The sequence below is a fragment of the Brachycentrus maculatus genome, unplaced genomic scaffold (genome assembly GCF_059751285.1).
Source record: "Brachycentrus maculatus isolate JH-2025_06_01 unplaced genomic scaffold, ASM5975128v1 h1tg000031l, whole genome shotgun sequence".
Lineage (NCBI taxonomy): Eukaryota > Metazoa > Arthropoda > Insecta > Trichoptera > Brachycentridae > Brachycentrus > Brachycentrus maculatus.
Window position 1 is genome coordinate 143,105 of NW_028280785.1, and position 144,179 is coordinate 287,283.

Below are 144,179 nucleotides of genomic sequence, written 5' to 3' on the forward strand. Positions count from 1 at the left end.
TTCGGTGATCGATTACATACGGTAGGTAACGTTTAAACTAATAAGAACAGAGAATATTAAAATTATACCAATACGCCTTAAATCACTTTTGTATGAAATGTGTACGTACAATTCTTTGTAAATGTTCATTGCAATGAATTATGTGTAAGTAATTTATAAATATTTTACATTTTCTTTACCTGAATCAAAAATATAATAGATGCCTCTTTTACAGGATTTGTAAGTTATATCGATCTATTATTTTCTAAACATAACTTTTAAAAAATCTGTTGATCTGAGGTGGGAGAGGCTGTATATAATATAAACATATCTCATATTGTCAGACGTACACACGTGTTATAAACTGACCGAACACAAAATTTAGTTCATTGCATTTGTCATGATGTTAACAACGTTATTTCAAACAATGGAATGTTGTAGTTTTTTCTCTTTGGTATTCTTAAGTTCTTTTTCTCTCAAAAACAACTAAAAGCTCCTCCTCTGTGTACTTTTTATTAGAATAATGAAAAGAATTTCCAAATGATAATTTAAAAAAAAAATCTTTGTAAGTACTTATGTACTTTGAAGTTTTTTTTTCATTTTTAATGTTTTTTTCTTGTGATATCTCACTATTTTTGGCAATACCTTGGCTAAAATAATACAGATTAAGAAACAGGTGATACAAATGAGAGAGTTACTATATCAGTATTTCAGTAGTAATCTTTGGGAGGGGTCATGGCCAACTAAATCTAGATTTTTGTCACTCTAGCCCTGTTCTGATAGCTATCATCTTGAAGTATATCTATTTCTAACCTCACATCAAAAATGGCAAGAAACAAACATGATGGAAGTACATCTGTTTCTCTCCTACATTATTTGTGAAAAAATATTTTTCGAAATAATTATATCTTTATTTTTAATAAATCTATCATCTTTAGAATAAAAATTCTTGATTTTGCCTCCATTTTTTCAAGTCTAAGACAAAAATTATAGTTATAATTGAAATAACTAATGTAAGTTATATAGAATTACATGTATTCATTTATTTATTATTGTTTACTATATTTATTCCATTTTCTTCACATGGTACATTAGCTAAATAAATATGGTACTTTACATTTTACAATAACATACTCTATTGCGATTTTGAGTCAAACGAGAGTTTATTCACATACATATTATATGACTGTGTATTCGAACATATTACATATATTATCGTGATCTATCCTTTGCATGGTAAGAATTTGCATGTAATACATCATGTCTACATTGTTTGTATTGTATTCTCTTAGGGCATATGTTTGAAGCAGTATAACTACTTAGTAATTAATTAATGTTTAAAACGATGCTTGTTATTTAAGTACTACGATAAAATCATTATCGTACTTAAATCCACATATGTTTGTTTTTAGCATGGAAAATTCAGTTTGTAGCTTAATTTTTATACCTAAATTGCTCAGTATCTATTACCAGGGAATCATTATTTATAATGAGGAAAATTAAAGTATTGATTGGCTAAATACCTATGTAGTTTTCAATTATTATTATTTTTTAATACGGTATAATGTGTATAAAAATACTCAATATTTTAAGAGTATGTATATAAGTTAAAAAAATGTTAAATAATTTTTGTATGTATTAAAAATATGTCAGGTATTTAAACTTAAAGCTTTCTGACATCAAGACAAGTAGAAGTTTAAGCAGGTTTTTTTGTATTTTTTTTGTTGGAATAAATATTCCCTGTATTTTATTTGAACTGAATAGAAAAATATACAAAAACCAGAAGCATTAAAAAGCTGAACTCGAAACACTATGTACATTATTTTAGTATAAGTTTATTATCTAAGTAGTTATATTATTTTTTGATAAAAATAAAAATAAAATAAAATAATAAAATCACGAAATAATGTATGAATTTAGTATTGATACTTTTGTTGATTGAGGCTCTTTTTACGATACAGAACGTAGTTTTTGGATATAACATCAGAATCCCTCAAGATCGAAAATTCCCTGATGATGTCGAGATGATAATGAAGCTTAAAACCTTTGAATCTAATGAGTAAATCTTAATTTTATATTAAACATCCTACTAATAATTGAAAAGAAACTGCGATTTCAGGTAAAATACTACTTTTCTAAATTGGAATTTCGTCGGTCTGTGGTTTTGAATATCGTTCAATTTGTTAAAGAATGGTTATCAGTTAAAGTAGTATTTTAAATTTTGAATTTTGTCGAACTATGATTTTAGGTATTTGGTATTTGTCGATTTATACAAAATAGTTAACGGATGAAAAAGAATTCTAAATTTGAGTTTATTCGAACTATTATTTCTAACATTTGTCGATTTATATAACAATGGTTCTACAATGTTGATTTATGTCAAAAAAAACTGGAAAACTTTGGAGTTGAGTATTTTACTTAAATTTTTAGGTGGTGTTTAAACGTATACAGTATATTTAAAACATTACAATGCAATAAAAGCAGCTTCGTATATTGCTCGAAATTCATCGACCTTGTTTCATCGAATGTTCGATATTTGCTTCATATATCAAGATCACAGTGCCATCATTCAGCTGGCCCATACGATCATTGGCCCGTGTCATGTAGTAAGGAAACATCACACCTAAATCATCAGCACAGCGGGACCAGGAACAACAGCGATATGGGCTTATTCTCCCAGTCGCAGTCCATGTGATAGTGATCGATGTTTTGACAACGATTCATTTTGATTGTATTCTGATTATACTTTTTAATCAATTGAATTGCTATTTTTTAGACAAAATTTTAAAAACTGTTAATTTTAGGAAACTTTATTATTCGTAAAACTAATATTTCATTTTTAATTAATGTTTAACTTAGTAAATACCTCTTTTTCTTAAAATTTACTACGGCACGTGTTTCGATGCATTCCGTATCATTTTCAAACAGATGCATCGAAACACGTGTCACAGTTGATTTTAAGAAATAGTGGTATTTACTAAGAAAACATTAATTAAAAACGGATAGATTTTACCACAATGTGATTGCCGAATCAAGTAATAAAACTTGTATTTTTATTCATGAAATTTGTCATCAAATTTAGATTCAATTAAAATAACATAAAAATTTTGATTTTAAAAACTATTCTTATTCAAAGATACTTCTAATTTAAAATGTTGAAAAAACTTTTAAAATGATTAATTCGACATTTGTGTTTTTATTGTCTTGTGTATCAACAAAACATTTTTCCTAGCAAAATATGCATATTTATCTACTTTTATAATTAGTACGTAATTTTGTATTTCCAAAACCCGATAGCTCAAAATCAGTTTTTGGATATTATAAATGTTGTTTTATTATCGGCATTAATGTTTCACTTTCTTTTTTTGGACCAAAAACTATCATTTATATTTAAACAAAGATTGAAATTGTAAGACACCTTAGAGAAAAGGTATATTGAAAATAAAGACGAGATTTATAAAAAAAATCAAGGATAATATTTTCATGGGTTTCAAATATTAAACATAAATGTATCATTCCTTCGATGGAAACATATACGAATCACTAGTATAGAAAATTTAAAATGGTCTTCCAAGTTCTTATTTAAAGTTTTTATTTAGAAACTTTATATCTTGAATAACAATCGCACCGCGATGAAACATATTACATCTGAAAAAAAACCTGAATTGTGTTACGGTGCACATATCGCTCACTCCTTTCAAGAACGTCATAAATCAAAAATCGACAATTTTCAGTTGTGCATGTTTTCAGAATGCCCAGAAAATGTACTATATCCCAGCAAAAGAGGCATATTTTTAACTTAATATTTACCCGCTACAGGACAGAAAATGTTGTTTTTGAATTTTGAAGAAAAGGCATTGTTTAATTATTTTTTTAAATATACTAAATATTTTTCAAATGGAGAAAAAACCCTCAGGTTTTACCTAAAAAGATCTGTTGCACAGTAAAAACTTCAATAAGTGGCTTGATATTTATTTTTAATATATTGTGTTATATTTTTAAACTTTAAAAACGTTCTCCTGAAAAATCAAGTTTTTTGATTTATGACGTTCTTGAAAGGAGTGAGCGATATGTTTATACATATATAAAAAAAAAAACAACGTTAGAAATACATACCACAAATGTGGAGGATCTCACCAAAAAGTTACATCTCCAATATTGCACAAAAAATCATTTATAAGCAAATTGGTTCTATTTACTTCATTCTATCGAAATATTAATTAAAGTTAAAGCTAAAACGTGACCAATCCTGTTTTAAACTAATGTGAAATCATTAAATCGCACCAAAACGTAACAATTTAACAAGCTAGAATTCCTGATTACATAAAATCATTATCAATGGAAATGTAACGTTTTGGTGAGGACCTCCAATGTGCTATTAACCATCAACAGTACGCTTCATGCCTTATATTATTTATTTTAATTCAGGCCGATGAAAGTCCACTGTGTTTAACTTCCGAGACTCGACGGGCGGACGATTACTGTCCATCACCTACCTCTCTGAATACTTCTGTATCATCCATCATCCCGCTCGTCATACCTGCGCGCAAACAGTGCGCACGAACATTGGCAGACTGATTTGTATCAATATCAATACGGACGTGGACTCGCCCCTCAATACGCTCGATAAATGTGATTTGTTACTTGAATACCGCGCATCAGGTACCTACCTACATATTGCGAGTATATGCGATTAAAATAAATGCACTATACTATGTTAACCGTAGGATTATCTTTCTAACTTCATCGTCTTTAAACCCCCATCCGCATCCAATGGTGCATAGGGCACTGCATTATATAAACGCAGTGTTATCTTTATCATTAAACAACACATGAAGGAAAGATGATCAGCCCTCCGCTCCAGGTACCAGTCCAGGGTAGTATTGAATAAATATTAGAGTGAAAAAATCACATATATTTATTTGACCCCCCTGGGAATCGAACCCGGGACCACCAGTACGATAGACGAGCGTGCTGACCATTACACTTCGGAGGCGGTCAAAACTGACTAAGAAATATTTATAAACCTTTCTTATAATTTATATAGCGATTTTTTTCGTTTACCGATCATTTTAACGTTTAAGTGAAAAAAAAACACTCATTGCAATGTTAGAAAAACGTTTTATTTATTATTTCATAGAAAATATATCCCTTTTTGTATTGAGCACTAAACAAAAGAACATTATTTTCTTTATGAAAATATATATGAATTTCCTTAAAAAGTGGAAAAACATTTAATTTTTCTCTGCGCATAAAAAATCAAGTAAAAAACGGAATTAAATCTAGAACATTTTGAGTATGTCTTAATATTTGTTAAAAAATCTAGATTTCTCTTATAAGAAGTTTGTTTATTTTTAAACGCATCTCAACTTAACCAAGCCTATGACGGTCGTAAGCACTGTATATACCCAGACTTCCATATTCTTCTTCATCTATGTTGGGATTCAATCATTAAATACGTTAGGTTCCCCAATTATGTATTTTTTATATTTTGTTATTTCTATAATTCAGTATTATCTCCTTATTTATATAGCTTTAAATAATATCGTAAATAAATGTTTTCATTATTAAATTAAATTAAATGACTAACGTCAATTAACTGATGATCGCGTTCTACTTCTGATTTATACTACACACATATTGTTATTAATTACATTTGTAAGTTCTTTCAATGTAAACTTTTTACAACCTTTATACTCGATCATTTGGCTTCATTACAAGATTCTCCACTTATCCCCTCGCTTTTATTATATGCAATATAATTTGAGAACTCTCGTCTATTAAGATCATATAATGGAATTATTAGATCATAAATTTACAAATAAACAAGACCGCAGGAAAAAAATGGTCAGCACGCTCGGCTACCGTACGGAAGGTCCCGGGTTCGATTCCCAAGGAGGGTCAAATAAATATAAGTGATTTTTTTACTCTAATATTTATTCAATATTACCCTGGACTGGTATCTGAAGCGGAGGGCTGATCACCTTTCCTTCATGTTAATGATCAAGATAACGCTGCGTTTATATAATGCAGCGCCCTATGCACCATTGTGGTGCTGATAAGGGTTTGAATGAAAAAAAAATTAAGTAGTCACGTTGCTATGTTAATATAATATGGAAAAATTTTAAGAAATAGAGTCTTGGCAATATATAAATGCGTAAACATAGCTTAATTCATAGCCGTGATTTTCTCTAGAACATTATATAAAAATATATTTCAGGAGTTTCGACTTGAGTAAAAGGAAGTCTGAGCATCAAAGGGCTTACGACTTGCCATTTGCTGGCTGGCTTTGTCTAGATGCTTAGTTTATAGTTGAGACACAAATTTATTGAATACATATCAACATATCATCCGTAGGTAAATGAGGCAGTGTCCGATAGAATAAATAATGAAATAAAAAAAATAATAATTTCATGAAAAACTATTTTTGACATGCCAAATTTAAATTATGACGTTGTTCTCCCAAATGAGTGAATGGCCTCATTTTTCATTGAAAAAAATAATATAATATTTTTTTTAACCCTTTTCCGCACTCAATGGTGCATCGGGCGTTGAATCTTATATGAGCAGTGTTATTTTCGTATTTAATTACAAATAAGTAAGAAGGTGGCCAGTCATATGCTTCAGGTGACAATCCAGAATAATTATTGGAGTGAAAACTTCACTTATATTTATTTTGACGTATATATGGATTAAACCCGGGACCTCTAACACGGTAGACAAATGTCCTTACCACTACACTATAAAAGCTAAAAAAAATCAGTACTCTGATTAAAATGTAAATTATAGTTACTTTTTTTTAATTATTCTTGTTCATTATCTTAATATAAGCTATATAATATTCTTTATTTATTATATGTCAATGAACTCTGACGAAATGATAAAAAAATGTATTCTTCAAATATTTTTTGTATCTACTACAATTATTTATAATATTTACTTAATAATTTATAAGGTAATAAAGTATTCATTAAAAATGTTTTGTAAAGGTTTATCGCATAAATAAATTTATCCCAATTCCATTTAACAATGTGTGTTTGTACTATGTGAAAAAAAACATAATTCTTTTTCCATCCGGATATTAAATTCATAAAAAATATATATTAAAAAAATGTTTGTAGCAAAATGAAAGCATACAATTCTTTTCACCGAGAAAAATCAGAATGAATTACCGTCTCTTTTATATAAAATCACTTAAAAGTTATAGCAACGACAGCTTTATAGAGCTGTCACTTAAAGAGAGTTGTTGCGTTTAAATTATACATTACGAAAATTCTAAACCAAGAAAAGGTCATAAATAATATTCCAAAACTCTGAATCGCCTAGACTCTATAAAATACTCGAACTCCCACCTACAAAGAAAAGACGCTTATTTAAAATTTATAAAGTACCATTTATACGCCAACATCTTCTTTATTTTATTTTAAATAAAACGTTTATTAATATACCTGCATTCTAGGGCTAGTGATTATACTCTCTAATAAATCGTGGTAATCAATTTGATACAAATATTCGAATAAACGCCGGTTCGGGGACCAATAACATACCGATTTGTCGTTAGAGTTTTCTAAAGAAGGAGTACTAATTTCCTTTAACACCCACCGCCTACGGAGCGTTGCACCATTGCAATAACACCCACAAAAAATGATAATTTACTCCCGACCATATGTTCCACTCGTTCTCACTCGTGGATACATCATCTATTATCCACATGAACAATTATTTTGATGATCCATATTTTAAGGGGTTTCGAACATACATACAATGTCATACCAAAATATGTTCTTGAAGGGATTACGGAACATATTATTTATTATTATTGTTTGACATCTCATCAAAGATGAAGAAGAATATGGAAGTCTGGGCATTTACGGGGCTGACGACCGTCATAGGCATAAGTGATCACTTTACACACGTGTAACATTCACCAATTCTACCCATTATTGACAACCACACTACTCAAATTCTTGGAAGTTCTGTATATATGAACCAATTTAGAAACCTTGTTCTTGAATCACTAGAACTTCACTAGAGGCATCTATTGGTGAGATGTAAAGAAGCTTTTTACTAAGCAGAAACTCTTATATTAGTATGTGAGGTCCGAATCCTGGATTATAAACACATACATGAGAAACGCCAGAAAATACCATTTTCATTTTTAATATTTAAGCGTATAATTTGACCAGACAATTTATTTACAACATTTTGAGTGTGTCCAAATACTTGTTCACAAAATCTGGATTATCTCCAATAACAGGAGTTATTTTCATAAAATAATATGAAAATAACTCCTGTTATTGGAAATAATCCAGATTTTGGACACATTCAAAATGTTCTAAATATTATTTATTCATAGTTTTTTGTTTACATTTCATTTTTCATAATTTTATTGTAAATAATAAATATAATAATAAAGTGCCCAATTTATTTACAGCTATTTTCGTGAAAAAAAAGCTGAAGGGAGCCTTACTATTCACAAGTAAATCAATTGAAATACTTGAAAGTGGTCAGGTTAGGAGTCGTAACAATCGGCGGGTATGTATGAGGAGTTGCATGAACGTGGAAGAGGCGAAGAATGTTTGCAAAGACAGAGTGGTGCGGCGTTCTATTCTCTCTGCCTACCCCTGCGGGGAAGCGGCGTGCTGGTTTGTTAGTTAGTTAGTTTGAAGTAGATCAATTCATTTTTAAATATTTAAAACAAAACAACAACAAATAGAAACTTTATGTATGGGTATACAATGTAACACAATATAATATTATTGTGATAAGTTAATACTTATAATTTTAAACCAGAAGAAAAGATGGAATGAAATGAATATAATTCAAAATAATAAAAATAAGAAAGAAAAATTAAAAAAAAAAAATTAAATTTTAAGTTTATAATCTCCAAATTATACGAATTTCAATTTCTTAATTAAATTTATTCATACACCGGGTAACTCATTGGAAAAGTCAACTTTTAACTTTATTTGTTGGTTTAGTTTTGTTATTTGATTGTCTAGAGTTTATTGAATTTCAGAATATAACACATATTTTTTCAAAATAAACCACAAAGATCTCGTATAAGTAAGCTGTAACTTATTCAATTCCAGCCTGTTCAAAGTGAATAAGTACGAGTATGTAACTCCAAATGTCCTAATGATCACTACTATTCACCCTTTTCTTTTCTCAATTACAAGTTTCAATGAAATATGAGGTGAATATTAAGAAAGAAAGTTATTCAAAATATAATACAATACTTGACAAAATGATTATACATACCCACACTCACATCATCCCACACACATACACACACACACACACACACACACACACACACACACACACACACACACACAAACACACACACCTTTACACACGCAGACAATGTATATATGTTTATATATATATATATATATATATATATATATATATATATATATATATATATATATATATATATATAAATACATATAAATATATATATATATATATATATATATATATATATATATATATATATATATATATATATATATATATATATATATATATATATATATATATATATATATATATATATATATATATATATATATATATATATATATATATATATATATATATATATATATATATATATATATATATATATATATATATATATATAGATCAGCAATTCTAAATAAACAAATTCTATATTTTACTACATAAAATAAGATATTAACAAAATAAGTCGTGACTTGCGGTCGAGGATAACTATTGCCTTTGCACACTGCGTAAACTTGTCCCAGTGTGAATTCTGGCGTGACTCCATATTTTCACACCTGTCTGATCTTTTCACCTGGCTTTAGTTTAGAGGTTTTATATAAATCTTTTGATTTATTCAGCTGAAGTTACTGGTTTCAAGATTTTTCTATTAAATTCAATATCGATATGGTGGAATGCCATGGTCTTAAACTAAATTTAAAAATTTAAAAAATATTTTTCTACGTATACGTGACTATGGATACAGACATGTACAATATAAGTGTTTAGTCCCAGATTCATATGCAATTTTAAATAAAAATGTTCATATGAATTTGGAGATTTCATATTTTACATTAAGGCTAAAACTTTTTACATTTTATCAAAACTCAGACACCATGAAACGTAAATGATTAGGCGTGTCTTTTTTTTTACATTTTCGTGTATTAATTTTATTATGATGTTTTGTTTGCTTTTTTTTTAAGTTAACTTTTGAATTTTGAATCTCATCAAAATGTTGAAATATTATTAATGAAAATAAAAATAAACTTGACAAATTGTTTTTTGATATTTTTTTTATGAAAAAGCCTTATTTTTAATAAGATATATTGACATCTTGAACGTTATATTTGGAAAACAGCTATAATGTATGCTATCGAGGCATTGAATTATTTTAAAAAAATATCATGATGCTTTTCTATACATGAAAACTAATATCACAAGACTTCCAATTCAACATTTCAATACGATGATTACAATCCAATATAAACAACCGAAAATAACGTATCTGCAAAAAAAACAATATTTTTAAATTTTACGGGCTAATAATCAACTGGTACTGCTTTATCAAGTAATTCTCTGCGTGAACTTGGCTTCTGCAACATATTATACAATACTGATATAAATATTTTATACACACATATATATGTGTAATATATTTCTAACCTATGTGTTTACAAAGTAAGCCTCGACTACTGTGGTATTTTCCTTTGTAACAACACAAGCCGGCAGATAAAAGCTCTTGGGATAATGTGTCTAAATATTAGCTTGGAAATATTTGAATAGATTTTTGCGTCTTCAACAATGTAAAAGAAACTGTGTTTTACACTTTCCAACGATAAGTGACAAAAAATTAATTGTACATTTCAATATTTTTTTTTAGAATTCAAAATATTGAAACTAAACGAATAAATAATAAACTAATAAAAAGTCAATATTTAAGTTTTTCTTGTAATCGAATAATTTTATTACAAATATTTATACCGTAATTCGATAAGTGTGGATGAAATTGATATTACCGTTAAATCAGTTCAGTATGCGTTTAAAAAAACAATAATCATTTATATGAGTATACATACATATATTTGATTTCATCGTAGGCCATATAATTTTATGTATCGAAAAAATTTCATTACTATCATCAAAAGTATAAAATAACATTTTAAAATGTCACAGTATTCATTGACAATGTAAAAACCTTTCACAAAAATGATCTCACAACTAAAAATACACGCAAATTCCTATTCCTGCAAGGTACTTTGTAGAAAGGAAGATATTAAGAATTCGAGATTTTTAATGATGGTACCTAGAGTGTTACGTTTTTTTATGTCGGTGCTTATTTTCCTTGACCGTGAATGTGCTTTTACGTATGCAGGTTATCTTTATGGCGCATGCGTGCCCAATGACATTAAATTGTATTGTAGCATAAGTGTTAACACCTGTCTCGTGTCGCGTGTCTACGCTTTTATCCTACGAAACAAAAGATATACATCTTGAATGAAATTGGAATGATAAAAACTTCATTTGAATAAGAAAACATTACTCTTCGGCTGTCAGAAGGATAGTCTTACGTATTTACTTCGAGCGGACAAGGAATTTACAGAATGAATGGGTCAATTTCCATAGTTCCTGTTTGCTCACTAAACCCCTCCACATTTAACTTGATGTTTTGTATTTAATAAAATTAAAATAACAAACTACCATGCTGCATAGGTGGATACTCGAAATCATAGGTAGCCTATCAAAATATTAAGAAATACGTGGCGTATTTACGGAGTAAATTAAAAATAACAACGTTGAAGTCACAAACATTGATATTTCTTCACGATCAAAAATAAAGTCGGTAAAAAATGCATATTTTAAGTTTTCAAGAATAAAAGGATAATTCTCAATTTATGCCAAAAAAAACTATCGAATTAGAACATATTTTTTCAACTTAAAAAATTACAATAACCTCTCATTCACATACAAAAAAAACAACAACAAACCGAGAAATCATATTGAATAAGGGAGGCTTTTCTTTGAGACACGTAATTAAAAATTAACTTATTTTTGTAAAATAAAAAAAAATGACTACAAAATACATTGATTCACTTTTTGGTAACAACCATCTTTTGTCATTTCCTACATTATTAGACTAGTGGGAGGCAATACAAAAATCACTGCCTATATACAACTTTTAAAATGAATGCAATATGGATTCTCTATAAAAGACAGAATGGTAACGTTACACAGTGATACTTAAGTCAAACAAATGCCAGGTCATAAGCCATGGACAGCTCAGACTTCAATAACCCCTTCATAATAAACAGTAGATGCTTTGTATCAGTAGAAGTACCTTAAATATATATTTTGACATATCATCCATAGGGTAAAAATAAAAATAAAAGTCAAATATTATATAATCGAATAAGATTTGATTGCAGACAATCATGTAATTTTATTATTGAAATGAGCTTTTGTGATTTGAACTTAAAAAAAATATTGTAATGCGTTTCTATTTAATTATTAAAAATCCAGAGCACAGGAGATACTAAGTAAAACACTAGTCATTAAACTTCGTAATCATTCATTACACGATCACAGTAAATTGTATGGTACCTTCTATGTTTTACTATATTTGCATACATATTTATTACTAATTAATTTACAAATATGGTAACAGTAAGATTGAACATTTCTTAAATTACAAAACTCACTTACGCAGATGATGTATAAAAACATGGAACTTCAATTTGGAAATTCGTTTAAATGATACTGATTCCTGATGATACGAGCGTAATAGCAGAAAGTCTACTGGTTGCAATATAGCGGTGATCGTATAAATGAACCGTTTTTAGTTAACAGTGCGTTATTTAGATTATTTTATTTAAATTACGTTCACCGGTGACAGCGTTCTGTTCACCAGTTAAAATATTGCACATATGCACAATATAGGGTTTGATGTGATTAAAAAATTAATATAACATATTAAGTAACCTGCGTAAATTTTACATTCATATGAAAAATTTCTTGTGAAAAACAATTTATAATTCTGAAATGTATAAAACATAATATTCTTCTAACTCTAATGCACAAAGTGCATTGCATCGTATCGATGCAGTGTTTTCTTTATGGTTAGTAATATAAATTTCATATCTTTGTCAAGTCCTGCGTATCAGGTACTAGTCTAGGGGTCCAATAAATATGCGATTTCCGTTATTTTATACAACAAAATGTTTTACTTTAAAACTCAATATTCAATTTGACAATCATAGATATGACTAAGAGTTCGCATGTGAAAGAATGTGAAGATACGTGTATACACACAACTTCTGAAATTTACGTTGTGTGGGTTATCAAGGCTAAAATGCTGAATGTTACTCGCGTATAAAATTATCTTAAACCAGCCTATGACATATGAAAGCTCTTTGGAACAGAATATATATTTAAAATATTTGCTCGAAAACATTCAATAGATTCTTCATCATCTATGGTGAGAAATTATTTTGAAAAAAAAAACTATAGTGCTACTAGTAAAATCGAAGATTTAAAAATAATTACTTATTTTTAAATCCCGGATTACCATCATAGTAACAGTGTTTTTTAATTATTACAGAAAACACTTATTTTTTACCACTTGAATTTATTTTCTGACGACCAGTTTCGGAAGCTAAGCTTGTAAATGTAAGCTTAAAATGTAAATGTAAATGTGTTTTTTTAATGATTAAAGAAAACACTTGTTTTTTACCACTTGAGTTTTATTATAGACTACATGTTTCAGAAGTTAAACTTCCATCATTCAGGTCTGTATAGTAACTAAAAAATAAAATATAAAATTGTTCTATTAATAAGGAGAGGGGAAAGTAAGGGGAAGGGGTTAGTCAAGGGGCGGAGTTTAAAAAAAAAATGTTTTTTTAATATTTTAAAATTGCTATCGATGGCCATGCGACCCTACCAGACCCGAACTAGATGTGCCTGATTTGACCTGGCAATCTGACGCTATACCTCAACATTGGTAACGTATACCCTTGACTTATAATATTGTTTTGTTGAACAATTAACAATGTTTTACTTACAATAATAGCACAGCGGAACGCTTATGATGTGTTATACGAAAATGACGCCATATAAATGATCCAAAATTGTTTTTAAGGCCAAGTGTTCGTTAAATCGCAAGTTTATTTTCTCTAAATCCAGGTAACATTTTACGTTTAGTTTTTTTTAAAAACATCGTTTTTGTACTTAAAAAAAAAGTTTTTGTTCCAAATAATTATAAAGTTTTAAAAAAAAAGAATTATTAAAAATAAAGAATTTTAAAAAATGTACGTGATTTTTTCTATATATATTGTATAAAACAAAAATATATTCTTTAAAAAAAAATCGAGCGAAAGGACACTTCGGCACGGCACTTTGAGCACGGCTCTGCGCATTCTGAATTGAACGCTTGAGATCTGGGCCTTAAATAAAAGTGTTTTTATTTATGTATCTCTTTTTGTGGTTTTTATTTATATGCTTAAAAACAAAAAAAATATGTCGATTATATATGAGTTTTCTTATTTTATTGTTATTTTAATATTATTGCTGTTTTCGTAAGCACAACAATGTTTAAGTTAAAAATAATATATTGAGACAAAACATTCGTTCAGTCGCTTTGTGTTTTATTTTTCATGTAACAATTGTAAAGCATATTTTAACGTGCGTCAATTTTAAGATGATTGAGATTTAACCCAAGCAATGGGTATCGATTGGAAAATTATAACTCGCAGTGAGCGCGTTCAGAAAATAATAGCGACCATTTGTCGAAAAACCTATGATTTGAATTTGGAATCATTATTTAATGATCATATTGTCCGTCGGAATTGGCGGTCAGAAAAAGAAACAAGACGTTTTTGTATTAGGGATGTTCGGTCTTAATCGATATTTGAAAATATCGATCCAGCAGTTCTTATGGCGTAATATTTTATATATCCCTTTATGATTATGAAACATTCATAGGAATTTGTGAAATAAGGAACGAATGAAAAGTTGAGAAAAACGTTATCGATAAAATAGAAATTTTTGTATTAAAATTATGATTGAAAGCTTTAAAATGTAAATTCACAGTAAAATCGGGATACAAATTTATATTATTTTACATTTTCAATAAATTTCACAACTTAGTTTTAAAAAAATTGCTTTGCAAGAGCAGATCTGTCATTAAGCCTTGATGCTTCTGTATCAGACCTGGACATGTGGTGGGACAGCTTTCAATATCGATAAAATTAAGAAAGGTGTGTTAAGATGTTGGACATGTAGAACGAATGAGTGAGGAAATAACGGTAAAACAAATTTATGAGGTGAATGTAGTTTGAAAAAGGAGCAGGGGAAGACCGAGAAAAACTTGGCACGATCAGGTATGCCAAATACTAGAAAGCGGTCAGGTTAGGAGTCGTAATAATCGGCGGGTATGTATGAGGAGATGCATGACTGTGGAAGAAGCGAAGAATGTTTGCAAGGACAGAGTGGTGTGGCGTTCTATTCTCTCTGTGGGGAAGCGGCGTAGTAGTTAGTTAGTTCAAAGGAATTTTGTCAGAAAAATGTATTAATAGTTACCTAATAAACTAAAAGTAATTCACTAAAATTTTTGTTCCACAAAGTATATATTTTGAATCACAGTTAAATATTTTTCTTTTATTATTATTTACATAAATAAAAAAAGGATTGATTTTATCGAACTGGTATTTAAATAGCCGTGTAGAAACAACATACACTTAAAAAAAACATGAAAAAAATATTTTATTACAAATATGTAGGTACACTAAATTGTTCCCACCTAAAAAATCATTAAAAAATATATTATTGAATTTTTCATGGAAACTAGATTCAGAAAAGAAAATTTTTCATTTAATAGCAACTTAATTTTCCTTATACCCAGGTAAAATTTGAACTAATTGTTTTTTCAAATACTGTTTTTGTATTGAAAAAATAAATTTTTCTTAAAAATAAATATGTGGTTTAAAAAAAAAAGAGTTATTAAAAAGTAAATGGTCAAAAAAAATACAAAAGTATTTTTTCAATACATATATTTTTATTAAATATGTATTCTGTAAAAAAAATGGGCGTGATATGACGACTGGCTCTGAAACTAACTGAGTTTCATTATTGCGATATGGTATTAATTTACGATCGAGATACCGTTTTATAATTTACTTTATACTAAGGCAACATAATAAAATACATTACAAAATAAATACTATTTAAGGAGCATGAAATTAAAACATACTTTTCTTATCGATTTTGTGCAAGAATCGAACATCACTATGACTCGTAGAATTACGTATATTATGTCGATTAGGAGGTCAGAAGTCCCAGACGGTGATGATGAAAGACTGCTTAACTGATCACGATTTAATCACGGCAATAATTCAGAAACATTACCGATGATTCAATCATTATTTCATATTTCTGTGCGATATTCAATAAAGCCCCAGCACTATTAGATGCAAGTATGTATGTAACTATAGTAAGCAGTACCTACATTGCGGAACATTTTCGTTCTAGCGGCTAATACTCGTAGCTACAAAGGAAAATGGTATTATGAGGTTGCGTGTATATTAACATATTTATGAATTATCTTCAATACGTGACAAAATTTGTGAATTTCATTGGTGTAAATTTTGGTTTCTAAAATACGTCTTATTTATTTTTTATGTGGTGCTATAGACGCATGTTGAGTATTCATTGGTCGGAACATGCAGAGAACAACGAGGTACCAAGCAGGACTGGGAGTCTAGACTCTCCAAGTCTAGTTGTCATCATCAGGGTTAAACATGTAACCGTGATGATGACATGGTACTTGTTGAAACCGATTGGGGAAAAATGTGCCAATAAAAAAGTAGTCAAAAACAAAGTTATTTTATTTTATAAAGTTTATAAAATATGCCACGAAGTATCTGCAAAAAAAAAATCAAGAAATCATATTTATATTTTGTATCCCATATATTTGTACAAACGTATACTTTTATATACATGTACAAAGTATTATATTTAAATACATTACATATTTTTCCAACAAAAATATTTTAATGAGTTTTGAATGAACTGTAGTTATCATATACATTCAGAAAGATATTTGAAAATTACAAAATAATAAATCGACTATGAACATCAACGTATGAATTAAAATGTTTTTTTTTCAAGGGTTACTTAATTTAATTTATTTTTTACAGGATGTTCAAAATGTGGGCAAAGAAGTAGTATATAGTGAACCCGTGGCCGTTGGCAGTCTCTTACGTCAGAGATTTTGGTCCATACCTTCCCTGATGATGGCGAAGATTGCAGCTTCCCCTCGGAATGCCCTCAGGGTCCTGTTGGCTCACCCATCATTGTGCACTTAACTCCCAATTATTTTCGACGTAAACACTTCATAATGTGTCAAAACTGAACGAGAATTCCGGCGTTTTGAGCTTAAAAGCTGCAAGACTTGAACCCATGCAGAAATCACATATTAACGATTATCAATATACTGGCGATAGCTAGCACGATGAATGAAAAATTATTTCGACAAAAACAAAAAACAAAAAACAACACATATCCTTTTTAAGTTTTAATAAATATATAAATATATAATAAATAAAAACACATTATTAAACTTTATTTGTTTTTTTATTTAGTATAGAAATAATTTATGGTAATGAGATAAAAGGTAAATGTAAAACCAACATCACAAACTCCTAGACCAATTGAAATTTTGTATTGAATCTATTTTTCCGTTGGCGGGAATCGCACCCACGACACTAGTATAGCAGTCGAGCGTTCACCCAACTACAATCAATGACAATCGCTTAATATACAGGTATGAAATTCTTTTAAAATGACATAAAACATTATGAAAAGTTCAACGAATATCTTCACATAATATATTAAATATAAAATATTGTATTTATTGTTATAAGGATTTTGTTGTTATGTACATAAATATCATAAGATTAGAAGACCCTTATATTATAATATAATCCGACTCCACAGCGTACAAGTCAGCGCGTTAGGCTGCATTTCTGGAGGTCCCATATTCAATTCCAATGAGAGCCAAAATGAATATGAGCATTTTTTCACTCAAATACATATTTATTTAATATTATATGAAGCGCGGGACTGATTATCTTGTCTTCATATAATTAAGGATCAAGTTAACATTCCATCCATTTGATGCAGTGCCCCATGCACCATCGGGTTTAGATAAACGTAAGGTAAAACAATATATACCCACACTTTGGATAGTAAATTATTATGTATGATAGGTACCTACCAAAAAAAATATTTCATATAATTTCACTGATAAATATTCTTCCGAAATGCTCATTTGAATTTTTTTGATGAATGCGTTGTATGTAGTTATGTCACCAAGAATCTTTTATATTCGTGAAAAAACTACTTTGTTTTCAATATGATCAATAAATTAAATATTTCCTCAAAATACAATGGAATATTTGTAAGTGGCAATGAGGCATGCTGAGTACATGATAAAAACAAACGACAAAAATTTCGTAGAATTTTTAATCATAAATCATTTTCATCGCTGAATCAAATTTAACTCACTACAAACTAAGAATATTTCCGTATTTAGGCCTGGTTTGTGAAAAAATAATAAAATCTACTAATGAGAAAATATCATACATACTTATTCAATTATTTATTTTTCCAAACATATTACATACCTACATTCAAAAATTTCAAACCCTAATCCGCACTCAAGTGATGCATAGGGCACTGTATCATATAAATGCAATGTTATCTTGATCGTTAAACACATGAAGGAAAGGTGATCAGCCCTCCGCTTCAGATACCAGTCCAGGGTAATATGGAATAAATATTATAGTGAAAAAATCAATGATATTTATTTCACCCCCTGGATCCGGGATCTCCAGAACGGTAGCCGAGTGTGCTGACCATTACACTACGGAGGCGGACATACATAAGTCATATATATAATATTCCCAATGAGTGAGTAAGTTTGTTGACTATCACGAGGTTGTTCTTCTATCAGGATACAAGAAGGCTGTAGCTGATAAGATCCTTAATTGTCTGCTTCCTCCAAAGTTGTTTTCTTTGCTAGCCGACTTGATTTCTTCTGCTTATCCTTTAAAAGATTAAATGAGATTGTATAATTCACGCATAGAAACTCATACTTATTTATTAATACTTATGTAAACAACTATGTAATTTAATAAAAACAACATAAAAATAAAGGCTTCTGTGCATTCCTGGTAAAAGGACGGTCTTAATTTTATTGTTAAAAGCACTTAAAAAGCTTCGATATGGTTCTTCATTAAGCTACTAAATTGATACCTTATAAGCACCATTCGGTGGCATTTCTCGCATTTAGTTAATTATAATTCAGTTCCTTGTAATCTTAATACTTACCCCGATGGAGTGAAATATAAAATTGATAATATAAAATAATTATGGGACGTCTTAATTAGTAAACAGACTTTTAGCTAACAATCTTTATTACCGGGTTCATTTCCATAACCAGCTTAAAAACTGAATGCCGAGTTAAATAATAAATTAGATGTTGTCACATTTTACTGGGATCAAGTAAGGTGCTTTAAATTTTTATAGTGTACACATTGAAGATATTTGCAAATGTTGATAGTATGTATGATTAACATCAATTGCGTAGTATATTGTTTTGAATTAAGGTAACTTTTTTTTGGTTATTAAGTTTAAAGAATAAAATGTTGATCCTTTTCCTAAAGATTATTTTATTAAAGTTTAGAATACAATTATGTTTTTTTTTAAATAATGATCACTTTAACCCTTGGTTGCGAATTCAAAAACTCAAATATATAAATGGTATAAAATGTATTTATTTAAGAGTTATTATCAACGGTTTGATTTATCGTGTTAAAAAATATAGAAAAGTTCATAATAAAACATCATGACCCAATATCTGACCCAACATAATATTTGACGAAGGAAAATATTTTGTTTCGTATTAAGTTACTTTAGGCAAATATTTTTTTCTTGAATGTTTTTTGCAGATACTTTGTGGCGTATTTTATAAACTTTATAAAATTAAACAACTTTGTTTTAACCACTTTTTTATTGTAAGTAAACTTTTACCTACCGGTTTCCACAAAAACCTTGTCGTCGTCAGGGTTTATTTAATTCTAAAACATTAAAATATATACTCATAGATAATTACATTCCTGTATCAAAAACTTCCACACACTCCGTACACCATATGAAAATATGATTTAAAAACTTCTAAATGTTATTTTTATTGTGCATTGCTTAGTAACTCCAAATAACAATATTTTTAAAAAAAATTAACAATTAACAAAGGTGATTTCATTCGGACAAATATCCGTTATGACAAATATCTAGAGCCTATTGTAAAAAAAAATCAAACTTCATATGTTTATTTCTCTTTAAATGACTTTTTTTACAAACGTCGTGTATGTATCCTTATGACTGCATAAGGTTATATCCGCGATAACAATATTTTTCCCAAAGTAAAAATTTAATAAATTAGATATTGTGCTTTTTTATTGATAAAATAAAATTTTTGGCATTTAAGTATAAAAATAAGCTATGATCATCTTTCTGTTCATTCCATTAATATTAAAAATAAAATAAATAGTGAATGACGTAACTATTAATTACATTTCGTGAGTAATATACAATTAGACTTAGAGATCGTACGGTTAGTTGAAAGGCAATTTTATTATTTAATGAAAGTCGTTAATGAGATGGGGTCCAATCGAGTTTAATGTGATCAACTGATATTTATTGCACTGATGTAAAAGGATACCATCCGTTTAAGGCTTTGTTCCTGACCGGGTATGAATGATTTACCCATGATATAGTTTGCCATGAATGATATACCCATGATATAATATGCAAAAACTATTGTGACCATGACCACTATAAAAGGAGTACATTAAAAAAAAAACAAAAACATTTTTGATGTTGCAATGCTGCATAAATAAAAATAATGCATGAAAATAAATTTATTTATCTTTAAAGCATGTAAATCTTGATTTGTTCATAAATCGAGTTTCAAACCACTGTAGTTTTAAAGTAGTTTGAAAATGCCCTAACATGGCGAAACAAATGTCAAAAAAATACTTTCATGTGTTTTTAATAATAAAACACAAATGAGTAGAATCTAAAAATCAGTGTTTGATTTTCACATTGAATATATAAATTCGATTAGGTACGTGTATTGTGATTAGTGTGCTTTGCTAGAAAGTGCTTTCATGTGAGATGTGAGACTGATTCTAAAATGCATTTGTAAGGGATTGTTTTAGCCTATAGTTTTTTAACTGCCATTAACTGTTATTTGTTGAAAATTTCCTTTGTGGGGTCCTCACACTTATTTTCAAATATGCGGTAATTATTATTTTCGTTATTGATAGAACACAAAAATATAAATTTACAATCAATTTAACTATATTCAACATGCCGTGCAATCTGCAATTGCTCGGAATCTAACCAATACCTTGTCTATTCATTACAGAATGTGTGGTGACCCTATAATGAAAGCCTGAAGACATGTCTGGAACACCCAGTCATAATGTTTTAAGCACCTATTTACTTTACTTACCATCCCCGTAAAACATAAATAGTCATTAAAATAATAGATATAAATCTATGGTTAATTTGGCCCTTGGCTGATAATGCTAATAATTGTATTTCACCAACTATAAATTTAACATTAATTATATTTAGCAGTGATAGTTATTATGTTTTTATCGGCCTACATACCACAGGATGAGCAGTAACTTGGTGATCATATTCGTACTTCTAGATATTTCTCAGTACAGTTTGATTTTTTGATAAATGCAATTTTTATAACCATTTTGCCTTAATTATTTTGTAAATGTAACATTTTTAAATTCAGCGACAGCATATGGTTACTTGGCCATATAGTTCAGTCGATTTGGTACAATATTTCTTTTTTTGTGTTAAATAAATTCATTGAGTGGTATGATAAAAGTGTTATTTTTTTTAAATCAACATGTCATTCCACAAAGTTAATTGAAAAATAATACTATTACATTATAAAATTAATTAACTTTGTTTTTAACCACTTGTTTATTAATACAATTTAACCTACCGGATTCGACAAGAACCTTGTCATCATCAGGGTATATTATTTTTAATGTAACTATTGTTTATTATATCTTTTTTATATGTTAGCTGTACAATTCCAGAATAAATAAAATAAAATTAAAAATTAAAAATATATTTAATTCTAAAACATTCAAAAACATCAAACAAAGTATCTGCGGAAAACGTTCAAGAAATACTATTTCTTTTTGTTGTGCTATTAAACTACTAAGATTTTTTTGAAAATGGAGATTTAATCTTTGTATTTAAGAAAGTTATTAAAATTGTTAAAGGAGAGATTTTTTAATGTAAAATTTTTTAAAAAAATATTTTTTTTGTTAAAAAAAAATATTTTAAAAATTATTTCCTACAAATTTCCGGCTTAATGATATCAAAATTCGATACGATATTGCATCACGTATTATGAAATATCACTGTCGCATATTTACGTGTTTATTACGATAAAATATTACACCACTGATAGCAAATTTGATCAGTATGAGTGGGTAATCAATGGCAGTATCACGGATATTATTACATGTGATTTTTCACTGTTCCGTTAGCCCGGTCTGGATATATCCGGATACAAGCCTCTACCGCGATTACCGCCGGTATGCTGTGATGCTGTTTGACGTTTACTCAAATAGATCCGATCCTCTTATCTGCAATTGACTCCCGCTGACGTAGGCATACGTCATAAGGGTATTTCATTCACAAATATGGAAAAATATGATAATATGGCACGGCGACCATGCGTTATTTAAACATGGACTACTAAGAAATTAATAAAAAAATGTATGCTACATATCCAGATAGGGGATGATTCTAAATACGAATTTAACTTCTCACATAATATTTAATTATTATATTCATTAATTGATTCGGCAGTCCATTTGTGGAAATATTTATCCACTTATAATAAAAATTTTACTCTATAAATACCACTTCATCTTAAAATCTCTTATAAGGCGTTTTTCGGTGCAGTGTTTAAAAATGATGCAGAATGTAATTTTAAGAAAAAGTTTTATTTAATATGTCTTCAAAAACTTGAAAGTGGTCAGGCCAGGAGTCAGAATAATAGGCGTGTAACAATGTATGAGAAAATTTATGAATGTGGAAGAGGCGAAACGATTGGTGTGGCGTTCTAATCTCTCTACCTACCCCCGCGGTGAAGCGACGTGATGGTTAGTTGGTTGATTAGTTAGATTACTATTTAAGAAGTCAAAATTAAATTTTAAAAACTTAACAATTACTATAGTCTTTTAATTTTTCTTTTATTATTTTAAACTAGCTTTACCCAGCTACGGATTGTTGTGGCTCAGTCTGGTTAAATGTAAGAGAAATAAAATAGAAACCACGCATTTCTTTGTATATTCTTAAATACTTGCGAAGCAATGAAAATATTAAAAATCTATGAACAAAACAATGTAATAGAAATGTTGCAATAAAAATTAAGATAGCTCTCAAGAAGCATTATGTCCGCCATGAGCTATGTTAAGTTACTCGAAGTATGAAAAGAACGATTAAGATAAGGTTCATATTTCTTTGAGACAGTTGAAAATTCAAGCAATGAAACCCTTGTCACATATGACGCAACACATTGAATTACGCATATATACATAGTATATTGCAAACTGAAACGTAAAGGGATTCTGCTCCTACATAATAACACTATGAAGTGGCGTAATTTTTCCTATTGACGCAAATTGGGACATACTCGTATGTATTTTAATAATTGGACCTCCGTACGTGCTACATAATTCGCACAACGGGTGTTGTACCTACCTCGTATAGTCAGTTATTGGCAATTACTTCATTCACGTTATTGTAACCATAATTACAATATTTAGTGATGTCACACATAGACAAATCGAACCTTTGTCGTCATAGTTTATAGAATCTGTTTTAATCGTGTTACCAATTACTCTAACTGAGACGTCAAATTAATTATGTTTTTTATTGATTCGGCATTAACTTTGTAGAATGACATGTTGATTATTAGAATAAGAGAATATCGCCGTGGACTAACAAGTAATTATTTTTCGGAATTTGAAACTAACCACTCATTTGACTCTCATACACTTAAATTGTTACACCCTGTTTCAAATAAAAGTTAAGTCATGAATAATTTAGAAAATTTATAAATACATAAAAAATTCTTTTCTTATGAAACAAGTCGTATCTATAAATAAAACTCATTAAAATGGTATATTCAAGTGTTTTTAATTTAAAAATTTTAATAGAATAATTATTTTATTTTTATATTTTGCATTAACTTTGTGGAGTAACAACGATTTTATTATGAATATATAACATTACCTTGTATTTGACCTATTTTAGTATATTATTATTACAAGACTAGTTTTTAAATGTTATTATCAACAGGCGAATAGTTTATACTTTCACGTGTTGATGAGAACATCTATAGTTCTCAGAACTTATTCTATAGTTCTCATTTTTACACTTATAAATTACAATTGGTCTTATTCTAGTGCAATAGTGATATATGTAATATGATAGTGTAATAGAGACTTAAGTGACTTTATTATTTTTTTAAATAAACTACAGGGAACGACCCCGCTTGACCAACATGGAACAAATTATCTCCGACATGCGTTGTAGCGGATACGCCGAGTTGAAGAGACGGGGGGAGGATAGAGACGGGTGGAGACTGACCACGAAAGGTACAAATAAAATATCATGCAGATTGTAACCCGCCAAGAAGAAACGCTCATTATTTTATTCAAAATGCATAATTTTGATTTTTTTCTTAATAATTTTAGTCGATTCCTAAATCACATCATTAAAGCGTATTCCATCATTGCTTTTTTTTTGTTTAATTATTTTTCTAACCAATTTGTCTGGAATGCACAGCGAATAAAAGAGGCATCAAAAGACCTCAAAAAATATGGTCTGATGACAAAGCCGCTGTGAGGGGTAGAAATTGAACAGACCGAAAAAAATGGAAGGATACGGAAGAGGCCAGTATCCAACAGTGGTGAACAGAAGGCTAAAGAAGAAGAAGAAGATGCACAACTAATAAAGATATTCTGGAGACATACTCGTTATTTAACTCGTTAATTTAATTTGATCGGCCATGTCTTATTTTTAGAGGTGATGTTTGAAGTTTAAATACTCTTAGATTTAATAATGGCAAAAACATGTTTCGGTTTATTTGTATTATTCACGGCAGTCCTTATCGTGATGGATGACTTCAGCCGACTTCTGTTTCTTGGGCTGCCAGGCGAACATAAATTATCAGACGGTGACTTTTGACCCTTAACCTGAAATTGTACCGACTGGCTCCTTAACTTCATGACAGCTACTGACCCTGCTCACCTCGCAGGGAAGCTCTACTATCCATTACGGGAAAATATTGTGTCATCGCCGTATAATTTGCTGACGCGACCACTACTCAGTGAATACGTATTTATTCAATGGGCTCATGAATGGAAGGGATCATGTTTGATGTGTTCCTTCATCAATAATGCGTAATAATAAATGTTCGGATGTTAAGTACCTATGTTTGTGTTGATTTAAAATTTTGCATAGATTGTTTATTGAAGAGACAGATTTAAGCTCCTTGTTCTTGTAGACGTATCACTCATGTATGTAGTACATGCTTTTTACTTTTTCATCTTTTTTATGTTTTTAAGTTTTTGATTTTTTTTTTAAAATTGTTTTCTGATAGTCAAGTATTTTTTGTATTTTATATTAACACTATTCTTCTAGTACTACTTATAATACCTATTGTATTCTTGCCAGTGCCCTTTACTATGACCTAAATTATATTGTATACCCACACACAGGCCATGCCTTGTGGGATCTTTTTTTGTATTTATATTTTATTCACATTTTTTTGTGTTTGAATTTATGTCGTGTTTATATAATGCAAAAGAATTGAAAATAAAGAAGAAAAAATTGAAGAATCAAAACCACTTGAACGTCAGTCAACAACAACAAAAAATGTCTAAAAAATTAGAAAGTCATTTCTGACTCTATCTCTCAAAAATATAAGATAACCAATCCGGAATGAATCACACCTATGTTCAGATGGAGCAAGCCATTCAAATGCTTCATTCACATTTAAATACAATCAGCCCTACTTCCGAATCTATTGAAAATGCTACCCGCATGTGAAAAGCATCCAAGACTATTCGGCTATCCAAACTTAAAACACAGTAAGGGAAATTTTTTTAGAATCCTTTTTTATGCATTTTTGGACTAAATAGCTTCTACTCAGTCCAAAAATGCAAGAAAACTTTTTCCAAAAAAATGTCCCTTACTGTCTTTTAAATTTGGACAGTCGTATTGCATATACACAAGTTCCAAAAAATGAAATATGGATTTCCTATAATGATCAGAATGGTGAACGTTACACAAGTGTATAAAGTGATTGCTTTAACCAGCCAAATGCCAGGTCGTAAACTAAACATTTACAGGGCTTGCGACCTGTCATAGGGTGAGTGATCAATTTATATACGTTTAACATTCACCATCGAATTTCAGATGATGTCATAAATTAGGTTTAAATTAAAAATATATTCCTAGTTAAGCATAATCCATAATTTTGTAGCAAAAATTTGGGCACACTAAAAAAATTGTGACAGAATTAGATATTAAGAAACATTTTATGGTATTTTTTGTTATAAAATACGGTTTTTAAGATTGTCCAAGACAATTTTCAGACAAGTCTCTAAAATGTTAGCTCGTAATGAAATCCTGAAAAAACATAATATTATAAACTGAGGTACTTGGTCATATTGCATAAATATAAACATAAAATACTTGCATATAAATTTCAATAAACATTAAATTACTGTAATATTTATGTTACCTGTCATTCAAATTAATTATTGCATGCTTAATTATTCATAACTTAGCTTTAATTATTTTTCGATTTGTTAGCAATATTTCCTTACTATTAAGAAATGATATAAAATACATTTCATATAATAGCATAATAAAATTTAAGGGTTCAACAAAAAGTAAAATTCTTTTTAAAAAAATCTTTCTCTTAAAAGTTGACAAAATCATGATACAAATCTGTTTTTATTTTTATTTTTATATTTGCATAAGGTGTTTACGTTAAATTATATGACAATTCAAACGTCAAGAAAACTAACACTTCATAAGTTTTTATTTTCCTTAAATAATATAAGCTTTATATTATATAAATTTGAAATCTTTTCATACTTAAACTTTTAACAATCAAATATATCTGTCAATTTTAACATACAAAAAAATTTACGGTGTTTTGTCCCTTTGTTTTGGTTATACATATATTCCATTTAAAAAAGGTCCACCGATTTTTTCCTAAAATCCGATTTTCCTTTTCTAAGAATGAAATATTGTTCTCTATATTTACTACTACTACTACTACTACCATCACGCCGTTTCCTGCAGGGGTAGGATGGAACGCCACACTCTTCTGTCCCGACATACACTCCTCGCCTCCTTCACATCCATACATCTAGTCATACAAGCCCTTCGATTACGCAGACTTTTGAGACCACCAGAGTTTAGGTTCTCTATCAAATGTATTGAATATTATACACAATAAAAACCTTATAATAACAAGTAAGCCTTTGTATGTTTTATTCCAAACTGAAATCGTATTATAATAAATGGAACTTTATATCTCACATTCCAATTAATTTTATCAGTGAATGAAAATCATCTTCCTATTTCCCAAGGAAAGACAATGAAAAACTTTTTTTTTTTTTTAATTTTGGAAATTATATTCTTTAAAATTGTATTCTTATTTATTTTGTGTTGGCTTTTTTGCCTTTCGATGGATTTTGATTGGTCAGGATTAGGAATAATCTACGTGTATACATGACGAGGCATGAATGTTTAAGATGCGAAGAATATTTGCAAAGTCTGATTGGTGTGGCGTTCTATTTGCTCTACCTATTCTTGCGGGGAAGCATTGTGATGGTAATTTAGTTAGCTATTCCTCTGCCTTGTAGGTAGCAGCAGACAGAGAAGAATAAGGAAGATTGAAGACCTTTTGATAATAACAATGATCACGACCCTCACTCTCATATCACTCACCCTTTTCAACAACGTCATATATCAAAAAAACCTGATTTTTCAGGAGAGCGGTTTTAAAGTTTAAAAATATAATAAAATGTTTTAGGAATAAATATCAAGCCACTTATTGAATTTTTTACTGTGCAACACATCTTTTTAGGTAAAACCTGTTTTTTCTCCATTTGAAATATAGTAAGTACCTATATTTAAAAAAAAAATTAAACAATACCTTTTCTTCAAAATACAAAAACAATACTTTCTGCCTAGTAGCGGGTAAATATTAAGTTTAAAAAAATGCCGCTTTTGCTAGAATATAGTACATTTTTTGGTCATTTAAAAAACATGCATATCTGATAATTGACGATTTTTGATATATGACGTTGTTGAAAGGAGTGAGCGATATGTTACATTATCTAATTTCTTAAAGATCAGCTGTTCAAGGCTTCGTGAAACACCCTGTAGATCATGGTGCTAGTGCGGTCTCTGGAATGATATCATTTGATTCAATGGTATTATTAAATGTTTACCACTTGTAATTAATATGCCATAAACGCAAACTTTTCTTTAAGTTGATCATAAAACAGAACACCGCTCTGAGCTGACATTACCGTAATCTGCCCTGTAATTTTTGCATAATTATCAAACAGTATTTACATCATGGTTTACATATAAATTTAAATTATCACAGCTGTATTTTATTCAACGATTTTATGAAAGCTCTCAATTATCAGTAAGGAAGTTTAAGCCTCTAATTATTTAAAGCTGTTTAAACAATGCCAGAAATTTTGAATTAAACAATAAATATGGAAGAATAACACTTCAAAAGATAGTTCCTTCTTTTAAGTAGGTAAAAGGGCAAACAAAATTATGGATCAAAGGCAAAATAAAAGAATGGGTTGATATTGTAAAAATTATAAGAGAAGTTTTGTGTTGAATTTTTTTCATTCTTTGTTTCATGTATATTATGTTAAAATTAATGTAAATAATATTTTTTTAAAACGTATGTAAAAATAACTCCACTGACAAGACACAAAAGGTGGCTTAATGGTTATCCGCAAAAATGTCAATTGAGTGTGTTTATGAATTTTTATATATATACATAAATATATTTGTGCTTGTACATTTATCAAATAAATAATTTAAAAAATAATAATAATATAAAGTCAATCAATTCTCCTAACTTACTAACCATCACACCACTTGGTCGCAGGGAAAGGCAGAGCCACACCAATCTATCTGTGGAAACAATATTCGCTCCTTCCACATTCATTCATCTCCTCATACATATCTGTCAATTATTCCGACATCAGGATTAATAAAAAAGGATTTAACTATTTACTTTCAATATTCTCGTAGAAGTCGTATCAAACTCGTACGCGATTTGATATTATATAAACCATATATGACTTTAAAAAAATTAGGAGGGATATTCATAAACATTTGTAGAAGGTTGACGTACATGTTCAATAAAGGGTAAAATGGTGAACGTTACACAAGTGCAGAAAGTGATCACTGAAGCCAGCTGATGATGATTTTTCTGCTTCATCCCTGTTTTTACAATAAAACCTTTTTTCCTTATATTCTCTCTGATATATAATGCTTATTTTTTGCGATATTTGGTTACAGCCAGATTTCTTTAGTTCAGACAAGTTCTTTAATAATATTCAAGTTTGAATAATTTAGAAAACAATTTAAAAAATCGCATGTTTAAGGAATTGCGTAAATAACACATTGTATTTGATTCTTTGAATATAAAAATACTTCATTCTCAGAAAACTCGAAAAAAGTAATAAAAATGGTAGTGTTGTATTTTGTTTGCAGAAATAATACATTGAACATTTTTTCCAAGTCTTTGCGATTTGCAAACCAATTTAAAATAGACACGTTTACCTCATGAGTTTAAAGAATTTGTTTTGTCTACGAAATACAACTGACATACCAATATATTACAACGACACATTCATGTACATTTCGTTTACACATATATGTTTATTTAAGTATGTTTAAACATTTAATTTATTTGATATTGTACGACTTTTATTTATTTATGTATTAATTTTAATGAAATTGTAAATCAGATTGTTTTTATCGAATTTCAATCACTTTGTAAAAACATAGAATAAGCCAAAATCTAACTTGCTATCTAACCATTACGCTGCTTCCCCACAGGGGTAGGCAAAGAGAATCGAACGCTACACCACTCTGTCTTTGCAAACATTATTCGCCTCTTCCACATTCATGCATCTATCTCCTCATACATACCCGATAATTATTACGACTCCTGACCCGGCCACTTTCAAGTATTTAATATACTTGATTGTGCCAAGTTTTCCTCGGTCTTCCTCTCCTTCTATTTCCAATTATATTCGCCTCATAAATTTGTTTAACCGTTCTTTCCTCACTCATACGTTCCACATGTCGAAACCATCTCAACACACCTTTTGGCTGTAAAATTCATAAAACAAACTAAAAACAATACTCAATTCAAATCACAAAGTGAGTGCTTTAAATATAAATTATAAAAAAAAATCTACCTGACTGAACCACAGCATATATGTTTATTTATATATATATATATATATATATATATATATATATATATATATATATATATATATATATATATATATATATATATATATATATATATATATATATATATAATATATACATATATATACATAAATGTAAATATATATATATATATATATATATATATATATATATATATATATATATATATATATATATATATATATATATATATGAAATATTATTCATACTTTAAGTATTAAACAAGCTTAGTTATGTTATAAATAAAACTTTGGGGGACAATCAAAAGGCGCTAGATTAATCTCAGAAAAATGTGTGACGAAATGGTGATCAAATAAATACATCATACTCATTACAATGTTAATTATACATTTTATGTAGTACCCATAAACGTAAAGCTAGTGTTTCAATGCAAGATTTGGAATTCAGTATCGGTGGGAGAGTGTCACGATCACAAAAATAAACTTGGAAGGAATTAAAATTTTAATGACTTTACATTTTCCGAATAATTGACTAGTCTTTACAACTAGAATATACCAAGCATCTTGGCTGGCGCGATACATTTTTCTATCTCTATATATATATATTTTTTTTTAAGCTAAGATAAGAAAGGACCTTGTTCTGAAATGTATTGTTGTATTAAAATATGCGGCAGCAAAAAAAAAACAAACAACCGTTTCACTAAAGGTACAGTCAATCAATTTAAGACACAAATTTCATACATCTAAATGTGAACGAATTTTAAAAACTTAACCATTTTGAGCATTTGACCGTTTTAAAGTAATTTAATTTAAATTAACGATTTTGTATGGAATAAGCTGGTTGGCTGGTTTAAGTGATTACTTAAACCAGCCAACAAATGATTTTTGATCAGTCTAGGTTTTTACAAAGCTTGCAACCTGTCATAGGCTAGTTTTGATAGTGATCAGTATTAAGTGTATTAACATGTGTAATTTTTACCATTTTATGCATCAGTGACAACCACACTAGTCAAATTTTGGAATGTTTAGTAAGACTATTTTTAATAAGTGGAAATCTTTATGAAATGTGTGTATGTAAGATGCTTCCCGAATTATTTTACACTCTAAGAGACGCTTGAAAACATAATTTTCAATTTGAATTAATTTGAGAACAATATTTTGAGGGTGTCCAATCCTTGTTCACATATCTGGGTTTTGTCTAGTTGGAGTTATCTATATTGATTTCTCAGCATAGATGATCACACGTATATAAAAAAATCACTCAAATCAGACTAAAACAGGTCGTACATCCTGTAATACCAAGCCTTTTATATTCTCTCTCATCTTTGTTGAGATACACTTAAAATATTCTCAATTCAATCTCATTTGCAATAGCGCCTTAAGATTGTCTGTGTTGAGATACGCTCAAAACGTTGTCAATATATCTCATTCGCAACAACGCTAGAAAAACTCAAAAAATCTAGCAACTTCAATCTTGAGTTCTTCTATGTTGGGATACTCTAAAAATATTGTCAATACAATCTGAATTGCAAAAATGTCAGAAAAAACTACTAAAAATCTAGCAACTTTGACCTCGAGTTCATCTATGTTGAGATACACTCAAAATATTATCAATCTCGATTCCAACAATGCTAGAAAAAAAATACATTGAAATACACACAAAATATTCCTACAATGCCAGAAAAAAACTCTTTAAATGAAGCAAATTTGACCTCGAGTTCATCTATGTTGAGATACGCCTAAAATATTGTCAACCTCATTTCCAACAATGCCAGAAAACAACCGCTTAAAATGTAGCAACATCGAACTTGAGTTCATCTATGTTGAGATACGCTCAAAGTATTGTCAATACAATCTCATTCGCAACAACGCCAGAAGAAAAAGCACTCAATATCTAGCAACTTCGACCTTGAGTCATCGCCCATTCGGTTTGCACCTGAAAAGGCGTGGTGAAAACCGTTGTCTGTGACGTGTAGACTATACTTAATGTCGGAGCCACGACCGGAAGGGCGTAAGCGCCGTCCACGTAACTCCGTGCGGAAGGAAGAGCACGGAATTAGCACTGCCCACGCTCGCCGCGAGTGGAATATGTGGGCTGGCTATAATGTGAGCATTTTTTTTCTCTCCATTTTATGCGTTTTGTTCTTTACAGCACAGGCGAGATTTTTATATCCGGATTCTTTCAATTGATGAAATTTCAAGTTGAATTCTGTTGACGTTTATTAAACCGATTGATATCTCGATAAAGGTAAAAGAGGATATTGATGTCTGGGTATTTACAAAGGCTGTCATAGGCTGGTTTCAGTGATCACGATGACTTTATACACGTGTTACAACACCATTCACCATTCTAACCATGAATGACAACTACACTACTCAAAAATAATAAAAGTTGTATATATGGTATGTCCTTTGATTGACACCTTTATTTGTTGTTATGTTACGTTATTTGTTGACATCTCATCAAAGATGAAGAAGAATGTGGATGTCTGGGCATTTACGGGGCTGACGACCGTCATAGGCTGGTATAAGTAATCACTTTACACACGTGTAACATTCACCAATTCTACCCATTATTGACAACCGCACTACTCAAATTTTTGAAAGTTCTAAATATATGAACCAATTTAGAAACCTTGTTTTTGAATCACTAGAACTTCACTAGAGACATCTATTGGTGAGATGTAAAGAAGCTGTACTAAGCAGACACTCTTATATTAGTAATAAATTATTAGATTAAAACCAATATTTTTAGCTTTTCCACTTTTTTTATTTGACCAGCTGGTCAAATAAAAAAAGTGGAAAAGCTAAAAATATTGGTTTTAATCTAATAATATATATTGAAAATGCAATTCCATCACAAAGTTTCAGTGGATAATATAAATCTTATATTAGTATGTAAGGTCCGAATCCTGGATTATAATCACACACATGAAAAACGCCAGAAAATACCATTTTCATTTTTATTATTTAAGCTTATAATTCTTCTTCATCTTTGATGAGATGTCAAAAAATAATATGAAAATAATTCCTGTAATTGGAGATAATTCAGATTTTGTGAACAAGTATTTGGACACACAAAAAATGTTGTAGACACCTTTTTTCGCATGCAAGTTCTCGGCAACATTTTTTTTAAAGGAATAACCTGCAAAGCCTCTATTAGAGGCTTGTCTGCAGGTAGGATAGTAAGGATAGGAAAGGTAAATGTGAAAAATACATCGCAAACACCCAGACCAATTGAAAATAAATGTTTCTTGAATATATTTTGCACTTGGCGGAAATCGAACCCGCGACGCCAGTTTCGCAGTCGATCGTCTACCCAACTACACCATGGCGCCTATCTATGGTCGAGTTTAGTAAGTATGACAGGTCGCGAGCCCTGTAAATACCTTTGCTTCCATATTATTCTTCACCTTTGTTAAGATATCAATATATAAAAATAAATAGCTTTTTCCACTTAAACATAATTTTTAGTGTGTCCAAATACGTCCACAAATAAAGGTTTTCTCCATATTCTTTTTCATCGTTTTTGAAATATGATTTTTTTTATTTAATTTTATTTGATCAGTGACCGGGTTTCTTCGTTACCGACATGCCTTAAGATTTGAGGCTTTTTATATTTTCATACTTCTAAACCCCTATCTGCACCCGATGATGCAAAGGGTAATGTATTTTATCGAAGCGTTGATAACTTCAACTTATCTTCTTAAACGTAATGTGAAATGTGATTAGTCCAGTTTTTTGGTTCCCAGAATCCAGGAGTAAAATTTACTCGTATTGAATGAGATACAGATGACATGAATGAATGCGATCAGAGTAAAGAGAATAACACTAATAGCAATGGCACTCAGGGTTCCATACCTGTAGTCGTACAAGCTTATCTTAAAGTAAAATAACCGAGAGTAGATAATAATAAACCTTTAACGTAAAATTTGTGATACATTTATTAAAATTTATCCACAAGAATGAAAATAAATCCAAAAATAAAGATTTCTTTTATCACTTTTTACTAAAAGTTGCAGTTATGTCAATAATCAGCCATGAGGTATAGAGATGTCACACATTTTTTTTGCATTGCCTAGAGCAGTGTCCAATCTAAGTCAAATATTCAGATTTATAATTGCTTGGTTTTTCTGAACATTGGATGTTGGCTATACATGGTACTCCGCATCTACCTTCGTGAAGAGAAAATCATTAAAATCTCCTCAGGAGAAAATAACTGTAAAAATAGAAGACATGCTTCCCAACGCATTATCAGGCCTTCCATTTCATTTCTAAATTAAATAGCATTTTCACCTTCTTGATGTTTACATTCAGGTAAATTTACTTACGTATATTAATTACCGTAAGGCGTAGGACGCAGCAAATCTTGGTCACAACTGTCGTCAAGAAAAGGCGATTCAGTTGGCTTGGCCATGTACTCCGCATGCCTCCTGAGAGCCTTAATCAAGCTTGCTTCTTTTACAAGGCATCAGGTACGCGCCGTCCAGGACGACCACTGCTGACAATTCGTCGGCAGTTCTCGTTAGAACTTCGGGACGCGGATCTTACTTGGGAGGATGCAAGGGAGCTGGCAGTCGAAAGAAAATCCTGGAGACAGTTTGTGGACTCCATATGCTCCACCTAGGGAGCGGATATGGTTTAGTAATAATATTACCAATAATCTCTATTACAACCTTCGTAGATAAAAAATATATAAATTATCCTGAAGTAACAAAAAACATTTTTTTTTCAAATGAAGAAAAAATATCTAAAATTACAAAGAAAACAAAAATGAGGGTTTGTTACTTACACATCAAGCTTATGATTTTACTCCTAGCAAACATTGCCACATGATACATATTCAGCTCACGTCAGTAGATTTTCTTCCCACGTTAATATATAAAGGGTGGCACCAAAATTTTATTTATTATTTTAAAAAGTATTCCTTCTTTCTTTCTGAAGTACTTAAAGTGGGTTAAATAAATATAAGTGATTTTTTTCACTGTATTATTTATTCAATATTACCCTGGACTGGTACCTGAAACGGAGGGCTGATCACCTTTCCTTCATGTATAAACGATCAAGATAACACTGTGTTTATATGAATCAGTGCCCTATGCACCATTGGGGTGCGGATAAGGGTTTTATTATTATTATTATGGATACGTAGTAATCTCTAGATTCCTAATATGGCCTGTACGAAAATATAATTTGGTTTCTACATAAAATAGTAAAAATTCTGAAAATGTGAGTGATTTCTGGCAATATTACCGCACATGTACCATAACGTTTTTTTTGTTTATTTAAAATAACGAAAACCCCTTTTTTATATTTAAAAAACAAGGGGTTGTTTTTAAATAATTTTCATTTCCATTTTTTTCAAATTTTGTTATTTAATGGTATTAAATATTTGACATGGCCAAAAACTACATGTGTCTTTAAAAAACAGGAAAACGCTTTTTACTCTTTTTTTTTCATCTCACACTACGAGTAAGGCTTTTTTATATTGTGTTATATAAAATAGCTCAAGGAATCCTCCAACTCCTATTCTATAATTTCTAGGGGAATTTTTCGATTCCTATAAATTTCGACGCCAAAAAACTTGCCATGTCTCCCTTCTATATTCTCCCTAAAGTTAGCAGATATGCGTAGTTCTTGTCACCAGGTAGAACGTTTCTAATTTATATTACCTTTTGTCATTTATGTGGTTTCAAACATTCTGTTGCAGCTAGGTTTTCAGAAAATTTCTGCGTTACTTGTATTAGGCATCCATTATTTTTTTAAACATTTTTTATTAATTTTTTAATTTAAAATTCTTCAAGATAAATTATCAAGAATCTTCTGAAAATTGCATGAAATTTAAATAGCATCAAAACTATCATTGGATTTGAAAAAAAACTGCAGTGTGAAACATATTTTTTAAAACATTAAATTTACAACAATATAACAAAGATTACTTAAACTAAGCTTTCAAACCTTACTTAATACAACCCTAACAAACTCGAGTAGGAATTTTTAGTGTTACCACCATTGACTCATTTTGTTTCAAATGTATTCATCAAGTACTGGTAAACATAAATCGGAGTACTTAACTTGAAGAAAAAAATATAAAAATATGAGTACTAATTGTATCACCCACAAACATAAACAATAAATACTTATTAGTCCCTCTTCAAGCACAAGAGCTTTGTCTCTTTATTGGAGAGAACAGGGTTATTAATTATAAAAGTTAAAATTCTAAAGATGAAATGTCAAGAAAATGAATGAAATAAAAAAAAAAAACGCTGTTATAGCTAAATTAAATAACTTTAAAAAATAAACAATCGAATATAAACGACAGGCGTCGTGACGTAGTTGGGTAGACGTTCGACTGCGAAACTGGCGTCATGGGTTCGATTCCCGCCAATTGCAAAATAAATTCAATGAAAATATATTTTCAATTGTTTTGGGTATTAATGATGTATTTTTCACATTTACCTTTCCTATCCTTACTATCCTACCTGCAAACAAGCTTCTTAAAGAGGAAGCTTTGCGGGTCATTCCTTTAAATAAATAAAAATAAAAAAGACTGACTATTATATGACAAAAATTGAATTAAAAATAAGTAAGGTTATTCAAATTAAGTTAAATAAAATTAAAAAGAAAATATTTTCAATGAAGGGTTGTTCCAGGGGCCTCGGAGACGAGCAGGGAGTATAGAGAACCCCTCCAGCAGTGTAGCCTCCGCTGCAGCGCAGTGTAGCAGCGCCGCTCGCGTGGGCGCCGCGACGCCTCCCGACCCGCCCGCCGCGCCCACGCCGCCTCCGCGCCCGGCTAGCCATGAATGAGCGCGTCTCAGTCCACATTCCCAGCCCGCCGCTATTAGTCCTGCGCGAATCCCGAATTCGGCGGCGGTACACTCCAACAGAATCGGCGACGATCTCCGATCTCCGCTATCAGGCTTTGCGCGGCAAGTGAAGTTTTGCCGCGAACGTCGCCGCCAGTTCGAACGCTACGAATTGTTATACATTGTAATAACTGTGATCGTGTCGCCTCAGGCAGTGTTTCATTTTTTACGTTTAAGAGCTCTACTTATTCAACGTATTTTTCGTTAAATGTACGTAAAAAATATTATAATTTTTCTTATTATTTATTGATTCGGCGTTAACTTTGTGAATGACATGTTGATTTTTTTTAATTAAACACTTGTCTAATATCACTTCATGAGTTTTATTTAATTACACATAACTCGTTTAGATCGACCGTTTTACTATTCACCTGTAGATTAAAACAGCTGATATGAAGGTATTATACAAGTGGTTAATTTCTTAAAGACTTTTCAGTTAAAATATAATTAATATTAAATTAAATTACAAATTGAACAATATAATATTTAAGTGTAAATATTTATGTATGAAATTATAAACTCTCGACCTAGTCAACATAAAAAAATTATAAATATTTGTTGTGTTTTTTTTACATTTTAAAATGATCATCTATTTCTTATAATATGACCAAAAAAATACGTATTTTTAAAATTTGTTTAAAAACCACTAAAATGATAACTGTTGACCTGTATATTGACAGTAGTTAGTAAGATTTCTCCCAGAAACAATTATAAAAATAAAATAAAGTAATATATGTACTCATTTAGTGATATTCAAATAAATAAATAAAAAAATATGAGCAATGTAATATTCATATTAATTTTATAAATAACCCTTGAATAGTGCTTAAGAACTGATAGTATAACACAAATGTAATTGATGATAAAGATAACACTGTTTTTGTCTTATTATCATTCATATAAGAAATGGAAGAAAAGTACCTATGTTTTTTCATCAATATTTTGACATCATATTTTTTGGCATTGTAATAAGAACAATTGCGAAATATCTTGCACGTTAATTTTGGAGTGTCCTCATTAAATAATTCTCAGATGCAGCCTTGAGTACAGAGCGTATGATTTAAATTGTCTCCCTCCAAAATTTAACCTAAAAATCCGGCAATAGTAAATCCGCTATTCTAGTTCCATACTCGGCTAGCGGTGGGCGGATTGCTCAGGCGCTCTGTACGGCGATTCCCTGTAGGCGGATCACATGGGCGGGAGCTCTCTCATTCAGCTATCCGCCGCCCGGCCTCGCGGTACCCATCAGTAGTTCAATCGTCTGGCGATTAGCATGACGGTTGAATCGCGGAGAAAATCTTTCCCGCCTTAGAACAACGTCACCCCTTAGCAAATGTCACCGAAAGAAAAACATGTCGTGAATCGTGATTTATGTAATAATAAACGAACTAGCGTTCTCCGTGTTCCGTAATAGTTTGACAATTATGCGTTTCAAATAGGATGACCTATGTAAATAAAACATTTTTATTAACAAATTGACTACGGGGTATACATATTTGTGCGTTTCAGAAACCTTATCTTGCGACGGGGTGCACATTTTTGTGCATTTTAGTACATTAAACTTCATACCCAAAAATCATGTCTTTGACTTCTCATTTCATCATATCTTAAATCAACTTTTTTTTTTAAACGTATCATTTGAAATGAGCGGAAAGCATTATTCAAAACTAGTGATTAAAAACTGAGAAGAGATTAGAAGTCACGTGTCTTTCACAAAACTTGTTCTACCACTTTACGATGTAAATTTTTGTACTTGTAAACGTCATACTAAAGCATAAATATGTTTTCAAATAAATATTTAAAAAATGGTAAATCTTATAAATGTTTTCATAAATATATATTTTTTTCAGATTTGTATTCGAGCTATATCAAACATTTATTTCACATATCGCTTTCCAAGGGCCTATCTTCCATATAAGTGATTTTTGCACAAAGTGGACCAATATCCAAGTTTTATATGAACTTTAAACAAAACATGTAGGAAATCCAAGTACATAAATCGAAGGGACACAGTTAAATCAAACCGAAGTCGTTTGATTTTTTATAATAATAATAAAATTATGAAAAAAATTCTCCAAAACTTTTGTCAGCATTTCTAAGTGTTTGTGCCTAATTAAGCGTGTTTTGTCTCTTTACTCGAGCTTATAAATGTTGTGATATTTTAATTAGTGTTTTTAACAATATATGCTGTGTCGTAATCAATGTGTGTAAAATCTTCCTGTGCCAAATGATTGTCAACCAATCTTATGATTAAATTAATAATAACCAATCTCTTCGTCAATTTATCAGTCAATATAAATTAAATCATAATCAGTGTTTAAATTTAAGCAGTGTGATAAATATCAGTGTTAATATATATCATCGCTTTGTGATTGTATCATATTTGGTACAAAGTAAAACTAAAAAATATATAAATGTAAAATTTCGACTTTTGTTTTTACGTAGTAAAATCAAGATTAATAAAAATACAAGTTTAATATTACAAGTGGTACAATATGTTTTATGCGGTACCTTCATAAAAAAAGAGACAAGCTCTTGTGGTTGGAGGGGGAGTTATCTTATTTAGATTTTTTTTTAATCAGTAATAATATTCAATATAATTCAAATTAATAATTTGATAAGTTTTTCGTGTGTTTTCTCGTGAATGGTCGCAATTTCTCGTTATTTGGTCTCGGACGGGATCGCGGAGTACCAGGCTAGCAGCGCGGCGAGGAGGTCGGCATGCTGGCTCTGATGATGCGGCGGGAGGGCGACGACCCGCAGGACAGTCCCTTCCTCCCGCCGCCCCCGCCGCGGCCGCGCGCGCGCCACACGGACGAGTTCGTGGACATCTCGCAGGTGCAGCAGCTGCTGCTGGAGGCGGGGCCCATGCAGTCCCTGCAGTCTCTGCAGCCCGGACAGATGGCGTCTCTGCAGCCCGGGCAGGGCGCGATGGGGGCCCAGTACGCGCCGGGCCCGCGCCCGCGCCAGCTGCCCCCGCAGCCCTACTACGTGCCCTGCCCGCAGCAGAACGCCAGCGTGGAGGACCTGGTGGCGCTATGGTTCTCCGGTACTCCGACTCAAGGTTTGCGCACAAATTATTTATTACCACTTAGAAGAAGAATATTATTATTGTGTCGGGTTGTGGTCCTGTGGTTAGTGTCCCAGACACTTGAGACCACAATTTGAATACCATTTTTTATTATGAGCCGCTTAGGCTCAAAGAAACAGTACGAAATTAAAGTGTCTTTGTAAATAGTAAAAACACAATTTGATTATTATTTAAAATTTTCTACTTATAGAAATATTACTCTCCAATGATAAGTAAAATAATGATTACTGAATAACATTTTTAGAAAAATAATAAGTAGGTAATAAAATCATATTAGGGGTCTATAGTACAAAAGCTCCTTTATAATCTTCTGAGTTTCACAAGTTTCAGTCCGCAGAGCATCATTAATGAACACACGTACAGATTTTTTTGGAATTATAGTCTTATTCTTAGATCAGTTGTAGCTAATCGAAGCAAACGACTAAGACTTCTATCAGTTTATTAAACAATACAAGTAAACTAGTTTAGTACATAATTTGATTAACAAAAAAAAAGTAGTTGAAAACAAAAAAAAAATTAAACATAAAATTTATTAAATGTGCCACAAAGTAACTGCGAAAAATGTTCAAGAAAAAAAACTGATTTTTACCTAACTGACGTTAACAATACGCTCCCAGAAAAGATTAATATCTTAAGGTAATAAATACTAAATAAAACAGGTGTAATATACACGATTTTATTTCTTGAAATTGACAAAGAAGTACACCATTGAAATGGTTCCAGGAATTCATCACGTTTTTAATTAGGAATGTCATTTAAGTAGTCATTTGAGTTGTCGTGGCTTTAACGTGTGTTAATTGTACTTATATGACTAACAACAATAAACAGATTGACAAGTCTAGAGATATTAAATAAACTAATCTAAATGACCATTTCAAGACCGCCATAGAGTACAATTACCAATATTATTAAAAATAAATAAAACTAATTATTTTACAATAAACTGTCAATCATAAATCAGAACTATATTGGTAAATGTTACACGTGTGTAAAGTGATCACTTAAACCAGCCTATGACGGTCGTCAGTCCCGTAAATGTCCAGACTTCCATATTCTTTTCATCTTTGATGAGATGTAAAAAAAAATCAAATGAAAATAACTCCTGTAATTGGAGATAATCCAGTTTTTTCTGAACAAGTATTTGAACACAATCAAAATGTTGCCGAACTATTACTAAAATTTCACAACTATTTTTATTTTTATTTAAAACTTTAATTTCAAAACGGTTATATCGTTTTATTCATAAACGAGTGATTCTTAAATAACAAACATCAATAGTCAGGCAGAGAAAAGGCGATAGCGATGATATGGGCGCATAGGACGTAGAAAACGTGAAGATGTTATGAAACAGGCGATTGCCATGGACGTTCCTCGAAAGACATCTAGAGACAGACCAGTAAATTCATGGATGCTACACAAAAGTAACATGAATCGAAGGCATGGCCAAAGCATTGTGAATGATAGAAGGACCTACAACCTGAAGATGGGGAGAACTGATCCCAATAGTCGACAGGTACAAAGACCTTTGGATGGAGCTAGGAAGAAGATTAAATATAATATTAATAAAAACAATAATAAAACCCTAATCCGCACCCCAATGGTGCATAGGGCACTGCGTCATATAAACGCAGTGTTATCTTCATCGTTTACACATGAAGGAAAGGTGATCAGCCCTCCGCTTCAGGTACCAGTCCAGGGTAATATTAAATAAATATTAGTGTGAAAAAATCACTTTTATTTATTTGACCCCCCTGGGAATCGAACCCGGGACCTCCAGAACGGTAGCCGAGCGTGCTGACCATTACACTACGGAGGCGGACAAAAAGATAATTAATTATAGGGTATGATTGTATGATAGATGTTCGGATGGTGATATAAGGAAATAAAACATAAAACAAGGCTGAGATAAGCGTTATCGATAAAAATAAGAAAGATACTTCGAAATGGTTGGGAAACGTGAATCAATTGAGTGGAAAATAAATAGTAAATGAAATTTATGAAGCGAAGTGGATAGTAAAAGAACCAAAGGAATACCAAAGAAAACTTAGCATTATCACATATTTCAAATACTTAAAAGTGGTCAGGTTAGAAGATGAAGTAATTAGCTGGTATATATGAGGAGGTGCATGAATGTGGAAGAGGCGAGGATTGTTTTGCAAAAGCAGTTCTATTTTCTCTGTCTACCCCTGCGAAGAATCGGCGTGATGGTAGGCAACCTTTTTTATAAAAATAAATATAAAACAAAAAAAGAACTTTGTAGTTTTTTTCGACATGAATTTTATTTTACGTTTCGTTTTATTTTATGTTTCGTCGCGACCAATATCATCAGACTTGTGTCGGTTACGACGAAAACTGGTCGCTGGGTAAAGAAAAATTCATGTGGAAAAAACTATATAGCTCTTATTATATTCAATAAAATTCAGTTACACCAAGAAACGTCTGTACAAAATATCAATCTAAAAACAAAAATATTTCACACTTTCCTTAAATAAACATGTAAAATTGAATAATCAATTACTTTTTTTAAGTATCATGAAGTTACATGAAAAATCTCTTAACTGTGTTTATAATGCAGATTTTAAAACTAAAATCATGCATCTTTTTTGTTGTTAATGTGCTTTGAAGAAAACACAAGTCACTTGTCATAACTTACGAAAGCTTTCGAGAAGATGATTATTTAAACTTGTGTATTACTCTTTAGCATTTTGCAATATATCACTCATCTCGCGAGCTTCGTCTGACAACGCTTCATCTGTACATTAAAATTATTCGTCACACTTCCAAGGCAGTGGTCCAACGCGTACGAAAATACACCAGTCGCGTAATATGTGGTCTTATTTGAACTTAATATTATTTAATTTTCCTGTGTGAGTAGCCGATAGTGCATAGGCCACTGAATAGGATCATAGCAGTGTAAACTACACTTTTCCTGCGACCTGTGCTTAGATACTAATGCGAGATTTTAAAATAAAACTTTTTTTAAATTCTAAGAACAATCATGGTGTACTCATATATAATCATGATATGAACCTTAAATGTACTTCTTCTTCTTCTTCTTAGTGTAGGCCTTGTGGCCTGTTTTTAAGAGAGATTAGCCTCCTGCGAGGTCGATTCTCAGCTGTTGATCCATATCTTTAGTGGTCTGCCCAGGAGTCGTCTACATTGTATAAATGTACTTATGGTAAACTAAATTAATTAAAATTATGGCCTTGTATATAAAACATAATATTCATTATTATAAGTATTTTGTCTAGTTTTCCACTAGTCTGATAATGCCGGTAACAAAGAAATTTTTCACTGGTCAAATAAAGTAAAAGTGGAAAGAACCAAAGTATTATTATTTTCATTAATAAAATACAATTTGACCAAAGTCAGTAAAATGCATTTAAAATAGGTTTCAGTTGTTTGATGTTTTTATACTTCTTTGTTTCTATTAATTATTCGCAGCAATTGGAATTACTTCCATATTATTTTTTGACATCTCATCAAAGATGAAGAAGAATATGGAAGTCTGGGCATTTACGGGGCTGACGACCGTCATCGGCTGGTTTAAGTGATCACTTTACACACGTGTAACATTCACCAATTCTACCCATTATTGACAACCACACTACTCAAATTCTTGGAAGTTCTTTATATATGAACCAATTCAGAAACCTTGGACACACTCAAAATGTTGGAATTATTTCCCTTCGCAGAGTAATATCTCTACAGACATCATGATAACTCTACGATGAACAGCATTCTACATAACATTTTTTTCTATCCTTAGTTTGATGCCAAAAGTTAATATTTACTACTTCGTCATGCTCATAAAATCAACATTATTTTCTTTGTATAACACTATTTTCAATGTTATATTTTTGGTAAATTTAGCTTCCCTTGTAATAAATATAAAAATTATATCTATATAAATATAAATATAAATATAAATATATATATATATAAATATATATATATATATATATATATATATATATATATATATATATATATATATATATATATATATATATATATATATATATATATATATATATATATATATATATATATATATATATATATATATATATATATATATATATATATATATATATATATATATATATATATATATATATATATAGTAGTGGGTTCATACCCGTACTCGTAGTAATGTGTATGAAAATCTGTCTATTTTTAAAATAAGTTTTGCTTGGTAAAAACCACTATTTATTCATTTTAATTCAAATGATTTTAAGAAATAGTGGTATTTACCAAATAAAACATAAATATAAAAAATAAAGATTCACAGATTACCTAAACATAAAAAAACATCCTGTGCAAAATTTCAAAAATCAATATAAAGTTAAAAAACGTTTTAAAATGTAAATATGTATATTTTAAGATCGAACTTTTATTGCATCTAAATAAGTCAAACGTGTGTAAATTACGGGCCACGGCATACTTGCAACATTAAGAAGTTGACTGGAAATTCATGTTTTTGGCAACGGACAAAATAAATAAAATAATGTCTACCTCTATTTCTATTTGCAAATCACGAAACGTCTTCATACCTATTTCATGCATTTGTGTGAGCATTTTAAACTGTGTAAAACCAGTTTTTCATCTTCATATGGCACAAAATACATAATACATATCTACATTATATGTATATTATTATTTGAAGATATCCATGTCTTTCACACACATTTTTTTATGATTCTGCATTGTTTAAAATATGATTATACCTATAGCGTTGATTAGATGGCACAATAATTATATAATTCGTATAATTTTCTTTTGTTCAAAATATCCATATACCATAGCAATATGCATTGTTTTTTTATGTAAAATATCTGCATCCTTGCGATTGAATAAAGATTTTAATTTTAATGACATGCTGAATGCTAGTTTTATTTTTAAAAGTGTAGTTGTTTTTAATCTGCAGAAGATGAAAAAACCTGTTGGAATCTCCGAAATAAATACATTTTTAAGGAATTTTATTTGGAGATGATCTGGTGAAAATTGACGATGTTTAAATGATAAATGGTAGGAAAATTACATTATTATGTAATTGACAGTTTTTTAAAAAAATATTTTAGTCAATTTGTCATGATAGATATTATTATATCATATTTGATAGATATTTTCGACACAAGAGTCTTATAAAATACAAAATACAATTATACTTTTATTAGGCAATTCTAAAAAAAATATCACCGTTTAAAAAACGTTTACTTTTGTCTTTGTCTTTACAATAAAATTAATAAAAAATATAAATCATGTTTTTTTAAAAACAAAACTCATCCTAAAAAGAACATATTTTCAAACAAAAAAATATGATATTAAGAATTGTTGGGTCAATGTTTTAGTTGCGTTATAGGAACCAATAATGTTTTTTAACAAAAGATATATCAATATGCAATACATAATATGTATGATTACTCACAAAATAATCATATAACAGTTTTTAAAATGAACTTTTAGATAATAAAATTGATTTCTAAGAATACTGTCTAAAACTGAATGCATACACCAAAGTATAAATTATCTATCTAAAAAATAAGCACATAAAATCTGTATGAGAATGTTTCTCTCCAACCGCTAAAATATTCCTCCTCTTCTTCAGAGTGCAGCGATTTATCAAGCAATCAGTCGCGACGCATATAAAGAACCTTGGCGATGATCGAACTTGACTTTGCAAAATAAAAAGTAAAAATATTCCGCATCCATTACGGGCAGAAGTCCAGTGCGGGCAGGAATGAATAAATATATTGACCAATTTGTAAGACAAAATAATTGGCAATCGTTTGACGCTTACGATTAAGGGCGGCTTCACAAAGGAGGGTTTTCTTGAATGCCAACTAACTTATCAAAATAATCATTTATATATTTTTACAATGTTGTGATTCTCAATGAAGTGTCATTTATTTGAATGGGATAATTTCGTGAACATTGAGCGTATTTGCGCATATATGCAAATGTATCGCTACAAATCATAAAGAGGCTGTCAATTTTTCATATTAGAATATTAACAGTAAGAAAATCAAAACCGTATTATTAATCATTCACCAGGAATATCGAATTTAACAAACAACTGCTGAAGATTTCTTTTGAAAATGTTTCAATGCATTTAAAGTAGTACTTGTAATTTTTTAACAATTTACGAGACAAATGTAGTTGGAAATGAAAGCATATGAACATCGAAAAAAACTTGGTCCGATGAAGTAATACAAATATTTAAAATCGGACAGGTCAGGGGTCAGAATAATCAGTGGTTTTGTATGAGGAGATTCATGAATGTGGAAGAAGCCAAGATTACTTGTGAAGATAGATCGTGATTGTGAAGATAGTGGTTAGAATTTAAGTGATAACAGTTAAATTATTTATACTACTCTTATTTCTTAAAAGCTTTAATTTTTTGCGACTTGTAATTTTCATAAATTTATTTGTTTTCAAACAACAACAAAAAATAGCGTAAGAATTTGAAAATAATTTAAAAAAAAAAAAAATTTGGTAATAGACACCTCAAACAAAGCTAATATGTGCTTGCTTGAATATGTCACCTCTGGTCAAAAAATGGAGGCTTGCGCTACTAAGTTGGAACTCGCAAACATCAAATTCACTAATCGAACACTTAACTTTTAATAACTGTTTTTTTTTTTTAAACCGTTTATTTATTTCGAAGAAAAAAAATTAATACTATTTTTATTAATTATTATTAATAATTAATAATAATAGTCAAAAGAAAATTATTTGGCGGCTTTTGAGTTCTGGACTTATTGAGTACTGGATTATTAATTGGGTAATGTCTAAAACAATTTATAAAATTCAATAATTACACATTTTATGAAATAATGTTCATCCAATTCAGTTTGTAACATATAATTAACGTCGCGTACAGTTTTCAATATATGTGTATCTCAGATAAAGTGTGTAGAGTCGTCCCTAAGAAACAAAATAAAAGTCTCGCATAAGTAGGCTCAATAAATAATCATTTACACTACATCTTAGATGCAAATTTCAACCATGATAACCATTTATAGAGCAATTTTTGCACTGAAAAATAGCGTTTTAAATATTGACTACCTTTCTTAAACAGCGTTGTTCTTAAGGTGGAGACTGACCGGAACGTTTCGTCGTAACGTAACACGTTACGATGCGAGCATTCGTATAGTCAGTGGGTACAGCGAGAGGAGCGCTCCACCCATAGTTTCGGATGCTCGCTGATGCTCGCCGCGAGCGATGTTACGACGTTATGTTACAATGAAATGCTCCGGTCAGTCTCCACCTTTAAACTTAATCTCAAACACTTTTTTTTTAATACCGGCTGATCACTATAACGAAAGGTTGAAAAGTAAGATCATAACGGACATTCTAGGTTTTACTTAATGGTTTGGAATTAACGTTGTGGAAAAACATGTTGATTTAAATATAATAATGAAACAATTGCAAAATGCCGCTTTTGAGATTATTAATTTGTCAGCGAAGTTTATGGCTCAATTTAGTTTTGTTCAAATGTTTTATTAGCAGAAACCTTCAAATTTCATTCTCGAATTATTTGGCGCACTAGGAAACACCTGAAAATATCATTTTTCAGTTCCAATGAAAATACATTTATATTTCTATACATATCAAAAAATCGTTAGTGGAACAAATCCAGAATTTGTAAATTATGATTTGGACACACTCAATATATTGTGAATGGAAAAAATGTGTGCATAAGATGACAATTTCAAAAGTTTCACGCTAAAAAACTTTATCTTCAAAACAACACTTGTTAATGGCCCCTCATGATATCTATTTGTAATAGAAATTTAATATTATTCAGACCACCCATAATATGATACGAGGGATGAGTATGATGTAAAACAATATGCATTCCATTTATACATATACGAATGAACCCTTATCTGCTTCTTATGACAATGACAGTATTGTGACAATGAAATCTGAACCATTCAATTACACAAACACACACTCACACACACCGAAACATAAAATATATATGAAAAGATATATATATATATATATATATATATATATATATATATATATATATATATATATATATACATATATATATATATATATATATATATATATATATATATATATATATATACATATATATATATATATATATATATATATATATATATATGTGTGTGTGTGTGTGTGTGTTTGTATATGTGTGTATGCGTCCTCCCCCATGGTGTGGACACACACACAATGGTAATGGTTAGCAAGTTTAACTATAAAATATTATTGATTGTATTTTTTTTTTATTCTTTATTCTCTAATATTACCCTGGACTGGTCCCTGAAGCGCAAGAGTGAACAACTTGCCTTCATATAAGTAAAGATCAAACTGCGTCATATTATGCAGTGCCTTATGCACCATCGGGTACGGGTAAGAGATATACATCTCTGATCAGCTTGTTTATGTTTCGTGTACGTACTCGTAAGTATTCATTTGAAATATAATACACGGAAGGTTGCTGTTAATTTGTTAAATATCGATGATTCAGTATTTATTAATTCATTACATCGCCGGTGTAATCTAGTAGCAATTAAAATACTTCATTAAACGATGTCGTTGCGCCCCACTATAAATCAAAACCACTTAATCTTCCCCAACTCTACAGGCCTAATAAACGTACCATACAACTATACGTGGAGGTGTCTTATTTTATTGAAATGAATAAATTCAGACTGACGTTCAATTTCAGAATATTATTTTATGACATTTATTGACAAGTTTAATACTTTACCGCTTCCGGAATTATGTTAAAACTTGACGTAATTAAAAAAATTATTACGTTGGTAATTATTTCTGTATAAAAGTGGTTCTTATCTGTTGAATTATTAAGCGATTATTTTGATCTTAATATTTTAACCGTTAAAAAATTACCATGTATACATGTACAGTTATTAAATTATATTCATATTTTTGTACGCAATATTTTTTTTTACAATGTTTTCTATAGATATCCCGTATATTTGACATTTTTTCGTAGACTGTTTTTTTTTTTTTTCTTTTCATCATTTCACAATTAAATTTGCCAGTAACTTTGGGGTAGCACCAGCTTATTTTTTATTCAATGCATTTTCAGTGCATTCATTACCATCATAATCAATGTAAGATGATGATGATCTATCCAAACACGTGGCGTATGAAATTTTAACAGTGATATTTACCAAAATAAATCTATATTAAAAATAAATGTTCATAAAGAAATGAAAAATCATTTGGATTTATAATAAAAACCAGCTTTTAACGTGGCATTTTTTAAATATAAAAAGAAAAAATATATTTCTTCAAACGTATTATTGTTATTAAAATGTTATAATAGTAAAAAAAATATATGTAATTAATATGTGTACTTTTTGATGTAGTAAATTTCGTAAGACGTAACGTATTTTACGTGTGTAAAGCGATCACTTAACCGGCCTATGACACGTTGGAGTCCCTGTAAATACCATGAATTCCATATTCTTCATCATCTATGTGAAGATGTCAAAAATGTGAAATAATAAAAGCTTAAATGTAATTACAAAAATGCTTAAATACTTTAATAATAACTATTAACATTACGTTTTTGACTTGTATTTTAAATTCAAATTGCCTAACATAGTGTCCCAAAATTAGGGAATATTTATTTTTATGGTAGAAAAACGTCAGCTGATCAGTTATGAGAAAAAATGGTCAGAGTGGAAAGGATTAAACCATATGACCACCATTCGGTTTACTGTGTTTTGGCTACCAAAATCCATGATACTCGTCATTATTCGGTAGCAGAGTCGAGAAGACGGAGTAAGTGAGGAGTAATTGGTTAAAACGAGTAGTAATTAGTCGGACCCGCCTCGCTATAAACCTTTGCTCCGGTAAAAAATATTACGGAGATAAAAAGAATCCCGCTCCAAAAGGAATTAATTGAACTGAGCGCATTTTTTCATCTATTGGTTAATCGATTTGATTTATCGGTTATAAATTGGATTCACTGATTGAATTTTTTCTTTAGTGTTCGACGTTGAATGCAAATTGAATATATCCAACTGATTGTATCAATATTTCGAGAAAAGTTTGTTCGATATTCTGAATTTGTTCCACTTATTCAAATCGTTATTTGCTTACTTATATAACACAATATACAAATAAAAAGTCTGGGCATTAATAGGGCTTACGACTCGTTATTGGCTAATTAAAATGATCAGTTAATACAATGTGTAACTTTCACAATATCAATGATTGACAACCACACTACTCAAACTCCTGAGTTGTATTATGTATTTTGTAAATTAAAAGCATTGTTGACTTTGTGGTATGGTAATATAACACTCTCGTTACGATTTATCCTTTACTTAGTGTAATACCTTTAAAAAATTGTACTTCACGACTACTTGATACAGAATAACCATTCCATAATCAGGTCTATGTACACACCTTTTCAATGTGACAATTGATCTATGTGAAGAAATATCCTATTACTTACATAATTTAAAACGGTGATTTGTCACTCACTGCTAACCAATTTTTTCAAAGAAACATATTTTATATAAAAATTATTGGAAAAGGGTAAAAAATCGTTTTTAATTTTTAAAGAGTATTACTGATTTGCTGATATTCCTTACATCGTGGTAGTAGGAATGGGAACGGTAACATACGTGAAATTCCTGAACGTTATCCTTAATGGGAGCAAAGTGTTAATAACAGGAAACCTCATGAAGATACATAGATCTAAGTAAGTGTAATGGTACTTAGGTACTAATAGCCGAGCGCCATCCAGTACAAAATTATACGTCAAGCTGTTAAATTTCACTTCAATTTCGTAAAATGTAAAGAATCTCACAACGTGGATAAGTTTATCAAACGTTTTTTGAGTACAATTAAAGTTTTGCACAATTTATTCTACCAAAAATTGTTTAGTATGTACAATGACACATCTACCTTATCAATTAGTTTTTTTTCTTTTCTTATACAACTTAAAGAAACTATAAGTTATAAGGAACTGAAGAAAAGAAAATCTGGATTTATGGTCATCCAAGTCAACAAAGTCTACTTGATACCGGTCGGAGAAAGGTCCAAAAAAGTATTTTTATTATTATTTCTTTTTAGTTTAATTTTATACAATGTTTATTTTATAAATAAAATAATCAAATCAATTTAAAGTAATGTGAAAGTAAAATAATTTATTGTAAATAACCAAAAAATCATATATTAAAAATACAGGCCTAAATTACATACAACTAAATGTAACTTAAGATTTTATCCAAAATTTTCTTAAAAGGCATTGGTTTTTTAGGAATAAAAGTGATTTTGATAAGAATTAATATTATATGCGAACATATCTCTTGAAAAAAAAATCAGTATCAAACTGTCTTAATTTTATTGCAAATAAGTTATTGTAAAATAGGAAACAATTTTAAGTTATTTTGAAAATCTTAATATGAAAAATCAAAGAGATTTACTGCTTCAAATATTATACTAATTATAAACATAATTTGGCAAAGAAGTATTTTCATGTTTTACTATTTTATACGCAGGTTTGATCAGCTTCGAATAAGGTTCGATTAAGTTCAAATGTATCACTACTCACCAAGTAAATGCTTTTGATAACCCAACCTTGTTTACCAGAAGTTCGTACAGAAAAGCTCCCCAGACAAGTTTAAGGACTAAAGACATGTATCATTTAAATTGATTCGGCAGCCGACGTTAACAATAATTTGTTGAATTAACTTTATTATTCCGGAGCATGATCTCGAGTAGGATTTCCTGTACATTCATATTCCATATAATAAATGCAAATTCAAGAATGAAAAAAATCAACTCGATGATTACAACGACGAAACTCTACTGAGAAAAAACGATTAAACTTTTTAAAATTATATATCGCAAAAAATACGTTTCAACAATTTATTTGACCAATTATGAATGCTTCTCCAAACGTACTTTATTAAAATACCTCTCAAATATATTTTTAAGATTACATCTTGATTGTTTTTTCTTTATATTGTACAATTACACCTTTTTCATTTTACAGCAATGGTGTAAACAGTAGTGATTATGCAATATCGATTTTTTTATAGATAAAAAACGTTATTAGAAGAAAAAAACTAATTGACCAACACGCCGTTTCACCTCAGAGAAAGGCAGAGAGAATAGAACGCCACACTAATCTTTATTATCAAACAATCTTCGCCTCTTCTACATTCATGCATCTCCTCATACATACTCGCCGATTATTCCAACTCTAGACCTGACAACATTCAATTATTTAAGATACTTGATTATGCCAAGTTTTACTCGGTCTTCTTAAATTTATATTACCAACCGCAATTGCCTTATATTTTTTTACTATTATTTCTTCACTAATTCTACTCACATGCCCAAACTATCTCAACACACCTTTCAAAATTATATCGATAATGCTTATCTCTGCCTTGCATTATTTCCTTATATCACCATTCGAACATCTATCATACAAGGTTTGTAATAGCAACTAATGACAGGGTTTAAGGTTATCATTAATTTAATAAAGGTTCCTATCATCTTAAGGCCACGGTATGCTATATTGATCTGCAGGGAAACAAAGATAATTATTTCTGCATAAAAGGGCGCTGCCGGTATTTTGTTAACGCTTTATTTGAAAATTCGTCATCGATGATATTTTAAATACATCTGTTACATCGACATGTCTGCAGCCGAAATTCTACGAACCCTGTTGTAAACTACATATTTAATAAGTGATTTACCATTCATTCTTTAGTAATATCTATCCATTTTTAATCGAACTTTTACTTGATATACGAGTAAGTTATAACCAATACTTCTTGAAATTAATGTAACATGTTTTGATGCATTCCCCATCATAATCAAACACCGTTTATAAAGATTAGTCAAGTTTTTGAGTTGTATCCTTGGGACGTTGAAGGACAAAGAGCGGGAAGAAGCTGTTCCCATTTTTTTTAATACAATAGAAACATTAATGATAGTCATTGTTATGTCATCAAATATAGCTTTATTATTATTTATATTTCCATGAATTTCTGTTTTTTAAAACGTTGAAATATATAACTTTTTACATTAATATTTTATAGGATTTCTTATTTTTTGTAAATATTTAATGTACACGCTTTAATTTTTACCTGTAAAAGAAAATTAAATAAGTAAAAACCACTTTTTACAAAACATATTTTGACCCGTGTTTCAATGAATTCCGCATGATTTTCAAACATCGTATGATTCAGTATGCATCGAAACATGTGTCACAATAGGTTTTAAGAAATAGTATTTACCAAGTAAATCAAACGTGGATAGCTATTACCGTAAAGTGACATGCCATGTAAATTTAATGAATCTTTTAAATGGTTTCCGGGCTCTAAATAAATATTCATTGAAGAAAATGTTTTCCGAATCTTATTTTTAATTTTCAAGAAGTCATACTAATGTAATAACTTCCACAGGCGCGGTTTAATTTGTATATTATTATGTTCTTTTATATATTTTAATTTTTCTTTGTGTTTTGAGAATTTTATGAAATCATGAATTAAAGGCTTCACATACGGTAATTGATTATGATGCGGAATATATCGAAACAATAAGAACTGAATAAAAGGAAAAACATGCTTTTAATAACAGATCTATGGTTTTTTGATCTAATAACATAAGTTTAAAAACAAGAAAAAACTCAATAAAACTCTAGTCAGGAGCAAACTGCAGTATGGATGTCGTGGACTACCGTACAGACAGAAAGAGGTCGGCTGGATGCGTTTGAGATGTGGTGCCACAGGTGAATGTTGGGGATTCATTGATCGGAAATGTAGGGAACAACTTACTTAAACAACCAGGCATATTCTTACTATTGCAGAAGGCATTTGCGAAGGTACAAACTACAGAATTTATTTATTTATTTACTAATTTATTTCAAAACATAATACTTACATAAATCATATATACATATAATATTCCCGATGAGTAATTTCTATTTCTCATTTTGGAACATGGGATTAAGGTTAACAAGACTGGAACACAAATAATAAAGTAACAAAAAAGATTTTTTTTAAATAACCAAAACTAATACCTACTAATACATGGAAAAATATAAAAACAATAAGCAGGTATAATAAATAGGCACAAGAAGCATATTTAAAAGAAATAAATGACAAATAATACGACCCCGCTTAAACTACATGGACCATCTTATCTCCGACATACGCTGAAGTGAGCGGAGGATAGAGACGAGTGGAGGCTAATCATGAAACAAGCAAACTAATCATCATACAGATTATGATCCGCGAAAAAAAACATCAAAACACGTGTCACAATAGACCTTAAGAAATAATGGAATTTACCAAGTAAAATAATAAAATAAAATAAAACAAAGAATAAAAATCAATAAGCATTTAAACATTATTAATACAGAACAAATGTTTATAATTTATATGTTATAACTTCTCTCTTGTACGAGTACATACTATTAATTTAGCTTGTACCAGCTTGTAATATGTTTTTGAAAATACTGTAGTAAATATGTAAAAATCTGTTATCTGTAAATTCACCTTGTATTTATAAGCAGGGTACAAACACTAAAGGAAATTTAAAAAAACAAACATTTAAATAAGCTACATCAAACTTCCTTTTTTGTATTGTAAATCTCAACCTGCCATTCGGCTAATTAAATATCATTATCTATGCACTAATATACCCGTTCCGCTTCCATGCCCTGGAAGTATAATGGTGTATAGCAGGCCTGGCCAACCCAAATGACACCCCAGGCCGCATTGACGACCTAAAATTTCCCCGAGGGCCACACATACAAAAATATCACAATTTTTTTTTATATACATGTAAATATATAAATATTTATATATTTATATTTAAAAATATATATATATAAATATATATAAATATATATATATATATATATATATATATATATATATATATATATATATATATATATATATATATATATATATATATATATATATATATATATATATATATATATATATATATATATATATATATATATATATATATATATATATATATAAATATATATATATATATATATATATATTTATATATATATATATATATATATATATATATATATATATATATTTATATATAAATATATATATATATATATATATATATATATATATATATATATATATATATATATATATATATATATATATATATATATTTAAACAATGAATATTATAAATTAAGACTCATTAATCAAACAATATTACAAACTTTGTTACAAATAAAACCAATTTTTAATGACTTCTCCTTTCAGCGCGAGATTTGAGACTTTTTTCGCTCAATTAATTTTTCTAAATCTACTTCAATACTTGAAGTTCACACCTTAACTGATTTTTAAGATTTACACCTATTATTGACTCCCTGTTTTTATTATAATTATTTATCATTTTTGAAAAAATAGCTTCACAAACGTATGTGGATCCAAAGGCACTAATATTTTTTTTAGCAAAAAATCTGCTGAAATTGTAATTTTGTTGTACAATTTCAACTGCAAAAAAGTTCTTAAATAATAATATACTTCATCATAAAATAAAAAATATACAAAAAAATCATTACATGACCGCACGCCACACATAAAGGCGCCGCGGGCCGCACGTAGAGGCGCCGCGAGCCGCAGGTTGGCCAGGCCTAGTGTATAGTGTATAAGGTACACTCCACTAGAACAATGAGCGAGCCATTAATATAAAGGGCTTGTAAATCGTACCCTCAATCTGGTTAACATAAATCAAAGATGCATAATTAAGTCCATCTAAGGACTGATTAATACCAGAGAACTCTGTTTCATCCTGTAGCTGGTCTTGTGGTACTACTGCAACGAGCCACTTCGCTGGTGGCCGATGTAGATATCGATGTTATTGTTTATATTAATATACATCATCCTGTATTTGTTTATTACGAACTGCAATCTTTATTCTAAGATTGCGCACGTAAAATTATCAGCATTGTCATATTATATTGTTATTATAATGTGACTATGCGGATGAGTTATCAAGTATTTTTGATATGTAACACATAATACATAAACTTTTCTTAATCTAAATAAGAATAATAAGGAAAACTTCAACTCATAACATTTAATTTCACAAAGCTCAGTTCAAAAATATTTTTTAAACTAATAATATGATAGAAAATTTATGTATTTTCTATTTTGTATATTAAAAGCGTTCATAACGTTTTGGTATGGTAATAAAACACTCTCCATATCATCCATTGTTTACTTTGTGTAATACAAAAAAGTGGTATTACACAGGAGAGTGTTATCTTTGTATTTAAACCTGTTGAAAAAACAACCAGTTCTCTAAACTAGTCGTGTTTACATCAATAAACTCAAAAGTGGGTCTGATTAAGCAATTGTTTTCTTAATCATGTTATTTTTCAAAGTAAATGTCAAATCAATAAACAATACTTACTTTTTAATTTGATTACAAAAGTGAAAAAGATATATTTGAATGGAGGTATTTTGTGTGTCAAAAAGTACATATCATTTATTCATGACTAGATTGTGATAACTCAAAATTCCTAATTTTTTGAAAGACGTCATTAATTTTCATTTTTTAATTTGGTAATTTGCACTGCTAGTATGAATTTTTTGCAAATATACATATAAATCGTAAACTTTCATTATTATAGGTTTTCTTTTATACCTATTAAATTTATGGTACAAATTAAGAACTGAAATGGAATAAAACCGACCAATAATAAAACGATTAGTTAAACAAAGGCAATACTGCTAAGAATTTTATGTCTTGAACAGAAATCAGAATACTGGGAACATACGGGACACTAATTTATGCTAATTCTACCTGTCTCCATTTATTATAGTTAATTGTGTCCACTTCCGTTACCAATGTCGATGAGAAATAAACGTAAACTAAGACAATTGCCACATTTATTGTAGATTTACGTTTAACAGGTATTTTAAGTATTGGAATCACCAGTAAACAGTTATCTGTTATAATTTGACTCTGTTCCATAGGATTTATTACTATTATGTTTTGGAAAACAATCGCTATTGCGATTTTCCTGATCAATTTTTCAAATGCATGTGAAGTAAAGCTTTGAAATTCGTGCTTCTGCTTAAACAATATAAATACCCTTATTTCACACAGAGTGGATTTTTTCGCAATATATCTAAAATCTCATTGGATTAAGTTCAAATTGAAAAAACTTTCCGGAAAATTATGAAGGAATAGATGAGTATTGTATAAGTTTGGCACTCAATAAATTAAATGAGTTATTTTGTGATTTGAGTTTTAGGAGTACTTGTATTATATGAATGATAATATCGTATTTTCTCATTCTGAATATTCGAAATATCATTATAATCTACAAAATTTTGAGTGTGTCCAAATACTTGTTCACAAAATCTGGATTATCTCCAATTACAGGAGTTATTTTCATATTATTTTTGACATCTCATCAAAGATGAACAGTGATTCAAGAACAAGTTTTCTAAATTGGTTCATATATACAGTACTTCCAAGAATTTGAGTAGTGTAATTGTCAATAACGGGTAGAATTGGTGAATGTTACACGTGTGTAAAGTGATCACTTAAACCAGCCTATGATGGTCGTCAGCCCCGTAAATGCCCAGACTTCCATATTCTTCTTCATCTTTGATGAGATGTCAAAAAATAAAATCATTGTAATCTAATTGTACGTGATATTATAGAAGAAATAAAAACTATATTTTTAAAGTGGATGATATGATTAAATTATTTATTGATTTTCTAAATATCTCAAGACGGATGATTTTTTTAAAGGAAAGAATATGGAACTTGGGGCATTTAAAAGGGCCACGATTTGTTTTTGGATGATTAAAATAATCACTTTTAGTATATTGCTATTAAAACTTTTCTGCCCATCTCTTTTTCTTCAATTATTGAAACTTTTATGTATTGTATGTGACAAGAAAAAAACACGCTTGACTTCGAAACGCTATCAGTTTAAATTCTCGTGAGATAATAGAGCTGAAACCTTTATTTATGAATGTGAGATTATTTCTGTATTATTTTACATATTAACTAGAAAATCCATCACACAAGTCTACAAGACCAGATTTCAAACCAACAATATTGTTATAGTACTAAACGGCCATAAAGCTTGAAACTTTTGAAATAACACTTTTGCTAAAACCGTAGGTAGAATTTATGAAAGTGAGATTCTTTCTGTATTATTTCACATATCATCTAGGAAGTCCGCCAGTTAAGTTCTCAATACCAGATTTTTAATCAACAATATTTTGTAAAGCATTAGTAGATATGTCTAAATCTAATGATAAATTCCCTGACATCAATATTTTCTTTTTAAAAAATCGTCTATATTCAGACATCTAAAATATCTTGATAACAATTTTAGTAAACAAAAAAAAAACCTTATCCGCACCCAATGGTGCATAGGGCACTGCGTCATATAAACGCAGTGTTATCTTGATCGTTTACACATGAAGGAAAGGTGATCAGCCTTCCGCTTCAGGTACCAGTCCAGGGTAATATTGAATAAATATTACAGTGAAAAAATCACTTATATTTATTTTACCCCCCTTGGGAATCGAACCCGGGACCTCCAGAACGGTAGTCGAGCGCGCTGACCATTACACTACGGAGGCGGAAAACAAAGGTGAGAAAAAACTCAAAATATCATGAAAATTTAAACTATCTTGTTTTTTCAAAGATTATTAGTCAGTAAGAAATAAAATCAATAATACATCGTAAACAAATTTCTCTCTCATGCGTGTCGTTTGTCACAACACAGGTGCATTGACTTATTCAAAAAACGAAAAAAACAATTGTTATCATTTTAAATTCGGGCTATCAATAAATTTGGTATGCCTAACTTAATAGCGCTTAATTGCGTCGCATTAGCTTAATCTAGGAATACATTATTGGGCTGACAATGGACCTGACATTGTCGAGAATTGAGAAAGATCCGATTGTCTCAAATTTCCGAGTATGTGCCGAGGCATGGGGTATCTGGCCATTGCATTATTCATGGGAGTAATGTATGCGCTCTTATTACAAACAAATTACTGGCATTAATTCGTTTCGCTAGAAGGCCTCCCATTACGTACTTGACATCAGGAGACATTTGACTCGAACATAATTGAAGATTGTTCTCTCTTCGGGCAGGTGCGGTTCGAAGGCATTTATTGAATAAGTAATAACTTTATAATTTGCTCTATATTCTACGAATGCTTTATATTTTAAGTGTGAAATACAGGTACATATATCGCTCACTCCTTTCAAGAACGTCATAAATAAAACATCGTAAATTTTCAGTTGTGCGTGTTTTCGGATTGCCCAGAAAATGTACTACATCCCTGCAAAAGAGGCATATTTTTAACTTAATATCTACCCGCTACAGGGCATAGAGAGTTGTTTTTGCATTTTGAAGAAAAGGTATTGATAATTATTTTTTTAAATAAACTAAATATTTTTCAAATGGAGAAAAAAACCTTCAGGTTTTACCTAAAAAGATCTGTTGCACAGTAAAAAGTGCAATAAGTGGCTTGATATTTATTTTTTATACATTGTATTATATTTTTAAACTTTAAAAACGTTCTCCTGAAAAATCAAGTTTTTTATTTATGACGTTCTTGAAAGGAGTGAGCGATATGATCTAGGTATAATTCATGTTATTTATTATTTCATACACTGTATTATTCACCCTACAAAAGAAATATCCATATTATGTGCTATTATAGGTGAATACGGAATATATTTTTCATTGATTCGGAATTCACTGTGTGAAATGACGGGTTGTTTTTTTTAATTAAACGCTTATGTAATACCTCTTAATGAGTTTTATTTCATTACTCACGACTAGTTTCAAAAACTACAAATGTTTTCATCTACGGGTGAAAAGTAAAACTGAGGAGCAAAAAAAGATTTTTTTGTTCGTCGAACCGAACCCGGTACCTCCAGTACAGTAGCCGAGTGTTCTGACGATTACACTACGGAGACTGACACAATCAATTAAATTATAAATACCCAGACCTCGATATTCTTTTTCATTCTTCTTTAAAATTTGAAGCCAACTGCGAATACGCGTAATAATATGTTTAAAGACATTCCTATAAATTTCAATTGTATTGTATACGATTATATTTATAATACGAGTATATGTATGTAAGTAGAAGGGGTTGATATGTTCATGTAAGTAATATTATAACGGTTTTGTCAGTAACAGTAAAATGTATAAGAAAGTGATATTTGTGTTGGTTACGGTTAAATCTCGATAACTCCGAGTCGATTTATTTAGTAATATGTAGTATATATCTACTCGGTAGTGTTGTGATGTAGAGGTAAGGTGGTTCATGGTGACAGTTGATCGCAGGTTCCTGGTTCGATCTGCTACCCACGTCTCTACAGATATATTAGCATGCTTTTGTTTATGATCTCACCCCGAGTAGGAACTTATTTTATTATCACCTTAAGTTAGTACAGTTTAAGCACTGGCATTTACAACGTACTTGATTATGCAATACTTTAAATAGTTTATCGATGTTTAAAGATGCGAAAGGTTTGATTAAGTAACACTCTCCTTATCATTCATCATTTACTTTGTATAATACCACTTTAAAAAGAGTGAACGATGAGGAGAGTGGTATTTTACCAAACCACAAAGTAAACAATACTTTTAATATACAAAATACATTAATGTTTGATCAAGTACCTTTTTCATATTTTATAACTCAAAATAGATTAAGAAAAATATGGTAGTCTGGGTATTTACAGTGATTATGGCCTGTCATAGACTGGTTAAGTTATCACTTTACACACGTCCAACGTTCACCACTCTACCCACGATTGACAACCACACTACTCAAATTTTCGTAGAATCTCATAGAACAGTACATATGAATTTACATATGAGTTCACAACAGCCATCTATGTTGGATTGAGAAAAGCGTTGATTTAGCCGAGACCCTTTAATTTGTATGCAAAATCCGAAGCCCTGATCATTTTTTAGACTTTCATATAATTTGTCTACTATGTTGAACTGTTAAAATGTTAAAACATCTCCTTAAAGGAGAAAACCAAGATTTCTTAACATGTATTTGGACATGCTCAAAATGTGAATAAATTTTAAACATCACCTGAGAAGATTTACTCCGTGCAATTCAAACGTTATGTTGCCAACTCATGATATTATATTATGCGATTTGTCTAGTCTAGCTAGAAAATATTATCATTTTAATTAACCCTAATGGTAGGTGGAAATGATGCGTGCACACATTTTGGATGAGAGCCAGTTACCCATCGGCCCGCAAAATGTTGCGTTACAATGTACTCGCACATTTGTTGTGAAACATTTTAAATAAACTTTAAAAAGTAGGAAAAAATAATATGAAAATAAATCCTGTAATTGGAGATAATCCAGATTTCGTGAACAAGTATTTGGACACACTGAAAATGTTGTAAATAAATTATCTGGTCAAATTATAAGCTTAATAATAAAAATGAAAATGGTATTTTCTGGCGTTTCTCATGTGTGTGATTATAATCCAGGATTCGGATCTCACATACTAATATAAGAGTTTCTGCTTAGTAAAAAGCTTCTTTACATCTCACCAATAGATGTCTCTAGTGAAGTTCTAGTGATTCATGAACAAGGTTTCTAAATTGGTTCATATATATAGAACTTCCAAGAATTTGAGAAGTGTGGTTGTCAATAATGGGTAGAATTGGTGAATGTTACACGTGTGTAAAGTGATCACTTAAACCAGCCTATGACGGTCGTAAGCCCCGTAAATGCCCAGACTTCCATATTCTTCTTCATATTTGATGAGATGTCAAAAAATAATATGAAAATAACTCCTGTAATTGGAGATAATCCAGATTTTGTGAACAAGTATTTGGACACACTCAAAATGTTGTAGTTAAAAAGTGGCAAAAAATCTAAAAGAAACTCATATAATTTCTATGATGGTTTAAATCGGTACTTCTAGACACTTTTAATAACAATAGCTTACGAAAGTTCAAGGTTTTTGAATATTTCATAAGTTTTTAATATTCACAATATTTTGGAAGTCCTTGCTCAAAATCCATTTTCAAATCTCAAGTATTTGGACACATTTTAGACACATTTGGACACATTTACACAAGTATTTTGTCCGCCTCCGTAGTGTAATGGTCAGCACGCTCGGCTACCGTTCTGGAGGTCCCGGGTTCGATTCCCAAGGGGGGTAAAATAAATATTAGTGATTTTTTCACTGTAATATTTATTCAAAATTACCATGGACTGGTACCTGAAGCGGAAGGCTGATCACCTTTCCTTCATGTTTAAACGATCAAGATAACACTGCGTTTATATGACACAGTGCCCTATACACCACTTGGGTGCGGATAAGGGTTTTATATATACATATATTTTATGTATTTGGACACAATAGAAAATGTTGTATTTACGGTTTTATTTATATCGATTTTGAATTTTTCTGTCGAGAGATAACGTGAGTTCAGTAAAATCTCGATATAACGGACCTCTATTTAACGAAATTTATTGAATTATTTAACGTATGTAACAGACAAAAAATCCATTCAAAAGTAAAAAAAATTTAAAACCTTCTGTTAATATTATATTTTAATCGTACATGCTAAAATTTAACAATTTGACAATTGAACAATTTGAAATTTTAACAATTTTTGGAGCTACAATAATCTAAAATAATGTCTAAAAACTACAAAAGTGCAAACAAAGCTTAAATACTTTTTTAAAGCTGGATAACCGAAAGCGAGCGCGTCGATATCAAACAGCAACGTCACTTCACAACGGGCGTTTGAAGACGTTAAATAGAATTTTGTTTGTGTTTTGTATTGTTTATTTATATCTAAATACAGTGTTCGTATTAGATTTAAGTTTTGTACTGAAATTTATTGGTGGAACTGCATTTTATAGAATAAAATAACAAGTTTGTAGTTTTTTCTTCATGAACTTTATTTGACCAGCAACCGAATTTCGTCAATTACGACTACAGTCTTATTTACCTCTATTTTTCTTTTATTTATACTTCCAAATAATTAATTTTGAAAAATGTTCACAGTTATTTTACGTCTAGTTTTTTTTTTTAATTATTCATACTGCCAAATAGGTAATTGAAAAAAAAGGGTTCATGTTATCGATTTGAAAAGTTTTTAAATTTATTTCAAGCCCATTTTTACGTATTATAACGGACTTTCGGGCTTTAACTGACACCACCTTCTACCAATTAGTCCGTTATATCATGGTTTAACCGTAGTATGAAAATCGGTATTTTGCCACTGAGAAAAGTAACAATTTATTCAAAGGCATGAAATATTTCACCGGCTACGGGCATTCTATTTAGTTTCTAAAGTCATTTGTCGCAGAAACGTATTGTACTGCCGTGCGGCTTAGCGGGTAAGGTAACCCATTCCGATGACTTAGCGCAAGAGTCGCTTCCCGGTGTAACCCATAATGTCATATGAGACATAAGCTTCATACTTTCCCGGCCCACGCACGCACCGAGAGAATTATATTATTGGCTTATTTCATTATTTAAGGCAATCTTTGGCATCAGATTGTAACTTTGTTGCGGATTGCGGAATTTCGCGCGTTCTTGATCCATGCGTAATTCAGTTATCTATGCCAAAAATCGTATCAAAATACATAAATTCCGAAATCAATACCAACTATAAATACATATATTTCATCGATATCATGCCTCTGGAATAACATGAAGAAATTAATATAAAAATAAATTATTGTTAATTGGTGTAATAAAATTGAAAAGGGTATTTTCTAGCGTTTCTCGAGTATGTGAACATAATCCAGGATTCGGACCTCACATATGAATGTAAGTGTTACAGCTTAATTAAAAGTTTCTCTCATTCCATCATAAATATCTCCAGTGAAATTCTGGTGAATTTAAAGTTTGTTTCGAAATAATTCAATATACTTAGAAGTCCAAAGAATTTGAGTAGTATGGTTGTCAAACATGGGGAATATTACACGCGTGTAAAGTGATCAAATAAATCAGCCTATGACGGTCGTAAGCTCCGTAAATGCCCAGACTTCTATATTTTTCTTCATATTTTTTGAGATATCAAAAAAAAATGCCATAAGGGTGTGTTGAGATGCTTTGGGCATGAGAAACGACTGAGTGGAAACAGAACAGTAAAACACATTTATGAGGCGAATATGGCTGGTAATAGACGTGGAAAAAGATCGAGCAAAGTGTGATAAATTATTTTAAATACTTGAAAGTGGTCAGGTCAAGAGTCGGAATAATCGGCGAGTACGTATATGTATGAGGAGATGAATGAATGTCGAAGAGGCAATGATATTTTGCAAAGACAGATTTTTAGTATGTTGTTAGTAAATACAAATCGTTTCGAGCGCTACAGAGGTTATCATAAACAGGTAAAAATACAAACTGTAGAAAAAAGTTGGCATTTTACTTGTTATGAAAATATCTGCAGTTCTCGAAATTAAATCGCTAAAATTTTACGTAATTTCAAACCACGTTTTAAAAATAAATGTTTTGAAATAAAAATTAGATTAAATGATCAATTTATCAATTAATTACAATATTTTACTAGTTTAAGTACTTTTTATTCATACTCACATTTTCATAAAACGTTTAATTACTAATAAACAAGACTTTAAAAAATCACTGCTAATTTTTTTGCGTAATATTTACTGTACACCATATGTATATTTTCAAGTACATAAATACTTTTTTGTTGTAAAAAAAATCCAAACAAATTATTCAAGATTATATTGGATTTGGCAACCAGTCTTGAAAATGTAAAGGCTCTTCCTACTTGTATTGCTACAGGAAGGATATATTTCCACAGTGCTTTAAGAGGGGAGCTATGTCTAAAAAAAGAATACAAAATAACATTCAAATAAAATTATTTGTTGATTCGGCATTTACTTTATGGAATGAATATCGATTATTTAAAAAAAAACTTGTATTTAAACATTTATTAAATTTTATTTCATTACCCACGACTAGTTTCAAAAATTACAATTATTTTCATTTACAGGTGAATAGCAAAACTACCGAGGGAAAAAATTTAGGTACCTTTATTAAGAGGTAAGTAGGGTAATAAATAGAGAGGGGGAATAAGGAACGGGTCTTTTTGTAAAAGGAAACATAGATAATAATGGTGACGTTTTTGAAAAAGAATATTATTAATAAACTTGTTATCTTTGAGTGGTATTTTACAAGTGTTTAACATTTTTTTTAATAATCAACACTCATATTTTTCAGAAATAAATCAGAAAAGCGTTTATTCGTTTATGTAAGGTTAACAGGATATTTATCCGCCTCCAAAATGTATTAATTAACTTTTTTAACTACCGTACTGCAGGCCTAAATTAATATGATTGATTTCATCAAAGTATATATTCAATATAACGATCATAAAAATGTTTAAAAAAACATTAATAAATACAAACAAATACAGATAAGAGTTATATACTTATAATTTTACTTAAACATATCTGTTTATGTGGAGACATTATTTACTCAAAAAAATCTTCAACGCTAAAAATGAAGAAATAATAAATCTTTTTTATTAATCAAGCACTGGATTATTCACTCTACGCTTAATACACTAATATTATATGTACCTAAACTTGTGAGAAAGCTTAGAATGTTTTCATGAGAAGGAAGATGGAAGTCATAGCATTTAAGGCAAAGTATCCGTTAAGTGGAAACTTTATTTTCTGTAAATTCAGGTAACATTTTACGTAAAAGATTTTTTTCTGAAAACATCGTTTTTGCATTGAAAAAACAAGGAATAATAACATGGTTTTGAAAATAAAAGAGTTATTGAATGGTGAGGAGTTCAAAAAATATGTAACAATATATTTCTCCATGTAAATTCTAACAAATAAAAAAATATCCAAAGTATATAAATTAAAAAATAAAATAAACAAAAATTTGAAAAATCTGAGCGCGACTGGACGCATTCCGATTTGAACGCTTGAGACAAGCTTGAGATCTAAGCTTTAAATGAAACAAAATGCTGATCGATGATTGCCATATGATAATTTGATTGTACAAGACTGCCCCCTTGATGTGATAAACAGTTACTGCATACAATAAGCCACGCGCTGTTTCCACCCACTCCAATATTTTATTATTATACCCGAGTCTTCTAAATGATTGATGCTATCACTTTACTGCAAGCATAATGTATAAAGGATTTGCTGAAATTATGATTCATCCTTATACAATATAATACGATTGTATGTACGCCATTTCTCCCGTCGGACCCAGTGAATTATTGAATGGATCTCAGAGTACTAACCCCCGTAAAACTACCTACATTGTTTTATACTTTTCAATCTAAGCCTCAATAATTATCATTTTTTAAATGTTTTTCGCAGATACTTTGTGGCACATTTTATAAACTTTATAAAATGAAATAACTTTGTTGTAACCATTTTTTTATGATTAGAACATTAATAATTTCATTAATAATTATTACATTATTGACCATAAAACTTTCTACATAAAATTTTACCAAATATGCTTGAGTATCTGCATACGTATGGATATCTCGCACGTTTCGATATAAACAGCATACAAACAATTGTCAATAATTTAAAAGAAGAGTAAATTTTTGTTTTAAACAAGTACGCCATAAAATTAGGCTTCATGGCAGCCCGATATGTAATAATTGAAACGAGTTGTAGTGCGCTGGGAATCGCTTGAGATCGAGTAGCGTTTCATCCATCCTCCATTAAATTACAAATACAATTTACTTCCAGTAGTGAAACAGTTAATGCCTGGGGTAAGTAAGGCATGGGGCACGTGGAAAGTTGCTCAGAAAACACTCAGTGTATCAGGGTACTATTATTATCCTGCTGAACGATCACAATGTTGAGATACATATCCAAATATGTACGATTCAGAAGAAAACCGGGCAACTGTTAAAAATATACGGTTTGATGTTTGCACGTATAGAATTCGCGAGAGTATTTTTTTAACTACTACAAAACATTTGCATATGAATTGTTAAATCAAACACAGAATTTTTGAGTCTACTAAGTTTTATTGTTAAAAAACACGTAAAAATTAATATTGTGACAATTGTTTCCCCTAGTTATGGCATTTTCAAACGAATGTAACGATTAAATGGACTGATGGTCCTTATGTATCCATTTAATTTTCGCATTTGTTTGAAAATGCCATAATTAGGCGACACAATTGTCATAATAAAAACTTTACGTGTTTTTTAACAATAAAATACAAAATTAAACAGCTTTGTTTTAACCACTTTTTTATTATTAGTACACTTTACCTTGGTAAGGGACTATGAGTATTTTAATGTTTTTAATGTTTTATAATTTATTAACCCTGATGACAAAGTTCTTGTCGATACCGGTAGGTTAAAGTGTACTAATAATAAAAAAGTGGTTAAAACAAAGTTGTTTAATTTTATAAAGTTTATAAAATGTGCCACAAAATATCTGCAAAAAATATTCAAAAAATAAAATATAACTTACTAGACTCAAATAATCTGTGTTTGTTTCAACAATAAATACAAAAATCAAATTGGAGTTCTAAAAATTAAACGCCAAATCAATAAATACTACAAAATATGTTTATTGAAAAACTTAAACAAAATACATATATTGGTGATATTTCAGACCGATTCAGCTAAGCGATGTGTTTAAAAATCGCGATCATTTATAGACAATAAGTCGATCCCACATTTAAAAAATATGATAAAAAACATTAAGAAAATAAATCAATAAGTTGTCAATTTCTTCGCAACTTTATCTTTAAACTATCGATGAAAAACAAATAACAATTTATAATTTATAAACGGAAAATACAAACTGTTTTTTTACAAGCATCTGTAGTTTTTTTAAACTAGTTGTGTTTATATTGACAAACTCAAGGGCGATCATATACAGGTGTTTATATTACGAGTATATAACAAATCAATCCAGAATGTTAGTGCCAAATCAATAAAATTGAAAAAAAAAACAAATAAACATAATTATACTCTATACCAAAATTTACATACATTTACCACATTTTATTTTATTTAAGTGGAATCTTCTAAAATCATTAAAAGCAATAAACTATTACCAAGGTTATTTTAAGAACAAAATGCTTTTAAAAATCTCATTAAAACATGAGTCCTCTTAATTTCTTTAAGCAAAAGAGATTAAAAATAAAAAGGATTCGATGAATGTATCGATTTAGTAATTAACTGAAAAAGAATATAGCAAAATTATTACAAGTTAAATTTTTTTGTAGTAAAATTGTTTTAACAAGTGGGGTCAAGGATTTGTTAAGGCTTTTATTTGAAAACACACCGCCTTACTTATGACGGTATAACGCTCGGTATGTAATCATACGGTGGGCAGCCGAGAGATGATTGTAGCTACTGCATATTAATGATCACTACTATTCAATAACCATGGCTCGAGGTGTATCAAACAGGTTGACAGTTTAGTTAGTTAAGTATCCACATAAAATTATAACAAGCAACAACAAAAAATCGTAATAATATGCCGAGCATTTCAATTCAATCTTCATAAAAGTGTTGATATTTTCATTACCAGTAATGGAGACTGTTTAGTTGATAACTATCCAATTACTTTTTGACCCTCTGATACAACCTGCCTTCAACCTTTGAGAATTTATAATACAAACTTATAAAATGGCCTAAAACCTAGCTTCGTAATTAACAAAAAAAAAATAATTTACCTTTTTAAACAGTAACCAAAAAAGGAGAAGTGTTTTAATGTCCTTGAGGTTTAAAATTAAATATTTCAGTTTTAAGAAGCTTTACAAATTGTTGATAAATCTTATAATATATATAAGTATATATATATATATATATATATATATATATATATATATATATATATATATATATATATATATATATATATATATATATATATATATATATATATATATATATATATATATATATATATATATATATATATATATATATATATATATATATATATATATATATATATATATATATATATATATATATATATATATACATATAAATATTTTAAAATATATGTATATATAAATATAAACATATATACTTAATTATAATGTCTACCGGTTTCGAAGCTAACCGCTTCTTTACTAAGAGAAGCGGTCAGCTTCGAAACCGGTACATTATAATTAATATATTATGAGATTAAAACCAATATTATTAGATTAAAACCAATAGTTTTAGCTTTTACACATTATTTTTATTTGACCAGTGACCGGGTTTCGTCGTACCGACATCATCAGACCAGTCTGATGATGTCGGTAACGACAAAACCCTGTCGCTAGTCAAATAAAAATAAATAGGAAAGCAATTCCATCACGAAGTGTCAGTGGATAGTATAAATCCATTATAATCAAGTTATGATGAAATATTTATATTTTTTTAAAACAAAGTTAAAATTTAATTTTACTACTTTAATAAATTCAATAAAAATATGTTAATAATGTGCACTTAGAATGTGCAGGGGAATTAAAAAAATTTCACTTTAGTTACTTAATTATTGGTATCTGATCCTTCTATTTGTTGAAATGAACGACCTGTAAGAAGTATGTAATATTTTTTTTGAGTTTTTTTTTATTTTTCAAAATCAAAACTATGGATACATATTTCTAAAGGGGTTAAAAAATGTTCAAACGGCTTCTGGTCATTCATTATGTTCATTTTTTTAATAAGTAATTTAACACGATGTAATTGAATTAGGTGTTCATGAAATGGTTGTTTTAAATAATAAACCGATTCATTTATAGTAAATTATAGGATCGATGGCAAATTATTACGAATTTAAATTCCAATACCATTTCTCACCTTCATTAGTGTTGAATTTCTTAGAACTTGATTTCCTGCATGAAAAAGATTTAATAAAACTTGAATGTTTTTTTTTAGGATTTCGGCTCATTATTTTGTATCACAGACTTAAATTACGAAATAAATAATAGTAATTGGACAATATAATGAGTTAAGAAATACTTAAGGCCTCAAAATGTTTTTTTTTGGAAGTGATATTAATATTTTTTAAATGGTTCGTTTGTATTTCATTTTCCTCTGTACTCTTTTTTCTAGAAAGATCTATTTTCTTATAAAATAAATAAAACTCAAAGAGTTTCATAACCACTTTCATTTTCATACTAGTTTACAACCGATATAATAATGTTAAAATAATCAAGTCAATTTAAGTAATACTCATACTTAAAAAATTACCAATTCCTAAAAATTAAAAACTAGACAAACTCAATGCCTTGAAACCCTTTCACTTTTCGCTGTTTTATTTTATTATAATATATAAAATGCAGTTCCATTAAGAAATATAGGAACAAATAAAAATGTTTTAACATAAAAACTGTTTCAAAACACGTGTCAGAGTAGATTTTCAGAAATAGGGGTATGTACTAAATAAAACCTAAGTTTACCTTTAAATTAATTCAATTCAAACCACATACGGCGTTTGAAAATGATGCGGAATGCATCAAAACACGTTTCGCTGTAGATTTAAAAAAAAGTGTTAGTTACTAAGTAAAACTTAAATTTAAAATGGATTGATTTTACCACAAAGTGACTGCTGAAACAATTAATGACATTACTACTGGTTGATTATACATACTGGTTGATTATCATAGAGATGAAAGAATTTACAAAAAAGCGGTATTTCCAATTGATTCATCTCTGTACATATTTTTACAATTTAGTATGTATGTGACAAAGATTTGTACATATTGTATTCAAAATATCGATCATATTATTTAGTGGTAAAATATGTGCACAAACATGTGTCAGAAAATGCAATTATTTCTCAAAACATGTTTACAGTCGATCAATAATAATAAGAGTAATAATAATAATTCATATAAATGACTCGTTATTACAGGATGTATGTCAGTCCTATAAGGATACTTGCCCCGCGCCCACATTCATATTATAATAAATATTACATATGTATCTACGAGTATGTGCTTACAGTTACTACAAAACTAATGATATTTAAAATAATTATAGTTTTAAGACTGTGGTACCAAAACGAAATATTATTGTACCATATTGACTACTCCTTAAGGTAGAGGAATAAAACGATAAAATGTCGAATAAAAGACGAATTTTAACAGGCATCGTTACATTCCGGCCAATCCTTTTCTGTACTCATGTCAACACATAAGTGGATACAGTTCTTGAAAAATAAAAAACCTGTACTTTTATTTGATAAACTGTCTATTTCGTGATTTTTTATTCGAATAATTTATTGCAATCTTATTTTTCAACTTATTTAATAATTTGTAAAAAATGTTTAAATACAAATAATAAACATAATGTAATAGACAATTAAACACATACATGTCTGATGGATTTTTTAATCTGATAAAATAAAACCACCAATGTACAAGAGTTGGTATCATAAAATTAATAGTTAAAATCTAAAAAATGTGAATTAAATTATCAAGAAGATCCAATGTATTCATTAATAACTTCTAAGGTTTGAGAACCATCTGTTTAAATAAATTGTATTTATTTAGAGGAAAATTATTTTTTTGTATCGATTGTGAGAGAGAAAAGACTATAATAATAAATAATAAAAAAACATTTTTACCCCATGACCCCTAATTCTTTAAAATTCTTCATCATTTACTTCTTAATTGAAAGTATCGCGAGCTTTCAACATCTTAAATACACCGTCGCATTTTTCAAGTTACATTTGAAACATTAATCAGGTACTAACGACGAATATTACCATTTTCTGTCATCACGCACGGGTCCACTTTTTACCCCTTTTCTCATCAGTGAGAATAAATCTTTTCAGCGCATTTATTCGGTCGTGTCGCTAAGTTTTATAGCCATGTTACATGTCTCGCTGATTCGATAACATTATCCCGGACAATACAGCGAAAAAAACATCAAATATTTATGTTTAGTAATTTTTTTTACTTAAATCACATTCAATACTGCCTCTCTGCTCATAAAAATGCGAAGATGAATTTAATCGAATAATTCAGTTATAGTATCGTAGCTGAAGTCAAAATGACCTTAGTTTTTTTTGTTATAACTTGCTATTGTTAAGTAGAACAAACTCTAAACAACGTTCTCACATTTATTGTACATCAAAATTAGTCAACGATAAATATTTGAATTTTTTAAAGTTCTACTCGACATTGTCAAGACTGAGATCGCTTACATTATAAGTCGATATTTATATCGTGGTGTGTCCCTATTTTTACATAGTTTGTCATTGACTTGAGCTTTGATCTCTCCCTTTTCCCTTTTTTGTTCCCCCCGTTCCTCTTCCAAGTATTTTTTATTACATTACAAATGCAAAATTTTGTAACTGAAATAGTACAAATACCTGTTTTGTGTTACTCGTTAAAGTAAATGAATTTAGTTCACTGTTTTGTTAAATTACCAAATAAAATAAAATTACTACTTCTACTACTATTACCAATACTGACCGACATTCGAACTTAATGATACAAAGGGCACTGCTTCAAATAGATTCAATGATTAGTTGATCGTTAATTGCACGAAGGCAAGGTAAGCAGGCGCTTCAGATGTCAGTGTCATAATAGATACATATTAAAGCAAAGAAAATGTTTGTATTTATTAATTCACATTAGAGTGGCCTTAACAAAACCCAAGATAAATTCCACGCTAAGTACTAACGCGACACTTTTCTTTGCATGTCAAAAGCTTTTAGGTTTTTTTACATTTTTTTCGGGATTTTAAAAATCACAAAACAGGAGCATTCAAATTTCAGGGTATTTTAATTGTCCCATTTTTCTTCCTGTTTGACTTTCTCGGTACTTAATATTATACTTAAATAAAGTACTCAGAAGATATTTCTCGATAAATCCTGCTCACATACACTTAACATTGAAAATTTCATTTACGTGCCTACCACCTTTTAATATGTTTTTTAAATATAACATCTTAGAAAATAAAGTAAATGATATAAAATTATTTTCCTTTTCAATTATGCCAAAATTATTTTAAGGTTTTATAAACGCAACACATTACAATTAAAACAGTTTTTCTTCCCCCAGATAGTATATGTGAATTGAATAATAAGGCAGAAATTTGATTTATTTTTGTAGTCTGTACGAAGTTTTTTTTTCTCGTTTTTATTTTACACGTTGACGATGAAAAACATGTTTTTCTTCCATGTCAATTATTTTCTAAATGAATTTAAAAATATGGATGGTTAAATTATTTGAATAGGGACATTTTTGCGTGCAATGAATTTTACAACGCCACAAATTTTAATATAACCTTAATTTATATATTTTTTTAAACTAGCGGAAACGGCTAGATGTAAATTGTAGTAGAAGTTAGCAAATGTTATTTTTTACATTAGTTTAACGAAAAATATATATATAATGTCGTAGTGCAAATGATCACATTATTATTAAATAATAATAAATAATTACAATATTATTTATGTAACTGTAAAAGTGATGGTGATAAGGAAATCAAGGAGGTAAATTCACATGATTTATTTTACAAAAACTATAAATGTTTTCTGTGTAACACATTTTTTAACGAAAAAGCACCATGAACTGCTAAAAATATGAAATAAAAAACATGACATACTTTTAAGTAGAACTCTGAACTTTTGACAGAAGGGTTGGTACGTGGAGACGCGCTGCAACAACTGTGATCAGCCGTTTATTTTTTCACATTTGGAAGAAAAAAAATGAAATAAATAGGCTACAGAAATTAATGACGCACGATAATTGTCCGCCTCCATTGTGTAGTGGTTAGCGCGCTAGGCTACCATGCTGGAGGTCCCGGGTTCGATTCCCAAGAGGGTCAAAATAAACTTTTTTTTATTTTGACCCTCTTGGGAATCGCAATTAAAAACTTTAATACTTATTTAATTTGACCCCGGACTGGTATCTGAAGTGGAAGGCTGATCACCTTTGCTTCGTGTATTTCACGATCAAGATAACACTGCTTGTATACGATGCAGTACCCTATGCAACATTGGGTGCATAGGGTATTGCATCGTTTACAAGCAGTGTTATCTTGATCGTTAAATAAACAACAATTTTAAATAAGCAACATTGGGTGCATAGGGTTAGAGGAATTGATAATGTTTAAAACAACAACCCCGTTTTAAAAAAAATACCTTGTGCGTGAAATATTTTAAATGGTTTTAACAGCATACTTTTGGTCACTCAGGTATACAAGAGGCAATACACAAACACAAATAGCAGAGAGGCATATAAAGAAACTGGATATCGTGCTGTGCAAATGACCAAGAGGTTATGTTATGCAGAATCACAAAGCACTTGTAGGTTATTTATGTTATTGTTCGAAAGTGTCACAAACGAGCGCTATTTTACTAGATGTTTCATTGAGCAATGAAATGTTGTATGGCTCTGAACAGAAATCCAAATGCCCTTGTACCTAGGAAGAAGATACGTACACGCGACACATTATGGCAAGAAATAAAAGAAATATTACATTTGTCTCGATGTCAATACAAATTTATTTTCTTATTTAAGTCATATTGTTCTTGATATAAAAAAAATAAAACGCGTGCTTTTAGTATAAAAATAAGACCACTTTTGAGTTCATCAGTATAAACAAGTTAATTTTACATTGATAAACTCGAATTAAGTTCTTTACAGGTGATTTATTTTTATATAATCATATTTTTTTAACAACATTTTGAGTGTGTCTAAATACTTTTTGCTTTTCTTCATCTTTGATGAGATGTCAAAAAATAATATGAAAATACTCCTGTAATAAGAGATAATCCAGATTTTGTGAACAAGTATTTGGACACACTCAAAATGTTGTAAATAAATTATCTGGTCAAATTATAAGCTTAAATAATCAAAATGAAAATGATATTTTCTGACGTTTCTCATGTGTGTGACTATAATCCAGGATTCGGACCTCACATACTTATAAAAGAATTTTTGCTCAATAAAAAGCTTATTTTCATCTCACCAATAGATGTCTCTAGTGAAGTTCTAGTGATTCAAGAATAATGTTTCAAAATTGGTTCATATATATATATATATATAGAACTTCTAAGAATTTGAGTAGTGTGGTTGTCAATAATGGGTAGAATTGGTGAATGTTACACATGTGTGAAGTGATCACTTTAACCAGCCTATAACGGTCGTCAGCCCCCTAAATGCCCAGACTTCGAAATTCTTCTTCATCTTCGATGAGATGTCAAAAAGTAATATGAAAATAACTCCTGTAAATGGAGAAAATCCAGATTTTGTGAACAAGTATTTGGACACACTCAAAATGTTGTAAATAAATTATAAAGTCAAATTATAAGCTCAAATAATAAAAATGAGAATGATATTTTCTTGAGTTTCTCATGTGTGTGATTATAATCCAGGATTCGGACCTCACAGAAAATTTTCAAATTACACGGTCGCCGCATTCATATTAATTTGCCGTTTAAATTATATATTTTGTTTTTTGGACATAAAAATGTTTTTTTTATTTACTTTGTAAATATTTGAGAGTATTTTTTTTTGAGAGTACTTAAAAAATAAAAATAAAATTTTATAAAAATAAGAAAAATCAGAGAACTGTTGCTAATTGCCACTTTGAGTTTCAGAGATAATATCCAAGAGCCAATTTAGATTATATCTGTAGAAAAAAATTCATTTCGTTTTTCCGGGAATTTGTATTTTATTTTTAAATTAAATAATTTTTTCCACTAAATTTATGCCGAATCAATAAAGAATGTAAATGAATGTAAAGAATATATAAAAAAATGCATAATTGACAAATATTGTGCAAAAGTGTGTAATTTTTAACAAATCATATGCAATTAACCTTAAATAATAGTTAAATATAAAAAATATTAAAAGTGTTAAATATGAATTCTCTTTTATTTATTAATGAAAATTTTAAAATGGAAAATATTAAGGAGACCTAGTGTTATCTCGATTGTTAAATGTACGAAGTAAAGGTAATCAGTCATGTTCTTCAAGCACCAGTTAGGTTTTATTAAATTAGTAATAGAGTAAAAAAACACAAATAATTTATTCACCTTCCTTGGAATCGAACCCGGGACCTCCAGGGCAACCTATTTATTTATAGGTTGATAACAGTGTGACGTATAAGGCACCATAGCGCAGTCGGGTAGACGCTTGACGTCAAAACTAGAGTCGCGGGTTCAATCCCCACCAATTGCAAAATAAATTCAACGAAAATTTGTTTTTGATTGGTCTGGGTATTTTCGATGTCGCTTACTAATACTATCACAAAACAAATATTAAAGTATTTATTGATTTAGCGTTTAATTTGTAGAACTCCATTTTAATTTATGTATTAATTTTAAATCAAACACAGATTTTTTGAGTCTACTAAGTTGTATTTTATTAACAAAAACACATAAAAAAAATATATTGTCACAATTGTTTCGCCTTGTAAGGGCATTATCAAACGAATGTGAAGATCAAATGGACCACGGTCCTTATGTAGCTATACAATTCTATGTGAGAGTTTCAACACAAATTATTGCTGCACGTGTTAAAACTGTCACTTAGAATTGTATAGGTACATAAGGACCAAGGACCGTAGTCCATTTGATCTTCACATTCGTTTGATAATGCCCTAACAAGACGAAACAATTGTCACGATATTAATTTTTTATTATAACTTAGTTGACTCAAAAAATCTGTGTTTGATTTAAAATTAATACACTAATATTAAAGCTTTAACTTCGTCATAGATTCGATCGTACATTACATATTTCGTTACGTTCCGAACGCGATCGTTAATTGTACATAAAAATCGTTAAATGAAGACGTTATTGTAAAAAGTACATAATTTACCTATGACCCAGGGGTTATTTAGTTATTCTTCTTCGGTTTATTATAATTTATTGGATAAAAAGCCAAAGGCACAGTGAAAGCCGACGACATAAACGTTTAATCAGCCATTCGTTACAAAACCACGATTGGTCACGCCATTCGCCACGATGCGATGGCTCCAGGAACGCCTATTACAATATGCTCGCATAGACCTCGTAATAAAATATTCACCAGAAAATAAAATCTTCGGCGTTTAATTCGAACACATATTATTTATAGACACTAATAGAACACCTGACACATATTTTTATATTAGCCGTGCGCCGACACTGGTTTACTTGGAAAAATAAAATCATTGACTAAGAATGATTACTTTTATTAAAGTTTTTTTTAAGTTTTACTTAATAAATACCAATATTTCTTCAAATCTATTAAAACACGTGTTTCGATGCACTCCGCATCATTGCTTTTACGAAATGTTAGAATTGTGTTCTTTGGGCGTTGAAGGATGAAAAGAGCTAGGAGCTGTTTCATTTTTTTTTTAATAGTGGGAACATAGACAATAAGGGAGAGGCTAAAGTCCTTGTCATATTGTTAATTTTGGGTTTATTATTATTTTTATTTTTATGAATTTATACTGCCGCAATTTTAGTCAGTTTGTGACTATGTTATGAAATCTCTTTTTTTTATAATTTCACACACACACTCTTACACACTTCACACATTTTCTCTCATAAATACGTGTTCATTTGCTAGATCTACACTAAATATTTTGTACCAATCTTTATGTTTCTGTGGTTAACTTTGACTGCCTTGTTTAATGTATATTCTTTTGATGTTTTTTTTACATATATGTCTGGTGCTAACCCAATTTAAAAATAAAAATTAAATAAAAATAATAATTATTGAAAAAAATAATATTTTTTTTAAAAATTCTAGTTTTATACTATCGGAGATTTTTTTGTTATTTTATATGATGTTTTATGTATCCAAATTGTCTTTTTCTATTTAGTTTTCACATTTTCACTATACATATCGGCTGAGTAAAAAAAGATTTGAATTAATATTTTTTTTTCACGCGCAAATATTAGGTCTACCAATCTTGATTTAAAGCCGTTATTAAAAGTTTAACACACATATTTAAGCATCGTTAGTTAATTTAGTATAAATGTGTAACGTAACAATTTGAAAATATTCTCCCTTTTTATTTAAAAAAAGCTTTTCATATTTAAAATTTCTTACAAGAAAGCTTTTGACAGGGGTGGTTCGTTGAACTGGCCCGAGTTCAAGGTCAATTATTTAGGTACCTACCGTTCCCAACAACCCTGACATCTAACGGATATTTGCGAAAATACTTCCCACTTTTCCGGGGCTACTATTCGTGTACATCACCCCGTGTTGCTGCCTCAGTGACACGAGAACAATGCGCAGAACCTTACCCCCTAACACAGAGGAAATAATCTCCCGAATTCACAAGCAACAGTGGTCGTCCTCACTATTCTGGCGCACACCTCGCGCATAAGTCTGTCTCGGGCATTTGTTGAATGAAATCGTCACGTGACCTAGGCAAATACTAAAAATGTTTCAGCGCATGCGCACTCGTAATTCAGTTTTCTCTCTTTAACCTTCCTACACTTTGAATGTCAGGCATTCTCCACCCTCACGATTCCGGGAAATCCCCATCCTCTGTCTCGTTCTGTGTCTCTTTCTCGCGCTGGGGGTGAGGGTAGGGGGTGTCGGGTGAATTTATGAATGAAATGACGTCATGGGGCGATTCCATTATACGTCACCGAGCCGTTCGTGGAAATGGAGCGGCAAAAAATGACGTCCCTTTCCCTTGTTACTCCCCTGCGTAAGCTTTTAAGCTGTTATTGTGGTGAGCTTATTGCTGTTTCCTGGAATTCACATGCTCACTCCAATATCCTTATAAGCTGTTTTTTGATAGTAGCGTAAAATTATTTTTTTCAAGCAAATTCATTGAAAAGAAAATAAAAAAACAGATTTTTATACTACTACGAATAAAGATTGTCTGCCTGATATCATATTTATGGTCAAGGAATTGCTCAGCGTCGAAAAAAGTAATAATAATAAAAGTCGTTGAACAAAATAGAAAAAGGTTGTTTGAGGAGATAAAATTTTCCGATTTATGTATTTTTTGTCACAATACATTCACGTAAGTAATTTTCATACGTGTATAATACGGATGAATACAACAGAATCAGTACAAACAAAATTTGATTTCCGTGATACATTAAGTGGTAACAACAGATCTGAAAAGGGATATTTAAATTGCAAAATGCCACCTGATATCCGTATAAAATGATGCATACAAACATTTTTTTTATATCAATTTGACTCCATACTTGTACATCTTTGACGATTTATGTTTTGGATGATTCGCTTGGTACTTTTTTTTATTTAATTTAAATACTAGTTACATTTTTTTACAATTTAATATAATTTATATATATTTTTACTAAATACAATTCTATAATTTTAGTTGCTCTGAGCTTTTCCAAAAAAGAGACTGAACTTTTGTGCTTGGAGAGAGTCTTTTTTCTTATTTTTTGTTGATAGTATCATGTATAAAATATGGAGAACATATATTTTTATGCGGTGTGAGGGTGTTATCTTGTTTAGTTTTCTATTGAATAGTCTGTTTATTGTTCACTCCTTTTAACAACGTCAAATATAAAAAAAATGATTTTTAAGGAGATCGTTTTTAGTTTAAGAATATAATAAAATGTATTAAAAATAAATATCAAGCCACTTATTGAACTGCAACAGATCTTTTTAGGTAAAACCTGAATGTTTTTTCTCTATTTAAAAAATAATCAAACAATACCTTTTCTACAAAATGCAAAAACAGCACTTTCTGCCCTGTAGCGGGTAAATAATAAGTTTAAAATTTGCCGCTTTTGCTGGGATATAGTACATTTGGGTATTCCGAAAACATGCACAACTGAATGCACTTTGACATATGACGTTGTTGAAAGGAGTGAACGATATGTTTATAGTCTTTATTAATTTTCGTTTTTAAAGTGTTTGTGATTTTTGTTATTTTTTATTTCTAAAGGAGGTGGTTGAAATTTTTTATTCCTCAGTAAGTATATGAAATTTTGTTGATACTGTTTTTTGCTGCTTGCTTCGTATTTTCAAATTTGACTAAATTTGTTTTTTTTATTATTATCAAACACATAATATTGCAAAAGTCATCCTCTTTATATTTTCTTATATTTCCAAAACATTTTTACAGCTAAAATTTTCTATCTTCAATCAAAAAAGAATTTTTCGCTAAAAATTCAGAATTTCAAAGAAATAAAAACAGTGTCAATGATATAAGATATTTTGAAATGTAGACGAGTTGATTATATTAATCCACACGTTTTATATTATATTACAAAACTTAATGAAATTGACAAAAGAAGAATGAAGGTACATTTAATATAGTCAGAATGCGATCTCTCAGGTGAATGTGTGACAAAACGACTTATGAGAGATGTTTAAACGGTAATAAAAAGAACAAAGGCAAAGCTAAGATAAATTAAGCATTATGCACAAATTATATGAAGGTGTATTTAGATGGTTTGGGCATGTGGATCGAATAATGAGTGAAGAAAGAACAGGAAAAATAATTTATAAGGCAATTTCATTTTTAAAAAAAAATGCAAAAGAAGACCAAAAACCACTTGGCATTATATATTATTTTAAATGCTTGAGAATGGTCAGGTCAAGAGTAGGAATTAACGGCGAGTATGTATAAGGAGATGTACGAATATGGAGGAGGCGAATTGCTAATACAGATTGGCATGGCGTTCTATTCTCTCTGCTCACCCTTTGGCGTAGCGGCGTGATGATTAGTTAGTATGTTAAAATTATTAGAATTGTCTAAAGCTTTTTATAATAATTGATTTTCCAATTTTGGCGTCTTTTGTTCGAAGTACTCAAAGTTGTATATATGCTTTTTTAAGTAATGTATTTTATTTTTATGTTACTAAAGCTTGTAGTGGTAAAATTAAGGCTTTATTGTTTGCCGCAAGGATTTTATCCCAAAGTTTGACGCAAGACTAAAGCATTCATCGTCATACATACGAGTATCCTGCCGTAATCAATCAGAAATTGTATGTTAATCGAACATCAGATAATGGCTTTTATCGAGCATTTATTTTTACAAGTTCATCCTACAATTATCGTGACGTGCAAAACTGATAACACAAGATAACGGCTAATCATTAATAGAATACAAAAGGATTTTTCTGACGCGTTACTGGTTTTACCGGATCTGATTATTATGTAACGTGTAATATTTTACTGAGGTATTTAGCATGTAACATTTCACTGATATTACACATATTGCTTACGTTGTTCCTGCAATTTTTATCACCCTCTCGTCATAACTTCATCACACGGATATGAAAATATTTTTTTTTACAAATTGAATTTTTTTAACAAAAGTATGAATGATATTTTAAACGTTTTCCAAACATTGAGGTATTCCTTTTAAATACTGGCTGAATATATCTTTTTTTATTTATTTATAAAATTTTTAATGTATCAAAAATTTCGTTCACAAATTTAGGATTCGCTTCTTTTATGGTAGATGTTGCCTATATCAAGATATATTATGAATTAAAAAATAAAAATAAATACTGTTAAAAAAAAATACGATACTTTCAGGCGCAACCTATCATGTAAAATAATTCTGGGATAATCTTAAATACAAACATTTCATGAAAGATTTTTGTAATGAAGAATTATTAATATCAAACATTGATGTCGCTGACAATGTGAGTCGAGCTTCAAATATTGGATGTTTTCATGGAAAATGAGTCTCTTTCTAAACATTTTTTTTATTGAATATAAAATTTATTCTCGTGTTTTATTCTCTAATTTTATTAGAACATGTAATTATGATTGTTGTGGAAAAAAAAATTATGTTACATAAGCTCTTGACGTCAAGTTCTGATATAAAGAATCATTTTCTGGGGGTAGATAATAAATTATCGTCTTTTTTAATGTAATTTGGAATAAAAGTTTAGAGTTACGAGTAGTTAAAGTTATATCCAGTGTTTGTATACAAATATTCAAATTTGCTCAAAATTTTCTCTGATTTTTTTGTATTAATTTTTAGAAAACAGTAATTAACTAAAGGCAGTTTTAAGAATAGAGATACCCATATAGTTCCTCAAAGAAAGAATGTGTATTTTATCGTTAAGAAGTGGGTAACCCTTTCAACGTATAAATCTTACTATACACAAGATTTATTTTAAACATTCAGGAATAAAAAACATAGAATAAAATAATACGATTTCTCTAATAAAAGGTTGTTTAAAGTATAATAGAAGCATAATTATTAGTAATGTATAAGTTTTTAATATGTGAAAACCGAAAAAAACGTTTTTACACGTATTTTATTGCTTTATACCTACAAAAATTATTTTCTTTCAATTGATAATAGTTGTTTTAAAAGTAATTACTACGCAAATACATTGAATACTTTATTATAAACAAGGATGCTAATTTCTAGATCTTCAGTTCAACTTATATCACATATTAAGTTTTAAAAAAGCAGCTATGTCCAAATTTGGTGACAACAGACATCTTTATATGTGACTTGCTTACCATCCATTTTTCTATTGATTTTACTCATTACTTTAATGACGTCACGGAACTTCGAATTGATTAAGACTAGATCGCTTTCTGATTGGCTGATCACCTTGACGGGCCCCGGGACTTGTGGGAGGACAAAGATTCTATGTATGTATTACAAAATAATAGTGCAAAATTATTGTAAGTTAACAAAGCCGCGTGTAACGTGGGTTTGAAGGAGTAGGTGTCGTGAAATCAATCAAAGGTTACCAGCGTTTCGTAGGTAATTCACTTTTGTTTCTAATTCATTAAGGAAATCGGCGAGTCATTATTCAACGTCCGATCACAGGATCATGTTTGTCAAGACGACGAACGATCGATATACAACGACAGTTCTCCTAGTGTCCATGCTATCGAATAACTGATATAGTATCGAGAATATTGTTTATCGACGATTTCAATAAAAAAATTAAGCATTTGCAAAACACCACTTTTTTGAGCTTTTTGATGTTAACAAGACTAGTTTTAAGTTATAGTATTATTAAGTTTCTTTAATTGATTCGGCAGTAACTTTTTGGTGATTTCCATCCATTTTTAATTTAAGTTTGACTTAGTAAACACCACTTTTTCTTTAAATCTATTTTGGTACGTGTTTCGATGTATTCCGCATCCGAGTGTTTAAAAATGATGCGGAATACATAGAAACATGTGTCTCAATAGATTTTAAGAAATAGTAGTATTTACCAAGTAAAACGTAAATTTAAAATGTTACTTGGGTATTAAGTTAATATCGTGTCAACGTCAATCAGCTCAAAAAGTGTTGTTTTGCAAGTGTTTAATGATGTTATTCCACAAAGATAATACCAAGCTAGGTAAAGCTTGGTGAAACTATGTTCTCAAGAAAGGGTGAAAATACAATGTTTATATTTTCAAGTGTTGATGGAAACATCTTTTTTCTCAAAACTAGTCGTTTCTACATTCATAAATTCAAAAAATCTTGATGGTTTGAAATATTTTTTTTTAATATTTAAAGCAATAAGAAAATAAGAGCATAGTATTTAAATCAACCAAAAATAACGTCATTGTTGTACCAATATTCATAGAAACATATAACTCGAACGCTTGCGCCATTCCTTTGTAAAATTAAGACTTTCAACCTTCCATTTTTAGAAAAATCGTTTCAAATATTACAATAGGTTAAAACATTGCCTTGGCCGCTTTCCAACAAAATGATTAATTTTAATTCATACAAAAATTGAATCAATTTTTTTAAGCTACTCTTGCGCGATTATAACTACTCCCACTTCGAGTACAATTAATTACTGCCGTATTTTTTTAGTCTCTTTTTGTAATTTGGTAGCATTGACATGTTTTAATTTTGCGTTCATTATTTTAAATCTTTGATGAAATAATATAAATTAAATGTTGGGTTAACTATATCAATAAAATTTCTTTTGGAAAAGGATATTTAACGTGTATGATTTCCAGGAGTACTTAGTAAGTTTGATTGATGTAAAGTGTTAACTTTGCATTTACGCTGAGTGCAACTGATTTTTTTCGAGAAACTGTAATCTCTCAATATGTAAAACAAACCTTTTGCAATGTCAGTACAGAGAAAAACTACTATACGTACCCATTTCGTTGAGTTGTTGAGGTTTTCTACGTTAGTTTGCTGTACTTTGCATTAAATTCTTATTTCTTTTGCGGTTAAAAAAAATATTTAATGTCGTATTTGAATAACAGATCAAACACATTTTTTAATTTGGATTAAATGTATCTCAACAAATTTTCCTGTCTTATTTATAAAAAGAGAGTATGTCTTTGTTGAGACACCTTTAATATATAGACATTAATCTCACACTTTGGATGATGAAAATCCAGCTTTTGGAAGAATAAAATAATTTTAATTTTTTATTTTATGATGCTTACATTTCTACCCTATCATTTTACAGAAACAGAAATGGTAACGTGAAAGTGTTTTTTTTTAAATAATTTTGTTGCACAATTTTCAAACGTTATAAAATATTAAAATTAAAATACAAATATTTTTTATAACCTTTTTTGTTTATATCCAATTTTGACAAATATATTCCAAAAAATCATTGGAATAACAATACCAGAAAAAAGTGTGTAAAAACCAAGCTTTTATCTTAGCAATTTTATAATGTTTAATAAGTGTTATAACAAAGAAAGTAATTCTCTTTTTAGTAATATTTAGGTTGTTGTTAAAAGTTATCTTTTATTTATAATTAAAAAAAACTAATAGATAACTTTAAAATCATCTGAATAAAAAAATTATATGACTCTCTACAGTGGACATAGTTGAAATAATGTTTTGAAACAATTTTCTTTAAAATTTTAATATCAATTACATTTGAAAGTGCTCTTTTTATCATTTACACCTACCATTTCAAAATTTTGTCATCGTAATAAGTGTAATTTTAACATAAAAAGCGTATTGTCAATATCTTTAAAAAAAACTAGAAAGTGGCTTTAACAATTTTTAAAAAATAAATACATTTTTACTTGAGGTTGTATCATAACATATCTCGTGGTCTTGGTCCGTTGGTTTCGGCGGTTTTGTGTCGCAAGTTGTCGGCGTGGGCCGCAACTCCATTTTCTGAAGCGGGCTGGACCTAATAAGGACATTCGGAACAATCTACGTCGACAAACATCGCTGCTTTTTATTCTTGTATTTTTAGGCTTCTAACAAACGACTTCTATGGCCCGAACACGTATAGACTTGCTAGCAAATGAAATCATCGACTCGATATAATTTGCTCAAGAATAGAGAAAGCCAATCATCAGCATTCATTACGTGGTTTTAAATTAAATAAAAATTTGCATTTACAAATGTATTGCATTAAAATATACAAGAAGTTTTTGTTCAAAAATAAACGTTTAAAACAACTAAATTAAACAAAATATACAATGAAATTTATTCACATATAAAGAAATCATGTTGTTGAATGTCTAACTAGATGATTGAGATTCAAGATGATTGAAAATAAATTTAAATATTTAAAGGTAATTAATACCTATATTAACCATCACGCCAATTTACTGCAAAGGAAAGCAGAGAGAATCGAACGCCTCACCAATCTGTCTTTGCACACAATCTTAGCCTCTTCCACATTCATACATCTTTTCATACATACACGACGATTATTCCGAATCCTGACCTGAACTCTTTCAAATATTTGAAAAACTTGATCAGACCAAGTTATCCTTGGTATTTTGAAATTGTAATAAAAACAAGATTACTCAAATAATATGTCATTTTACACAATCTCACCGTAGATGTTTTACCTTTTAAATACTGTTGAATCGCTTGTTATTCTGCAAAAAAAACCTTTATTTTATAAAATATATATTTTTCGTACGTTCAACTGATTTTTTTGAAAAATTACATAATAAAAGTATGATCTCTTGTCTGTTTTCATAATACGAAATAAAAAATATTGATTTACAATGGATACTTCGAAGTAAAACTCAATTTTGTTGCCCCTTTTGCCTCGAGTGCGATTCCCTTATTCCGGGAGTTAATAAATATAAGTGCTTTATATATGTATATAAGTGTATAAACACTGAGCTGATATTGGTGCAGATAAGGGTAGGAAGAAAGAAGAAGATTTAATTATCAGTTATCGGATTTATTTATTTTTTGATTAAAATCTATCACTACTCAAATATAATGCCAAATATAAGGATCGTAATCCCTGTTATACCCAGACTAGCGTATTCCTCTTCATCTAAATTTTAAAAATGTCATTTTAAAAACATAATACATATTTTTTAGTAAGAAGTTAAAAAAAATATAAATAACTATTCAAAAATACCAAATTGCGTTCCTTTTTAAAGGTGTGTATTTTTGCAAAATATTTTTTTTTGCATCGCAAGTCCTGATTTCATAAGATGAGTATGTTGAGCAATCGCTCAACTTTTACCACGTTTAAGTTTTAGCTGATAACATGTGAAATTCACCTTATCTATTACGTAATTCCGTGCTTTATATTGGCTGGAGTGACGTTTATTCCTTGACGTAAATTCAATGCGCGTGTTGGAAAATCTATTAATAAAAATGTTAACACTGACTGATAGGAAAAACATTTCATATTTTTAATATACCATAAGTGTCTGCACTAGTTTTTGCGGTTAGCGAAACAATGAGGATAATAATTTTACATACATACCTTTACTATCGTAATATTTGTCATTAAACAAATATCTTTTAATTTTATTGTACATGTTTATATTTAACCTTTGAAAAAAAATATTCTTAAATAAATCTTTTTTTTTTAATACTTGAAAGTGGTCAGGTTAGGAGTTGAAAGAATCGACGGGTATGTATGAGGAGATGCATGAACGTGCAAGAGGCGAAGAATGTTTGCAAAGACAGAGTGGTGTGGCATTCTATTCTCTCTGCCTACCCCTGCGGGAAGCGGCGTGATGGTAAGTTAGTTTTTTTCAATGTTTTTTGTTGATCATATGCTTCATTTTCGTAATTTTAAAGAGTCATTAGATTAAAGATATTAGATTATAAAAATAACAGCAAACTTCAAAAATCCAAAAACTTGATTCCCTTTTTCGAAGCAGGATAACCGAAAGCAAGCGCGTCAATATCAAACAGCAAAGTCACTTTACGACGAATGTCCGAAGACGATTGACAGAATTTCGTTTGTTTTGAGTTGTTTATTTATGTCTAAATACAGTGTTCATATGTTTAAAAAATAGTTTATATGAGGGACTTTTGGCTTTACAGCACACCTTCTCCCCCTAATTAGTCAGTAATATCGAGATTTTTCTGTAAATACTCGTAGATATTGTAACCCTTATATTAAACATTCGAAACGTGTTTATAGTTTGTGAAACATAATCTAAATTAGTGGGCTTTTGAAGATGTAATTATATTATTATTGTTAGAATGTTTTGTGAGATGATTCGGTCTTCTCTTACTCTGTAAACAATGCCAAATACTTGGATGCCTCGTCAGTGGAAACCGAAATAGTATCTCGTTCATACAAGTTGCCAAGATTTAACGTGTAAACCAAAACAAAGGATTTATTATATTATTCGCTTGTCACTGCCGTATTTTTGTATTGCAAGATTATTGTCTAAAAGTCTATTTTCTTGTTTTTATAATGTCTAAAATGTAACGACAGAGATAAATACATTTAATGGATAGTAAAAAAAAAGAGATCTTTACCCACTAAATTAATAGAAATATGTAAAAATACAAATCGATCATTGTATTCCAGACAACTCGGTTGAACTGAAAATATGTGATTCTTAAAAAAGTCTGGGAAAGTTTGTCAAAAACTTATGGACAGTCAATGACAGATCGTAATTCGTGTAAATGACCAGACTTCCATATTCCCATTTCAATTAAATTCAAATTCATTTTTTAATGTTTTAAACAATGCTTGTGCTTAATGATTTTTTTTGTAATGTAAACAAATTATTATTTATTTAGGTCATACCAATATAAGACATCAAAATAAGTAAAAATGACAAACGGAAAGTAGTGGTATGAGCACGCTCCATAACATAAACCAATGAGTCAACTAAATATTTTTCTAAAACGTATTTCCTACAAATACTTGCTTTATTAATATTGTTTTAATAATAAACCAAACTTTCTGGAAGATGTTTTCACCATAATACGTCAAACACGAACATAACACCAGGATCCCAAGTAAGCTAAATTGTAGAAAAATGTTTCATTTTACATATATTTTAATGTTGTTTTATTTTGGGTTAATTTTATTTGTGCGTATAAAGAAATGCGTCCATTATGTATGCAGTATGCAGTATGCGATTGTTAATAAAGTAATGCAAAAAGATGTGCTCATTTTTCTCGTGCAAACTTACAAAGCACAATATACAAAGTCATGCATCTTATTTTAATGTTCATAATTATAAATAATATAATTTACGTTTATTTATGTTTTCAATAAATTAAACTCCTTAGGTACTTATCAATGCAAAATACGCAGCGTATAAAACACTGCCTTTAACACGAAATTGAAACTCGTAAAAGTCTATAAAATTTTGCAGACAACCTTGATTTTTTTTTGGTTAAAATAATACTGACATTTTTTTAAATCATTAATGAAGTGTATTGAATGCTGAGAAAATAATTGCATGGTTAACAGTTTTCATTTAAAATATCAATATTCGATAAATTGTTGCCTTGATGAGTTATATCAGATATGTAGCACCTACGACAATTTTTCTTAGTTATCACACTTTACCATACTGAATTATTGTATACGATATTCAAATATAACAAATAAAACGCTATTTTAGGCAACTGTAGAGCCATGACAGTTAACGAAGATGGATTTTAGATAAACAGTTTTTTTTTGTTAAATGCCATGTTTACTGCCTTGATTAGTATTAATATATGAAATGTGGCTCCTTCTATATTTTTTAAAAGTCATCCTTCTCTATCATTTTCAATTATGTATACGATGCACAATAATAACAAAGAAAATGTTACTAAAGGCATCCGAACAGCCATGTCAATTTTTTGTTAAATGCCATGTTTATTGCCTTGATTAGTTATAATAGCAAAAATGTGGCACTTTCAAAATGTTTTTAAGTAATCGTTCTGTATCGTCAATTATTGCATACAATACACAATACTAACCAAGAAAACGTAATGATAGACATCCAAAGGGCCATCTTTGAAGACGGATTTTAGATAGACAATTTTTAGTTAAATGCCATGCTTACTAGTGGTCCAGAGCCACAAATAGCCCAGCGAGTGTGTCGTTCGCGAATACTTTTAGTCGGCCGAGTCGTGGGCAAGGCCTAAACTTAGACATGCCGCGCTCGCCGGCCAAAATGCGTCGGAAGCAAAGAAAACAATCGGATTCAGTTCCACTCCACGAGCCGCGTACCGCCGATTCAGGACCAGATGTTTGCCAAAACACATCTCCTATTCGTGATGTAATCCGGGTATTTTTGACGAAGAATCCACGGAGATTCCCGAAAGGTCATTGCATCGGAATAATCTAATCTGCCCCCGATAATTCTAAAGTCCACCTTTGTAGTGTTATGATCAGCACGTTTGGCTACCGTACTGGAGGTCCCGGGTTCGATTCCCAAAGTCAAATGAATAAATAAAAATTCCCTCTTATACTTATTCAATATTACACTGGACCGGTACCTGAAGCGGGGGGCTGATGACCTTACCTTCGTGTGTTAACGGTCAAGATAACACAGCGTTTATATGATGCAGTGTCTTATGCACAATTGGGTGTGGATGAGGGTTGGAATAAAAATAAATTCTAAAACTCTTGAAACCTAAATATAAAACACTTGTATAAGACCACCTTTAAGTTTATGAATGTAAACGCGACTAGTTTCGAGACCTTCATATGTTCTCATTCACAGGCGAAAACACGAACTGAAAATTCCAAAATTCAAAGTTTGTATTTTCACCTGTTGATGAGAACATCTGCAGTTTTCGTAACTAGTCGTGTTTACATTAACAAACCCAATAATGGTCTTATACGAGTGTTTTATATTTAAATTTAAATCATCATGTTATACAACAAAGTTAAAGCCGAATCAATAAAAAATTATCTTAAAATCTTTTATAAATAATATGCCAAAATAAATCAATATTTCACCATTATAACTTTTAAAAAGCTTATCATACTTTATACTCAAAAAGCTAGTTTCTAGCTAGCTTTGAATTAGCAACACCTTGAATTAGTATGGATATACAATTGCAAATTAATCCTGGTATACTTCCTATCTTACTGCAGAGTAATATACTATTTTTCGTCCTTTCTATATCCCATATTACACTTGATTCATTCATCTGTATCCTATCGATCGAATTCAATTCTAGATCTTGAAAATCTGTAGCCCATAACTGATCAATTACTTTATCATTATATTATCGATGTTCGAGAAAACACCAAATTTCTTGATACATTACCTTATGCATATTATATACTCTGATACGGTTTTCAGACTTGGGCAAAAACAAAACAAATAAATTTGAATATATTTGAATAAGAATTCACCTTCCGTACGTTTGTGTCCTCAAAACCCGAAAAGGGCGAGTTTTTGTTGAATTAAATAAATTGAATGGCCTTTAAAAATGAGAAGGTCACCCACCCCTGGTTTAAACCTATGTTTTAAGTTTGTGTACCATTGAAAATACTTAAAACAACAACAAAAAATTGATAATGTATATCGAAAAATACTAATCCCCAAATTTTATATTTTTTTTCTTTAGGGTACAGTTAAAATAACAAGAGTCATTTAAAATATGAAAATAATACTTTGTTGAATAAATAAATTTAAAAACCTTATTCAAATATACTTTAAAAATGTTCAATTTAAAAATTAAATAAAACTTCCCGGAAAAACGAAATAAAATTCTTTCTACGGATAAAATCTAAATTGACTCTAGGATATTATCTCTGAATCTCAAAGTGGCAATTAGCAACAGTTTTCTGATTTTTCTTATTTTTATATATATTTTTTTAATCTTTAAAGTACTCAAAAAAATAATTCTCACAAATATTTACAAAGTACCCTTAAAGAATGGGATTTTAAGAAACAATTATTTTTATGTCCAAAAAACATAATATATAATTTAAATGGCTAATTAATATGAATGCGGCGACCGTGTAATTTGAAATTTTTCTGTGAGGTCCGAATCCTGGATTTTAATCACACACATGAGAAACGCTAGAAAATATCATTTTCGTTTTTATTATTTAAGCCTATAATTTGACCAGATAATTTATTTAGAACCTACCATCATATGACGGTCGTCAGCCCCGTAAATGCCCAGACATCATATTTGATGAGATTTCAAAAATAATATGAAAATAACTCCTGTAATTGGAGATAATCCAGATTTTGTGAACAAGTACTTGGACACACTCAAAATGTTGTAAATAAAAATGTAAATCTGGTCAAATTATAAACTTAAATAATAAAAATGAAAATGAAAATTTTCATCAACTAATAACCTTGTTTGTACCCCCTTAATACGTACTTTAAACAAACTAAGTAAAAATAATGCATATTTTCCCAGCATTCGAATATTTATGTATAAGAATAGGAAATTTTACTTTAAAAAATCAAAATACCTATTCTTGTCATTATTCTTTTGAAATTAACATGGTTCAATGTAAATTTGAAAATGTTTTGTAAATATGGTATTTGAATATATTCATATTGCTTTTTCAATGATGTCATCATTTTTATAAAAGACTTAATATACTTTAATATTTTAATATTTTATTTATTAATTTGGCATTAATATGTTGAAATAACATGATAATTTTAATGTAAAAAGTTAAAAACATATATGACCACTTGTTTGAGTTAATTAATGTAAAGACGACTAGTTTTGAGAACTACAGATTTACTAGAAACCATCAACAGATGAAAATACAATAGGTTATATTTTATTTTCTGTATATTGAAATCAAATTTAAATATATTTGTATTTCGGATTAATTTAAAAGTAGTTATTTTAGACGTTTGGCGATATTTTGAACTCGGCCATAAAGCCGTGTGAAAATTTAATGAGCACCTGTAAATACGCATGTGGTAATGATATGGATAAAAATAAAAACGGCATACAAACTATTTATGTACAGTTACGTGTCCGAAGTTGGATCACTGACGCGCGTGAGCGGCTCCCGAAATAGACCAAACTTATTCGGCGATGAGTCTCAAACACTATGAAAAGATCGCAACATTCTGTAGCCAGAAAAACCACCACGAAAGATAATAACGAATTTCACAACTACCAGAGATCAAACGTGCTTACAAATAAAACATTTTTTTTAAAGAAAAATATCTTTAAATAAAGTAGTGCACGGTGGATAGAAACACACATTGTTACATTTTTGAAAACCTATTTTTCAAAAAACAAATATCTCTACTGGCTTATATCGAAACTAGCCTGTTGCCAGTACTGCAGTTCTTTTGTTCCAAATCTTAAATCTCCTCAAGTTATTCACTGATTGCTTTGAAATTTTGACACGACGTTGAATTAAAAAAACTAGCGTGTTTTCATATATCCGTTACAGGTAAAAATATGTTTTCTACAAAGACTTTTTATTGAAATGGCAGCGCCATCCATTGAATATAACAGTAACACACGCAAAATTAAACATTGCTCAAAGCGGACCGCATGCTTTTTGACATATCTTACTGCTTGGCATTTCGACTGCCTTCGATTCCATTGTTTTTTTCATTGATTACAAATATTTTCATTGCTTCATAAGCATTGTGAAATTACACATATGAGACATGTATTATTTTATATTAGTTGTATTAGTTGTTTATATTAGTTGTCATATAAGCTTACTTGAGAAAAAATAAAAAATAAAAAATAATTAAAAATAAAAAAAATAATTACCCGTTCTACTAAAATTTCTTCACATTGCCAATCTTCCTAATATTTTTCTTTCTTTTTTGTTTCTCTTTTAGAAGATTCAAGACACCTATAAATATATTTTAAAACTTTGAGGTGACCACCGGTGTTAAGTGAAGCAGCGATATAAATCAAGATGTGACATAGTAATTGGAATATTAATAGATATGCTGCGTATTCAACACGTTATTAAACGAAAGCTTATTTTTGCTGGATTAGTCTGTCACACAGAATTAAAATCATTTGGTTTTCAAATTACTCAATGTCACACCATAAAAATATCGCGCGTAGACTAAATAATATTGGAGCAGTTTTGCCAGATAAAGTTTTCCACTACATCTACTCGTTATTCGACATCGAACGTCTACTAATTATTCAGATATTTAAAAAAAATTAAGCTCTTATACAAGACCACTTTTTTGAGTTAATCACTAAGTACCACAAAGTTTCACCAAATCTTTCTTCTTTTTCTTATTTATACTTATTTCTTCTTTGTATAAATAATTTTATAGAAGAAAAACTACTGGAAATCCTCGCCCAAATACTGACAGGATTTTAAAATCTTTGTTTTGAGTTACGACTAGTTTCGAAAACTACAAATGCTCTTATCAACAGGTAAAAATACAAATTGTTACGCAAGCTTGTATATTCGCCTGTTGATGTGAACATCTCTAGTTCGCGAAACTAGTCGTGTTTTCATTAATTTATTCAAAAAATGGTTAATTCCGAATCAATAATAACATCAATTGTAATGAAAATTAACGAAACGATCAACCAACCTGCGTGCGGAAAGATTTTTTTTTTTAAATTCATATAAAACATTTATATTTCTTAATTTTCATTTTCAAGTGAACAAAGCTAGTCATGTTTACATTAACAAAAAATGGTCTTATGCAAGTTTTTTTTATATAAATTTTTTCCATAAAGTTATTGCTTAATCAATAATAACATTCATTGTAATGAAAATTAACGAAACGATCAACCAACCTGCGTGTGGATAGAAATTTGACTTTTTTTGAATTGAAATAAAACATAATACGTACATATATTGATGTGCAATATGTTAAAGTAAATCACCGATTGATTTGAACTTTGAAACAACTTTGCACTGGAATACGCGCGTGTTTTTATTTATCTATTTAAATAAATAACATAGTAATAAATAAAACAAATGACAGTTTTTTTTACTAAAAAATCGTATCATGACTCCTTTTGTTATTAAAGATGCGGTTGAATTATTTTAACCGAGTATCGTGGCGTTCCCACGTGCTCCTTCAAAACACTCGTTTACAAGTTGATCAAATAATTGTGTGGACTGAGGACAAACTTACGTGAGAACCGTCCGGAATGGAGTCGTGCTACCATCTTACTATACTGCTACTAGTAAGAGTATGTACCTAAATGCATAGGTATACAGGCTAAAGGCTGAGAACAAACAATGACGATAGTTAAGTGGATGGGTACGACTTAAGAATATCCACAATTCACAGTTATTTCAATTGATTATCGAGTACTTACATCACACACACATCGTACATGTGCTTCGAAAAAGTGTTTTTTACCATACGATTCAAAATGCGTCAAAAATGTCTGCAATCGTTTAAGCGCGTCGAAAGTTTCATTTAATAAATCACTTTCTCTAAAAAGGAATATTTATTATAAACACTTGATAATATTTTTTGACATCTCAACGTAGATGAAGAACCAATTTTACTATAATTCTTGAAAATCTATTTTTTATTTACGCTTTTCTATAATTTAAGAGCCGTTATTTACTATCTTACTTATTTGATTTTGTCAGATGGAAACATCTGGTTATAATTACGCGCTTAATTAATAATTTATTTTTCGTTTATACGAATAAACTGGATTATTTAAATTTTTTTAATTGTTTAAATCTCTGTTCACAAATCTGGGTTAATCCAAGGTTTTATTTTGTTTTCTATTTTAAAAATAATAAAAATATCATCTATATAAATACATTAGATTAAAACATGCCTTTTTACACAATATTATAAAACATATAATTTTCATCAGCTGTTTACAAAGATGATAATCATTATCTATCGTTTCAATTTACTTTAAATGTTGGCAACAAAAGAAAAACGTCATCAAACTAAATTACTGAAATGGATTTTAATATAGTACCGTATTTTCGGTGATACAATTCAAACCATTGATTATAAAATCAAATTCGTTCAGTGTTCTTCGACTAGAATATTTGATGACAGAATTCAAACATCTCCCGTAAGGAAACGAACAAAATTTGAAGATATGTCTAACTATGAATCGTTAAAAAGGCACTCGATGATATTTTGTTTACCACAGTTTTTGACGTATTGTATTTAATTTGCTCTAGACATCTTCACTGCAACGAGATATACCAAATTCAGAGAAAACATGTCACTTACGTTATAAATAATTAACCCTGAATACGAAGCTTTCTTTAGTTAAATAATATAATTTTTTAAACTTCATAACCGAGCATAGTAAAAACTCGTATTTAAAAAAAAAAGAATTGTTGTTTTTCTTTATTTTAGGTTGTGCAATCCCATTTTTAGTCCGTGAGAAATTAAAAATTAAGTTTTCTTATAATATTCATCCTCTACCTCATAGGGGTTTTTATTCCACGCGATTATGTTCGATTATGTTATCAGACCTGTAACTACGACTGCCCAAACTGTCTACTAGTTTCTACTACTAGTTTTCTTAATAATATCCCTCCATCTCATTGTTTTTTTCCCGCGAGCATGTTTCTTCTACCAGACCTGTTACTACTACTGCCCAAACTGTCTATGACGTCTTTTATACTTGACTACGTGCATCAGAGAATGTGTAAATAGTTGTATTGTTAATGTAACAAATTGCATTGAGAAAATAAAAATTGCATAGTTTTCTTAATAATATCCCTCTGTCTCATTGGATTTTTCCAGTGATCCTTCCATCAGACCTGTTACTACGACTCTGTCCAAACTGTCTACGACGTATCTTATACTCGCGTAAAGTATCAAGTGCGCAACAGAGAAAGTGTGAATAGTTATATTGTAAATATAACATATTGCAACGAGAAAATAATAAATACGTTTACGATAAATTTTCCCCATTTAAAATCTTATTTCGCAAGCAGAATCTCGGAGCAATAAAAACACATAACTGTCATTCGAGTCTAGTCAATGCCGCCCATGTCGGTTTGAGGAAATACGCATTGGCTTGAGAGTGAAGTTGTGGAGTCCGTGACAATGTTTACGGTATCCGCCTTCGAGATCGCCAGTGCTGCCTACGCCCGCCTACCCCGGATTCTCGGGAAACTATCACAACAAGGAAGACGCTCAGCTGATCTGGGTTCGTTGTCTCCAAGTGTTGGGGGCCGCCCATGCTACACGTGGTCCGCCGAACGACGCGATTATCACCTACATTATACTATTTACTATACAAATGATTATCAACGTGCCAGACACAGTGTTTACAAACATTTTACGTCACAAATTTAATATCAGATGAATTAGGTATAATATTTAACACGGGTTAAAACGTTTGGTGCATAACTCATAGAAATTTTAATCATTTTGTTTGGTGAATCGATAAAAAATGTTTATTGTGGGAAATTTCGATCCCCTACTTGTATTATACACATATCTTTGGGAGAAAAAAGATTGAGACAAATATAAATATGTACAGCAAGTGACTTAAAAGCTATCCCATGATGTTTTGGGGTCGTAAGTCGTTGAGATGAAACAGTATTTGTAAAAAAAAGAAACAAGATGAACACTCAAAATTTGAAATTGTGAAGCAACAACTAACGTCAGTCACCCTTGTATGGGCATTTTTCATGGTACAAACTTACATAAGCACAAAAAAGTGAACTATGATACTAATATTAATGTCAAATCCTAAAGTCGCCGAAAATAATTCATTATTTCTTTTGTTGGAAAAAAACATGTTTTTTTTTCATTACTGATGTGCAGTTTTCAATGTATGACATTGGTATAACCATCAAAGTTCATATTTTTGGTACGCAATTTTAAACCCTGAAAAAAGCACGTGTAACGGTAATTAATTCATTAGTCTACCAATGTTTGAGTGTGTTCTTAGAAGAACACACATACATACGAGATAAAAGTTAACATTTATATAAAATAAGGCATTGAAATCGATATTAATTTGTCAATTATACTTACTACCTAATCAACTATAACTATACTATGCCAAAAACAAGGAATTTAAAAAAATATTTATGATTTAAAAAAAAAATTGGGCCGTGGAATCAACAAAATCGTTGGTAGCTTGAATTGAAAACGTGAACCCAGCGTGGGCTGCTTCCCGCCCAAAGGTACGGAGCGCATTATGCAAGGCTGCGAGGGCGGCGTCTGCTAGTCCTCTTGCCTTGGGTATGGTCAAGGATCCAGAGGTGGGTGACGTCACCACCTCTCAATTACTTCATCTTGGTTTATGCAAGTCGGCGTCCAAAGGTCAAAATCGCGTCTCAATTCTATCGTTAGACCAGATATTTAAAGACCCATTGTAATATGAAATGACGGGGTGGTGGGTTTTTGGCAACGGAAACAACTCTCGAAGCTTTTACTTTTTATTATTTTTTACGTCATATTTGTAATAAGTTTCTTCTGAGAAAAAAAGGTGGCGTACACTTATTCGTATAACCGTTAATTGTACTGTTTTTTAATGAAAATATTAATGTCATTTCCTTCATAACAAACACAATAAATGGGGTTATTATTCGTTCATTTTTAAATCCCCTACGACAACATTTTCAAAAACGTAAATTTATTTTTTTGTACAATCTGAACGCGGTTGCGCGTTGATGTTGCTTAGTCCAGACAAACGTAAAAGAATAAAAGAAAAAACACGTTTCTAATACGTTCGACTTCACATATTAGAAACGAGTTTTTTCTTTGGTATACAGTATTTTAGCAGTTGTCCGTGCACCGTCCTTTAGGAGCAATATTAGTTTGACAAATTGTTGTTACATTCAACAGATAGCACTGCCATCGCAGTAAAAATGTTCTTCTACCTATCATAGGTAAAAACACCTGTAACAGACACTAAAAAACACACGCGTATTAATGCGTTGTGTCAAATTTCAAATCAATCAGTGAATAAATTAAGGTGATTTAAGATTGTGAACAAATGAACATTAACGCTATTTTAATTAGATTATTCAAGTGTATTAAAATGTGTTATGGGACTTAATGTCCCAATACACATTTTTAATAAAATTTAATTGCCACATGTATTGATACACTATATTGTTTCTCAAATATTATTTTTTTCAAAGAGTAAATATTTCATTTGTACGCACGTGTGTACTGATCTTTTTTTCTAATTTGAATTTAACATGAAACGATCGTAATATTAATAAGACACCTCAAACGCATTAGAGTAGGTAACCTAATTTACAATATGTTGAAAACGCCTTTTTCTGCTTCACACATTTAAATTTCTTTATTTTCATAAGTGAACAAAGCTGTTTACTAATTCACTGTAAACAAGAAACAGGCGATAGTCAATGCACTTAATAATGAACTCTGGAACCAATGTTTACATGCAAATATAAGTGACATGTGACAGTTTTGAATAATAAATCGATTTAAATCAAATATACTCACAATGCCTTCTTTTAAATAATATACATATTCTTAATTGTCCACCTACAAGAGTAATAGGTGTACATAAAAAATGGTTATATATAGATATCTCTTCTTCTTCTAACTCTTGACTGCACCCAATGGTGCATAGGGCACTGCATCGTATTGACGCAGTGTTATATTGATCGTTACTTATATGAAGGCAAGGTGATACTCCTGCGCTTCAGGGACTAGTCTAGGATATTATTATATTTAATTATTAATTAAAATTATTAGAGTAAATCACTTATATTTATTTGTACCCCCCTGAGAACCGAACCCGAGACCTCCAGCACGGTGGCTAAATAAGGGGTAGATATGAGAACTTCGCAACTTTAATGTTTTTATGGTAAATGGTGTAGATAACTTTTAGTTTACGTCTATTCAAAATTTACGTCTATAATAAAACAATACAACATTTTTGTTATTTAAAACAAACAAAAAAACATTTTTAAAAACTTGGTTGCAACTTCCTGACAATATAAATCGACAATCAGTTTCAAAATATTAAAAATAAAATAAAATAAAAAAGCCCAAAAATAACGTTTAAGCTATCTACAATATGTATGTATGTAGTCAACACATTATCTTTTGACTGTAACACCAGCCCTGATATTATTTAAATAAGATTCTGTTTAGTTTTATGTCTTGTCCATTTGCATATGATCAAAAAAAGCTCTCAGCAACATGAATATTTCTAAATGTTTCCACGAGTTGAAAATTACATAATTTTAAGAGAGTATTTCTGTATCACTTTAAAAAAAACAGTTCAAAATTTTCCACAAAGAAGTGTTTTGTTTTAGAAAAAAAACATAAATTTGTATCTGCACGATCGTTAGCAGTCCCGTTCGTCTGGCGCTTAGTTAGATGGTAGATGAATGATCACTCAGTCACCTAAATTACCTGTTTCTTTCACGTAACAAAATGATCTGTGATGTAACAGCTGGAACATGGTTATTTTCATTTTAAAATAAAATAAAAATATTCAATTTAATATGTGTTCACAGAGAAGAGTCCTCATAAAAGGGAGCATTTTACTCTCGAAATTCATTACTTTAAATCACAGTATTCGGTTTAGGATTTTTACTTATCTTATATTTCAATAGGGTATGGGTACCTTCAAATCATGAAATCGTCCCATTAAATACACAAAATGTAGACCTTTATTACTTAATAGAAAAATGGTTACAGCGTTTGTCTATTACATATGAATGGTATTGCTATGTAATCTTGTAAGCCTTATCCGCATCCAATGGTGCAAAGAGCACTGCATTATATTGACACAGTGCTATCTTGATCGTGACTTACATGAAGGCAAGGTGATCACTCCTTCACTTCAGGGACCAGTCCAGGGTAATGTTTAATAAATTTTAGAGTATATAAATATTTGTTTTCACCCACCCCTGAGAATCGAACCTGGGGCCTCCAGTACGGTAACTAAATACGCTAACCGTGACACCACGGAAGCGGATATGGAAGATACATTTTTTTCTATGAAATAGACAGATTTTATCATCTTCTTCTTCTTCTTCAGCTTTCTGTCTTCCACTGCTGGATATAGGCCTCTTCCGTATCTATTCCATTTTTGAGTGTGTTGCTACCTGAAGTCAATTTCTACCCCCCAGAGCGGCTTTGTCATCGGACCATCTTTTTTGAGGTCGTCCGATGCCTCTTTTACTCTCCCAAGGTATCCATCTCAAAACTTTAAGGGTCTACTTTGCGGGGTCCTGTCTTGCGACATGTCACCCATATTTATTTTGACCCGCCTGGGAATCGAGCCCGGGACCTCCAGTACGGTAGCCAAACGCGCTTGCCATTACACTACGAAAGCGAACAATACGGTATATTACTCGTACACATGTTTCATGTTGAGATATCTATAATTTATATTGATAATCATCCGTACCGTGGTGAACGTTACGCATGTAAATAAAGTGATCATTTTAGCCAACCAGTGCCAGATCGTAAACCCTGAGGTGCTCAGACCTCTCTTTTCCCTTTGTATAAAATTAATGAATACTTCTTCTCTATTGAGGTACCTATAGTGATTGTATGTAACTGACAGTACCTGTAACTGACAGGTACCTATAGTGATTGTATGTAACCCACTGACATTGTATGTAATATTCCATTTTATTCTTCTCTTCTTTCTTCTTCAAACCCTTATCCATACCCCAATGGTGCATAGGGCACTGCATCATATAAATGCAGTTTTATCTTAATCGTTAACGCATGAAGGAAAGGTCATCAGCCCTCCTCTTCAAATACCAGTCCAGAGTACTATTGAATAAATATAAGAGTGAAACATCACTTTATTTTATCCTCCCTGGGAATCGAACCCGGGACTTCCAGAACGGTAGTCGAGCGTGCTGACCAATACACTACAAAGGCGGATTCTTTTTATTACGTATGCAGTACTCGATTCATAGATTCTATATTCATAGGGCTGAGTTTATTAGGACTATTTAAAACCTTAAAAATAATTCCTTAATTTTTTTTAAGTAACATATTGTGTATATATTAATCTTAATTGCTACTAATAAAAAACTAACCTATTTTGAACAAGTATAGACCTTGCGATTGCACTATGAGAGTCAATTAAAATCGTCGTAATTGTTAATTACATTATTTCATCACATACAAATTGAACTTTGTGAACTCTTAATTGTTAATAATCTTTAAGCTCGTTCGATGTTAACTAATGCCTTTTGATGATCCGTCATTTCCTAGATCTATTTAATTTTTTTTTCGTATAGTTTAATATAATATATATTTTAACAATTTATGAACTAAACATTTCTACTTACGCTGTGCCTCTCCAAAAAACAAACTAAGCTTTTGTGCTTGGAGACGGACATACGCTGAGTATTTATTTACTGTACTTGATTATGGGTATATATATATATTGTATATATATATATATATATATATATATATATATATATATATATACAGTATCTACTCAATGAATTAGGGCCACGCAGAATTTCGCGCTATTTCTCAATTCAAACAGGAATAACTTAGAGAAAACCTTGAATAAAACAACATTGAATTTTATTTACACATGTATATATATATATATATATATATATATATATATATATATATATATATATATATATATATATATATATATATATATATATATATATATAAATATATATATATATATATATATATATATATATATATATATATATATATATATATATATATATATATATATATATATATATATATATATATATATATATAATATATATATATATATATATATATATATATATATATATATATATATATATATATATATATATATATATAAATATATATATATATATATATATATAAATAAATATATATATATATATATATATATATATATATATATATATATATATATATATATATATATATATATATATATGTATATATATATATATTTTTTTTTTTTCATGTACCTACAAGAGGCATTTTTTTAGAAGTTTGAAATATTTACTTTTATATATCCGTAGGGAACTATATTTCTTCTTCAATCCCTTATCCGCACCCAATGGTGCATAGGGTTCTGCGTCATTTAGAAGTAACTTTATCTTGATCGTTAACCCACGAAGGAAAGGTGATCATCACTGCGCTTCAGGTAACAAACAGTCCAGGGTAATATTCAATAAATAAAAAAGTGAAAAATCACATATTTATTAAATAACAAAGTCCCTACCACGCTCAATACGCTCCGTTACCGTTCTGGAGGTCTTGGGTTCAATTTCCATGAGTGTCAAAATATATAAGAGTGATTTTTCAGTCTTGTATTTATTTAATATGACCCTGGACTGGTACCTACCTGAAGTTGAAGGCTGTTCACCTTTCTTTCGTGTATTTCACGATCAAAATAACACTGCTTTCATGCGATGCAGTAGGTACCCTGTGCACCATTGGGTGCGGATAAGGGTTAGAATATAATAGATTTTAAGATATTACGACAAAGTGACAGCCGAATCAATTAAGAAACAGATTTTTATAGGTTTTCTATGATTCAAAATAATTATTTTTGGCGTGGCGTAATTTAGGGGAACTAAAGTCCATAAGTAATCTAGGACCAAAATAGAGTTCGCATACGTTAAAACGTCAACATGTCATACACCGAGAAAAGCTTCACACTGTTTATCACCAAGAGACCTGGATGATTCTGGAACGGCTAGAAATAGTCGAGTTGTTTTGGGCACTATGACGTAAATGTTCCATTGCGTTGGCCCCAATTAAGAAATAGCAGAAATTACATTACACAGTATGGCAGACCGATCCGACGCGATGATTCAGTGAGAATACCGTACATACCGTCTATAGTTAACATGTTATGACGCTAGCTAGATATTGTGATGAAGCTTGGGTATATATAGAAGGGGTATTTCGGGAACATGACCGTATTGTTTTGATTGATTTCTGCAGGCAATATGTTCGGGTTGAGGAATGCTGACGTCACGTGGCGTCACTGTGACGATTTCTTGGCTTTTGTCGCTGAGCCCTCAAATTGTAACAATCTTAAGCTTTCTTGACGACGAATGCTCAAGAAAATGGTTTATTTTTATTTGAAAATTTCAATCCTACGACATTAACGCATTTAATTCAAGTCATTATGCTTTCATGACCTGTAGAGTAAACTACGCTAATTGGGGTAGCTATAATTTGGGTTCTAAGTATTCGTCAACTCACAAGTCTTCATCTTTAAATATTTTGTAATTTTGAAAATAACAATATTTCTTCAACACTATAAAAAAAATCAATCAAAATTTCATGATGTACATAAATAGTTTTTTTTATTACTTATGCCTACTGTTTTATGTACATAAAAATTTTGACAAAAATACTACAATATCTCTCTTTTACGCGATTAAAAATAAAACAACATATTTCATTTTATTTATTATGATTATAAATAATTCTGCAATGAGCCTTTTTTAAATCTTAATATTTTCCACTGAAGAAAACAATGAGTTTGTAGGCGAAAACTGTCAGCAGTAGTGCGCGAACATCGAAAGCTCCGTTTCGAACATAAAGCTCTCGGCACGCGCGAGGCGACCCGCCGGAGCGGCCGTCCGATCGCGAACAGGAGGGAAGCCGCCCAGAGCACCCCTCCACGGGGGGCGGGAGCGGGCGGCCGAGGGGGACAGAGGGCGGGCGGGAGGCGCGAGCGAGCGAGACCGACGGGGCGGAGTCGGCGACGTCATCGCGACGTCATCGGCCAGACGCCCCGCGATTGGCTCTCCTCCCGCTCGCTACTACCAAATATGGGACAGCGACTCCATTCATAAAAGTGGGCGCGCGGGCGCGGCGGGCAGTACCGCAGCGGCCGCCGCGGAGTGTAGACGCATACGGATTCATTACGGCACTCTACCTCATCCCGTTCGGCGCGCGGCCCGAGGAGCAAGTGGTCCCGGGGAGCGCGCCCACCATGGTCATGGACGGGCTGGACCTGCCGCTCTCGGCGCAGCTGCTGCTGGCCGAGCCGCCGCCGCACGTGCTGAGCTTCGACTACCTGTGTCGGCCCGCCGGCTCCCCGGCTCCGGACCCCCGCCAGCCGCCCGACCTGCACACGCCGGTCACCACGGCTGCCGACGCGCCCTCCTTCTTCGGCCCCCTGGACGCCGTGGAGCCGCCCCCCATATCAGGTGCGTGCCGCAGCCCGCGCGACAGTGCCGTCGACCAGTGCCGATTACCAAAATTTGTTTTCGTTTCGGAAGCTTCTATTAATACCGCGACTGCGACATCCCGCGACCTCCGAGTTTCCCGGTGCCGTGAGCGCGGTTCCCACAGTGGCGACGCTCGACTATGCCCGACGAGCAAACATCTCGGCGACCACTCGGCGCGCTACTCGACTCGGTGTAAACACCGCACCGCCCGGTGTTTGCTCGGTCATCTTCCCGCGACGCTGGCGCGGGAATTGAGTCAATCTAGCGCGGCCAAAGGGTAATTACATTAAGCGAAGGAGAGTAATTCCTCGAGTCGCTCGGCCGCTAATTGGGCCGCGGACCGCGGACCGCGAGTGGAGAGTACCGGACGCGCCGACTCGGAGTCCTTCGGCTGTTCAGTGTTGTGAATTGATTGTGCCATACTATGGTGAATACGGGGATCCAGGTATGACATCACTCCCCGACCGCGACATTTTTAAAGACAACATTATCGGGTAAACTATTAAAACCGCAAAGATCTGCGCCGAGTTGTTCACCTCCTTTGTATTTATTTACGTGTCAGTTTGCGATCCTGAAGTGTCGAAATGGCTTTGCGCATCTCCGCGAAGATTTGTGCCGCGGCATTTAACACGTACGTAGGTACATAGGTTCATTAATACTCCCGAAGAGTAGTTGACACATGCGCGGAGTAAACCTCTCGGCGGCCGTCGGGTCGCGTAGTAAACATTAAATAATCACCGCTTTAATCAAACAATTGAACTGTTGACTTCTCACATCGTGAAATTGCTTAATGAATCCACATCTGAACCCGGAGAACTTTATGATGTCCACTTTACCGTGGACCATTTTTTATTTCGGTCGTAAATTTTCATTACTCGGCTGATGCGCCGTGTCCTTTAAAAGGGATTTAAAGTCTCCGAAGGTCCTTTTTGATTGTTTTTGACAATAATTTACTACCTGTCACAAGAAGCTTTTTTAAACAATAAAAATTGAATACTGTAAACATCATACATTTCGAAAACTTTTGTGCTGGAAAGCCTTCAAAATTTCAAAGCGATTCGATAAAATATTATCATTTAAGTTAATCTTTCAAAACAACAGAATATGAATATAGTACAATGGATTTTGCTCGATTTGACCATAACCTCCTGTCAGAGAAATGCATATTTATCGTACGCGCTTAACTACAACAGGAGGGAATGCCCTGAAAATAAGCTGACGTGTATAAGCCATATAATACCTACATACCCATAGTAAATTTCCGTAGCGCGAGCCTTCCGAAAACTAATTGCGCTTGCGCAAAATCAACATAACGAGTACGCAATACTTTATTCATTCAAACCAAGGCAAATGTATGAAATAGTGAATAAAAGGTCAATAAACAGAGGTTACCTACGGTTAGAGTACTCGGGAGTTCGAGAACTTGAAATATTGAGAAATTTGATAACGACTTGTGATAATGGCGAGGATTTCAGTTTTCATATTAAATAATTAAAAAATCTGAAAAATTCTAACTATTTCAGAAACTTCCTATACACTCGTACATAGGTATTATCAGCGCACCTATTTACTTGCATTATAATGATGGAACACCTGTTAAGAAAATCGATATTAGAATTTCTATACTTAAATCATCCACTTTCTACCGGTGCTATTATATTTTTCAATCAAGGTGAAATTGTATTCATATTTTGAACGATTGCTTTCATATTTTCATAGAGAAAAAATATACATAGTGTCATATGTGAAGCTTTTATTTGTCAACAAGCGTACTTTTAGAAGAATCCATGAATCATTTAAAATCTTTCTCCGTTTTTCTTGCACTTAACAACAGAATCATATTTTTATTGACATTTCTATAAAATACACGGCGTTGAAATAATACAACGATAATCAAATTTTCATACATACATCTTTTTCTAGCAACGCTCACAGTGAAATTTTGTTGACTTCAAAAACAAATAGGTATTTTTCAAAAAGAGCTTTTAGTATGCATTATTATATTTTATTAAGTACATTTTAGAACTGTATTATTATATTTTATTTATTAAGAACATTTCAAAATCGTTAAAATTTTCTGAACGTTAAAACGTTCGCTGTCCACATTTCTTGGTATTTCGTTTCATCTCTCCCTTATCTTTTACTATAGTGTATGAAGTCGTCATAAGGCCACAGGATTTATCTTAACATCCTCCTTTCTAATAGGGTTCTTTTTCATATCGGCAAATTCATTCTATTACTCTCCAACAGCATGACTCAAACGATTCTGACCCTTTTAGTCATCATTTAAGGTTTGGTTCCAAAACAACAACAAAAATCATTATGTATTACTGTTCGCCTCCGTAGTGTTATGGTTAGCACGCTGAGCTACCGTACTGAAGGTTCCGGGTTCGATTCCCAGGGGGGGGGTCAAATAGATAAAAGTGATTTTTTTTCTAATATTATTTCAATATTACCTACCCTAAACTGGTAACTGAGGCAGAGGGCTAATCACCTTTCCTTAATATGTTAACGATCAAGAAAAAACTGCGTTTATATAAAGCAGTGCCCTATGCACCATCGGGTGCGGATCAGGGTTTGAAGAAGATGAAGAATTTTTGTAAAGCCAAAATGGTGGTATTTTTAAAGAAAATCTGAAAAATATTGGTACCTTTATACGATTTTACTAATTTGAAACCGTTCGCTGAATCAATACATTCAAGATATAATATAATAATTCGACATTATTATTGCGGTCCAATAGAATATCTAGTGCCTGCGCAGGTAGAATCGATTAAGGGGCACACGCCGGATCAATTGATTATATGAAATTATTGATTATACTAAATTAATGTCGGACACAGCGATGCGCGTCGATAGCGAAAGAGGAGTATAAACCTATCAGCGGGGGGCAAGATCTTGTTCGTCATTTCCCTTCGACCATCTCACAATACAGAGCCATTATTATTCCCGATGCTAATCTATACAACAGATGTGCCACGGACGTTTATTTCTTTTTATTTTAACGATCGGCACACTCCACGGAAACGAATCTCATTGTGTCGAGTTACCAACCAGAATCAGGATCTACTCTCATCCGATTTTTTTCCAGTTTTTTTCAACAGAAACAACTTTTTTTCTAAAGCAACATTATGAATGGACATTCCAATCTCTTCGTGAATGGTGGATGCGTAAGATCTAAACATTCTTCCTTATTTTTTACACTAATAATTTTAAATTCATTCATGGTTTGGGGAATTTTAACTATCGATTACGTCTCCCATATTCACAAATAGCCATATCTAAACTTATGATAAACATATTCTATTTGTTGATTAATTTAATGTGTTTTTTTCCTAGACCTTTTTTGCTCATTTTTAATGCAAATAGCCATTTTTAATTACTATTTATCTCTGAACAATATCCTGGTTTAGACACCAGTTAATATATATGTATATATATAAATATATATATATATATATATATATATATATATATATATATATATATATATATATATATATATATATATATATATATATATATATATATATATATATATATATATATATACATACAAAAGTTATGCCAGGATAAGTACCATATATATTGTCTATCCAAAAACAAATACGATTTACGTTATTCAATTTATGGGACCCGTCGGCAACTTTGGAAGCATTTCCACACATTGTTCCTTTTGTATATAAATACTTCAGATATTGATATTTTCAATTCATCGATCTATAGTCTTATTTAAAACGCAATAAAAATGACACATTTACCAGTAAAATATAAAAATAGTGTTTTATTATTTGTTTATTTTATGACATGATATAGGGAGAAAAGTTCAAGTACCTGAGCGAGCGTTGACATTGATGTTTGATATAATATGTTATGCTGTGGATGTTTATCGATTGTTGACACGTTATGTGATGGCACCTGTTGTCGGTGGTCCTTGGGCGGCCTTCAGTAGGCGCGATTGTATGGCCGCCCCCGCCCTCCCACCGAGTCGTACTGTCCACCGAGATAGTTCCGGCTTCCTTGTAAACAAAAATACTACGAGAACCATTGTACTTGTAACATTGTCAACAAGGTTTTAATTCTACTGTCAAAAATCGATAGCTTTACGTCACTGATAATTACTATTGAGTGTAAGCGAGCAGCAGTAATGTAGAAGTAAGTTGAGTATTAAAAATTGTATCGACAGTCGTCAGAGAGTTTAACAAAGATTTATTTTTTTTAATTTTTACAGTTTTATTTAATATGTTTTTAAAGGGTAGATTTTGTATTAATTAATCGAACGAGCTTCACAAAACATAAAATAATACTATCTGCTCACTTATTTCAAACAGTTGTATAAGGTACAAACCTTGACATTAATATCTATAAATTAGCCTTTAATATTCATTTATTTTTTTCAAGAAAAAATAAAATAAAATTAATGAAGGGTTAAATATTTTTTTAAATACACACAAAATGCAGTTTTAAAACATAAAATTCTATTAAAGTAGTATTTAATGATACAAGAAACCAATTATCTACCTTATTTTGTGTACACCATACACAAATATGATGATGAATTTAGTATCACCTCTTGGTAGCAATTAAAGACTAGATTTTTTTTTTTACTTTTTAAAAAAACTTTAATGCTGGAACATAATTACTTTTTTTATTCATCATCGTTTATCAAGAAAACTAGTGCGTGGATAAGATATGCCATGTGTGGAGGGCAAAACGTTAAAAAAAAGCTCGCCTTAGAAAACAATGAAATATTTAAAAACAATATCCCCGAAAAAATAAATTCCCTAACTATACGAGTATACAACGGTAAATTAAGATATTTAAATACAATCAATTGAATTCTTAAAACATTTAAAGAATAACATACACTTTCGATTAATATTTAAAAGGAAAAGTATTACTTTTTATTTCAAATTCTCTTTGTCACGAATAAGGACCTCCAAAAAAGATGATTTACTTATTTATGCACCTGAAAGGGAGACTTTGACCACGGGGGGTGATAACTTTAAACTTTTTATGGCTATTTATACCATAACATTTTATTATAAACCATACACCAGGCTTATTGCTTTGTTATTATTATTACTACTATTGTAACTAAAAAAAATACCAGTATAGAAAGCATTTATTATCCTATATGGATCCGATTACGATTTTTGGTCCAATATTCATTTAATATTAAATCATGGTAGATGGATATTAGGCTTCATATGAGTAGGAACAACTAGGAAGTACTTTTTTTCTTATTGTTTCGATAAATACAAGTACGTAGAGTTTTTATTTGTGACGCAAAACGAAAATATAGCCTAAACATACATAGATAAATCCATTTATTTGCCAGTAAATAAAAGTCCAGTATCGAATATATCTTTAAGTGCATTTTGATTAGAACCCTCGGGCTAAACGCACGATGAATTTACTAAGCTGTCAAGAACTTAAGAGGTCTAAAACCTTATCACACAAAAGCTTACTCAGTTTTATAGACACTTAATACAAACACGTTCGTATTGATACACACAGAAGCGTATAATTCTGAATATATTTATTAAAGTGCAAAGTCTGATTGATAATTTAAACGTTTTCTAATATAAATCTATTTGAATACAGAGATGGCAAATAAGTTCCAACTGGAAAAATATGATGAATTTAATTCACCCCGCACATTTTTAAAAAGTTATTTTAAAATATTTAATCACTATGTTTGTATACTGATTTTTGCCAAATGGTGTAAAAATATATCATTAGAAATGTACTTGTAAACAAAGTCCACATACTGGTGTACCCCAGGGATCAGTCCTAGGTCCTCTTCTATACCTTCTATATACGAAAGACATAGAAAATATTATAAAGTCACACGGATTGTGGTCTCACTGCTATGCGGATGACACTCAAATTTATTTTTATTGTAGGCCGGAGGAAAAATATAAACTTGTTGACTCTATTAATAAGTGCATTGAGAGAATAGGAGAATGGATGGCTGAAAACAGACTGACGTTAAACCCGTCCAAAACGGAACATCTCTGGATAGCCACACCTAAACGACAGAATTTGATTGATAACACGACACCACTCAATCCAAAGAGTACCACTACACCGGCCGTCAAACTGCTCGGCGTGTTCTTAGATTCTGATCTCTCCCTTGAGACTCAAATTAGCAAAACAACAAGTACATGTTTTTATCAGCTAAGGCAAATTAAAAGCATTCGCAAGAATCTGCCAGTTGATGCTGCCCGTCAATTAATAAATGCGTTTGTAATATCGAGAGTAGATTATTGTAACGGTATATACACGGGTCTACCAAACAATTCGACTGCAATCAGTGTTAAACGCAGCAGCGAGACTAATTTTTGGAATTTCTAAATTCAGTCACATCACCCCACTACTTCACAAACTCCACTGGTTACGCTTTCCCGAAAGGGTTGAGTATAAACTCTGCCTACTCATGTATAAATCAATACACAATATGGCTCCAGAGTATCTTAAGGAGCTGTGTATTCCAGATGAATTGGTTGATAGACGTCTCACGCTTCGATCGGCTACAACATCTGCAATGGGCAAAGTTATCTTACCAGCTCGCAACCAACGCACTAAATTTGGCGAGCGTGCCTTTGCTGTTGCAGGACCGACGGCGTGGAATGCTCTTCCACCAATGGTTAGAAATAGTGAGAGTGAGATGATCTTTAGAAAAAGACTAAAAACACATTTGTTTGCTAAATCATTTCCACCATAATATTTTCCCCAATTCATTCACCGTGAAGCGCCCTTGAGGTATTTTTTTACGAAAATGGCGCTATATAAGTTATCCAATTTTATTATTATTATTATGTACAAATTTTCATCGACTTTATTGATTATAAGATAATATTTTTGGTGATATTTACCGGATCTCAGATTTAATTCGTAGTGATCAGATACTTATATATATATATATATATATATATATATATATATATATATATATATATATATATATATATATATATATATATATATATATATATATATATATATATATATATATATATATATATATATATATATATATATATATATATATATATATATATATATATATATATATATATATATATATATATATATATATATATATATATATATATATATATATATATATATATATATATATATATATATATATATATATATATATATATATATATATATATATATATATATATATATATATATATATATATATATATATATATATATATATATATATATATATATATATATATATATATATATATATATATATATATATTAAAAATAAATGAAATATTAAAGCAAAAAAACCTAATACACCGATGTAAATTTTGGTACAACATATACGATATACGCCTTGATATCGCTTTTTCTAACTAAATTTCAGTTCTTTATTTTCATTAACTCATTTTGCATTGATACCTACAACAGTCGACAATGAATTCTGGAGCGTTTAAGGTTGAATAACGTTTATAAATAATTACACGTTTTGTTGTTTCATATTCAATCATAGGTATGTTGTACTGTATACTAAATTTAAAATAACAAGAAAAAACAACTACAAAAAATATTTATTATCAGCGCTCAATTATAGTATTAGCAATTTTATGTTAGAAATTAATGCGAATAAATCGACCAAAACATAAATAATTTGGCCGCTCGGAGAGTTTGTTTTTGTAGTTTAGTCGAAAAGTTGTCGCTTATTTTTCATAACATGCTATATTCTGAATTAAGTCAATTTAACTCGAAGACATAAACTAACAGGTCTTAGTTCGAGCGATCTAAAAAAACTAGAAAGGAACAAAGCAATAAATTATTTAGAATTTAATGGGCAATAAACTGCACCCTTTTTTACGTTTCCATACTATGAATAAGTTTTTTTCACTATCACGAAATGAAGGAGATATCGGTGGACAATGAACATATTTTAAAAAGGATAAACTTTTTGATAACTGCAGGTATTCAAATAAATCAAAGAATGACCGTTTATTATTACCAGAGCAAAGTAGTTCGGCAGGTAGGTATTAGAGATAAAATGACCTAACAAATTATTATAAATGCTGTCAACATCCGTTAATTAAAGCCATGTTTATTAATTCGAATTTGACTAAATTCGTTTAACGATCTTAGCTAGTCAAAAATTATTTAAGTATCCGCCATACTTAATTTATCTTGCTTAATTTTGGTCTATATTTAATAATACTATGTGTGTATTTGATATGCTGAGCTTGTCAAATATTTAGTTAATCTAACATCCTGCTCGTAAGATAATGTATACCCGGCGTAAAAAATAATAACAAAAAAGCACAACATATCCATGGCGTTTCTTCGGCAGCAGAATTGAATGATTTAAGTATATGCCTTAGCTTAATAACGTTGGTCTAATATCCATTTGATGTAATTTGTTCATTGGGATAATGTCAGGTTTGTATTTGATAATTAAATATTCTCTAATTCTATAGCAGAAGATTATCAGTAGTAAGGCTACCTGGAATATAACTAGTACGATTATTATGATAGTAGGGTATACAAATAAAACTAAACGTTCGCTCCCAATTAATATCAGTAATCGAACTGGTCACATCATTATCTCATTTATTTTCGGAGGAAATCATTAAAGTTAATTCTCCTGCCCATTCGGAATCCAGTAGTACAGATTTCACAATTTATTGTGATAAGTACTAAATATTCCGTACGCTCGCATACATAGTGTAAATTACACTTATGTCATCGCGTAAGAACAAGTTACAAACCTGGTAAATTATATATTTCAAGTTACCAAAACGAGGCATTCCGCAAATTAACTGACAAGTAATTCTCGACTTATATGCAAATCGCGCCGGGAAATCATTCCCGCTCACGGTGAATATGGCAAAGTCATAAACATAAATCAAGACCTCGGATGCTTTAACACAGGACTGATCATTCATGGAAACTCCTCACAATTGCACGATAAATTAAATAACGAAATATATACATTATTACGTTCATCTTGCTAGCGCCCACGAATTGGCTACCGTTTGCCTGAACGGTCCAGCGATCCTGGCTCTACCACGATCATGTTCCGTGTCTCGTCCTACGAATCCTTGCCGTATCGCTGTTTTATATACACGGCGCTTTGTTCCTCGCCCCGGTCTTAGCTGCACTCGAATGCGAATAAAATATGCGAGCCTATAAAATAAATATGATTTATTGAGCACTCTACTGTAATCTATATTATATTGCGTATAAATTCAACCGGTTTGAATGACGCTTCAAGGATGTAAAAAGCTAAGAGCGTTGATGTAATCTATAAACGGTATTTAAAATAAAGAAAAGATTTTTTTTATTTCCTTAAAAATCTATTAATTTAATGATCGCTATAAATTTTTGTAATGATAAAGGAATTTATTATTTGCGACAACGTAAATATTTGTACGTCTTCGTCATTGTATATAAATTACAAAAGTATTTTGCCTACTGTTTTATCAATAAATCGCATTTAATTTAACAAAACTTTTATCCTTGTTATTTAAAGAGACCACTTTAAAATCTTCAATACGGTTATCTTCAACAGGTTAAATATTTTTTAAAGTTTACGTCTATTTGTTACTCGATCAACTTTGCAGGAATTTAAATTAATTATATCTGACAGTGATTAAGCAATTCTCAACTGAAAATCATTAATAACCAGCCATGCTGGGTATCGAATCATAATTTGCTCTAATGGGTAATGCGGTATACTGAAAATAATATAATGTATTATGTGCGGTGCATAGTATGCATGCAATAAGGAAGCAAATTGCACCTCCGACAGCGCGCTAAGCAGATCACTGCAATTTAGAAAGTGCGCTTAGTGTTTTGGTATCGATGTTATACAATTAGCATGACCGATCGATAAATACCTGATTATTACTAACACCAATATTGCAACTGTGTGGAATACTCTGATATTTATATAAATAATCCTTTAAGCACATGATCGTGAATTGAGCAAAACTTAAGCTCTGGTCAACTAAGCACTACAATACCTTTTATTACATAGTATTCTAGTACCTACTCTCAAGCATACGTTTTTTTTTTACTTCTTCTTACTTTCATCACCTAATGGTGCAAATTGATGGAATTTTTACTTAATCGTTTATTACTTACATATATGAAGATTTTCAGTCCTGCCCTTGAGGTTCCAGTCCAGAGTATTATTAAAAAATGATAAGAGTGAAAATACACATATGTTTTTTTTTACCCACCTGTAAATCGTACCCAAAACCTCCAGCATAGTAGCCAAACCCGGTGACCAGTACACCATGGAGGCGGATGTATATGTGGTGTCATTTGGTCTATAGAAATAACGTTTTTTTTTCATATCTTGACTACAGAACTGCCGAGTCCAAAATTTACAGAAATCCGCTTACAGCCAGAACAAACACACAATATTAAAATTTGGAGTTGAATTAATACGTAGTTCTCGAGATTAACGATATTAAACATATGCACCACGTTTTTATATTAAGATATGTATATATAAATTTATATTTTTATAATAAAATAATCCTATACATTCTACATAAAAAAAAACTGAATAAGTTCTGTCAATATTTCTTTTTTACTTATTTTGATTTGAATCAGTAATTTTACAAGTGAATTATTTGTATGCTATATTTTAATTATAATCCGTTTTCTGAAATGCATAATATGAGGTTTTTCATATTCAGGGCCAGGATTGCAGAAATCCTAAGCGGCGATTACTTTTTTATTGAGCAGTTGTTTATCTCGTAGGTTTACGGCCTCCATATAACTTATTAAAATGATTTTCATGTTATTCCAGTGATGACCATTTTACAGTTACCCGTCAACGTATGAGTCGCCACACTGTTGCATACATACTATACTTGAATCATTATCAGTAATTGCTTAAATGAACATATAATAATATGTAAGAATACATTTTTTATAGTGTTGTTTCAAATTAATATCAGCGAATTTCGTTCAAATAAATTATTTAAATCTATATGTTTAACCTTAATGATATTCAAAACCACTCTCATACATAAATGTATGTAAAATAAAATACCATAATTTTGATTCATGATGTGTTGATTTTTTTAATCATTTAAAAATGTTGAGTTAGCAAAATATTTCACATTTTATGTATTTATTATATTATGTTCCCGAGTTGTGCTGCAAGGCGATAAACAGTCCGCTGGACTCATACCGGATATGTTTGTTCCCTCCAGCGTTTATCATAAAACTCTAATACTGAAACGTAATTTGCGACTAAATTATAACGTTTAACGAATTTAAATCCTAACGGCCACTATTTAACCGCTAAAGGAATTTATTCTCACCGCGAAGCTTGTAGAGTGCGTAACTAACGTGGGGTTTTTTTCGTTTCCAGGGTCCTTGGAGGGCGAGGAGCTGTCCCTAGCGGGGGGCAGTCCGTGCAGCAGCCGGGGGCCAGCCAAGCACGAGGCCTCCCTGTCCCCGGGGGCGCGGGGCGAGGAGGCCAGCAACACCAGCACGGCCAGCGCCAGCATGTACCCCCGGCCCGGCTCCGACCAGCACAAGGTCGCCTACCGGGGGATCTTCACCAACGCCTCGGTGCCCACCACCATGGCTCAGCCGCAGCCTTCTCTCTCGCCTCCCTCCGCCATGGTGCAGTGGGCACTTCCCAGTCCCGACAAAACGCTGTTCCAGCCCATGTTCGGACTCCAGCAGTACTCCGCCAGCAGCCCCCAGTACGACGACCGCCCCGAGCTGCTCGGGCTCGGCGAGTGCGGGCTGCGGCCTCCGCCCTCCTATCTCGAACTGCCCCCGACCGACATGGGATACCGACCCCCCCAGGGCAAATACCAGTGGCTGGACGCCCCCGCCCAGCAGGAGCAAGAGTACCAGCAGCAACCGGCGCAGCCCGGCCCGGGGCCGTCCTCCTTGGTCCCCAAGCAAGAGCCGTACGCGGCCACTTGCGGGGAACAGGCGCAACACTCCCAGTACGCCGTCACCCTGGCGGAGTACAATCCCTCCACCAGCAAGGGCCACGAGATACTGTCCCAAGTCTACCAGCAGAGCAACATGCCGCTGAAGCTGGTCCCGGTCAAACCTCGCAAGTACCCCAACCGGCCGAGCAAAACGCCCATCCACGAGCGTCCCTACGCGTGCCCGGTAGAGAACTGCGACCGACGGTTCTCGCGGTCGGACGAGCTGACCCGCCACATTCGGATCCACACGGGCCAGAAGCCCTTCCAGTGCCGGATCTGCATGCGCTCCTTCAGCCGGTCGGACCACCTTACGACGCACATCCGGACGCACACGGGCGAGAAGCCCTTCTCCTGCGACATCTGCGGGCGCAAGTTCGCGCGCTCGGACGAGAAGAAGAGACACGCCAAGGTGCACCTGAAGCAGCGGCTGAAGAAGGAGAAGAGCGGCGGCGGTGGCGGCGGCGGCGGGGCCCCGCCCGCGCTGCTGCCGCTGCAGATGCCCGCCAGCTCGGGCTTGTGAGCGCGAGGCGCCGGGCCCGAGCTCCATATTGGAGCCCGCGGCCGCCGACTGTGATCTCCGATAGACTTTGGCCGCTCCCGGTGACGAGTGCGAGTGCGAGACTTTACGTTGTTCGAGAAGATTTATTTAAATGTTTACTTTAAGAACTGTTATCTTGCCGCGGTTGGAGCGGCGTCGTTGTTTAACTCGTATTTTAAGTTCCACTCTTAAGATTTAACAAACATGGCTTTAACTACTAAATAAAAGACGAAAGAATGGCAAGTCTAGATAGAATATTGAAATAATCTATTTTATGTGTTGCCAAATAACAAACGATCGTTTCGACGACTTCGCAGTACATTCCACGTTGTAGATTTTTTACGTAACTGTCGATCGTCGGCTGTTTAGGTTGGATATTAAATTATTATTATCGTATCTAATGTTGAATCGTCGGATTGTTGTACTACTTGTTAATTAGTCTGAGGCACGTCACTTCCAACCCTTTGTCCAGCTCTCTCCCTCCGCTGGCGACTCGAGGAGTGCTTCGGATCATCGCCTTATAACACGTGTCTTCATCACCCGCCATTCCCGCCGTTCCCGTGTTCCCGCCCTTCCCGCGTTCCCGCGTTCCCGCCCTTAATGCAGTTCCCGCCGCACCCGCCCTTCTCACAGCCGACCCTTCCCTACCGCCGGGCACACTTCACACTGAAGCGTTTCGCTTGATTCTATTGATCTCATTTTTCTTTAATTTTTAGGTCTCACGATGCTCGAACGTACAAAATATATCGTTAATGTATCAAGCATCGAGAGCTCGGAAATAATTATAACTTTCATTTAGTTATGAATATTTAGTACAGAAATCTTATATCTTTACCAGAGTATTAAACCTGATTAACTATTAAAATAATTACAATAATATCATTCTTTCGTCATCGGGGACGCTTGTACGTACAGAAATTGGACGAAACTATTTTCTTATATATAAATATTTTTATAATGCACTCGAAAGATATATATATGATCTAATATTATTTATTAGACTTCGGCAGCTGCGATCGCGGCTCCGATCTCTGTAATATGGCTCGTGGCAGGCAGCGCGCCCAGAGCGCTCGCAGCCGCCACGAGACGCACTTCTAGTGACCTCACTATTGATAGTACAACGATTTGATATTCTGAACAAAATGTGAAAACTAACCCTTTGTTGCATTTCCTTCTCCACCCTATGACGCAATGTCGGAAACAGAGATATATGTTTTAAGAAAATACTGAATCTTGCCTGTGAACCGCACTGAACTCTCTCTACACGTACTAACGTTTTACGAATACGAAAAAAAATACTTTTTATAAATCTTATGGTAAAAAAAGGATTGTATTTAATATTTTTATATATATATCATCAAATGTTTCTTGTTTTTTTGTATGGATGTTACGATTCACATATAATGTGATGGTGCGTAGCTCAGTGGATGATTGACCACACTAAAAAAGCCTATAATATTGCTGTTTCTGTTCGGCCCTAGCCATAAATTTTATGAAATTGGAAAATGTTAACAAAATAAAATATTTTGACTACGAGGTCACGGTAAGTTCACTTGACGTTAATTACATCTGTGTCTCACACTATAGACTAATTAAATATTAAATAATTGTACCTCTGTAAATATACATCGACTAAACCCCTTTAATGTGTATATAATGAAAAACTATTAATTTTATTTAATTACTAAATATATAATTATTTTAAAAATTTAAACAAATTATAATCTTGTTGACTACACTACCTTTGTTTTTTATTGACACTACCTCACACTAAATAAATTGGATACATATCTACATTACCCCTCCTAAGTACTTACTCTACCCGGAGCACAAAGATGTCAAAACATCGCTTCAGTCTACAACCATTATATTCAAAACGAGAATGTCATATCGATGTCCTTAGAAAAAACTACGAAACCGATAAGTATATCATAAAAGTAAACAAGTAATATTTTCTGAACAAAACAAAGTTCTTAATTCAACCTACATTTAAAAAAAAATCTTAAAATGTTTTATTACATTTCATCTTAATACCTACAAACACGTTATAAATCACGTAATTGTAAAAGAAAAACACTTGTTTTTTACCACTTGGGTTTATTTTATTATGACGACTTGTTTCAGAATCTATGCTTCCATCTTAAGGTCTGAATATAAACGGTTTATATTGAAACCTGAAGATGGAATAGCTTCCGAAACTAGTGGTTATGATAAAATAAAGTGATAAAAAAATCAAGTGTTTTTCTTTTACAATTTCATCATGTCTTATCGCAAAGTGAATGCTGAAAAAATAAATAAAATGTAAATCAAGTATTTTGTTTACATCGAACAACAATGCAAGTGGACCGATAGCCTAAAATTTCTCTACATCACGGCTAGAGTTCTTCTTTCTTCTTTTTTTTTTGATGGCTTTTCACCCTTCTTGGGTGTTATAGCCAGTGTCGAGTCGGCTAGAGTTATTGGAGGCTAGAATTGTCGGTAAGGTTTCTGCAAAAAAAATAATGAATCTACCTCAGAATGGATAATTTAACCGATTCCCGAGGTCCCGGGTTCGATTCTCAGGGAGGTCAAATTCAAAGATCAAGTGATTTTTCCACTCTAATATTTATTCAATCTTACCCTGGACTGGTACCTTAAGCAGAGGGTATAAACGGTGATCACACCGTTTCTTCATGTGTTAATGATCAAGATAACACTGCGTTTATATGATGCAGTGCCCTATGCACCATAAGGGCTTATAATAATATAATTCATAATTTTAAAGAAAAATTAAAGATAGGAAGAATAAAGTTAAGGACCGTAGTAAATACGAAAAAAAATTAGTATTAAAAAATGGTGAAACATAGAAATATGATAAAGATATACGGAAAACGTAGAAAATAATAATAAAAACGTTAATAAATACTATGCTAGCGTTACCAAATATGCATAATAATAAACTCAATATTTATGTATATTAATAAATATTTTAAATAATCTGTTTGCCTACCTTTTGTATCAGATTTATAACAATAATTGTAAGAACAATTTACCAGGCTAGCAGAACACAATGGAGTGCAATTAAAAAAATAGGTAAACCCTGAAAAATGAATGGTTCATACGTACTACACTCGAGTACCAATTAAATAAAGATCTGGCAACTTTTTGTGTATTGGTTTTCTCAATATAAAATTTGAAACGTTCTTTTTATCTTTAATAACGTTGTCTTTACCAAAAATGTACATCCCATGTGGGAGTAAACTCAAATAACAAGACTCAACATTTACCAGTTGTTCTGCGTTTTGTATATTGACCTCACAAAAATATTCCGTCAGCAATATATAATATATGAATATATGGAAAGCGTAGGCATCAGTTACATAAATTGGTGCGAGCAATCGAAAGACATTATATTTTGTCAAGATCTAGCATTAAAAAATCCCGTTAAAAACACTCGACCACGAAATTCTACGTTCCTGGTTCGATTTCCACAGATAAAATCAAGGAAATACTTATTTTCACTTTTTCCGTTTTATTTTTCTATTTATTACATCTAATTTGTGCATACAATTTTTTTTTAAATCCATTATTTCAAAAAATGGCCTATTATGGTATCAGGGATGGTCAAACTTTGGCGCATACGCCAAAGGTGGAGTATTTAATCATTTAAAAGTGGCACACTGCATTCGGCTATCCAAACTTAAAACACAGTACGGGACATTTTTTTAAAAGTAGGTTTTTTTGCATTTTGGACTAAATAGAATCTACTCAGTCAAAAAATGCAACAACAAAAAAACGTACTACAAAAAAAATGTCCCTTGCTATGCTTTGAGTTTGGACAGCCGCATTATGGCGCCCTCTTTTTTTAATGGGATTCACAACTGAATCCATCCTAACATTTTTGACAGCCTTAGAAATTTTCTTTTCATGCATGCTTTTCGCAAATACTGTACTTTGTGGCACATTTAATTAAACTTTATAAAGTAAAAGTAGAACTTTCTTTTAAAGTACATTTCTCCAACCGTTTTCGACAAGAACCTTGTCATCTTCAAGGATAGAAATGTACACAAATAATGTAAGAAAGTACTGATGTGCAATATTAAAAAAAATACTAAGTTTCGAAAAGCTTACAAGAAAATTTTGCTTAAATCGATTTTTTATAATTCACATTGTGAGTGTGTCTAAGTATGTTACTTGTTAACTAATTTGAGTTTTCTATACTTATTTTAACATTTTTTGATATCTCAACAAAGAAAAAGAAAAATATAATATGGGGCTCGCATCTTGCATACAAATAAAATGATCTCTGCTATATAAATGTTTTTTCAATCCAACATAGAAGACTGTTGTGAACTTATGTGTACTGTGTCATGAGGTTGATCAATATATCTAGGAGTTACGAAAATTTAAGTAGTGTGATTGTCAATCATAGGTAGAATGGTGAACGTTGAACGTGTGTAAAGTAATCACCTAACCAGCATATGACAGGTCATAAGCCCTGTAAGTACCTGTACTTCCGTATCAAAAATGTTTTTCTATTATTTCAACCACTAGAATGACGATTTTAAATTTGTTCATAGGGGAATCTATCGGATTTGATTTTTATGGGTGTTGTTCATAAATACTGAAATGAAATTAAATAAAAATAATTATTTATTTAAAATAAACTATTTTCGTCCGGAACTAATTTAAAGAATTTCCAGCTAATCGAAAATCCAAAGAGTTCATTAGTCGCTAAAACCCCTGGGTAATTAAGAAATGAATTTGTTTAGCAAATATTATAGACGCAACGCGTGCCGGAGATGTTAATTTTAGAAAAACACTTAGACATAATCAAGTCGGCACCCATGTTTATTTAAATTTTGATTCTCATCAGGTAAAAAATTGCTTCATATGTAAATTGAAATCTATTGGTGTGGTCACAGTAGAAATACTCGTATAACCCATGATCCACATAATAGACAGACCTCAAGCGTCACAAATTGTTTATAAATAATTCATTTATTCTAAATAAATTAATCAATTTTCGATTTTTTATGACTCATGATCGATATTTAAAAAACCGTAAATGCTCATTTGCTCAAAATCTAGAGTCTCCTAAAACAATTCACCATCTCTTCTTCCTGGCTCCATTTGTGGTGGCAGACTATTGGGGCAGCTCTCCTCGTCCTCAAGTTGTAGGTCTTTTTATCTTAGAAAACGTGACCTAAGTCATGCCTTCGAATCATGCTTTTTTCTGCAGCATCCAAGAGTTCTTTGGTCTTCCTCTAGATGTTATACGAGGAAGATCCAAGACGATTCCATGTTTCACAATATGATCAACGATTGCTTTGAAGTTTTGACACTACAATTATTTTACAGCTGTTTTTACATCAATGGCAGTTTCATCTCTTGTATATAAATGTTCGCTTGTTCAGGTGACTTCTGTTTTGATCTATCTGTGACAGGTAAAAACATGTTTAAAAACACATTTTTTCAATACATTTTTATGCAATTAATGACAGCGCCATGTGTCGAACGTAATAGAAACTCACCCAATACTTAACATTGCTCATGGGGTTTAGTGTACTTCTTAACAGCTACTGTCACTTACAATTTTCAATTCACTCGATTAGATTGTTTTTTCGTAGATTTTTAATATGTTCAACACCTCACAAGGATTGTGGAAAAAACATATTAGAAATGTGTTCTTTTTTATTCTTTTCCATTTAACCAGACTAAGCCACAGCAACAGGTGGCTGGGTACATACGTATAGTTTAATACAATACTTTTCCGTAAATTTCATATCGAAAGCTTCAATGATTTCTTGGCTGGCAAAAAAAAATACTATTAATATAAATATAATACACCATTATAAGTCTATATCAGAGTCGGATTTATCCCTAGATGGACATTGAGATATTTTCGGGATATCCATTTAGGGTACAGTACAAATAATGTTTAAATACCATAAAATTAATGATTATTTGATTTAATTATTACCCAATCAAATGGGATAAGTAATAAAATATTTTTACTATGAGGACTTTAGTAGGTATAACCCGTCGATAAGACGAGTCTCTTGGCACAAGAATGCCCCACCCAGTGACAGCATGCCGGACCAAGCAGATACGAATTGGGGCGAATTTTTAAATTTTACCACGTATTTTAAAATATCTCATTCAAATAAAATAAGGAAGAAAAAGTCTGAAGAAACATATCGTTATTTACCTTTTTGACTAAAAATTCACCCAAAAAAATAAACATATATATGATATTCAAATGGTTATTTTACCATTGTTTTAATTTTCCTGGAATTATTTTGCCTTGACGTTTGGTATTCTTTAATCGTTTTTGAATATTTTGTTTTTTTTTTCTTCTTTTTATTAATGTGTTAAAAAATAAGCATCTTTAAATACTTCCATCAAAAACTGCACAATTTCCAAATATTAACAATTTACATATCGCTCACTCCTTTCAAGAACGTCATAAATCAAAAAACTTGATTTTTCAGGAGAACGTTTTTAAAGTTCAAACATAAAATACAATGTATTAAAAATAAATATCAAGCCACTTACATAACTTTTTACTGTGCAACAGATCTTTTTAGGTAAAAACTGAATATTTTTTCCCCATTTGAAAAATATTTAGTATATTAAAAAAATAATTAAACAATACGTTTTCTTCAAAATGCAAAAATAACACTTTCTGCCCTGTAGTGGGTAAATATTAAGTTAAAAATATGCCTCTTTTGCTGGGATATAGTACATTTTCTGGGCATTACGAAAACATGCACAACTCAAAATTGACGATTTTTGATTTATGACGTTCTTGAAAGGAGTGAGCGATATGTCAAATATATATTTGCCTACATAGTGTAGTGGAAAGTATGTTTGTTTAACGCGATACCTAGAGAGGTTCTTAAATAAATATTTTAAATAAAAAGAGAATTTTACTCCGATATAAAGCTAGGATCGATCATCTTACCTTTATATAATAACGATCAGCTTAACATTGCGCCGATCTGTAATCAATATTGGATTCAAATTAAAAATATATGCATAAAAGGACTATCCGGCCCTGGATAAAGGTGTGCTGTAACAGTGGTATTGTGCTGTGGCCGATTGTTGTTTCTACCTGAAGAGCAGCAACCTCGTGTGTGTGCGCGTGATCGTGTCCGTGTACGTATAAGCAGCATCACATCCCCTACGCGCGTGTGAGTGAGACTGATATGTGACCTTTTATTATTGATACGCGTGCATTATTGCGCTAGATTGTCTCTCGATTTTACACGCATAAACAATCCCCTGTCATACTCCGTGGAAAATATGTATTATAATAAAATAATATATCGCAAGAACCTATAATTTACATATGCGAGAAATGTGGTATTTTTTTCATTTTACTTATTTATATGTATGTTATTGACCTGCATATATACCTACATACATATAAAAAACATTAACCTTTTCCGGAGTACAATAATTGATGTCTGACTTTCTTTGGGGAGTGCGTTCCTACAACATGAAAAAAATATATATTTTTCACGAAATCCTTGCGATAGAAATAATGAAAAAAAATTTAATTCATTCATTAAATCCTTTCAGGAAAATTCGCACCCGGAAAGGTTTATATATGTTTGCATACATCGACAGTCAAAAACGCTAAATTGTTTCAAGAACGATGCTAAATGTGTACAGTTAGCGTTGTAAGAGTTGACTTGAGCGTAGTACTAATACATAAAAAAACAGTTGTAAGAAAAGTGTTAAGAATTTACGAATTTTTAGTGTCTACCCCTTGACCAATTCTGATGCATGGTACAATCACCTTGAGTATGTGTGTTTCTTATACATGTGTATATATATCCAACTTCGTGGTGTAATCGTTAGCGTGTTTGGATTCCGGGCTGGAGGTCCTGGGTTATATCCCCAGGCGAGGGGGATTTAAAAAAATATAGGTGTTTTTACACTCCAATATCTATTAAATAATAAGCGCATGAGTGATCACCTTGCTTTCATATAAGTTACGATCAAGATAACATTGCGTCAATACGATGCAGTGCCCTTTGCACCATTGGGTGCGGATAAGGGTTAGAAGAAGAATGTACATATACTTGTATATGTAATGCGCGGTCCTACGGATGAGGGATAAAATAAGCCATATATGTATGAATACAACATATGATATTTTAATCCGACCCTTATACTATACGTTAAAAACACAATAAATTTCCAAAATGTGTGTTTTTTCTTTTAATCTGGTTGAATTTTTTTAATGAATATGGAGAATTCCAGCTTTGTTTCTAATACCCCCGTTTGTAGGCATTACTACTCAATTGTAAACGAATCATTGAATACCACATTTAAAATATCCTAATTTATAATAGAAAGCCTCCAAAGAGTCAAGTCCCTAAATAGTTGAGATAGTGTTGAAAATACCGAGTCCAATTTAAATCCTCCTTTTATTCCAGCACAATGAATATAAGAATAAACTCTGGGCAATGTTACGTTTGTCAAATCAGGTAGTAATGGGTGTCAGTAAAAACTCGCTGACACTCTTAATTCTGATTTAGTTTTATCAAATTTATTTTAAATTTTTTAAATTATTTATTGTACCAAACACTGGATGATTTAGCCTACGGATGATATATCAAATATTTTGAGTGCCTTTGAGATGCAGATAGTATATCCTATTGACCAATCTTAAATTTCAGATCAATATCTATCGTTTTTAAACGTAACAAGATGGAAGTCTGAGCATCCTAAGGCCTGGCACCTGGCCTAAACCTGGCACTTGGCTGGCTTAAGTGATCACTTTATACACTTGTGCAACATTTACCACTATACATATTATTGAACATCCATATTGCAATCATATTTAAGGTGTATATATGTAATTACTTTCATAGGTTTTTATAAGATTTTTATTTCATAGATTTGAAATGTATTGCTAACGGTAGAGCCTTCAGTTGAAAAAAAATTTGAGGTATATTAATTAAATGAAGTATTTAGCTTTGTATGTGTGTGTGTGTGTGTGTGTGTGTGTGTGTGTGTGTGTGTGTGTGTATGTGTGTGTGTGTGTGTGTGTGTGTGTTTGCGCGTGTGTGAGAAAAAGAGATATTGAGTCAAAGCATTATAAAGTTAGAAATATCGAAAATGAAAAAAGTCATTTGCGATAATTTCGAAGAATAATAAAAAAAGTTGTAGGAGAATTACAAATAATACATGTTTAATGTTGACTCAAACCCGTTAAAAGTCTTATAAATGTATTTTTTTAAACTATTTTTTATTAAATACTTTATAGGCCTATAGGTTTCTAGTAATCCTGTATAGTCATCCTCCATAGTATGTGATGTGTTAGAATAAAGTTCAGGTAATGTTACGTTTGTCAAGTCAAGCAGTAACGTGTGGCCAAGAAATACAGTCCGTGCACAATAAGCCGAACGAATCCGATGGCCGCGGCTCCAAATGAGCCTTGATTTATCCATTTTAAATTAAGCCGCATAGAACTCAATCCGCATTCACACTCGCGTTTAATCATTAACATTATTTTGTTTATTTTTTTATTTATACATTTTTCAATAACACAAACGGTGAAAACGTTAAAAAATAATTCAGCACAGAGCCGGAGGAGAGATCATGCACAGAATAAAACAATTGCAGTAGCTCTTACAGTCACTATGAAAGTAAAAAAAATATGTTATATATGTTGCGTATAAAACATGAAATCAAACACTTAACTATAGATCATTAATTTACTTTTTAAAATTAAACAACTTTGTTTTAACCACTTTTTTATTATTAATTCACTGTTACCTATCGGTTTTAACAAGAACCTTGTCATCATCAGGGTTTATCAAATTCTAAAATATTAAAAACATTAAAGAACTTATAATTAATTACATTCCCTTACCAAAAACTAAATCCAAAATGTTATTGTGCATTGATTTTAAAATTATTTATTACATAAAAATATAGTATTAAGATGTGAAAAAAAAACATTTAAATCTCATCGTATACCTGTAAACGTAAAAATATAATAATAAGTTCAGAAAATAATTACATTTAAATTTGAAAATATTACATAAAAACTTTAACATGTAATAATAATTTAAGAAAATTGTTACGTTTAAATTTAAACGTATTACATTTTAACTTAAAAATGTTATAAGAATTAGTGAAAAAAATTATGTTTAAATTTATACACATTATTTTAAAAAATACGAATTAATTTTCTAAGATGTTGTAAAATCATTACATTCAAAAGTTCAAATCTAATAAGGAGTACTGAAAATAATTACATTTAAATTTAAAGATAAAAATGTGATAAGAAGAAGCTTTTATCACTCATCAATTTTAGAGTCCCGGGAGCAAATACTAGAAACAAAAAATATTTAAAATCCCTAAAATGCAAACCCAGTCCTACCAAAATTAATTTTTAAATCGAGCCTGCAATATGTGCAATGTAATGCTTAATGAAATAGACATCAATAATGTTTATTTTAATACGTTTTACAGAAATATTGTTGACGTCTATTTGACTAGTTTATAAAGAAAATTTCTATTATTTGATAAAAACATGTAATGTAAGTTTATTTTATGACATGACAGTTTATTTTTATTTTTAGATTACGTTAGTGAAAATCTCTAATTGAAATGTATTTTTTTTAATTTTATTATATTATGTTATTTTTCTTCAATATTCTGTTGGTTTTCCAAAAAATAAATAAAATAAACTAAAAAGAAGTTGTGAAAATAATTTCAGTTACGTAACATCTAATCCTCGCCTGCTCATCTTCTTAACGCGGGAATATCATACAACTTCCGAATTGAAAGCAACAATGGATAATAGATCATTACAAAATAATCGCCCTAATGAAAGGATTCCCCCAGAATGTTTATGAATGCATGTTTACATTGTCTGCCTTCACACTACCGAGGTGGCCTACCGACTTATGCTACTTTATATCAATATTATTCAATATTCCTATCAAAGCCCTTTTTCGTATTCTTCCGAGTAACGAGATAACGGATCCTATAAACGTCGTTTCAATTCAGATGGTCTTGGTGTTTGATATTTTTCTGACAATCAAAACACATATAATTGTTTACAACATTTTGAGTATGTCCAAATACTTGTTATCAAATCTGAATTCTCCTCACTTGGGAGTTATCTATTTTGAAATCTCAAAATAGATGAAGAAGAATACTTCTGGGTATTTACAGGGCTTATGACCTGGGCTAATTGGCTGGTTAAGAGATCACTTGACGCATGTGCAACATTCACCAATTCTACTCATAATTGACAACCAAACTACTCCATGAGTCAACAGTCATCTTTGTTGAATTGAGAAAAGCTTTTATTTACCAATTTTATTCATTTGTAAACACCCAGAGTTTCATATTCTTCTTCATCTGTGCTGAAATATTTAAATTCACAAATTATTGTCATAACAAATCTTCAATCAACACGATTCCTGATTCGAAATATTTTTTATTTGTCAAGACTACTTTTTCGCTTTGGGAAGACATTATGTGGCAAGGTGGAACGGATTTGAAGAACTCAAGAATTCAAAAGATTGAAAAACTTTTTTTTTCCGTCTTTGCTGATCTCAGCTTAAGAAAAGAAAAAAACATTTGAAAATACCAATATGCATTCTCTCTTTATACAACCGTAAAACTTTTATCTATAACTCAATTTATTTTCTTGAGCAAAAAAAATATAGCTCAAAAATTGATGAAATGCTTCAATTATATTTAAAATTATGTACGCTGCCAAATGGTTCAAACAATCACAAATTATAAACAGTTTCAATACTTAAATATAAAATGTAATGCAATGATGCGTTTTTTAGCTAAAACTTCACTAACTAAAAACTAAAAGACGTTAATAGGATCCAGTACCTTATCGTTAATGTTTTGAATTACGTCCGAGGAATACTATAATGCCGTGTCGCATGTATACATCCGCAGATGACAAAGCTTCGACATTACGTTACTAGTATATGTATTTATAAGATCATGGTTCATTTCTGATATGAAATATTTCCTTTTTACTATCGTTCTAAATACATTTCAATCATAGCATCAGAAAATTTCAGTTGGTTTATTAAAAAACCATAAAATAATACATTAAAATAGCTTGTCGTAAATAAAATATTACAAAGAAGTTATTAATACCCATTTATTTTCGTTTTTATTGCAAATAAAAGCTTTTACACATTGAAAAGAGTCTAATCCTGGTATTTGTTTTAAATCAATTAAAATGCCTTTAATCCATAATTTATCTCGTTATTTTATTAACTATTTATATTCGGCACACGTCATCCTCTAAATCGAGAATGGACCAAGAATTTGCTTTTTAGATTGTAGCATAATACGACCATCATATTTCCATATACACACTGACCTGTCGTATCTCGTATTTTACGTCGGATAATCCAGAAAATATCTCCTGATTAAATTAGGCATTAACAAAATTTTATCAGAACTTCGTGTAAATACGCATTTAAACTTTTTATTGGGAGGTAGAATTGATTATATGAAAGGTAATAAATTAGAATAATTAGACGTGTAATCGCCACCAAAGCTTTTGGAATAAATTCTAGTCGGTTTGATAATTTTTAAGTAAACATCTGAAAATAAGAAATAAAGTTGATTATTATCATTAATGGATCCAGGAGAACATTCCGAAGTGATTATTGAGCAGTAAAACTGCTACTGATGTTGGATTTTATTTTTTACAAATTTCTACTTCAGATGTACGTAATAGGTTTTCTTTATAGAGGTGGATCATTGATAACTCAGGTATAGTGAGTCAGACTGTTGTCCAAAATTAAGTAGGTATATTTACAAAAATATTCACGATTAAAGAAAAAACTAAATAAACGTTATCATACATATACAATAAAATTCAGATGAGCATTTTTCTACAAGGATATACGTATGTGTACGAAATATTTGCCATTATATCGTCCCAGAGGATGATTTTCCTGTGCAAAAATTCTAAAGTAAATGTAAATTAGATATTTTGACATATATGTAAATTAGATGTATTAACACTCGGAAATAATTAATTTTTTTTCAACTGCATCATAAAATCATTAACACATTAAAAATCGCGAAATACTGTTTTGATAACTTTTATCCAGTGAAGTTGTGAGGTATTAACCAATCAACTAAAAATAACCATTATTTTAAACCACTTATTTTTGTTAAATTGATCTGAAAATCAGTAAAAAAAAATATTATTTTTTTACCGGAAATTTATAATTTCATTAAATAATATTTTTTTTAAACTAGGAATAATCATACCACAGGTTAGCCAACGTATACATTCATCAATATATTTTTAAAAAGTCCAATTATTTGTGTGTATAATAAAATTTAAAAGATTGAAAATTTGTGTAAATTAAAACAACTTACGACCCATGCTTTTATATGTGGCCATTAAAAAAAATAAAAAACAGTATTCATTTAAAAAATATATATATATATTTTTCTTTTATATAATATTTGGAATACATCCCATTTTAATCACAGCCAATACCAGAGAGCACCCAGTAGCTGCTATTAATTTGATACTTGGATGATATCTTGAACATTATCGACAAATAGCTTAGTAAACGAATTACAATCAAATTTAGATATATCCCTTCGCCCTTTTCAAGTTTAGAGATAAGTTTATAAACGAACTGTAAAGGTTAAACAAACAGCGTGGGTTTCATCTTATTCGAAGACGATCTCTGTTTGTTTCTAAGCAAAACTAAATAAATTTGTACATATCAACATTCAAATGATGTACTCGTTTATACACGGGATACATTGAATACTGCAAAATATAAATTAAGTCATAGTACACGAGCCAGAGACCATATTATACGATTAGCTGGATATTTTAAGAGACAGAGTCTCGGTCGATGTGCCTTGAAGGGGAAAATATGCTAGGTTAAAAAAGTAATGTTACTTATTTTAATCATCTAAAACTATAATCCTACATGCTAAATGGACCTCTATTTATGCAATGTGGCGCCTTCAGTTGAAAAAATTATGAAGTTTATAGCTTATATGAAGTATTTAGCTATGTATGTATGTATGTGTGTGTGTGTGTGTGTGTGTGTGTGTGTGTGTGTGTGTGGTAAAAAACATTAAACTATTTATTGTAACTGCAAGACAGTTGGTAGAATTCCATTTTAAATTCTTGGGTAATATATCCAAAATTAAACAAGATCATTGGATTAAACTCTACTTTTATTTACATAGATATGATAATATGTGCGTTTCGTCTTATTAATACATTGTCAAACACAACAACATTAAATTAGTTTGATATTTTTATAACTTTACTGAAATATTAAATAATTATAAAATTTGATTATCCCTCTCCAGAGAATAATACTACTCATACTAGCACATTTTGCTACTATGCTGAAGGTTTTGGGTTCTATTCCCAGGGGGGATTTTCACTCTTTCATTTATTTGATATTATTCTGGATTAGTACCTGTGGCGCAGGATTGATCACGATTAACTTAAATCATTGAATCAATTGAATGTAGTAAGTACCCTATGCACTATTGGGTGCAGATAAAGACTATTTTTACTCCGAGAAAACTCATTTTCTTAGCTGAGTTTGTTCTAGTCCTTGCTTTATTATAGATATCTCAAGAAAAACCGATTTATTTCAGAAGAGAATATACACGTATATAAAGATATGTATACCCACACACAGGCCATGCCTTTGTGGAATCTTTTTTTGTATCAATATAATTTTTTTGAACTTTTTTTTTTGCAAAAGAATTAATAATAATTTAAAAAATCACTTTACCAGACGAAAACAGGTCATGAACCCTATTCATGCCCAGACATTTTATTTTCAGTAACATAATATTTTGCGAGGTAAAACAAGTTTAGTGAGAAAAAAATAAAAATACTTTAAATGAATCCTATGTATGAAAAAGTGTCTACGTTTAAATTTTTTGAAATGTTTTTAGTCTACCTAAAAATATTTTTCGACCAACAAAATTTGTAGGACTTTTTACTTACTAAGTTAATCAATAACCATGATGTTGACTATGACATTGGACAAAAAATTCGAATATTTCAAATGAAAGCCGAAAGATATAAATGAATTACAACAAAAAATCTATGAATAGCTTCTGAAGATTCCATTTTCCATGGTATCATACTGTTTAAACATGTATTCAAATGTAAATTTAGAGTATGGTAGGTACAGGTACCTATGAAGAAAATCAAATAAAATGTAGGTTCTTGTATTATTCTCGTGTCTACTGAATAACTAATTAACACAGGCGCATGGCGCCACGAAATTTTGTATCAAAATACAACTTCCATGTTCCGAAATAAATTATATTATTTCCAATAACCCGTGAGCTCTGAAACAGGTCTTATAATAAAGGGCTTTTAGTATGATTTTCCTGTGTGCTCGACAGTTTACATATGGTCAAATAATATCCCATTCTAGACGTACTCAAATCGCCCACATAAATTAAATATTATTTTTCTTACCGCAATTCAAGAAGAAAACATCAAGTGTTTATTCATAAAGAAGCTATCCGTTGTCTGGTATTATTACTTAAACATGACATGATGAAATCGAATATATATTTTTTAAAGATTGTGTTTTTTTGTAAAATGTATAATTTTGTCATACGTTATTTAGTTGCTTTGAGGAGCCAAGTTATATTTTACAAGTAGTTTCGGAAATATTCATTTTTTCTTGAATCCTTAGTTCATCAGACTTTTAAAGGATTATTTGCGGGTTTTGGGTCGGATCCATCAATTATTAAGTTCTTAATGAAAAATAAGAATATATTAATTTTACCATATTATTTTCAAACTTCGTAAAACATACATTTTTTTTCGTATTGTGTTTGACTTTCCAGCATTTATATTTTAAAAATAATCCCTCACGTAATAGATGCAATAAATAAACAACAAAAAAATCTGTACAAAAATGAAATCACTTCAGACTGTACATTTGTATTTTCATCTATTAATGAGATTATTTAAAAAAAAACTCAAAATTTTAATTATCATTCCTACACATTTCCATAAGCAAACTTTAAGAGACAAGATATTAAGGAAAATGTAATGAAAAATTTTACTAAACAAATTACAATAACCGACTATATATGTAGTAAAAGGGCATCAACATAGAATTAACTTATTTTTTTCATTGATTTTTCTCAGTTACTATATGTTTCATTTTCATGGCAACTCTTGACCAGTTATCATTTGATTTGCATACACCACGACAAGAAAATGCCTCTTGCCTCAGAAACACAAACTTTCTTGCACATAATACCGATATACTGTTAATATTGTCATATTTGGAGAGCAGGTGTACCAGATGAACTCAACTCAGAACAACTTTGTGAGACTCGTAGCAGAATACAGGCCACCCCACGCAGTTGACATAATATATAAATTTAACTTCCGTATCATAGATCCAACATGGTCCAAACGTCTCTATCTGCTTATAAGGAGATATTTATTTCATTTTATTATAGTCTTTTGGACGCTGCATGCAAATGTACATTTAAAACAGTTTTATTGTTTTATAAATTTAAATTATCGTCCTAACACTCTGCCTTTCAAATAAATATATTTTTTTATACATGGAATATGGTATATATTTTTTTAAATAATTATGTTAAAAAGTAAATTATTTTATTTATCGATTGGGCGTATTGTGGAAAAACATGATGATTTAAATACAAAAACAAAACAATTTTTTAAGACCACTTTTATTTAGCTATTTATTTACAATACTTGTTTCGAGAACTACATATAAATGTTTTTGATCCGAGCACTATGCATTAAAATACAAATGTTATTTTAACTTATTGTTAAGAATATGTACAGTTTTCAAAACGAGTCGTATTTACATTAATAAATTCTAAATTTGGTCTTACACAAGTGTTTTTTAGATGCCAATGCACTATAATAAAAAATATGAAACATAATATTCAGTACATTTATATTTCATTCAAACCCTTATCAGCACCCCAATGATGCATAGGGCACTCCATCATATAAACGCAGTGTTATCTTGATCATTGACATGATCATTGAATCGAACCCGGGACCTCCAATACTGTAGCCGAGCGTGCTGACCATTACACTACGGAGGCGGACATTTATATTATGAAATAAAAATGTACGCCTCATTGATTATTATTATTATGAAAGAGAATTTTTTGTTCCGTTATTTCATCATTTACTTTTTATTACTTAAAAAAAGAATTGCCGAAAAATAAAATATTTTTTTGCAAGTGAAGCCTCGAGACTCCTTATCCTACTGTCTATGAAACAAGGTACGGAAAACTTGAAAACTTCCTTGTTATGCAATACTATTACAAAACTTACAATGAGCAATAAGTACTTCGCTCTTCATCATTTGGGAAAGAGACGCAGATAGTCTTCGCTTCGTCTTACAATAAACGAATCTACAGTTCAATTTTGCGTCACAACTCGTTGGATTATTCAGGGACTCAAAAACGAATCAATAAAAATTTTACGATTTTTTTTTACATTTTTTAATATTTTTGACAACAAACATTTTAAAACCATTTTAGACTTAATAAATTATTCGAAAAAGAAATTTCAATGCGATGTTTTATCAATGTAAATAATGTTTAAGTAAAAAAACTGGAAAAACATAAATTGTAAGTATTGTAACTACTTTCATCCCTTTTGATGATGTGATTTTTTTAAAAGACTAATAACCATTGCATTACTATTATTAATCTTTATATTCATAAGGTTTTTCACGGAACTGTAACTCATGATTTACTAGTGCGAATTTTATACTCAACTATTACTATACATACAAAAGTATTTAGGGCTTGATGCTAAAACAGTCTTAGTCAATATTTAAGAATATTAACGACCAACAAGCAATTATTTGCTTCTTATCAGCAATATCAAAACGATCGATATAATATATATAATGTATCGAGAAGTTAAAGAACAGCCATACTGACAATCTGGTATCACGGGTTCAACGTTCTGGTAATTACAAAATGAATTCCAGACAATTATGATTTTTTTAAATTAATTCAGGCATTTGTAGTTTTTTTACATTATACAGGAAAAATCTTTTCCTATATATCACAAATGTATCAAAATCAATTCATCCATAAAAAAAACTATTCAGAGAAAATAAGCATGTTGTTTCTTCGTGGTTAGATAATTTTAAAAAATCGTGTTTCTCTCTCTAAAAGAGTTTTAATACTAAAATAAAAACTATTTTTGTATGATATTTTTTAAATCTTATTTTATGTTAATAAAATATGGATAGAATGTGAATATGGTTGATGTTGATATGCGATGACACAAACATTTTTAAATGCATTACATATCTCTAATTGTGGCAGCCCTGGAGTCGCAACAAATTTTGGCTATCTCACTGACAGCGCTAGACAGCGAGACAAGAGTTGTCGCTGCGAGCAAGGCGGGGCGAGGAGCGAGGTGTTGAATGATGGAACTCCTTATAGGTGGAAAGTAGTGGCGCCTGCCCGACCACGCGTGGCCCGTACTACTAGACTGTCTCTCAGTACCGAGTAGTGTGGTTCCCCTCCATCTCCTACCACTTCTGCGCTCCTGGTCCACGATGGGACCAAGAGAGAGTTTTTGGACGACAATTTGTAAAATAAAAATATTCACACTAGAGAAAATACTGTAGTTATGTTGTCGTCGTCTGTCGTTAGGGTTTAATCGTTGAATCGTCAGGTCTGATCTGTTATGCTGTATGAAAGGAAATCCTGGACACTGTTCACTTTTATCTTAAGAAGAAAATTATATAAAGAATCAAGACCTTCGAAATAAAGACCTACCGTAGAATCCTCTAAATATCATAAACAGACCAAATATGTTATGTCCAAATGTCCTACAATAGATACACAAAGACCGAAGACTTATGACATTCGTAAAAAAGGGAAAGTGTATATATATTTTTGAAATCTCAACATAGATGAAGAAGAATATGGAAATCTGGGGATTTAAAGGGTTTACAACCTATCATAGACTGGTTAAATGATCAATTTACATACTGTATGGTTGGATTCAGAAAGCTTTTATTTAGCATATAGACCCTTTATTTAGATGTATGCGATTATTTTACATACTGATATAGACCTGAAAACACCAGTAGTTTTATTCACTATAAAAATCTAAAAAAAATTGAGAAATTCAGATTAGTGAACAAGTATTTGGACACACTGAAAATGTTGTGAAAAGTTTATATTTTCTACACATAATGCATTGTGTAAATATTGCCTACTCCAAACCACAATCGAAAAGAAGCTCTAATAAAGACGAAGAACAATAAAAGAAGGATGTCACGGATAGGAAACTTGAGGAACTGGAAGGCTCTTGGCAAAACAGCGAACAAACTTTTTTATAAATTTTTCACAACGTCATCCTCCACATTCTCTTATCTGCAGACGACCCTCTTAAATAGAGGTTTTTGGGTTATTTATATTTAAAAATACGGAATTATTGCATATTGAAATTTTGACTAACACATCAAGGAAGACTTTATCCTTTAAAATGTATTCATTCTTGAAATCGTCTTTCTTTACACGAACAAGATTGAAGACTTTGAAGTTACTAGAATATTCTACTTCACGTAGACTCACTGGCTCTATGTGGAATAATAAAATCCAAAAGGATATATCTAAGTCACTTATTTTGCCACTGTTGCTATTCAACTTATCACCTACAATCTAGTTGTCACAACACATGATTAATTTATTGCTATTCCCATGCTATCTGTGTTATCTTCAGCGTCGTGTATTGAATACCAATTATGGTATGACAACGGGCACTAGTATTGAGATTTGAAGCTTTTAAACGTAGTTGGAAGTATAGCTACATAGACTATAAGTACCTTCATAGGTACTGATCAATAACGAGTAAGACAGTACTCAAGTAGCAAAATAAACTGACGCTCGGAGATACAGGATTGTCGGGTATGATAAAAATATTTACATATTACTATTTTTTTTTAATTAATGAGATATAATATGTTTTATAATATAACTCAATATTTTCGAGAACTTATAAGTAATAAAATAAAAAAAAAGTTTCATTAATTATTATGTATTTTACAAACAGGTAGGGGAAAACCTCCATGAACTGGACATTATATATAATATTGTGGGTATACTGGAAAAAACGTTAACTCTAAAATCCCTGTCTTAAATTTTTTTCTTATTTAAAGCTTTTATTTAGCCTGAATTAAATACCCGCTTTTTAACTTAAAGTTGCATTTACTTTTAAAACCACATAAATATGACATTTCATACTACTAAGTGTATTTTGCCAGTTATAAATCATTATAAAGCTGCATTTTTTCCAAGTTTTTTTGTTATAAAACGTTTAGTAAAAAACGTTTTTTGCCAGTACCCACGATATGTTATTCATAAAAATAATATTTAATTTGAATAATTTATATAGCTTCATTTTCGTAAAAAAAATTACCTCAAGCGCGCTTTACTTTTACATCTTATGATGATTCATCCGTCTTTCATAATTAACATTCTTTTAGTAAACGAAAAATCATTTATAAATTGTATTTTGTATACAATTTATAAACACAACCAAATCAAAACTCTTATCTCTTACAATGTATTTCCATAAACAGATTTACCAAATAAATCCACTTTTTCTCTCCTTTCTACCTACCTGTAAAACCTTAACCGTCTGCATTTGACTGATACTGAGTGATTAACAGACATGTTCTGCATGGTGTTGGTGTCAGGTACAACTAAACACATTTTTAAAAAAAAAACAAATTGAATCATGTTCAAGTATTATTCATCAAGTGTCCATTTCATCGCACGTCTAGATCGTGGAGGTTTTCACCTACTGTCCGATCAATTTAATAGTTGTGTTTTGTTCATTACTAGTATTATCTTACTTTACAAATTAATCATGTTTAATACCAAAATATTTTATCTTTATGCTCAAATATATTTCAATTAATTGAATTGACGGTTTTCTAATGTACTTTCTATCCATTTTTAATATAAATTTCACTCAGTATATACCAGTATTTCTTAAAATCTAAGCAATTTTTCTTAAAATCTATCAAAAATGTAATTAGGTATCGCGTTATTATTTCACCCCATTTAAATTCATATATTCGTATATACCTGTATTTGTGATGGTTTATTTTAATTTTTACATAAGTAATATTTTTTTTTCAAAATAAAAATAAATAAAAATATTTAAATAACCATTGTCCATTTTTATCTACACATGTTAAAAACTACTTGGTTTTTGAAATGGACAAAAATGGACTTAAAGTACGTACTTACATTTGATTCAATAATATTTGTTCAAGTAATTTATAAAACAAAGAGTAATTGAATGTTTTCTTACCTTACAATATCACGTGGTGCTTCCAGTATGCTAATTTTACGAGCTAGCGTATCGAAGTGATTGGATCTGCGATTTGCCATAGTTTCAAGTAAATTATATTGACAACAACAATAATGGGAAAAATAAACGTAAATGGAATCAAACACAAATTAAGAACTTTACATCAATCACTCAACCTGACATACATAAATACCTGTCCTACTTTAAATACAGATTAATATAAATTGATAAGTGACCATTATATGGATTTATTCAATCAGTGATTACTTTTTCGACCATAGTTATGACAAAAAAAAATCATTTGTTGTCGACAAAGGTGTCCAGTCATTGAAATACATCATTCATTTAAATTACTTGAAATAAAAATAATCTAACAATTTTAACTAACTGGCAACAAAACGATGCTGTATTTCAATGCGACATTTATTTTTTTTTTAATTATTTAGATAAATTACCAAAAACGATATTAAACTAATGTATTAATATGAATGTATGGTTTTTAGGGGAATGGTCTCTTTAGGACGCTGATGATGTACCATATATAGTACTAAAGTGCCCTATGCACCATTGGGTGCTGGTAAGGGACAAAAGAAGAAAAAAGAGTGTTTGCATACCTTAACAGGTGAGGTGCAGTGATAGTTCATTCATAACATTAAGTAATGATTAATTGATCAAATGTAAGTGGAGTAGTTTATCCAATTACAAATCAGAAAGGAAAAGGAGTCATGGTAATCGATCACTGTTTTACTTCAGAAAAGAGGTTCAAGAACAACACAACTGTCAATACATGCCTCCATTTCTCGTACATAACTTTGCATAATTCCATAACGTCGTGTCGGTAATTATTACTTGAACAGTAATCGGTTTGACACTGGAACTTTAATATAAAATTTACAGCGAAATAGTAAAAGTTTCGAATGAAATTCTATTCGATGTTCATGTTACCCTAGTAAACAAAAAAATCCCTTACCTTGCATTTTGAATAATTTTTAACATTAATTAATACTCAACTGATGATGTAAAAATAATAACTTATGAAATTATTATATATGTTCCACACGGAATTTAATATCAAGCCTTAGCTCAGTTTTATGTCTGTTTAGAATAAAATGATATTTGCCTTTCATGTTACCCTGGTATTCGGATGATCGAATGAATCTCATATCTTGCGTTACGTCAATAATAACGTAGCCAAAAGGATTAACTACACCTTAAACGACAATATTTCTTAACTCTGACTCTTAAACGTTAATATAATGGTAATCACTTTAACAGTAATGGGTTTTACACTGGATTTAATACCAAATTTACATCACTGTACTACAATTAAGTATATTTGGAATGAAATTCTATAACTCTTTCATGTAACTCTGGTATTCGGATAAATTAATGAATCCAATATCTTGTGTTTCACTTTTAATGCAGCTCACAGGAGGATTTATAATTAATTTTATTTAAGTTTTCTAAAGTACAAAAAAAGTAACAACTCCACATCATAGCTGCACATGTAGTTATTGATTAAATGTCTGATTAGTTTACATATTTAAAAAAATCCTGAAACCCACCAATATTAACAACGAAGTGATGTCAATAAATCTGCATTAATTTATAATGAAGTATTTTATCACCATCTTCCTTCGCAGTTGTTTGGTACCTCACATCCATAAACTTGATAAAAATATTAATAAACCATTAAAATCACTTTTTGGCATATTTTTAAACAAATAATTTATGTCGTTTACGATTTTCCGATCGGATGACTTTTATTGGTAATAAAATAAATGAAAAAAATCGAGAGTCGTTTTTTTATTATTTCATATTATGTTAACCGAGTTTTTATTTATTAGATATTTTTACGATAACATATGATTCTTGTAACACCGTTTTGACCTTAGTCATGTCAGCATCCTAATTTTATATAAAATAAATATATTTTTATCGCTAAAAATACCCTTTTCATTTACCAGTGGCAGCCCTATATTTTATAGGTCTCTTAAAAATACATTTTGTTAAAACCGTTTAAAAAATCACTTTTTTATTTTAATCTCTGATATAAAAATATTGATCACTTTGGGTATAGTTGGGTTCATAATGACTAATTGACAGTAGACAATGTTTATGTCCACAAAATATATTATAATAAAAATTTTGTTATTAGTTTGTTTAAATCTCAAGTTATTCACCGATTACTTTGAATTTTCACACAACCTTGCATCCGAATACGCGGATATTTTTACATACCTGTGTCAGGTGTTTTTACCCTAGACATATAGTTTTGAGTGTGTTACCTGTAAAAGCAACAAACTCAAAACTAAACATTGCTTATGATGGACAGCGTGCTTCTTGGCAGCTACTGTCATTAAGAATTTTCTATGATTCTATTGCAATGTTACTTTATAGATTCATAATATATTCATTGTTCCAAAATAGGAAAATAATAAATATTTGAATTGTATACTTTCCATTTTCTTTTCTTTTAATTTAACTGGACTGAGACACAGCAACGCGTGGCAAGGTATAGCAATTCAATAAATATAAAGTATTTTTAACGTGCCAGTTAAACTAAGAAATAATCACATCGGTAAGTACCGAGATATCTACTTTTCTATCAATCTTGAGACCTACTTAACCTACTAATTGTTAAGTTAAGCTTTTCTTTGGGATAAAATACTAAGGAATGTGTTCATAATAATCCAATCACTAATAGTATACGTCTATGGAATAAATTATTATTTATTTGAATGTTATGCTTATTGCCCAGGTAGGTACTTATCACCTTATAATCCTTTAATAAAAGCTAAATAGGTACCCACTATTATATTGATTTAATATCAATTAGACAGACTTGATGGAAGAGACGATATTTTTTTGTCAGATAAAGCTTTAGATAAGTGGTCGATAGATATATTTAAACTGTCGGACGCGTTAAGATTTTGGTAAATTAGTTATTTAAAATATCAGCACTAAAAAAACATTTTTATACAACAATCGACAAAGGACACAAACAGGGTTGCCAATCTAAGGGCGATTCTCCAAACTGCGGGGGGATTGGCACTACTACTGGGATTGTAACACTTGACCATTTATTAATATGATAATGTTTTGGAAGTATATTTTTTGTGTGTTCTCCTTTTACTATTATTTTTTATGGGTTCTACATAATTGTTTATACTACAAAATAATAAGCAAAGTGTATCAATTATTCTGTTTGTGTACATCTAACTAAATATAAATGTAAGCTGTTTATTTAAGGCTGTACTTTCTGACATATTTTATTACGTATCAAATGTATTTTTAATCACTTTGTATTTATGTAAAAGCCCAATTAGGGCGGTCATATTTAAAATTAAAAAAAAAACAATTTGTCGATTTTTTACGAAACAACGTTTCGTAATTTTTCACTTATTTCCATGGGATAATTATATGGGGAATTTGTGAGGAGTCGAGACTTTGTTTTCCTCAATTCGGGAAAATTGACCTTGATTTTTGGGAAATTCTGAATTGGCAACGCTGCACACAAATCACAAATAAAACACTTAATAAAAATAAAAATTAAATATAGATATATAAATATATATGTATAAACATATATATATATATATATATATACAATATATATATATATATATATATATATATATATATATATATATATATATATATATATATATATATATATATATATAAAAAACATCTGCTAACCTTTAACTGCACCCAATGGTACATAGTGCACTGCATTATATTGATGCAGTGTTATCTTGATCGTTACTTACATGAAGGAAAGGTGATCATTCCTGCCCTAAGTTATACAACCTGCTTCTATTAGCCATGAATTCATTGAAAAAAATTAGTAGGTACATGAAATAAATGTTTAAAAAATAAATACTTATAAATGGATAACGAAGGTAGGTAGATCTAAAAAAAGAGAGTAATATAAGGGATTTGAAATATTAAAAAAAGCTGTTAATTTATATAATTATTTGCATAGATGAAATATATATTATAATACTTTATGTAATATTTTGTTCAATAGTGGTCAGGTCAGAAGTCGGAACAATTGGCGGGTATGTATGAGGAGATGCATGAATGTGAAAGAGGCATAGATTGTTAGCAAAGACAATGGTGTGGTTATATTTTTGTCTGCCTACCCCTGCGGGGAAGCGGCGTGATGGTTAGTGTTTTCAGTAAACTAAAAAACTATATACATTTTTAAATACATCAATATTTTTTGATACTATGCGCAACTCACTTTGAGAAACACAGTTGTTCTCGCTGATGACGCTCAACTCAAGATTTCGATTTTGTTCCTTTAATCCTTGAGTGACAAACGAGACTTGATGAGGAAGTATTTATGGGCCGTATCTAACGAACATGATGTCTTACCAAAACGCTAACCCATATTTTCTCCAAACTATTGTTAATAACACATGAAATAATCTATACCATACGAGTATTATGACATGTGCGTATGGACTACAAATTTTATGAATGTTTGTTTGTATTGAGTGTATTATGTGCATAAGATTTCTCTGTAATTTAAAGTTTACGACTTAATACCAAAAAGCTTTCATTTTATGGCATTATTTGAATTAAATATACAGTAAATATGACATCAAAAGACGACTTAAGGCCCTCCAGCGAAGCCTTCAAAAATATTCAGAATTGTTCAATATTGCACAATGCAAGCAGCACATCATATGGGAGTTTCAAATATTGAAATCTCTAAGTACCTGTATGAACGAAATTTGAGTTTATTCGATATCGGTTTTTGAGCAAACTATTCTAAAAAAAAATAGATAGTTTTCACGATTTGGTACACTTTTTGGGCATTCCGAAAATATGCATAACTGAAAATGGTCGATTTATGATATTTGACGTTGTTGAAAGGAGTGAGCGATACTGTGTGGCACATTTTATAAACTTTATAAAATAAAAATTAAACTTTGTTTTAACCACTTTTTATTGGTACACTTTATCCAACCAGTATCGACAAGAACCTTGTCATCATCAGGGCTTATTGAACAAAGTTGTTTTATTTTACAAAGTTTAAATATTAATATTGTTCATATCAAAATCGCTATTATTCATACATTCTATGAAACAAATTCAAATATTTAGCATATACATTAAGAAAGGTTTGAACAGAAGAATGCTGACGTTTCCTTTGAAATTTATGCTAATATTCATACGGGACGTATTGTTTCAGAGATATTTGCATAATATATTAGTAGGTGGTGTTGTTATGATACTAATTTGTCTACTTGCAGTGCAAGCCTTCTTCTGCCCACGCTCCCTTTACGTATTGTACCAATCAATGAATTGTAGATTTGTGACTATCATTTCATACATTTTAACAGCAAGGAAATACACACTCAAATTTCATCATACAAAATTAAGTTAATATGTTTATACTGTGCAATTTTGATTCGAAGCTCAATAATTTAACATAACAAACTAACTCCAGGTTTATTTTTGATAAAAATACACATTTTTATAGAATTTTCAATTTAAATATTTACCTGTTAAATATTACTATTTACTATTTCAATTTTA

The 144,179-nt window shown here is 30.7% G+C and overlaps 1 protein-coding gene across 2 annotated transcripts; it reads left to right on the forward strand.

The window, feature by feature from the left end:
• The first annotated feature begins 37,473 nt into the window (after window positions 1-37,473).
• Window positions 37,474-117,486, forward strand: sr (zinc finger domain-containing protein striped). 2 transcript variants are annotated; one of them, XM_088272040.1, is made up of 3 exons: window positions 37,474-37,710; window positions 39,351-40,564; window positions 116,142-117,486. In XM_088272040.1, exons 2-3 carry the CDS (start codon window positions 40,222-40,224, stop codon window positions 117,239-117,241), a joined length of 1,443 nt encoding a protein of 480 aa, XP_088128166.1. In that variant the 5' UTR covers window positions 37,474-37,710; window positions 39,351-40,221; the 3' UTR covers window positions 117,242-117,486. The 2 variants fall into 2 exon arrangements, with proteins under 2 accessions (XP_088128166.1, XP_088128174.1); XM_088272048.1 differs by lacking the exons at window positions 37,474-37,710; window positions 39,351-40,564 and adding an exon at window positions 104,382-104,737.
• The last annotated feature ends 26,693 nt before the right edge of the window (window positions 117,487-144,179 follow it).

Coding starts and splice junctions, on each gene's coding strand:
- sr (XM_088272040.1), top strand. CDS start 40,222: ATGCTGGCTCTGATGATGCGGCGGGAGGGCGACGACCCGCAGGACAGT. Junction 40,565..116,141: donor CTCCGGTACTCCGACTCAAG/GTTTGCGCACAA, acceptor TTTCGTTTCCAG/GGTCCTTGGAGGGCGAGGAG.